The 121,864-nt window shown below is 37.8% G+C and overlaps 1 protein-coding gene across 2 annotated transcripts; it reads right to left on the minus strand.

The window, feature by feature from the left end:
- Positions 1-473: 473 nt before the first annotated feature.
- On the minus strand, positions 474-109,440 carry rtn4rl1a (reticulon 4 receptor-like 1a). 2 transcript variants are annotated; one of them, XM_032576882.1, is made up of 5 exons: positions 109,146-109,440; positions 108,776-108,895; positions 7,125-7,579; positions 1,633-6,241; positions 474-1,352 (listed from the first exon to the last, which is right to left on the minus strand). In XM_032576882.1, exons 2-4 carry the CDS (start codon positions 108,786-108,788, stop codon positions 5,345-5,347), a joined length of 1,365 nt encoding a protein of 454 aa, XP_032432773.1. In that variant the 5' UTR covers positions 108,789-108,895; positions 109,146-109,440; the 3' UTR covers positions 474-1,352; positions 1,633-5,344. The 2 variants fall into 2 exon arrangements, with proteins under 2 accessions (XP_032432773.1, XP_032432772.1); XM_032576881.1 differs by having other exon boundaries at positions 108,776-109,440.
- Between the last annotated feature and the right edge of the window lie 12,424 nt (positions 109,441-121,864).

Here is a 121,864-nt window from a genome sequence, read left to right on the forward strand (position 1 = left end):
ACAGGCGGGCCTACATGGTGGACAAACACATGAATATAAAGCATGAGGAAACAATCACATCCCAGTGCCTTATGTGACCTTACCTTGACCTGACATGAGACACCTCCCTTTAATCGTCACAGCTGACACACCTCGACAGGCGTGTGTATTATGTGAGTGTGTGTGTCCTGACAGTTGCTTTGATGCATATTTCATATGAGGCTGCTAAGTGTGTGGCCAAAAGTAGGACATGAGGGGGGCAACATCTATCTTTATTAAATGTGGATGTATTTTTCCTCCTCTGCAGCAGATGAATGCACATATTCAATTATGGGTTTTTTTATTGCCTTTTAGTTTTTGATGATTTTCTTTCTTTCCATTGCCTTATCGTGCAGCCTCAGGGCTCATTTAGAGGCATGTCTATTAACCACACACTCGGACAGATGCACACGCTTGCCCGAACAAAAGGAGGCAAACAAACAGAGACCACCTCAGCCGTTTGAGGACACTATCTGTTTAATGTTATTTATAAACAGCTTCAGTCTGGCATTGTTTGATTACCACATAGAAAACATTTGGGCTCCACAAAGGAAGAGCGAAAAATAATACACAGATATGCGTGTGTGTGTGTCTGTGTGTGCTTATTGAAAAGAGAGAATGGCGGCACAGGAAGATGAGGAGGGAAAGAGAAACGAGGAGGAAAGATGGAGAAAGAGGATGACGAATAGAAAGTAAGGAAAAAAATAAGGAGGAGAAGCACATAGGACACTGCAGTGTGCTGTTTATCTTGAGTTATTCAGCAAATCAAAAAGACTGAAAGCCCCTTTCCCCCTCCCCCCAAAAAAGAAAAAAAAACAATTATAAGAATATTAAAAAAATAACAAAGTTCCAGCCTTCAGCTCCCTGTACATTTTTCATGGGAACAAGTGAGACACAACAGAGTCTCACTTCTCCACTTCTCTCTTTTTTTCTCATTTTTGTTTTATTACAAAAGTCATTCTCACAGGAATAAACGGACACAATTTACATCACCTCTTGGTTTACAGCAGCACAAACAAAGTTCACTGGTATAGGGACTTATAATCCTATTTGCCAGGACAGTGACACAATAGTGACAGGCTGCCCAATGTTCCCGACATCGAGATAGATAGACACGAAAAGGTGGGGCTCAGCGGGAAACACACACAAGCAGGGGTACAAATATGGCCCCTGCCTCCGGAGTCCAATACGAACCTGTTTGTTTTGGGGTAGTCTGTAAACCGGATCACAATTTTTGTGCTTTTTTTTTTAAATTACCTGTCATAATTGTTTTATTTTTTGCTTAATTATTGTTTGTAGAGATGCACCAGTCAGAATTTTGAGGCTTATCTGATCTCCACCTTTGTAAAGCTAAAATCTGACACTGATTTTAGTTCATTCCTGTTTCTAGGTAGATAACGGTGTTTACGATGTTTTTTCTAATCTTCCTGCCTAGAGTTATTAAAATGATTTACATTTGGAGCACATTTGGGGATGTTAAAATGTGCTCCAAATGTTAAAAGATTGTTAAAAGATTTGTGATTGTTTTTCAAGCAAAGACAACATATGGTGGCCCTGAAGTGAAAACCACATCAACAAATCCCAAAACACAACTATCCATCCATTATCCAACACGCTTATTCCTTTATGGGGTCAGGAGGAGCGCTGGCACCTTTCTCCAGAGGACACAAATTGAAAAATACAACTACAAATTAAAAAATATATAACAACATTAACAAAACAGAAGAAATAGGTCCTGTGATATGCAGTGGGAAACCTAAGACATCTCTGATTGGGCGATTCCTCTTTTGACTTTAGAACCGGAAATTATTCTGCTTTTAGCACATTTGTTGAAAATATGAATGTTACCAATGACGCAAATATAGCTACCGAAAACATTACAGATTTATCGTCATGATACAAAATACCAGAAAAAACTGAATTTAATGGATGTTTGATAATGCTGCTACACACTCATTTACAGTAGGTGGCAGTATCCACCTTGAAGGCGTTTGTGATCCGCCATTATAAAAAAAAAGAAGAAGAACATAGCTACCCATAGACATGAATACTCAGGAAACTTGTTTTCATGTCTACATAGCTGCTGCTATCCAAGAATATTTTGAGTCGGGACAAACTACGAAGCTTTGGGGGAGGGAAGGGAATTTCGCATTTTGGGCAATACATAGCACTGTGCCTCTCTGTCTGCTAATCTAAACCAAGAGAGTGAATGCTAGAATAATTCCCAGTTCTAAAGTTAAAAGTGATATCAACCAATCAGGAATGTCTTAGTTTTCCCACTGAGACTTTAATCTTCTCTTTTGTTAATGTTGTTGTGTTTTCTTAATTTGTAATTGTGCTTAGTTAATGTCATGTTTTTTTGCATAGGTTGTTGTGTTTTTCAATTTGTAGTTGTGTGTAGAGATTTGCTGAAGTGGTTTGCACTTCAGGGCCAAAGTAACAAAATAATAATGGAGTTCACATTTTAAACTGTGTTTAGCATCTGATATTACCAATTAGTATGACTACCCTGAAAAAACTAAAATCTCCGTGTAAGAGAAGGTGGACTACCTTACAGAGATAGTTATTCCCTGCATAGCACACCGGTGTCAAAGGGAGTCAGTAGAAAAGTGGACAGCAACTCCACATGTTTATGATACACCATGAATGGATCACTAATTTATATTAGACCAAAATTTAGTCAATGCTACTGTCAGCTCATGTTTCTTTAATGGTACTCAGATCATGAGCACAAAGGTATCTTTAAAAGCAAGATTTTATTTTCTACAGATGTACAGTGAAAAGAGACTTGCTGTTTTCCTGATGTGGATGAATTATCTCTCAGGAACAAAAGGATAGAAACACTGCAGTAATGTTCTTCCTTTTCAGCTTCTCCTTTATGCATAGAGCACAAACCAGTGAAGATGCACTGATAATGGGTTGCAGTCTATACATCTTCAATACCCACTTACTACCTCTGGCTCACTTGAGGGGTTTCTACTCCAGTAGTCAATGGACTCCACCTCTTACCTATTGACTGCTGGGCAACATAAACCAAGGGGTCAATGAGAAAGTACTTCTTTCCAGTTCACTATCATCAACAACAGTGTAATGTGAAAATATAGTTGCTGATAGGTTTCTCTCGCTCATTTCTTGTTTGAATTGTTTTTAACCTCAGAAAATAAATTACAACAAATGGTGAATTTGACTCACTTTTCGAATTTATTCACCTTGGGTGATATGACATCTGTCTACAACAGGAAAGACAGCTGTTACTGATAATTTAAGCAATCCAAACTGTCCCTTTAACTGAGATTTCCAAAAGGCAGCCAAGATCACAGACCAGGGTAGAATATTCAAAAGGATGAAATGAAGCAATTTTTCTGGACTCTGTTCAGACTTTGTTATCAGCTGAAAATCAAGCTCTCCCTCTTTCAAAAGAAATAATTACAGACGTGTTTAAAGAAAAAGTGTTGCTTCTTCGATCTTTGTGCTTCCTCTTATTTTTTGTTCGTGTCTTATTTTTAAACTTGATCCTGAAAATAGCTAACTTTTGAGTGATCTTTGGAGTGCAACCAGAGCGATCATCAGATTTGAGTTTCCAAATGGCTGGTAGCCTACTGGGGGTATCCAAGCTGAAAATTGTCCACTTCCTGTCACGTGTCAATTTCTTGGTGCATCTCTACTTATGAGGAGCAGCTAGTAAAAAAAAAGACAAAAATGCTTTGTTTTGCTGTAGAAAATTATGAAATGATTTGTTTTATCAGTTTCCACCATTTCAATTGAGTGGTGGAGACATTAGGTAAGCTGCACAGAAAAACAGGATGTCTAGAGAAAAACCAAATCAGAGTCCCGGGTTTGAAGTTTGCGGTGAGCTGTGAAGGTGGTTGGTCTTTTTTTATTTTCTGGGGTAAGACCACTGTTGAAATGCACTGTTATCAAAGGGTATGCTGTATCCCACTGTTCTTTTTTTCATGGGTAATTCTTGGAGAAGAGCACATTGCCTCCACATGTCATAGGGATTTTCTCTCTTCAGATCTAGCAGCGATAAAATCCAACTCTTCAAACAGGCTTGAAGATCAGCAAGTCCTTGTTAACAAATCAGAGAAGAGCAGTCCGCAAGCTCGTTCATTTGTCACACACTCTGACCTTACTTTTTACTCATCAGAGGCTGATCAAACCTCTGACACAGAATCTGTTTCTTGTGACTGTTTGGACTGAATGGTGCTTTTGAATGATACACGGACCTCCATTGCATTACAGAGGGAAGCGCACATCACTTTCAGTGAATCAGAAGTTTTATGACTGAGACTAAATCCCCTGGTTTTTCTTAGCCTGCAGAGAGGTGCTCAACCAAGAGAAGTTGGAGAGTGAATGAAATTGTCTCTCGCCTCCAGATGTTGTTCGTAGGATAACTGGCTCCCATTAGGCACTCTTTTTATCTAGCTTTGTCGTATCCACACAGCTTTAGAGTATTTATTTTCCTTTTCCACTTTACACCCACAGTTACACAACAGTTTCTCAGAAATATTCACTCACTCTAGGATGCTGAATGAGACCAGTTGGCTTTCAGAATGATTTGTTGGCTTGGACTGGCTTTTAGGTTGGTATGCAAAGTTGAGGACAAATGATAGCTTTCAACTGGACTGCATTGATGAACTGACAGTTATATTGTTGTGTGACAATTTCAGCTGTATTATTTAGATGCCAAAGTGTACAGATGTGCATTAAAACTGCTGTGAGACGTGGGTGCAGAGCCAATTTACTGGCGGATTGATAGTAATTACAGCTATTACCGTTGAAACTCTTCACAATGACTCATTTTCCTGCCACCAGTGTCTGCGGTACTTTGTTTCTTGATCGTAAGGTGCTGTTGAGTGAGCAAAGAGACAGCTTTAAATGACTGTCTTTGTCCTAGTGTGAGTGACAGATCAAGGATGTGGTGTGAGAGCACTACTGAGTCAAGAGGGTTAACTGTTTTGATACTTACTGTGTGCTCTCACTGTAATTTGAATGAATAATTGGCTCATTATTTCATGAGGCTGTACAGTTTTCATGAGCACATAAATTTGATGAAGTGACTGATGCCAAAGAGACAGAAGTTTCCCTGTTGTTTCTATGCTGACATCATCAAAACAGTGGGCTGAGTTGCGCTCCCTGACTTCCATCTTTTGACACATAAGAATCCCTGCATTTTTACCGCAGGAATACTTCACAATGTTCCCAAACAGTATCAAGAACACACTTGGTTGTCCACATGTCTCCTTAAATAGCCAGGATAGGATGTTTTTTTAGGAGAATTAATAATAAGGTTGCATCCTTAGCACGTAAGTGTCTGTGTTCTGTTTCAGCGTAGGATCACAAAATAGATTGACAGAAACAGAGCTGATGACAAACAGGGAATAAATGCTGTTGCATGGGATCCAGTGTTATTAGCTCTCTGGACTCCACTTGGTGGACCAACAGAAGTTCTGGGGATGCACTTGTTTCTCCTTCTTGAGGATGCAGACATATCGTATTTACCTCCATCTGGAGAGTAGTCCTTCTCATCCCCCTCCTGAAGTACCTGTACCTCATTGAGCCCCCCTTTTCCCTTGCGGCCCCGGCGGGTACAGTTTTTGCGGCTTCCCTTCGGTGGACGCGGCAGGGGTGAGGGCGAAGGCAAGCTGTACTGGTCCCCATGCGGCAGGTACGGCCGCTGATGATGGTTGTGATGGATTCTGTGGCGGTTTAGATGGTTTAAAGAGTCTCCATGCTCCATCTCCCCTCCAGAGTTACCTCTTCTGTGACCCTCGTTCGACAAGCAGCTGGGTAGCTCTTCCTTCTTCACCATCTTCATATCCTTTCCTGCCAACTCCGGCGGTGAAACGCAGATCAGAGTGGATGTGGAGCCCCTAAACCTTCGCAGCCAGTCCCAGAGGGATAACGCCTTGCAGTCACATTCCCAGGGATTGTCATTTAGACGCAGGTACTCCAAGGCCGGCAGCTGCATCAGGGTGCCACTGGATAGCTCAGTGATGGAGTTATTGAACAGGTAGAGCATGGTGAGACGCCGAAGGTCATGGAAAGCCTGCCGATCAACCCACTGGATTCGGTTCTGGTGCAGAAGGAGCCGGTCCAAGACGCCCAATCCTCGGAAAGTGTTCTGGCGAAGACTCCAAAGCCGATTCCCATGCAGGAAGAGATGACTTAGGTTCAGGAGGTCGATGAATAAATCATCCTCTAAGAACTCTAATTGGTTATCCTGGAAAATAAGAAAGGAAGAAAGACAAAACGGGAATCTGAAATTAGTTATAGTTCATTCTTCATTTAATAGCCTTTATGTTATTTCCAGTAATGAGTAATATTCTTTATTGGAATAAGCTTTGAAATAAGATTTATTTTCAGCAGTCTGCTGACCTCACATGTTATAATAAACATAATATTTTTAGATTAGGCCACAACATAAATGCTTGTTTTGTAATGCAGATTACATTCACAAACATGTACTCCATAAATTCCAGGGAAAAGATGAACTCTGCAGGTTTACAGGATTACTGGTAATCTCTGCAGCTCAAAGAGGCTAGAAAATATCCTGTGCTGTGTTGGAGGTTACTAAAACAATTTGCTGCTTGTCTTTATGTGCTTGTCTCAGTTTGAGGAATCAGTAAAAATAGGGTCATGTCAAATAAACTGGTTTGACTTTTTTAGATTTCATGACCAATTGCATAAAAGTGTAAACATGTACATATGAGCCTGTGACTGTAATCTTATTTGCTTTGTGCTTGATAGGTTAAAATGCAGTTTCCTTTACTAAACAATGTTGGTGATTAAATTATATTTTTAAAACAGAATGATGGATATTTTCGTCAAAATTTGGAAAATACATAAAAAAGTAGTTAGGATAATGTAACAGAATAGAAAACATAATATCTTGGACATTATGCAATGATTTATGTATTTGATTATCTTGTTTCTTCCTGGTGCTGCTTTGCATGGTCAAACTTCTGTGAGTAAATGAACTTATCTGCTGTTAGCATTTCATTAGTGTCAAATTTCTAGCAGTAGGTCCATAATACACTACAATATAAGGAATGCAGATGTAACATTTAGCCGTAGAGATTGAAAATTGGCAGTTATCCAAGCACCTGTAGGTAGAGATACTGAAGATTATGTAAACCAGCAAAGATCCCTGGAGGCAGACTGATGAGGCCACAATGGTGCAGATGCAGCGCATGTAGCCAACCCAGACCCATAAAGGTGTCCGAGGCGACGGCCTTCAGGTGCCGGTTATCCCCCAGGTCGAGCTCCTCCAGCCGGTCAAAGCCGTGAAACGTGGATGGCTGTATGTAGGAGAGGTTGTTTGAGTAAAGCCACAGCATGGTGGTGGTGGGCGAAAAGTGGCCGCGGAGCAGCCGCTGGATCTTGTTGTTCTGCAAGAAGACACGCTCACTCTGAGCGGGGATACCCTCGGGCACTTCATGGAAGTTGTGAGCCTGACAGGAAACGGTGCTAGGTGAAGTGTAGCAGATGCAGTGGCGGGGGCAGGGCATAGAGAGATCCAGGCCCCACAGCACCAGCAGCAACTCCACCCCGCCATAACCTGAGCGAACAAAAGGGAAATAGAGGAGAGTTAATGAAATTCAGACAGCAGAGATTCTATTATCAGGCGCATCTTGAATGACACACTTGATAATGTTGGTTTGCAAGGATTTAAATGGACACTGTTCAATGCAGAGGAAAGATATACTACTGACATGATTTTCACTCAAAATTGAAACAATTCTCAATGGGTTTGCCTACCTTTCCAAAAATAAAATCCTAAAGAAATACAAGGCATTTCTTGAAAAACATAAATATGCTCCAGACTTTCAATTTTATCGTGTGGTGCCTACATCTCTATGTTCACATTCCCTGGAAAAGTCGTGACAGCGCTGCGTACCCGGCTGCCTAACATGCACAGCATTATATCCTTTGGTTATCCTCCACAACTGACAGAAAATCGATGTTTCCCCTGCTTACAAGTGAACACGCAGCACACCTGTAATGTGTTCCCACAATAAGGGGAAACCAAGAAGAAACGAGGAGGGAGGGCGAAGAAAGGAGGGGGTCTGGGAAGGCTTGGGGGTGTAGAAATGATCCGCAGCAGGCCTCTGAAGTGGGTATTACTTTTCTGCTATCAGATTCCCCTCATCTCACTCATTTATTTTTATATTTATTTGATTTTTTTTGCCTGCCTTGGATCATTTCAGTGTTTGATGTTTCTTAGAGCTGGAAATAGAGAGCGAGAGAAGAAAAAAAAAAGTGGGTGGAAAGAGTATAGATTGGAGAGACACTGATCTGGGAGTAAGATCTGGATTGAGCCAGAGATAAAAATCCAACCTGAACATCATTCGTCCAGCTCCGTGGGGGCATATGTTGTCCACCCTATTTCATTTGAAACCACAGCACAGATCCTTTTAACAGCTAAAACATATACATGTTTGGTCTTTCTAATAGCACTCAGATTAGTTGCCATTGCATTATATCAATGAGCATCCTCTTAGGGTAGTAAAGGAGATCATGTGATACTAATCGGCAGATGTGATTGACAGATGCCACAGTGGTGCAGTATTAAAGAACAACATGTTCTCAAATGTCAGGAGAGGACTCCAGAGTGTAATCCCACAAATGCGTGACCTGGTAACATAATGTGTATGTAGCGATGTTTGTCAGTATGTCTGTGACATGCATATGTTGCATTTGACAAATGCAACATATGCATTTGTCATATGTTGCATTTGTCAACATATGACAAATGCAACATATGCATTTGCACATATGCACTAGTTCTGAGAAGTAGTTAACAGAACTACTTCAGAAGAAGTTAATAGAAAAACAACAACAGTTGCAGTCTTGACATAATCTTATTGTTTTACCATGTCTTTTTGCCAACATATTTTCAACACTTTTATATTGCATGAATTAATGAATATTTATTATTTGAGTGGTCGAACAACAACTACTTAATTATTTATGAGTTTGGACATGCTTATTCTGGAATATTAATGGATTATTTAGAGTCAACAATAAATAATTCCAACAACTAAAATGTTTTGAAACCTTCAGCACAGCATTTATCAGTTTCAGCTGTCTATCTGCTGAATATTTCAGTTTCAAGTTTACATAAAACAAAATGTTATATATACACAAACATAAAATAAATAAACAATGTTTATATATAAATATAAAAAATTTACAGTGAATCAAAATGGTCTCTCATCTTCAGATGGTTTGTTTTTCAACCAGCAGCAACAAGTCAGTGATGAGCAAATCTTCATTAGCCTTCATTTAGTCTCAAGGGTAACCAACTTTTTTTATTGCCCTAACTCAAAAAATGCCCCACCAGAGTGGAATATTCTTTTTTTATGTCTAAATATTCCTTAAACATCTGAGCTAAAACTTAAAAAAGTCACAATTTGTTGTTTGTTTTGTGTTCATAAGAAGTCTAAATGCTAACCAGAGTTAGAAAACGTTTGAATGAGTGGGGTTAAACCGGTCCTCCTTATCTATCCTTATCGAAAGTCAAAAAAAAACTACTTCCTAGTGCATTTTGTCATGAGATTAGCACAAAACCATGCTGGTTGTTCATGTGGGCCAGTCACTGAAACTCAAATAGCTCCTTAATCATCTTATAATGTGAAACTACCAGAAGTTGTTAATCTCACCACAGAAGTGGCTACAGAGGTTATGCCTAATAGCTGCTTACCAAGTAAAATTCATCAAGGATCTGGATCACCACCTCATGCTTGAGAAAGTAAAATATGTTTTGTGTTCTTGCTGCTGAAGTACAACCACACTGCTGTTGTGATAGCTACAGATGTACTTTACCACAATCTCACATGGAAGACAAAAGATGCCATCTGGTTTGTAGAACAACTTCCTCCAAAACCTGTAGAAATCATTTAGCCTTAATGGTTTCTGCACAGATGCGCAGCTTAGCCATGCCTTGTGCATTGTTGTACATCATGAAAATCAAACAAATGCCTCGAGGACACATCAGAAGACAAATGTGACGCTTTTGTAGTCATAGACTAATAGAAAGCTTAAAAACGGACTGATAGGCAGTTAATAGAACTATAATGAACATAATCAATGAAACACCATTTAAGTCTCATATCATCTATTGCTACTCTGTTCTTTTATTGGTTTCACACACCTATATTTATTAGTCTAGGTGATCATTTGCTTTCAATGAAAAATAAATATATAGCAGGTATTCATCCCTGCAGGCTGTCAGGATTTAATCGCTCTGCTCTCTTCTTTTGTTTAGGCGGATCAGTCCTGTGTGCCTGTTTGTTTTGCGTCTATGACTGCTTTATCCAAAACAGTTGTCTTACTCTCCCGCTTTATCTTCATCCTCTGCTCCATCTCTCCTGCTGTGTCTGCTAATTAGGTGTAAAACTGCTGTTTGTATCAGAACTGTGTGCAGAAGGCTACGAACCACAGATTGTGTACATATGTCTTTCAGTTTCTCATGGAAAAAGCTTTATATAAAGGACTCATATATTGTAAGAAATGTAATCTAAACCCCTTCTCGAATGGGTTCTATATTAGTCGTGTCCCATTTTTTTCATCCGTCATCTGATTTTACAAACTGAATCTAAGATGACAGTTTCTCCACTATATCTATTATAATTATTAAATAAATTGTCTCCAGTGGAAATCTGCTTGGCACATGCTTATTATAAGAACTCTAAATATAAGTTTGCATTTCCAATTGGTTTCAGTCCCTCACTGCTGTTTGTTGATCCCTGCAGTTATGCATTTTTTTGGTTTAATTTTCTCTTCATCATTTCTATCTGACTTCCACTTTGTCCCACTCATTCTTTCCATATCGAACATCTCTCTGCTTCCTTCATCTGACATTACAAAGTTATTGTGTGCCATCTGAGGAAATATCTGCTGACTGATGTTCATCTCTTCTTGTAAATTAACTGCAGATGTTTAAACATGAAAAAGGGAGATTGCGATATTTGTCATGGAAGCTGTTTCATAGGATATGGCTCTGGTATCGAGAACAGTGCCAACATGTTGTTGTTGAAACATTTGTTCATTAATAATTTCTCTTGCAGAAAATTTAATTGCTGTAGGAAGTCTGCAATGGATGTGAAGGTGGTTAAAAATAGAAAACAGAAATGTGGAGTAGTCATGTGACAAAATTACTAACATTAGAGTTGATAAAAGCAGAAGAGACTTGGGTTGAATCCAAATAGAAGTTACTAAGAACCATTAGAGTAAATAAATCACAGGTGTGAAACGTCAGTCCTTTGGGGCTGGTATCTTGCAACTTATAGATGTGTCTCTCCCTCCCAACACACCTGAGATAAATAACTATGTTTAAATAATAAATAGCTAAACTAACTAGATGGACTCTGTAGTCCATGAGAAAATAATCAATTGTTTATTACAAGTGTATTGGATGTGGGACACATCAAGAAGTTGCATGACATCCTTGACTCACTTCATTGGTTCTCAATCCTGATCTGTAGGACTCATATGTCCTTAGCTGCCACGTGACTTACTTAAATAAGTGAGTGATTATCAGGCTTCTGCAGGACTTGATAGCATGCTGAGGATGTAATGCAACCATTTAAATCAGATGTGCTGGAGCAGTGCCACATCTGAAACACGAATAACAGTGGGCCCTGAGGATGAGGATTCAGAAACAGTCCCTTAGATCATGTTATTGGTTTAAATAAATTTCCAACTGGACAACAAGAAAACAGCTGTTGCTTGCAAAATGTGTGAGCTGGTAGTTATGGATGGAAATGTAATAACTTTCAACCTCTCTCCCTTGTTCTTTCTGCACAGCTAGTGGCACCCTAATTGCATCTAAAATCAATTTCAATCATCAGAAAGGAGAAGACCATAGACTCCTGCAGTTAATGTTTACTTTTACTATGCTTCAATATGCTCTTCATTTTCCTCAGTTTGCTGAATATCAATTTAAAAATCAACCTAGAAGTAATTACCTTTACACATGAGGTTTGATAAGCAGTAAAAATCCCAGAAGACATTAACTCTTTTGTAAATAAATTGAATATTTTTGTTTACTTTTATATTTTCTTCATTTCCACCCTGAAGATGCACTATTAATTGCACCTGAAATCGTTAGGCTGATGCTACTCCAACATGAGAAACATCTCAATTATGAGCTTTGATCATTTGTTTTAACAGCACATTTTCCAAATGACTTGGTTTTAGATTCACTTTGTGATTTGTTTCTGAGTGTATGTTTTAGAAAAGAATGCTCATTTGACAGCTCGTTTTGAAAATCACTTAAAACTAAAATATTTTCAGAAGCAAGTCCTGTATCAAAGGCATTATGTGATTCAACATTATTGTTTTATATTTGCTGTGAATCATTTGCAAGTTGGTTTCCTTGAAACAGGTGTGGGAGGCACTAAAGGAAGGAAATAGCTCCAGCTTGCTGCTATGCTTCATCTTTCTCATATTCGGTTACTGTGTTCTCTCAGCTGTCTGTTATTAAAGCTTAAAATGCTCAGAAAAATACTTGGAGGGGAGAAAATAATCTGCTGCTATAACGGATTTCCCTATTCTTGGAAAGCTTTTCATAAGAAGTATGAGCCTGGCTGCAAGGATTTGCATTAGTGGGGTCGGACACTCATGTTGGATGTTCTCATTGGACTTTCGAGCAACTCTCCACCTCATCTCTAAGGAGTTGGATTGGATCAAAAGCTGTTAACAATCCTGCTCAGAAACCTTTTTTTTGTCTTTGCAGACCTTACAGTGTGTCATTGACACCATTTTCTCAATTAAGTTGTCACAGATGCAACTACAACATTGAAAACATAAGGGATGAAAAAATAAAGCACCTCATAGATCTCTGACATTACTGTATAAGCAGCCATGTTAACTTTAGATTTGGTTATAAAAAGGTCAGAATTTCTAATGTTATGCCAATCCTACAGTAATTTAATATATTCTTTAAAAACATTAAGCCTTCATATTATTGTTTCATTTGTAAGAGGCATGTTCTTATATTAAAAGCCTTTTTTCCAAAAAAATGCAAATTTTTCACACTCCATGTCTTGTTACAAGGAGAGTCGATGACACTCTTGTTTACACCTTCTGGAAGAACTTGAAATTTTGTGCATGAAATTCGAAAGCAATTTGGAGTTATCAAAATAACACAAAACAGCTCATTTTAGACTCAATGCTTTGCAAAAGTTTTTCTTTTTGGATTTTGTCGTATTGCAACCACAAAAATTCCACTTATGTCATTGTCATTGATTTTATGTGACAGACTAACACAAAGTAGTGCACATATATGACATGGAAGAAACATTTGTCCAAAGTAATACTGTCCTACATGTACAGTATATGTCTATGTCTTAGGCAATATGCAGTTATACCACAGTCTTACAACTGTTTTGTTAAACCATGCTTTAAACCTTTGAATTTATTCTCGGACAATTAGTGGCACTGGATTTTGTTTAGGGGTTAGATGGGACTGAAAAAATACACATGCCACACTGTTCAGGTTTTTATTTACAAGATAGTTGAGAAACACATGCATTTCCCTCTTTACTTCACAACTATGCACTACTTAGTGTTGATAAACATAATCCCAGTATTGCAGGTTTTGGTAATATGGCAAAATTTAAACAATCTCACAGCATAATGGGAACAGAAAAAACTGTTTTGTCAAATTTCAACATAGTCCTCTTACAATAAAGGAAAACATGACGTCTTTTTCTCTTTTCCATAGTATATGTGCATGGCTGCTGTGTCTAACTCGCTCTAATCCTAGCGTCCATTTCCCTCAGCATTTTTGTCTAAATTTTGATCTCAGCTTTTCTGGCAAGATGTTTGCTGAAAGCTTCATCAAGCACAGCTAGGGTTCAATTACAAGATCCCATTCTTTCACTTACTCTCATTCCTCCACACCAGTCATTAATGTGCTCAGACAAACACACACACAGTGAAGAGTGTAGGGAGGGGGGCAAAGCAGCACAAACACACACGCTGGTTGTCAGGCCGTCGACACAACCGCCTTCCACGAACAGTTTGGCATCTGCAGGAGACACCTGCCACTCACTCTGGTAAACACAAGGAGAAAGTAAGAGAAGGAAGGAGAAGTAAAGGGAAAGGAGCCGGAGAGAGTGGGAACAGGCAATATAAGGCTCAAAGGGAATGAGGAACTCTTATAACATGAAAGCATAGGCAGGAGGAGAGAGGCACAATGCAGCGGTGTGGGAGGGAAAAAGAGCAGATCGAGTGAGACTGTAGCTAAAAAAAGAAGACGAGGATGACAGGGATGTACTGTGAAGCAGAGACCATTATATAGGTAGGTGTGTGAATGTCTGTCTGCTTGGCGAACAACACAACTGTGACTTCCGATGAATTGGCATCTAATACTGTGACCTTCTGCAGGGTGATTCAGATAAACACTTGCAAAGCTCTCAGTCATTGCAAAGCTGCACTGTCACAGAAGGAAGGGGAAAAAAGCATTTAATGGAAACAAAATGTGTGTTCTTTAGGTTTCCACAGATCCAAGCTGCAGGCTAGTACACCCACAAGCAGATATAGACAATCAACACTAATTAGCAGCAGTGGTGGGATGTTTAAGAAAAAAAAGCAGCAAAACATAAGTAAAACGAAGATGTAAAAAATGGGAAAAAACCCCAGTAAAATAGCATGGAATATGCTGGGATGCAAGAAGAGAGAAGTGCAGTTATAGTTCAGATGCTCAATATAGATGCTACTCCCTCTTGTTAGTGGTTGATTTAGCTTAGTATAATCCCTAAGATCATTTAGCGTTGCTCATTCAAATGATAATAAATCTCTAGCAGAGTTAATGAGAGATTTAAATGGTGCCATTGCTTCGACGACACCGCTGAAAAATGTCTGCAGCAAATAATCCTCCCTTCTCATGTACCACAGTACATAACCTTTACATCCATCTTCATACTGGAGACAAATCAAGTCAATACCACCAGCTCTGCATCGCTGATTTGTTGGGGCCGACAAATTACTGTTTGGTGTTGTTCATATCTATTTTGTTCAAAGTCCTCCTCCTGTGACCCCAGACAAAAGCATTCAAGCCTCATGAAAGAAGAAACCTCTTTACTGAGAAGATAAAACAACAAATTTGTCTTCATTTTTGGTTCTGTTAGATTGTTTTACAGCAACTTAGAAGGTAAAGTTGTGATGTGGGACATCACACACTTTGGGTTTTACTTTTTGTCCTGTCAACGCTAGCACATTTATTCTGCTGTATTTGTACCTTTCATCCACTAAGATTTCTTTTTATAAAGTGATTTCCAAAGTCAATATTATGAAGGACTGAAATTAAAAAATTATAAAGCAGCCTTCTCAGTTTATATCCACTTTTGTTGTGTATATTGTACATGCTAGAAATCAATGACAGGTGTCAGTTTGCCTATTTTTGTAAATCCTGACAGTGCAACATGATTAGTCATCAAACTTGATCATGTTATGAGAAGAAGAAATTATAATAAATGGAAAAATATAAATTGGCAAAAATTTGATTTTGTTAAATCCTAGTCCACAGGACCTGCTGCAATTTTTAGAAATTTTGCAGCTGTGACACACACATCTTAAATGAACAAGCAATTAAATGTATTTTACAACATTTGATGATGATGAGAAGGTGATATAATTATCTGAATCAAGTGTGCTGGAACAAAGACAAGTGAGCCCTGAGAAACAGATTGCGACCCACTTATCTTGAGGATCTTTCTTCGCATCTACTGTATCGCAAATGTGTATATTTAGATGCTCGATTAACATCAGTCACACTTTAATCAAGATGAAATGTTAAGCTGTGAATCGGTTATTACGTATGTCATCGCTGGCTTCTTTGGAAAACAAATTGAGACAGAACAATAGAATTATTACACAATTAATAGATTAAAAAGGCATTTGTGTGATGAGAATTATAAACAAACCTTTCTATCATCATTATTATTTGCTTTAGCAGCATTCTCATAATTTAGCAGAGTTTGCCTTATCAAATAGGATCTTGATAAGTTTATAATGGCCAAACTTCTGACAATACCACCCAGTTAGTTGTCTCATATAAATTTAGGGACAATAGTTTTAAAAAGGGAAATATAATTAGACAATTTGAACCAGCAGAGCTGTATCAAAATGAAAAAAAGTCAACAGCCAGCTGACAGGAATACTTGCTGAATTGTGCATCACTGCGATTTTGACAGGCAGCTGAACGAAGTCCAACAAAAGCTGAAGTGAAAATGTTGGACTTGTGTAAAAGCAAAGCAGTTGTGACAGGCTCAAATTTCAACTCCATGAAGCATATCATCAAAACTGTTCAGGACAGAAGTTTCATTATATAATAATTATTGTGCATTTTAATTTGGAATTTAAAACTGAGGCTGCTAGTGGTGGTGTAATAGTGTGGGGGGTATTTTTTGGCATACTTGCCTTATTTCCGCTGAGCAAGACAGCTTAGTAGTTTATTTTATGGTCCATTGTATTCAGAAGAACATTTCCACTCTCAGTTGGACTCTCACTGGGCAGGCGGGAATAAACCCACTGCACCAACCTGTGCCTTACTGCTCAGTGGAAATGAGGCATTTGGACACCTTCAGTACCAACTGAGAATCGATCTAAACACCACAGCCTTTCTAAGAACTGTTACTGACTGTGTTGATATATTTTGGTCTTTAACACTGTGTGCTCATCTTCTAACAACTCCAGCAAGCTAAGGCACCATCCCACAAACCATCAAATCATCTCAAACTGGTTACTTCATGACAATGTTGGAAGACTACTCTACTCTAATGGCCGCCCCAGTCACCAAATTGGAGTCCTATTGTGCACAACTACCTGATGCATTGTCTCAATATGGACTAGCATCTTTAAAGGATGCTTTAACACTAATATCAAGGAATATACTGCACATATGTCTTTTGTTGTTTTAAAAGATATAATACTTGGGAGACACAACACAGTATTGATTCACAAGTTTACCCTTTTTGCCTTCGTAGTCTTTAGTGTCCTGTGCAAGGACCAAACTGTATTATCTAGGAATGGTATCCTGCCAGGATATCCCAAGCATTCACATAATATCCTCTTTTAAAATGTGTTTTCAAAGCAATTCAGCTGTAGTCTGCAGCCCAAACTGACAGACGGCTTTTAAGTAAAAGGAAAGATTTTTATTTACAGTTGTACAGGTAGTGAACAGTTTGTTTCCTTACCAGAACCGTTAACTAATGCAAAGAATCAAAATCCTATTAATTATAAGCACCAAATAATATTTTGTTGTCTTACAGCTGCTGTCTGTGATTTTCCATTGATCGCTATCTCTCTTTTTAATGTTTCTCCTCTGTTAAATCCTTAACAACCAACCAAACCTCTACTGTGGACAACTTTTTTATTCCTAATAAAACAAATGAACATATCGGAACCTCCTTCTTTTCAATATAACCTCAAATCCAGTACATGACATGAGTTTATCATACTTCTATTTAATAGCAGGTCCTTTTATCTGGTACTCTACAGCACAAAAATGTTACCTTTCTCTCTTCAGTGGTAAAAAGAGAAGTGAAATAAATATGTTCATTATCATGAAGAACCTTTTCTGGCTCCTTGTTTGTTTGACAAATTCAGAAAGACCTGCTAGACAGCCATGTTTTAAGGTATCCTTTAATAACTGGTCATGTGTGGTCCATTTACGACTGTGTGACAGCCTCAGTGGTCTGATTCTCTGCTGGGTTCTCCCTTGGTCCCAGCAGCCTGCCATTCTGACATCCCTTCAAAATTTAACACAGTGGCCCATTAAAAACACACACACACGCCCACACACACACCACTCTGACCAGTACGGCTGCATATGTTGCTGTGTATGCGGGCATGTGTGTGTATGGCCATGTGTAAATTTGACTGAGACAGAAAAGATGAGAGCAAATGCCAAAATAACCTCTACCCTATTTACATGCGGTAATTGGGTCATTTGAAAGGCTAAACTTATCTCAACACTAATCAGGTTCTAATTATACACAGAAAAACTTCGCCCACGCCTCATCTCTCTCTCTCTCTCTCTCCTTCAGACGCACATAAACACACACACCAGATGTGTAATCAAATGATGCAGGTCACAGCTTTCTCAATTTAAATTTGACCTATTAGTGGCAAAATGTAAGCTGGCAGCAGCACAAGTCGCTGTCTTGCTGCATCTTAGAGGAAATTTGGACCAGCAAGGTGACTTGTGCATAGAAAGCATAGACATCTTTATATTATGAGAAGGTGTGGCATCCGCTTGTAATGGTGCTAAAATGGATATTTACACAGGCAGGAAGCCAATGACAACCTGCTCTGTAATTGTGAAAAAAAATGCTGACTTGGGTGAACTTGCAAATGAGTTAAAAATTAGCTTGTTATCCAGCTTTTTCCACTTAAGGCAAATAGCCAAAGTAAAACCTATTTTCTCCAGACAGCACTTTGAAACAGTGATCCATGCATTTGTGACCACACGGCTAGATTACTGTAATGCACTTTACATAGGAGTCAGTGATTTATACATTTCCCAGCTTCAGAGGGTACAAAATGCTGCTGCACCTCTTTTAACAGGTACACGAAAATTTGACCATATTTCCCCTATTTTAGCTTCCTTACACTGGTTACCAGTACATTTTAGGATTCATTTTAAAATCCTTTTATTTGTTTTTAAAGCTCTTAATGGCCTTGCCCCTCCCTGAGCTGTTACATTCGTACACACCGTCCCGTTCCCTCAGGTCAGCTGATCAGTTGCTTCTGAAGGTGCTAAAGACAAAGTGCAGCTCAGAGGGGACCGGACTTTTTCTGTGGCAGCTCCCAAGCTATGGAATGATCTTCCTTAGGGCATAAGACAGGCCTTTTGTAAGTCCCTTCTTAAGACCCATCTTTTTTCTTTGGCTTTTGGCACAATCTGAGAGGTTTTCACTTTGTTTTATTGTGCCTGTATTTTATATTTCAGTCTTTTCTATTTTATAATCGCATTGTATTTTATGATTGTGTATAACACTTTCGTCCTGTCAGTGTATAAAGTGCTTCATAAATAAAGTTGGTATGGTATTCAGATTCTTTGGGAGCATTGGTCTACATCCACACATCTTTCTAGCTTGCTCTGCCTCACTCTCAGTCAATCTCAGTATCAGACCTGCTTTTTCTTCCAACCTGACTTTTCCCTTAACAGTTCCAGTTCAGGACTTACTGCATCACGCTGCCAATTGGTTTTGGTAGGGTGGACTCTAACGAGCCCCATCTTCTCATATTTCCTTCAATGATAACATCTACGTGGGTGTTGTGCACAAATGTTGAGATTCGTCTTAGGCCACCTTATGTTGAGAATGTAGTGATATTTACTGTTGGAAATATCTGAAGCTTTTTCGTAATGGTGCTGATCACTTGCACAACTAATACTGGGGCACAGTGTTTTGACAAAATGTCCAATTTTTAACCTGTTCCCTTAAAGAACTTGTGGTCTAAATCATTGGCTTAAACCTTTCTTGAGTACATGTTCTTTTCATAAAGACATATTGTTGTTTAGGGTTGAGATAGACATTCTAGATACCTCATGACTTTGAATTAGGGACAATTGTGACATTTTATTCCCTTCTGCTTCACCACTGTCTGATGGTCAGTTTCTGAAACCACACATAAAAAAAAGCTTTGTAAAAGTGCACACAGGGTCAGTGTAGCCACGCCGGACTGCGGGCAGAGTAAAAAACTTATGGGGCCTAAATGACCCCAGCTCTTAAGACCGCTGGGGGGTTAAATCTTTTGAACTTTTTTTTTTTGTGGGCTCTAGTGTCCCTTATATGATAGAAGGCTGACAGGAAATGGGGAAGGAGAGGGGGGAAGACATGCGGCAAATGTCTTCGGTCCGGGAGTCGAACCCGCGACGGCCGCGTCGAGGACTCAAGGCCTCCAAATACGGGTCGCGCTAACCAATACGCCACCACGGCACGCCAAATCTTTTGAACTTTTATTGTGAAAGCCTAAACTAGCTACTGTCAGGATCTGTGTTTTCTGTGTTCATTTAGAGTTTTTTGTGTCCTTGCGTCTCTTCGTTGTCCTGTCCTCCCCTTGATTGTTCCCAGGTGTGTCTCGTCTCTGTGATTACCCTCCCGTGTATTTAACTCCACCTGTGTTCCTTGTTCCTCGTCGGGTCCTCGTCAACGTCAATGTTAGCTTCTGTGTCTTCAGTGTTTCCTTGTGCCTGCTGCTCGTTGTTTTGGACTAAGTTTTCTACATTAAATCATCATTTATTCAACCTACCTGGGTCCGCAGCGTCTGCCTCACCACCTCACCCGCACCACTTCATGACAGTAGGACCCGACCATACCGATCGGTGAGGCTGCTATCATGGACCCAGCTGGAGTGAGGTTCACTCCTAAAAAGCAGAGCGGAAGGAGGCGGAGATCCGGCAGGGAGGAGAGGGAGCTAGCGGAAGCCCTCGCGGACTTGCAGCGGGAGCTTTTCCGGGGGACAAGACTGGTGTTGGCACCCCCCGGATACGGCCCCCGTCGATACCTCCGTCCGGGAAGCCAGCGACCTGAGCCGCCGGTGGAGCCGGCCTCTCGTCGCTTTCCGGAGCCGCCACCTCCGCTGTCTGCCCGGAGACAGCGACGTGAGCCGCCGGCAGACCCGGCCCCTCGTCGCTTTCCAGAGCCGCTACCTCCGCTGCCCGCTCGGAGACAGCGACGTGAGCCGCCGGTGGACCCGGCCCCTCGTCGCTTTCCGGAGCTACCACCTCCGCTGCCCGCTCGGAGACAGCGACGTGAGCCGCCGGCAGACCCGGCCCCTCGTCACTTTCCGGAGCCGCTACCTCCGCTGCCCGCTCGGAGACAGCGACGTGAGCCGCCGGTGCACCCGGCCCCTCGTCGCCTTCCGGAGCCGCAGCCGGTTCCAAGGCTCCGCTCCGGCTCGCCCCCGCAGCCGTTTCCAAGGCTTCGCTGCGGCTCGCCCCCGCAGCCGTTTCCAAGGCTTCTCTGCGGCTCGCCCCCACAGCCGGTTCCAAGGCTTCGCTGCGGCTCGCCCCCGCAGCCGGCCCCGAGGCTCCGCTCCGGCTCACCTCCAGCCGGCGCACCCGAGGCCGAATCAGCCGGCGTTCCAGCCGGCGCACCCGAGGCCGAATCAGCCGGCGTTCCAGCCGGCGCACCCGAGGCCGAATCAGCCGGCGTTCCAGCCGGCGCACCTTCCGAGACTCCCAGTGTTCCTTCCGAGACTCCCAGTGTTCCTTCCGAGACTCCCAGTGTTCCTTCCGAGACTCCCAGTGTTCCTACCGAGACTCCCAGTGTTCCTCCAGAGACCCTGACCTTCTGCGTTCCTCCAGAGACCCTGACCTTCTGCGTTCCTCCTGAGACCCTGACCTTCTGCGTTCCTCCTGAGACCCTGACCTTCTGCGTTCCTCCTGAGACCCTGACCTCCAGCGTTCCACCCGAGACCCTGACCTCCAGCGTTCCACCCGAGACCCTGACCTCCTGCGTTCCACCCGAGACACTGACCTCCTGCGTTCCACCCGAGACCGAGACCCCCTGCGTTCCACCCGAGACCGAGACCCCCTGCGTTCCACCCGAGACCCTGACTCCCTGCGTTCCGACTCTGACTCCCTGCGTTCCGACTCTGACTCCCTGCGTTCCTCCAGAGACTCTCTGCGTTCCACCCGAGACCGAGACCCTCTGCGTTCCACCCGAGACTCAGACCCCCAGCGTTCCGACCGAGACCCCTTGTGCTCCGACCGAGACCCCCTGTGCTCCACCAGAGACCCTACCTCGGGGGGCTCGTCATCGCCGTCTGTGGGCGGCCCCCGGGGCTCATCATCGCCACCTCCAGCGACGCGGACGGCCGCCGGACCGCCTCCGTGGTTCCCGCCTCCAGCGCCGCGGACGGCCGCCGGACCGCCTCCGTGGTTCCCGCCTCCGTGGTTCCCGCGGACGGCCGCCGGACCGCCTCCGTGGTTCCCGCCTCCAGCGCCGTGGACGGCCGCCGGACCGCCTCTGTGGTTCCCGCCTCCGGCGCCGCGGACGACCGCCGGACCGCCTCCGTGGTTCCCGCCGCCGCGGACGACCGCCAGACCACTTCCGTGGTTCCCGCCTCCTTTGCCTCCGCCCACCCTGTGGGTAGTTTTTTGTTGTTTTTGGACTCTTGGCCCTCCCTGTGTTTCCGCCCACAACGGTGGGTTGTTTTTTGTTTTTTCTGGACTCTGGCCCCCCGTCCAGCGCCCCTCCGCCCACCCTTGTTGTGTTTTTGTTTTGTGGGCGTCTGGTAGCCGCCCTTGAGGGGGGGGTACTGTCAGGATCTGTGTTTTCTGTGTTCATTTAGAGTTTTTTGTGTCCTTGCGTCTCTTCGTTGTCCTGTCCTCCCCTTGATTGTTCCCAGGTGTGTCTCGTCTCTGTGATTACCCTCCCGTGTATTTAACTCCACCTGTGTTCCTTGTTCCTCGTCGGGTCCTCGTCAACGTCAATGTTAGCTTCTGTGTCTTCAGTGTTTCCTTGTGCCTGCTGCTCGTTGTTTTGGACTAAGTTTTCTACATTAAATCATCATTTATTCAACCTACCTGGGTCCGCAGCGTCTGCCTCACCACCTCACCCGCACCACTTCATGACAGCTACACAATGCATTCACTTTTCCAACAGCATAAAACTACTGCAAATCATTTCTTGATTTTTTTGTTTAGGTTTTCCTTCCAAACAGTCATATTTTATCAATATTTTTTCTGAGTTAATCATTAGGGGATTGATTTCTAAAGCTCTCAAGATTTTGTTGAAATTTTATCAATGGAGAGAAGATGTGTAGTAATGGATGTATTGATGCCAAAGTTGAATAGTCAATTCTTATGATGTTGGGACAGTGTCTGGGTTTAGCAATGGACATCTTACATTCCTTACACCATATTCAATAATCTGATATTAAATATTTATGTTTAATATTGCCAAGGTCATAGGTTCAATCCCCATTCTGGCCAAGTGAAATCTAAACTCTTCAGAAAATCAACACTTAAAAATAGCAGAAGGCTTTAAAATAAACTACTACAAATATTGATTTTGAAAGACATTAGAATATGAGCTCTTTTCTCAAACCCTCATTGTGGTAACATCATGTAAGTTTTCTTAAATCCATGGAAACGTACATACATTACATATTTGTGTCATTGTGCATTTTGTTCTAATCTTTCTTATCATGTGATTCGTGCATTGTATAAACTTACATATCAGTAATGATGGAATTTCAGTGAAAAGTTTGACTTTCGAAGCAAAATACCTTGGCATCAAAGCATCATCCCAGTGATTAGCAGACAACCTGCACTCCACCTATCATGGCTGCCTGTTAACACACACACTCGTAGGAGAAGTGAAGGCCCACATGCACACACTGACACAGATTACCCACACCAGTCTAGGAATGAAAGGAGAAATTTCATTGCTGATTGATGCCGATCTGGCAGTGGGAATCTGTGTGTGCAGAAATATTGTGTGTATAAAAGTACAAGTGCAGTTTTAAGACTTTACTGAATGTGCTTTTATCTACACGGGCAAGTGGTGTAGCTTAGGGGTAGGAAAGCGAGGGTCGCCCTCCATGTCAGGCCATCACTGGATCTGAAATGCTTTTTGGCAGATGTCCTCTGTGGAAAGCTGTGAGAAATGAGCTCCTCCCAAAACCCAGTGAAAAGAGGAAGAGAAAGTGCAGCAAGGGGGTGAACTGCTTCTCCTCTTAATAGCTGTTTGTCTCCCAGCACTAGGAAGATATCTCATTCCCTTCAATCCGCTCAACACTACAGATATGAATCACCCTTTCTCTACTCTCCTCTCTCTTGTTTGTTTAGTTTCCCATCTGTCTCTATTACAAAGCTTGTTAAAAGTATATCAGGAATTATTATTACAGACCTCTCTCATAGTGACTGCGTGCACCACCTTGTTTGCACGGTATTTGTTTTGGAGGCTCTCGGAGCAGGAAATGTTTTGTCATGCATGGAAATTACATCTGTAAACCAGCTGGCTCCCCATTTAAGAAAAGAGATGAAGGGTTGCTAATACAGAATGTGAATTTGAAATGTGTACATTTCACCATAGTGACATGTTTCAGGTATCATCTGTCATCAGACTAACAGGCTTGCACTGGACGCTTGGATTTGACAGATCCAGTCACAAACAGAAGCTGGCCACGTCTCAGCACAGTTGGACAAAACCACTGCGAGATATCAGCTTCGGGTCTCCAATTAAACAGCCCCTCAATGGAGGGTTTATTTAACAACTACAGAACTGGCAGCTGTTGATGCAATCAGTTACGTTCCAAATCACATTATCCAGCAGCTGACAAATCTGAGACCTAAAGCGACAAAATGATTGACTTGGGAGCACAACTACCAAAGCAGTGTACTGAGCTAGAATGAAATGTCTGGATCAACACTTTCAATCAAAATCTCCGCTGACAGCTTGTTTCTAATGTGACACTTTTACAAAATCATTAGTATAATATGAGCTCTGCTAGAACTACTTGCTAAAGTAATCATACCTATTGAACTTCTTTACATTTTCCACAAACTATAATGTATTTTGATGGGATTTTATGTTCCAACTCAAAGTGCTTTATAACTCTGAAGTGAACCGATTGTTTTCTATTCGGTTCACAAATAGAAAACATAAGATTGAGCTGCTTAAACAAGGAAAAAATTTGAAAGGTACAAGTGTCTACATAAATGAACATCTCACAAAAAAGAATGCAGAAATTGCAAAAAAAGCCAGAATACTGAAGAAACAAAATAAAATTCAGGTAACATGGACGATGAATTGTAAAGTTTATATTAAAACAAAGCATGCTCCTGAAAATGCTCGAGGTATATGGATTAGATCCTTAGAGCAACTGGACAAGTAAATAGTGGATAAATAGAGGATGTCCAACAAACAGTGAGGTGGCTTTATGTTAACATTATGGGTTTATTAAGTACTTTTTTGTTTTTTTATTTTTTTCCTTTTTTTAAATTGGATTCTTTTATATTAAAATACAATAAACAAAAATAATGAATGATTATGAATTTTCAGATTCTAAATTGTATGATGTAAACTTGATAACTGCAGATCCCTTTCCAGATATTGAGTGTGAATACTATGATGAGGAGAAATTTAACAACAGTAAAATGATAAAAGCAGGTTTCTCTGTAATTCACCTAAATAGTAGAAGTATGAACTCTAATTTCTCAAAAATAACAGATTACTTAAAACGGTTAAATGGACAATTCAGTATAATAGCAGTTTCAGAGACTTGGTTGAATGAGGAAAACAAAAACAATTTTCAAATAGATGGATATGAATTACATTATGTGAATAGAAGTAGTAAAAGAGGTGGGGGTGTTGCTTTGTTTGCTGATAGTGAAATAAGATGTAAAATAAAGGATACTATGTCAACAACTGTTGAAGGTGTAATGGAGATGATTACTATAGAAGTGTTAAGTGAGAAATCGAGAAATATAGTGGTGAGTTGTGTGTATCGAACACCAGGATCTAACTTAGAATTATTTACTGAAAAATTAATAGAGCTTATTGAAATGAGTAAAAATAAAACATTATTTCTGTGTGGAGATTTTAATATAGATTTAGGAACCCAAATTGATTTAAATAGGATGTTTGTTGATACAATGTGTAGTTTGGGTTTCTTTCCATTGATATCAAAACCAACAAGAATTACGACACACTCTGCCACAATAATTGATAATATTTTTACTAATATTACGGATGGAGAGGTGCTGAGTGGACTCTTCAAAATCGATATAAGTGATCATTTACCAGTTTTTGCGATTTACAAAAATCACCAGAAAATTATTACTGTACCTGTGCCAACGAAAAAAGTGTTTAATATGTCAAAAAAAAATTTGGATAAATTGAAAAATGATTTGTGTCAACAAAATTGGAATAATGTATATGTGGATGATGTACACAGAGCATATGATGAGTTTATGAATATTTTGGGAGTTCTGTATAAAAGACATTGTATGACAACTAATTTTGTTAAGAAAGATGCTGTTGACAAGCCATGGATGACAAAAGGGTTGAGAAATGCTTGTAAAAAAAAGAATAATTTGTATTCATCCTTTTTGATGTTAAAAACGAAAGAAGCAGAAGATAGATATAAGAAATATAAAAATAAACTGACATGGATTATAAGAAAACATAAAAAAGAATATTATACCGACCTATTAACAAAAAGTAACGGTGATACAAAAGCAATATGGACAGTTATACATAGTGTTTCTACAAAGCATACAATAAAATCTGGTATTGCAACACACTTTTTAAAAGAAAATACTGAAATTTATGATCGGAATGAAATAGCAAACGAATTCAATCATTACTACGTAAATGTTGGTCCAAGACTTGCTGCTCAGATACCAAAAGATGATAGCGATGTTACCCAAAAAATTGGGAGTTGTCCAAACAGCATCTTTCTTGGAGAAACGGATGAGAAAGAAATACTGAGTATTGTAAACAAAATGGCGGATAAAAAAATCAAAGGATTGGGTAAATATGGATATGAAATTTGTAAAGGACATTATGTCTTATGTAATTAAACCATTCACCTATATCTGTAATTTGTCATTCTCATCAGGAAAATTTCCAGACGCCATGAAAATAGCAAAGGTAATTCCCATTTACAAAAATGGTGAGAAATGTATGTTTAGTAATTACAGACCGATATCGTTGTTGCCACAGTTCTCAAAAATTTTGGAGAAACTATTTGTAAATAGATTAGATACATTTATAGAAAAAAATAATATATTAAGTAGTAGTCAATATGGATTTAGAGCCAAAAATTCGACATCAATGGCCCTTATGGAACTGATAGAACATATAACAAATGCTATTGATCAAAAACAATATAGTGCTAGCATTTATGTCGATCTAAAGAAAGCATTCGACACGATTGACCATAGCATTTTACTCAAAAAACTTATTAAATACGGGATTAGAGGGCCGGCATTACAGTGGATTTCGAGCTACCTGGAGAATAGAAAACAGTTTGTACAAGTACATGATACTAGATCCGAATTTTGTGAAATTACATGTGGAGTTCCACAGGGCTCAGTACTTGGACCAAAGTTGTTCATTTTATATGTAAATGATTTGGTAAATGTATCAGGGTTTTTCAAATGTATTCTATTTGCGGATGATACCACTTTTTTTTGTCAGGGTAATGATATAAAAGGGATGTTAAAAGAAATGAAAAGAGAATTTATGCAAATACATAAATGGTTCAAACTAAATAAATTATCTTTAAATTTGGACAAAACAAATTATATGTTATTTACAAGGAGACAAAGAATTGTAAATACTCCATTTAAAGTTGATGGTGTAGAGATTTGTAGAGTTAGTGAGGTGAAATTTTTGGGTGTGATAATTGATGAGAAATTATCATGGAAATCCCATTTGAATTATTTAAGAACAAAATTAGCAAAATCAATTGCAGTGCTTTATAAAGTACGGGATTTTCTGAATGATCATGCACTATTTATGTTGTATAATGCACTAATTGTTCCACACTTGGCTTATTGTGTTGAGGTATGGGGAAAGGCATGTTATACTAGTATAAAATCTGTTTTTGTTTTGCAAAAAAGGGCAATAAGAGTTATTGCTCGAAAACATGGTAAATATCCAACAAATACATTATTTTGTAATTTGAGGTTTTTGAAATTCAATGATTTAGTTGATTATAATATTTTGTTGGTTATGTATAAGGCACATCTAAAAACATTACCCTTAAACATCCAAAAAAATTTTGAAAAGAGAGAGAGTGGTTATAACCTTAAGGGGACACAGATTTTTAAGAAACCTAAATTCAGAACTTGTTTGAAAGAACGATGTACTTCGATACAAGGAGTCAAACTGTGGAACGACCTGCAAAACGATGTTAAAAATGCTAAATCATTACACATGTTTAAAAGAATGTTAAAGATTGTTTTTTTGAAGAAGTATGAAATAGTATAAAGTCAAAGTATAGTATTGTTCAGTTGAGATTGATGATTGACCTTGTTTTTTTGGTCTTCCTTTGTTTTCTTTTTTTTGTCACATAAGACAAATCAAAAAAAATTTTTAGTTTTTTTTTTTTTTTTCTTGTTTGTTTGTTTTTTGTTGTTTTGATCCATAGTTGAGAAAAAGGGGCAGATATTATAAGATTATTTTCTTCTTTCTGCTACCTTTCATTTCATTTTTTTTAAATTATTTTTTTTTTTTTCCTTGTATTAAAATTTTTTTTTATTTGTATTGAATGAAATGAATAAAGATAATAATAATAATAAAAAAAAAAAAAAGTGGAAGAAAATTATACATGGTTTTCTTATTTAACTTCATCCATCAATTGAATATTTTGTATAACTTTCTGATTTTTCTCTATTATGTTTTCCTAAATATTTCAAGGTCAGTCAGATTGAATGGAGAGTATCTGTGAACAACACATTGAAAGTCCAGATTGTTGAACTATGCTGTCACACATCAGGACTAACACACAATCCTTAAAGTGAAAATTTATTTGTTTTCACAAGACCACAGCACTTTCTTCCAACTCTTTCATTTATTTGTGAAGTACGCAGCTAATACCTATGGTGTTGAAAAATTCCCTTACTTGAGATGTGGTTCTCTTCATTTAAAACTCTGTCAGTGCAGGTGTTGGCCTGTTACATAAACTCCCCAAAAAGGAAACTGAAGTTTAAGAAAGCCTAAAAAAATTCAAGACTTGTGAAAACTGTACTGCAAGTTCTGCTTCCCATTTCTTGTTGATACGTTTGAACGTTGCTTGTGGGTGAAACGGGTGAAACGACAGAGATCTTTCAATAAAGGAAGACAAATTGGGAGAACAAAAGGGGGTTAACACTTTGTTTCAATCAGTAAAATAAAGACTAATGACCAGAGAAAATTGTGTTGGCTTCTGGCTAATATGAGAGTTGTTGGTCGAGCTCTCGATTAAGTCGGGGTTTCTGACTGCTGTGGAGCTTGTACAAACCTTTAAGTGTCTGATCTTTTGCTCCATACATAAAGTTTAGGCCTATTTGTTTCTCTTTTTTTATCTTCTTGATTGTGCCCAAGTTTCAAAGCACTCACCATCTGTAAGATTAAAAAAGTGACTGAAGACTTTGTTACCTGCTCCTGCAGTGAGGAAAGCTGCTCTACAGCTTGAATTCACAGTAGCTGCAATAGATTCCAGCAATGACTCAGGCACAGCATGAAGAATATCTCCAAACATAACAAAACACTTACAGAAACCTTTCAAAGTACTCTGGCAACACAATCATAATCTCTGCTGGGGAGCTTTATGCTCACTTTTCCCCATGAAATCACTAAATATAACACTTTACTTTGAGGGTAGCATGATGGAGCAATGCTGACATGGGGTTTGGAAGGAAATAGTGTTCATGTTTAAACATTTTATGGGTAACGAAACTTAAAATCAAATCCTTTTATAGAGCCTGCAAAGAATAATTCTTCAAGTGTACCGTGCTTAGACACAAAACAACATTAGCGGGGTTTTAAGTGACAAAAAAGACTGAATTGGATCTATTCTTCCCTCTGGGTATCACTTCTTTTGTGGTAACCCAGCTTGGACTCTTTAATGAGTCTTCATTTTATGTAATTTGAAAGCAGACAGCTCACACTGAACTCAACAAACAGAACTGAAATTTCAGAAGGAATAAAGAAACATGAGGCTGTTTGGTCTATCGTCAAAACCAAACGACACATTTGTCAAAGTTCAGATTTGATTAAACAAGCAAACTACATTTGATACAAAAACACAAATGTGTGAAACTTTTGTGTTTTATAAACACATAGAAATCAGTGTGCTGTTCCTTCCCCAATAAAATTCATTTAATAACAACTTGAGATAAATTAATGTTGACAAATTATTCATGGAAGACTTCCATAGGATATTTTCATAGAAATACATAATCGTCACATCGTTTCTTATCCTCCCATGTATGTCTAATGGATCACAGCGTAAAATATATAGAGGACATTTTCTGAGCCATCCTATTAATTATCTGAGGTATATGTATTATCTTTGATGCACCTCTTTTGAAATCCGCATTGACTGGGATAGTGGATAAAAAGTTAAAAGTACACTACAGCATGAGAACAGCTCATGCTTTTGTAATGTCACAAAAGTAAGATTGTGACATTACTTTTCGCTGTAATGTCACAATCTTATTTGTTCGAACTCACATAACTTTCCTTCTTTCTCTGCGTTGCACAGATAGAAAAACATTCATGTATTTGCTGCTGTTTTCTTATCCCTCTGATCGTCTTACTCCAAAGTTTGTGACCAGAATATTTAAGAAGAGATCAAGACTTTAAATGCATTTTAAATGAATACACAATCTATAATGACCTGCTAGGTAAAATAATCTGAATTAATGAAAAGAACAACCCAACTTCCATAGCAACAAATGAACACAAAATGAACAGAAATCCTTCTTTACACAAATATTGGATCAGTTAATCACATAGCAACAACTGCATGTGTCAGTCTCTGCATATGACAGATAAATATATATGTATAATTAAATGTGTGATTGGATGACATCCATAAGACATGCATTGTGGGGCTTAACATTAGAACATTTATATTTTATTTTTGCAGATCTTAAATTGCATTAATTTTTACCATCTCAAACACAGAAGGATGAGGGTTCTTCAGAAGGATTATTCTGAACTGAAATTGAAATGTTTTATTTTCGGCAGTGTGGGTTCATTCCTCTCCCTCTCCAAAGACAGAGAGTCGTGCCCAGAGTCCTGCATGTCCCCGATCTTTTCAGCACAGGGGCCACCTTGCACTCATCTCAACTTCATCAACACTCTGGTTTTCTTCTTCAAGGCCACATGTGAAGCACTCAACACTGTCAGCCACATGCACACACACGTGAAAACACACAAACCCATTTCAGTCATAACTATAAACACATTCCACATCCCCAAAATCAACCCCACCAAGGTTTCGATCATTGTGCTTCACATAATTACAGGAGGTAAACAGAACCCATGTGCAGAGTTAGTTATTATTTCATTGTTTCTTTAGCACTAAAGAAACAATGAAATATTCAAAAGAATTGGAACTTTCTTACATCAATTTGTTCTGACTGTGGTTGGGTGATCATAAATCATTAAAACCAAATTCATAAAAAAAAAATATCATAGCACTTCACATGGAAATGAGAGAAAAGGTTTATTTAGTTTCTACCTTATTGCTAAATTAATATATTTATGGTCCAACAATTAGGCTTTGGCTGTATTACAAAATTAACTTATAATACAAATATAACCACTGTAAAACTTTGGCTGTTAGCCATCCAGAGATTTGTTTGAATCCATTACCATTGTTCTTCTTTTCTGTTTGTTAAGGTTTACTCTCTATAAACTATTTTTCTGCTTTATTGTGTAGCCGAGGAATATCTCTGTAAGGTGTTGCGATTAATACGGCTGTGTCCAACAACGACCTGTGTTTTTCCAGATAATAAACTTGTGTGATTACATGAGTTGGGGAAGTCTCATGTCGAAGCTAAATCTGTTGAATTTGTCATTTTTCGAAAACGTTTCGCTAACAACAGCCCAACACCATCAATATGTATTGTCTTGAAAACAATCCTATGCTAAACTAAACCTTATCATTTTAAGGCACAACCTGTGTGACATGATCAGGACACGCCAGATTATAACACCATCAACAAATGGTCATTGACAGATATTTCTCCCAAGTTAGATATCTACTACTTACTTTAACCAAAGTATAGACATGGAGAATCTCCAAACTAAATTTTAATCATCAGAAGCACATACAAGCCACCCCCCAAAACATTCTTGACAAAAAGAAGAGAATTCACTGAAACAAATATAAAATCACACACCAGGTTGAAATGAATTATGTAGGGATGTCTAGCACTATCTTCCCAAATGCCTTGCATGCAGTTCACTCAATCCACTCTCACTTTAAGCCCTTGATTTTCTCTTTTGTATTGTTTTCACATTTTGATGACACTCTGAATGTAGTCATTTGTTTCTTGCCTTGTTATTCCATCTCTCAGTCCCTTTCCCCTCCACAAATTTCACCACCTCTCTGGCATAATGTGTTTTCTATTTACCTGAGCTCGGTGTGACCGATGCTGCAAGGCCCTACATTGCAATATTGATGGTAGTAAAGAAGCTTTGCTGTTTTTCCTTCTGCTAGCAGAGTTTCTCATCATTAAATCACCTCATGGAACCTTTGAACAAACAAAATCTGTAAAAACTGCTACTAGAATTTGACATGACGATTGCGTTGAGACAAACTATGTGGCTGAACCTTCCCAACTCAAACATATTTCATTCCAAATTTTAGTCTTTCTGTATCTCTTCTTCTGTCTCTCCTTCAATTAGAACCCATATGCTAGAGGCCCCCAGCTCTCCATGTGTCCTCTTTGAAGTGAAGCTGATTTAAAAAACAAATGTCTCAGAAACCCTAATTGAGCTCGCACAGAGCTAAGAATGGGCAAAAGCCCTCACAAATCCCCTCTAATGTATTCAAAGGCCATATAGGCTCACTGTACCACAGACGTGTTCGCATACAGAAAGGGTGAGCTCAGATGAAACGTCCACAAATGTTTTCAGTCTTCCATCTGACGTCAGCATGTTTTATGAATCTAGTGTGATGCATGTCCTCGGAGACCAAAATTTCTATTTTTTGTCCTGCATGCTGAGCCAGTGTGAAAATGTTTTTATTTTTTCTGCTTTCAGTAAACTACATGTCTCCATTGGGTGCATTTACTGCACAGATTTACTACTTGTAGTAAAGAACATTGTCTGTTTTCTCTGAAATTGTCTAAAAATGCGTTTACAGTTTGATGCATAACACTTCTCAGGCAACCACACAAACACGCTCATTTCAGGTGTACCCACAAAACTCCCTTCTGTGTGTAGTTGGTGTTTACATCCCTTCCCATAAGGCCAGAGGATCGGCCTCACAACATTTTACAGCAAAGCAATTAACTAGAATTATTATCCGCTGAGAGCCTAAGACAAACCACACAGACAAATTTGCACAAGGACTATGTGGAGTGCATGATAGAGTAGCTGAAGTTCAACAACAGATATAGATATGTATATAGATAGATGCACAAATTAGTGAATGTAGTTTGGAATTACTAAGCAGATTGTGTATTACAATACCCTTTACATAAACGATTGTAGGCTATGTTCTAATTAAACCAATTACTGAGCAAGACTAGCCGGCCAGTTACAGACAAGCCTGTCAAGCATGTTATTCGTGCTGTGTACATCTGTGGTTTCCTGCGCAGATTTTTATTCACCCTGAACAGAACAAAATAATCCGTCAACAGCAGATGTTGTCGTCTGAAACGACAGCTGTCACAAGTTGATTTTACCAGCAGTTGCTAGCTGCTAGTGCAGGCTAATAACATGCCAAAATGCTCAGCTATGAGCAAAATGTTCCCTTTCCACCTATTAGCTAAAACACTCCTCTAGTTAACTTGAAATGCTGGGAAACTTAATTATAATTTACTTTGGTGTGAATAGTGTTTTGAAAACACAAAGAATAGTTATATCCTTACAAAACATCAGACTTTTGAGCCACACATGAAAGTGCATGGTATTTTTCCATCTAAGCTGTTTTGACCTTTAGTTTCTTCTTATCAAATATATGAAAACATAGCTAATTTGTTACCCTCCCTCATTTATTTGAGATAAGCATTTACAGAAAAAGTGCCAATAAACTTGAAATGATGACAGTATGAGCTGAAAACTAACTGTTGAGTGTAAAAACCTGAGTAAAGTGAATGACATCATTAATATTTTTTTCTTTTAGTTTTGTTTATGTAATTTGTGTGTAGGACTAACTTAGTTAGTTAGTTAAAAAAAAACTTAAAGTGTCCAGATCAGGACAACAAAACGTCCAGAATAGCAGGGAGAAAACAGAATATGAGGTTACATATTTAAAATGTACAGTATACGTCTCATTGACAATAAATGTGTTTTTAACAGAATTGCATTAAATACTGTGAAGTTTGAATACTGTTTGCAAAACTTGTGAATATGATTTTACCCCCTCTTAGCTGCAACCCAGGAGTTCATTAGGAAACCTTAAATAAATTTAACAGGAAATAAAATCATAGCAAATTATGACTCATCTCTAAGATAACACTGAATGCAAAACTGAAAAATCCACTAAAATATATATATATAAAAAACAGGAAGACAGAAAATAAACCATCCTTGTGACTAACTGAACATAAAACCCTTTGAATTACAAAAGCCTGAAATTAAAGGTAAAATTATGCCTTGGCATCTGACACCGAATCTTTGAACATTTTCCCAACAGTCATGGACCAAACTCATTATAAAAACAAATATATTTTATTAAAACCCAAGTGCTGCAAATCTGACAAAAAAAAAAGAGAGAGAAAAAAACAGTTTAATCTTCCGTGTCTAAAGTGAGAAATATCTCCTAAGCTTTGCCAAACACCTGGCACACCAAACCTTTATTTGGCAGCATTGAAAGTTATGAACATCAAAAATATTTATTTTCTAAGTCAAACAAAGAGTGGTAGGACAGCATGAGAAGAAAAACATGACTTCTATTGTGAAGACAAAGTTTCCTGAACAACGTCAGGTTGGGGAAGAATCTCAGTTTATCCCCAACACAGAGTTTTGTTTTACAATACATGAATACGGCAGAATGATAAATAGTTTATGGAAGTACTCTAATCATTAGACCAGAAACAGGACTCCAGTTTGGAGAGGAGAACCAGCTTGTAGCAGACAGATAGGAAGCTTAAGTTCCCAACAGGTGAAGAGGACGAGGAAGTGCTGATAAAATGCAGCGCTATCGCAGTTTGTCAAAACTGAAAAGCAACACTTGTCACACAAAACGAGCGAAAAAGCTGAAATATGAGAAGACACTTTGAATAGAAAAAGCTGCTACCAACAATTTTGCAAATGCTTGTCATCAAGCCATGTGCAACAATGCTGGCACTATTAAGGTTGGTTGGTATAACACTTTGTATAATAATTTCAGTTTTCAATGTTGAAGGAATGATTAAACTATATAAATTTCCTGTCTTGGTTAAGATCTTATTGTTTTGACATTCTAACACGACCTCTTCCTGAATGTTGGAAAGTGAAAAACCAGAAGTAACTCAAAATGCTTGTAGACGTTGCACCTTCAATGTTTATAAACATTTTGTAGAAAATCAAACTTTTTTACAACTTATATCTTGTCCAAGTTAAGTCTTATTGAAAGTAAAACTTCTCTAAACCACTTAAATCTTTCCTAAAAATTGTTATACTACATTTAGACATCAAGACATCCAGAGCTCTCAAACGGTATCAAACTAAAGTGTTTTGATAATTAATCTAACAACCACTCTAACACCTACTGAAAGCACATTTAATGGCTCACTTTAAAGTAAAAGATCTTGTCTGCTTGATGGACCAAATAAGAGGATGATTAATAGAAATTGTTGTTTGAAAGCAGGTTGTTCAGGTAATCTGGATCCATTTAGTGTATGAGTGTCTCAGTCTGGATGTGTTAGAATAAATTAGCACAAGTAAAACCAAAGTAATTTTTATTATCACGAAGTTTAACTGTTTGTTAGATTTAAGTGCCACAGGACTGACTGATTTCAACTTTGACAGAAACTGAGAAATGCTTTATTTATTTTTGTGAGGCGGTAATTGCCTGCTCTGTGTTTTTGCTGACATGTTTCTGTGTGGGTGAGTGTCAGTGATCTCCAAGTCAGTGTTTTCCCCCCCCCCCACACTTAAACGTAATTAACAACAGTCACCTTTTAGCTGAGAAATAAATCTGACTCTAATTAGACTAAGTCAGTAAACGTTCATCGAGCGTTTTAAGCTTTCAATGAGACATTTTTAGACCGTAGCTATTTTTATGTGTAACATTTAATTATTATAAGTGTTAAAAATTCCTTTCTAACATAAAACAAATAGTTGTTTATGCCTATGTTGCCATATATACAGTGAAAACAGACATGCTTTCCATTTCTGGCATGTGAAATGTTTTGCAGTTATGTCTTCTGTTAAACCCACACCGCATATGTTTTTGCATTATGGTGTAAAACCATATGCAGTTTTAAATCTGTTCAATCATGTAAATATGTGAGATGGAAATTCCTGCACAATGTGAGTGATCTATTAGGACTAAATTGGTATTTATGAAAATGTAGCATGACTGTTTTATACATGCCAGATGCTGATGGCTCAACTGATTTAGGAGTAACTCTTTTAAACAAACACTGGAAATCATCTTAATGATAGAAACATTTCATTTAAAAATGAGTGGTTTAAAAAGAACGGCGACAAATTTATGTGCATGAGCCTTATTTTACAAATCATAGAGAATAATGATTACACATTCAAAATAGCTCTTAAGAGATAATTAAAATATTTTTAGTTTAAAAATTTAATTCCTAATTTGAGAATTTGATTTTTAAATTCTTAAAAATTAAGATTTTTAAAAATCTTATTTTACTTAAAAAAGAACTTAGATCAAATAAATGTCATTTTACTTAAAAGTCTTATTTAAGCAAAATAAGAATTTTAAAAATTCTTATTTTGCTTATTTCTTGCTATGGAACAGCAATATTATCCAGAGCAAAAAGTGTAATTAAATTCAATAAATGGACATTCCCTCCCAGGACAGTGTTGAAACATTTGTTTATCCATTAGGAAATGATTTTCTTTTGTATGATTTTGTCTGCATAAAGCAGGTACCTATCCAAGAGTAAAACACGGCCAGGTAATAACAGGCCATTTTAAAAACAAAAACACTTCCATCATCAACTTTATATGTGCTAAATTTCTGTTGACATTTTCGAAGCAATAAACTAAGCAGCTTTCACAAATTGTCAAATGAATAACAAAAAGCCTCAAGTCCTTAGTGAATAAAAACAAAAATAAACACTGCTTTAAGGACTACCTTTTGTTTTGCTTAATTAGAGAGAACTGCTGGAATTACTGCTGAGATTAAAAGTAGTTGTTGCCTCTGAAAGCCATTTCAGAATATGATGCCAAACAGGTTTACATCCAAGCAAAATATGTTTAATACTTTTTATTATTATTAGAGAAAAATGACTGGTTTCAAGAGATTTACATATTAGTTGCAAAGAAATGTTTATTTTTCTTTTGAACAGTTGAAATTTTATATGCTAACTCTCTGATAATATACCTTTAAAAAAAATTAAGATTTAATTCTGAAAATGTATTCAAGGAAAACAGGAATTTAGATCCTGTACTTTTACAACATGGAAATATGGTTGAAAAGTGGAAGGAAAAAGACATCCACCAGAAACACTTCTGTTGATTTCTTTGCAAATTCAGCTCTTAATCAGACTGGGGATAAAGCTAGTTCTTAACTAGTTGTACAGAAGAACCAGTTTGTTTTTCCACAGCCTGAAATCCAACTCACAGTCACACCATGGCATCAGTATAATCTCCCATCCACTGATCCTCCATCTGTTTTGTTCTGTGCTGGGACAATCATATTGGAGAAATAGAGTTTAACTACCCAGATCATGACATTGTTTGTTTTTTGTTTAGATCTAAGCTCTCCATCTCAATTTACCAACTTTTTAACAAGCATTTTTGTGGAAGCTTCACAAACTGATCTCTTATCGAGGCCCCCGGTGCTGGAAAACAGAAGTTAAAAACAATATCTACTTTACTGACACATATATTTATTTTTAAATGCTACATAAAACATAGCTGAGGTTCATCAAACTGGATGGGTTTTATGGTTTTTATATTTGCCAAATTGGACAAGACCTGTAACATAAAATAGAAACATTTTGAGCATATTTTTTGGGCCCCAATTAAAAACCAAGAGAACCTTAAATACCCATAAAAACATCCATGGATTTTGAATGTTGCTAATTATTATGCCTGACATTTTTACCTTTGTTCTTTTGATGTTACTTAAAAGATCAGTTTATTTATTTATCAGTTCTGTGTGCAAACTTTATTTGCTTAAGCATGAAAAGTAATTATTTTAAACATGTTTCAAGTAAACGTCAGACAAAAAAAAAAATAGCTTGCTCATCATTTGTACTTGACCTTGCTCATCATTTGTACTTGACTTTTGGCCTCAAAATCTTAAGTGTGAGAACCTCTGGCCAGATGTATGTGTAATATGTGAGACCTGCACAGTACTCTGCTTTATTCTGCATGGCAGAGTGGCCCTTATGGAGATCCTAAAATACAGCTCAGTGAGCTTTCTGCCTAGAGACAGATACACACTCAGAGAGATTGAGTAAGGGAGTAAAGATGAAAGCTGTAGAGAAACACAGCACATGGCTGGATGGGCCTGAATGAATAATACGCCATCTATAATGGATGACAAGTTGACCAAGTTTTTTTTCCTCTTCTTTTTCTTTCTATCTTCCTCTTTCTCTCTCTGTCTCCCTCTTTCTTCCTTCGTTTGTTTCTCCTTTCACATTCTCCACTTGTCGCATGTGCTCTCCTCTCACTGTGACACCATGTCACTGCTTTGAGGCACATGTTCTGGAAGAAGACAGTGACTGCCATCCTCCCCTGAGCCTCTTAGCTGCCTTTGGAAGAGAGCCGCTTTACTTTATGGGCTTCTCAAATCTCCTGGAAATGCTCTCCCTTCTCTGCTCATAACAGAAAAAAAGAAAGTCCGATTAGAGGACGAGTGATGTAAAACTGGGAGAGAGGAGAGGATGGGGGTGGGGGTTTAGCGTAGAGAGCAGTGTAAATGGGGGAAAGACTGAGGCGTGAAACATTTAGCACCTGTTTATGCTTAGCTGCACCCGGGTGCTTTGCCATTTGGAGAGCAAAATCATTATCCTCCTTAAAAAATTGGATTAATCTTTGCATTTGAAACACTCTGAGTCATGTAATGAGTCAAAACCTCAACATAGATGTAAAACGAAAAGAAAAGTATGACTCATGAATGCCTTTGCTCTTTGCAAGTTCAGGATGACTACAGGTCTGGGCAGTCCCTTACTCATAGAAAAACCTGGTGACATTCTCTAACATTTAACTTTGTCCTCTTCATTGTTTTGAGTGCTGCTCTGAAGTCAGATTATTCTGCTGTATTTTTTAACAATTTTTGCTTTGTGGTGGTTACAAAATCACACCTTCACTAAACAAACTCTCCCTCATGGAGATGCAAAACCTGACAGAGGAGCCGGAATGTGATTATGAAGGGATGAAATGGGTTCATATTATCGGTCTGCAAGGCAGCAACTGAGGCTGCTCAGCTCCCGAACTGACTCCATTTTTTTCCCACTCAGAAATGGTCAACAATTTAGTCATGCCCACTAGAAACAGCCACAGCCTGTGGGACACTCAAATGCCATCTCTTAATGTTTTAATGCTCTTCAGGGCTTTTTAGGCGAAGCAATAATTGGAACAGATGCAGCAGACTGAGGATAAGCAAGCTGCTTCTAGCAACAGCAACGGAGTCCATAGATGCATTTCAGCCAAATAAAACCTTCATATTTGTGTCGATTTTAATATAAAAAGGATATGAGCATTCAGTCAGAAGTTTACATACTGCCATTATAAATGCCATTTTAACTTCATAGGTTTAACCATACATGTGTGCCGTTGTTTTTACTGGGGGGAATGATTATATAATATGACTGCAAAAGTTTTTAAAAAGCAAGAAACTTGGTGCATTGGTTTGAAGTTATTGTGTATTTTCTCCAATCCATACAAGAGGCATAAGCCTCCAAACTTATGCATGGAGGCTGAAATATATACATACACTTCCTTTAACATCCTGGTAAATGTCCAAGCTTCAATTGCTAAGCTTGAAATATGCAAATGCGTTTTTGTAGCCTTCACCAACTTTATGAAGGTTGGTGTAGCTACACCAACCTTCACCAATTTTCTGGATCCATTTCCATCCAGAAAATGGACTTCCATCCAATTTCTGGATGGAAATATCCATTCAGCGTCGGGCCGGGGGGCGGGGCTAATGACTGGGCCCTTTATACCCAAATAATAAAGCTCATGATAATTTAACTTTGCAACATAGACATGCCTGCAACAGCGGATCTTACAAATTTCACCACCATAGAAAGCGACAGAGAGCGCTATGAAATCCATCTGACATGAAGTACAACAAACCAAGAGAACAACAGAAACATCAGACTACTGGTCACTAATGATGAAACAACACAAATTCAAATCAATTCAGAACCACGGATAGCGATCGGATCATTTTGACACTTTATCAATTTCAGCTCAGAGCCTCGAGCAGCTAGCATCTGTTTACTGTTGATGCATTGAAGCGCGCGTTGAAGCGGGTATGCAGAAACACGCGCTGCATGCGCAGCGTGTCTCAGCACCTCGTGCACCTTTGGATCTTTGCTGTATGAAATACTGACTGAATAAACAAACAAAAAAAGTTTTCTCACACATTAAATTTAGACATTTTTGTAAAAAGACAACAGAACAGAAAATGTTAGCTTATTAAATATGTTGAATGTTTATATTTCAAAACAAAAACACATACAGTGCATTTTACATCCCACACCAGACTCTGCTTGGACTGCTTCAGTTTTCTGTCCTGGGATGCTCCCCCCATGATTATTTCTCATACAACTATCAACTGGCTCTCAACAGGATTCCCAGCAGCACCTTCTTTTGAGTGGTGGTCACAAAACAAGATCAGTTTAATTGTATGTTATTAATTAATCAAATGGAATACATATTAATCTAATTAATTTCAAGTTGCTTATTTGTTTGTATCCCTACTCCAAATGGGAAGTTTTTTTTAATCAGAAACTTCTAAGTCCATATTAATTTGAGACATATTTTCCTGTGAATTTGTAAAAATTGTGTCCAAGAATCTTATAAGTAGATTATAGGTTTTAGCCTTTTTCCAAAAGCTGAAAAAATTTCCTTTTATCTAAGAGTAACACTTTGGACTGGAAAGCTGAACACATAAGGGAGTTCTAGCAGGGCAAAACCCTAAACACAGCTTACATTATGCTTTCTCAAACCCTGATCCCAAAGCTACAACCAGATTCAACATTTTAACTACTTAAATTAAAAGCCATGTTTGCTCCTGGAAGCCCACCAATTCTACTTCTGCCAAGAAGAGTGGTCAAATACCCAGCCAGAATCATGCCTGGAGTCTAATGAGGGCAATAAAAAAAATATGTGGTTGAGGTAAAATTCTCTAAGAAACATTTACACACATATTAGTGGAGTTTTATTAGCAATAAATTAAAACACTGTTCTTGTTCTTCAATGCTTGGAAATGCATGTTGTATTCCACCTGGAAAAAAATTAAATTTGCCCATTAATGCCTGAAATAAATGACATTGTATTTTAGTAGTGCAAACTTCTGACTACAACTTTGCAGTCTCAATCTACTGTTCACCAGAATTGCCTTTTCTTCATTTCTTCCTTTCTGCTTCCGCTGTCTCTAATAAAACACCTGTTACATGAAAGCAGCACGGCATGATTTACTACGCTTTGGCAGTAAACAACATGCAGAATTGTTGCTCTACATGAAACTTTGTTCTGCAACAGCTGTGCTGAATGTCCATAATCTCCCAAGTTTCATTCCCCACCGTGCCGCTCTCAGTGTTGCACAGACCTCCCATGGCGTTCCTCTAGTGATTGCATTGTATGTATCAGAACAGAGCTCTGTGCATATTACAACATGATGGGGAGCTGTAAATAATAACCCGGCGTCTACAACCTTTCTGTTTTTTCTGTGTGTGACAGTCTGAGGCTGACTGCACCTTGACGTTGAGACAGACAGAAGGTGGAGAAGACAGACTTCAAATATTGAATTTGTGTTTGTCGGTGGGTTTAAGTCCTAGTACTGGGCAAACACCTGTTGTCGTAGTGGCCAGTTGAGACACCGAGACAAACAAATGAAGCAAATTAGATGAAGAAGATAATACAAAGAAATGTCTGCAGAAAAGAATGCTCCAGATAAATATTAGCTGCAGTGATTTTGTTTTTCCTCACTAAATGTTGCGCAAAAGTCAGTTTGTATCAGCATCACTTGTCTCTCTGGGAGCTGCTCAGTTTTCTATCTGAGATTTTCCAGCTCGCACTTTCAACGAAAGCATAATGTGATCGTTCCTCTGTGGAAACCAAAGATCAGAAGCTGTTGTTGCCACATTATTATTGCTATTTTGGTTCAGTTTGATCTGTCCTCATCCATCTTTTAGTTGTTACACATGAATAGTCTCTCTCTCTCTCTTGCTTTCCTTTTCTCAGTACAGCAAATGCCTGTGAGGACATCACCTGAAATATTTAGCACATCTCTCCCTGAATCTACACTCAGCATCACAAGCATCTCTACGTTAGCAGCAATCCAAACAGTGTTGTGTTGTTCACTGGCTTCCAGGCAAGAACTTAATAAAAGACGTAAAAAGTGCATTTTTAATTATCACTGGATTGTTGCTATAAAAGCAGATAGTTGTGTAAAACCAGAATTCGTGTTATTCTGGTTCTGAATGGTGCTGGAAAAACTATGCATTTTGCTTTCATAGTAAATTTTTTTCAAAGATGTCTTTGAAAGAGATGGAGTAAAACTACTTTCAGACATTTTGTCACATGACTACAACCTACCTCAATGTATTTTTGAATGATTTTAGATTATCAAGCTTTTCGACCAGTACAAAGCAATCCACCTTTCAAAGTGGAATGAAAATGATACCAGACTTTCAGTTCTTTACAAATAAAAATCTAAAAGGTTTGTAGATACGGAGGTCATGGTAACTCTGGAGTAGCTACCTAAAATCCACAGTTCAGGTGTAGGAAATTGTGGACAGCATACCTATTGTGGTATTATTCACCCTACATATGTGGCTATTAAAGGCTCCCACACACAAGTGAAGTTCTGATAACAACTCTTATTGACGTAGACACCTGATGAAAATTACATCATTTTGTTTGCAGAGAGGAATCCACTTACTGAAGTCAACACAAGACCCAGGTCGAACTATTTCAACAGAGGTTTGTGGGAAATGTTGTGTTATTGGGCAGAGATTTGTTGCCATGTTTTATGCAAAAATGCGCTTGGACAGCAATGTTGATATTTCTCTACAACTAGTCCACTTCCACTGTCTTGTTTTTGACATGAATACTTTTGAGAAACATTTATCTGACACAGTGAGGAATTATGCAGCCTACATTTTGGCGACAATGGCAATGATAGTAGGAGTTGGTGTGTTGCCTCCATGTCTTAGGCATTGTGTCCTTGAACCAGACACTTCAACCAGACTGCCCCTGGGTAGTTGTGGCTACAATCCAGTAGCTTGCCACCATCGGGGTCTGAATGCATACTTGAATGGGTGAATTCAAGGAATGTAGTGAAGTGCTTCAGGTCTTAAAGTCCAGAGGACCCCAAGTAGAGGTAAATGGCCTCTACAAGAACAGGCTATTTACCATTTGTCTTCATTAAATAACTACAAAGACAGTCAAATGACTGAAAACTCCAGGAGGGAAATTGCATTGTTGTTGTCCATGCAGGATGATGCCTGCAGAAAAGTGTTGCGGTCTCTCTGTGACTGTTTCGTCAAAGTAAAATAGAAGATCCCTTGAGGAAGTGGGAACTTCAGCAGGTAGGGGTGTGATGTATACTGAAGTGTGAAGTGTCCCTCAGGTGGTCTGAATGTTTGTATGAAAGGTTTGTGCAAAACCATATGACTGTGCATTGATTGTTCATCTTCAGATGAAGTATGTGGGAGCTATTTGTGAAAAAGAAAGAAAAAAGTCCCTCTGATCAGATGAGACCAAACTACGACATACAAAGCACTATATGTGGTGGAAATTAACACTACCCATCCATCACTCTTCTGTGAAACATGGTGGCATCATGCTGTGGGAATGCTTTTCTTCGGCGGCAGCAGGGAACCTGATCAAAGTTGAGGGAGAGGTGGAGAGCTAAATGCAAGAATATGCAAGAGGAAAACCTGTAAGACCAAAAAACTTGAGATGGGGTACTCAGCTTCCTGAATTGCTCCACACAGTCAGAGGTACGATGGAATGGTTTAGATCAAAGCATATTCATGTGTAAGAAGGGCCAGGTCCTGGCCTAAATTCACTTTGAAAGTATTTGCAATTTAAAAATGTATGTTAACAAACTCTATTCATCCAATGTGACTGAGCTTGAGCGATTTTGCAAAGAAAAATATTCTAAACTTTTAGACTTTATATTTCTAAAGCTGATACCCCAAGAGAGTTACAGCTGAAACTGCTGCTAAAGGTGTTTCTGCAAAGTATTGACTCAGGGGGGGAGACACAAGGACACACCACACAGCAGATTTTCAGTTTTTAAACATTTTGCTAACCATGTATCAATGTCCTTCTGCAACACATTTATACACTAGTTTGTGTGGGTCTACAACACAAAATACCAATGCAGGAAAACTTTTCACTGTGTTTTCCTTTTTCTTTTTCCTGCCACATCTGTTTTGCCTTTCCTGCCACATTAAAATGTTCATGTTAGTTCAGGATGTGGCTCCAGAGACGTGATTTTAATTGATCCTTTCATGCTAGCTCTAATTCTCACTTTAAGACACCTTAGATATGTTGAAGCTGTCAAATAAGCCCCAGGACAGAGAGGAAAATCAAACCAACAGATTTCACACATGAGGCATTTTCAGGCTGCATATTCCACTGAGAGTGACTGCATCCATTGCTGAAATGTAAACAATAATCTGAGGCACGTGCCTCAGCTGGAGACAGTTACTGAACAAAAAAATAATTGGTTGGTTTTTGACTCATGCACCACTGCAGCTGAAAGTATGTGTGATCGTCTTTTAAACCAAAAAACAAGTTAAGTAATTGTTACTGGAGATAAAGTAGAATCAGCTTTGCAACGCAGTACTTTTTAATTATAATTTAGCAATATTACTATGACGTATCAGTACTCTTACTTGAGTAAAATTTTTGGATATTGTACCCACTGTAAGTAACTCTGCTGATTAAAGTACAGTTTTTAAATGTTAAATATTCTGATCAGTTACTAAGTACTTGAGAAGAAAGTGAACAATATTTTTACCAAATATTTGTGGTACTTTTACTTGAGTAAATTCTTAGATGGATACTTCTTACTCTTCCTTCAGTACAATTTTTGGATACCCTACCCACCTCTGTTTTTGCGTTTGTGTGTGAGTGTGTGCAGGAGTGGACACACTGCCATTTGACTGACAGCTGAGGTAATTATAGATCCTCTGTTGCAGTAACCCCCAATGCAACCTCTCAAGCTGAGTCTTTGCACTCTAGCACTGATGGACCCCAGCTCAGAAACTGCTGCCAAACATTCCCTTCTTCTGCTGAGGAAATGTCCACTAAAATGGGCAAAGCGAGGAGAAGCAGTCACATCAAGGAAGGCGGCAAATAAAAGGAGAAAAAATTACTTGAGAAATAAATAAACTGACCATCTTATGAGAAAAAGGCATCAAAACGTTGATTGAATTTGGCTGGTAGTAAGAAAGAGCAAAGTGCGGGAGGTGGAAACAGGGGTTGATGCAGATGGAGACCATGATATGTGGAGCCAAAATAAAACTGCCAGACTGAGCAGAAGTGAGAAAAGGTAACCTTTGTTCATTCGGAAGGAGGAGAGGTGAAGACAGGAAGAGCCAAAGAGGGGGAGGGAAAATAAAAAAAGTGCGACTGAGCTTGAGGTTGGTGCAATGTCAAAAAAAAGACTCAGGAAAACAATATAATACAGATAAGATAGCTTGTGTAAAGCTCTGTTGTAATTTCTGCAATTGTATGTAATTGTTGCTAAAATTCACCTTATATTTAACTTTCAATTTGATAAAAGATTAATCTTTTCTTGATGTAATTCTCTAACTGCTTTCTTTTTTCCACTTCAACCTCTTTTCCTCTTCCTCATCTGTCATAAAAACCCGAATTAGTCATTTTCTCTGAACCCATATGTGCTTCCCCTCCTTTCCAATCAGTCTTCATGTCTGGCTGCCTCTCTCTGATGTCTCTGTTGTTTCTTTTAACATAATCTATATGGCAAACTGATCAGAGGATTTGTCCTCTGTCTGTTGAGCAGTGTTGGCTCTGGGAGTATTTAATGTAAAGGGTCAAAGAGGCAGATTATATAAGTTAATGTGATGCAGAGCAGCTCAGAGCAGCATTGTTTGATGTAGAACTGAATGAAAGATGCTACTGTTCTGCAGATGGAAAAACATTAAAACATCAGAATCCTCCATCATTTCATATATCATTTTGCTCCTTTTCTACGTTTGTGACTGTGTATTCCACATTTTTTTTTACATGAAATGCAAGTCACAGTTCAGCTGAAAATAGACATGTTCAATTTATTATTGTGTTTGACATTTCAGGGTCGAGCTTTGATATATGGTCCTACATTTGAATTGGGTTTGCTTTGACTTCTGGTCAGTCCACTTTATGCTGTGTGTGATACTTTTGTTAGATGGACCTAAACAAAAACTTATTCAACCCAGAAAACTCTGGGAAATGCACTTTTTGATTATACTGTTGAAAATATATACTGTATATAGATAAGGAAGATTGGAATAAATATTATAAGGAAAAAAACTTATGTGATTTAGCTAAAAGCTGTACTGAGGAATAATAGACAAACATTAAAATTATGCATTCATAAGAGAGTCATAACCACATGAAATTAATTTTGAATCCTTTACCTGTTTTTCTTTCCCATTCTTGTATGACCCCGCCATCTTTATTCCTGTATCAGCTGGCTCTGCTTAAGGATAACCAGTGGCGCCCTCTGCTGAATGGGGGCCAAACCAGAACATTGAAAGTTCTAGCTAATTTTAATCTAACAATTAATCGACAATTAATTGTAAGTCAATCAATTGTTTGCATCATATATACCACTCTGGAAAAATGATCAGTTTCTCTGATTTTACTCTTTGTAGGTTTATGCTTGAGTAAAATGAACATTGCTCTTTTATTCTGTGAACAACATATCTCCGAAAATCCAAGCAAATATTTGGAACTTGCAGAAAATGAGAAATGGTCAAAATAACAAAAAAGATGCTGTGCTTTCAGACCTCAAATAATGCAAAGAAAACAAGTTCATATTGATTTAGAAACAACAATATTAATGTTTTAACTCAAGAAGAGTTCAGAAATCAATATTTGGTGCAATAACCATGAGGTTTGCCACCTCGTGGGATCCTGTATATATACCTTTATATATATATATATATATATATATATATATATATATATATATATATACTGTATATATAGGTTCCATTCTTCCAGGAGTAGCTGTGTCTCATTAAAAGTTTTACTAGCAGCTCCGCTATCTGTCCTCATGTACTTTTTGTTCAAACAGTCTCATTATTACACATAAAATGTAAGAAATATCTTTTTTTACATTTCAAAATAAATTGCCAGGAAGTATTTACATAAAACTGTGATTGTGAACAGAAGACAACATAGTGTAGTACATAGTTGGGTCAGGTATAGATATTCATAGTTAATGAACTTAAAGTTGTGCAAATTGTTTAACTTTAAATTGAAAGAAAGAAGCAAAACTATTTCCAATCAATAAATGACAGGAATAGAACAGGGTTATCAGGATTCTCAATACATTTATGTACTGACTAAAAGATGCTAATTTTAAAACTAATTGCATCTGAACAATGAGCACTTTAGTTTGGCAGCTGTAATGCTATTTATTTTAAAATATGAGCAAAAAACAGCAGAAATGTGGTAACAAGTCATTAACATATTCTGATCAACTATATTATTAAAAAGCAGAGTTTTAATTCATGGCACATGAAATTTTATCGACCTCCATATAACCAAGCACTCCTTTGTGACAGTGAAATTGGATACAGTGATATTACAATCAATAGAATCAAAAGAAAAAAAAACCTTTTAATATCTACGTATATAAAGGCATCAAACTGTGTTAAAACCATACAATTTAAAAATCATTTAAATTGAATAAAACCTTTGAGGAATTGAGTAATATTCAGAGAAAAAGTAGATCATTTGTCAGGTGTGTGGTGCCCATTGCATCACTATAGTATTGCCACTGGAAGTGAAACTGCAACAGCAGAAACATTCTTAACAGATGTAGATCATAGGAAGTCCCCAGAGCTTTTCTAAAGTCTGGAATGAATTTTGATGTTTTGCTCTTGGTCACCATTGTGCAGACTGGTTTCATCAAAAAATATATCCAGTGACAGAATCTGTTTAATGCAGCAGTGTGATGTGATTGTGTTGCACTAGAAACCCTACAAGTAATTTCTCTGCAACACCAGATTGAAACAGAATGAATATAAGTTAAATAATCAGTGATAATAAACCTACAGAGGCCCAATTAACCTGATAAGCCATTTTTATTCTAAAATTTCTCAAAATTATTTTAGCATAATTCAACTGAGTATCTCAAATTTATGATTGTGGGCTGAGAAATGAGGAAACCTGTAATTTGGAAATTTAAAAAAAATCCTTTTTAGAAATGTTCTGGTGATTAGATTGGGGAACTGAAGGTAGAAATGATTTGGATATAAAGTAGTTAAAAATTGGGCTCCTTGGTAAATCTTTCCAGCACAAACATTTAAATAAACTATTCCCACCTAATGAAAGCAGGTGGTAAATTGATGAAGGAAAAGCCAAAGGGAATAAAAGCTCTTTTGGCACTGCCAAAATTAAAACAAACAGGTCAAGGATGTCACAGGAGGTAAAAACAGCAAATTATGCCTTCTGATTTTGCAGCACATTTCTCTAATTAATTAGACTGTTTAAGCATTGCTGCAAATATAGTTGGTTTTCACATTCAGAACATGGAATATAATTTAACAAATAAAATTAAAGAACTGTGGATTGAAAATCACTAAAAACCTTTCAGGGTTCAGAGAAAAGAACAGGATTCACAACACAATCATCTTCAATCTACAGAAGTTTTAAACATCAATAGCCCTTACTGATTTTACAAAGTCATTTTAAATGTGATTCCTTCTTGAAACACTAAAATGTTTCCCTAAGACATTTCAGTAGCGTTTTGTTCATGTCAGACCTTGGAGGTACTACAACGTGGAAATTACTTGTATTGTCTGAAATTTATGGAACCTTACATCTTTGTATATTTAGTCCAATCTGCTTCCTTAATTAATGGCACATATGAAACACATAACACATGCAAAACATTGATTAAACTGAATAGCTTAGTGTATTCACTCTGGAGTTATTCTGAGCCAGTCCAGCATGGGAGCTTCTCCAATGAAAGGGGGTTGGAATATGAGATGTAGGTAAAATAGTTTAGGATCCTGCTTTAGAGCAGCAAAAGAGAATAACACACACAAACACACACACACGCCATACACGCACACGCCATACACACGCACACATCAGTCTCATCATATCTTCTGTTACAGTCATCTTTTCTCAATGAGGCACAGGAAGAAACAGCAAGTAGAAATACACACAACTTATCCTGATAACTGGGGATACTAATCATGATCCCAAGTTGCTTATTATTTGTTCCATTCTGCTAACTCTGCCTTGTAATAGCCTGTTTCTATGTTGATTGCATTGTTTGTACTGAGCCTTCTGCTATTTTTTCCCCTGACTGTCCGTGTTGCAGAGGTTTCAGATCCATGAATTTGCAATATACTGTGTTAACAAATCGTTGGCACTACAAAGAACTGAGAATTTCCATTTTTCATTCACAGCTAGGAACATAAAACATTCCATATTTTAAATCTTTGTTTCCACTTTTAATAGGATCTCAGTTTTTCCCCCAGAAAAGGAAACATTACACTGATCCTTTGTCACATGTGATATTTATTCCTCTGAATTTGTCTTAACCAACATATATGTAGATAAATTGGTTTCTTTGTCTCACTGAAAGACACACACAAACACACCCCTACCAACAAAAGCAGAACCACTGAAAGCTATCCTTTGGTTATATCCCTTTTTTATGATTTGCACATCAATTACTGTCTTTCGCACATTTCTTAACTTTCCTTTTTTTCCTCTTGCACGTTTTATAAATTCATCCTCCCACATAAATGTTTTCATTTGGCTTTCGGCATACTTTGCAAGTCTGTTTACATGAGGCTGCAGTGTTTGATATGAGTTTGTGGCAGACTAATTTCACATACAAACACCAAAGACACAAAAATCTATACCATATGAGTACGCCTGTTTATACTTGATTATTGCTATAAAAGACAACAGGTAGTATCAGAGTGGTATAAAATAAGCAAGGACTGTCTGTCTGTTTTTAATAACCAAACATGATGAGCTCCTCGTTATCCAGGTATTGGCAGCAGAGCTGAAATATTTGTGTCATTGTCTCGTATGTCAGGTACATTAGTCTAAGCTTGAACTGGGGCTAATACTGCACTGTAAAACCCAAACTACTGCAACCCATGGTTAATGAGGTGTGTTCAGTGCTCTGGCATCTCTAACCATTATCTCGTATTCAGGGGAACAAAGCGGCGCAAGGCTATTGATTATCTATTTGACACGGTGCGGAAGCAGGGAGGGCAGGAAAAGAACAGGGGTGACAAGGACAGCCTGACAAATCAAACATAAACTTTGATTTGCAGAGTTTGTGAAAAAAAAAGAAGCAATTTTCAGGAAAATTATTTTTTTCTGTTTGAGTTGGAATGGAAAGGATTCAAAACAGGAACAAAATGATTGTTAATATTATCCTCAACTTCAGCTTCCTACTTAAAACAAACTTTTAATTCCACAGCTGTGACGTAGAAATTGTTCACTTTTCAATGTCACTTTTGCTTTAGTAAAATATCCAGGATGAACTCAAAGCATTTTAAGTGGTTATTTTATCTCACGTGTCCTTCAAACACAGCGTCCTTTATATTAATTGACAGCCAGGTTTTGTAAATAAATTTCACTTTAAAATTGTTGTGGGTGCCACAGCAATAGTGATTTTTGTAAAAAAGAAATATTACAGATATTTTCCCCTTTATAAATATATATTCACATTTTCTTTTTCTTGTCCTTATTTCAGTCTTAACAAGGAACAGGTCTGGGAAGCAGGGAGTCCAGTTCAGAGCCTGTACTCTTCTGCAGCCACGTTCTCACACTGTCTTGTTAAAAAATACATGGATGTCCTTGGAAGATGTCATTTTGAAAGCAACATATGTTGCTCTAAAATCTCAATGTACTTTCCTGCATTAATGCAGCCATCACATACTGTAAGTCCAAGTGACCTCTCCCAAGGGGACTTATACTGCCCCTTATATATTAATGCTATTCTTCTGCATATTTCTTTTTGAATGATGCAAACTTAAACAAGGAACAAAAGTCACCCAAGTTATTTACAGATTTGTTAACTGTATCTGTTACAGGTTTATAATATTTCAAACAACCAATATTAAATGTAGTGTTTCCACTTAATTTGCAAAATGGATAGAGAGAATAACCAAACAAGTCTTCTTGAAGGTTCCATCTGGTGTTTAAGTGATCAATCATTTTCATTAAATGTGAAACAAAATAGTAAACTGCTTCAAGTTCAGGTGGACCCTCTGAACAATAGGAAGTAACCTTGTTATCTTTCTTTGCTGTTCCACTGGATTGCATCTCTGTTGGCTCAATAAGTACTGGTGTTAAACACAAAAAATAACTAGTGTTGGTCTGTATGAATGAAGCCTGCGCTCCTCAAGGGCGCCTGCAACAGAGAACTGAAACTGAAAAGTGTCTGTAAAATAAAATGTCAGTGTGAAAATTGTTTGAGTTACTTGCTTTAATGTACACATTTAGTTTCAATTAATATTTTTTCACTATCAGTTTTTGTACCACTTTCAAAAACATATTTTTCAGTACATTAATTTTAGCGTCAATGTTAATCTATTCAGTTGCAATTCTATCTTTAATTGCAAATATTTACTTTTGGTTCCATCGTTTAAGCTTTCATCGTTTTAGCCCCATAAAATCAGTCACTCAATGTAGGATGGAGGAGGAAAACAAAACCACGAAAGTGTGGTAATTTGTATTTAGCTGAATGACTAATTTCCTCATTATGGTGAATATGACATCTGTCATTTTAAGGCCATTTCCCTGCTTGATTAAAATGTCAAATTTACATCCATCTAGCATCATACATTTAACTGTAAATGAATGTGGTGGGCTCATGAGCTTTTGTGAAAAGGTAAGTGAGCTGCCATCACAGTGAGTGTTGTATTTCTGCCCGACACAGCACAATGTGACTGACCATCCATTTTGTCTCCGATGAAGAGGTCCCTGAGGGAAAGGAGCCCCCATCTCAGACGTCCACTTCCAGAGGTCCTGCCCAGACAGGCCCTCCTTCCTCAAAGTCATCAGATAGAGACAGACATCAATATACAGAATTGACCAGCGGTGTGAAAGACTAGATGTGTTACTTCAGGGTCACAGGATCGTCTTCATGTTAAATGGTCAATCTCGCAGTCATTCAGCTGTAGAGGTTGGTTCTTAAATCACTATGTGTATGTCTGCAAGTTTCTCCCTGGGGTTTTATGAATGTTACTGCTCACAGATAAGTAGAAAGGCATCAAATAACCGGCTTCATGTTTCATTTCTCGTAGGGCTTTTTCCTGGCTTAGCCAAGGTAAGAGGTTATCAGCGATAGAGGGAAAATAGGATTTAGTACAGCAAGCTTTCTTCTCGCAGCAAGGTAGAGGCAGAAATTAGAGCAGGTTGAAAATGGAGATTGTAGACGTGTAGAAGTGCAGGGAACAATGCTAACAATAAAACATATGAAGCCATTAAGAAGAAGAGAATTCGCAAAATTGCTATACTTATGATTTTCAGCTTTACAATAAATATTTCACTTTTTAATCTGTAGTTAGCATAATGATGTCATTTTGGACCAGGTTTCTCCATGTGGCATTAAAACTGTGCAAAGTCTTGTGAATGCAGCGTATTAGATAAATCCTTAAAAGCTGCAGGCTCATCACAGAAAAGCACATAAAAGATTTACAAAATAACAGGAGAGCCAAATGCAGCTCATGAAATGCGTATTATTTTTTTCTGCTGAGTATATAAAATGAACATTGTTTTGAGGAAATGTTTAGCCTTAAACAAGAAAGGAAATAATAGACAATGTTGAAGTAAAATTACCTGGTATACCAAACGTTACGTTCAATGTTTATGCGGAAAGTTTCTATTATAACAGGAATCCAGGAACATAAAGAGTTTATGCTGATTCTGCTAAAGAACTTAAATTAGTTCCTGTAAAATATGAAGGACAACTCCAAATAAGGAGTGTTTTTTTTATGTTGTTTCTATTTGTTTTAGTAAATATTACTGACATTACAACTTTATCTCTGGACACTAAAAGGTTATTTGAAAGCATCACAGAAGGATGAACATGTGAATATGCTGGGCTTTTAGAAAGATTATAAGATTATAAGCTGTGGAAACCCATTGGCGCTTAGCTGCCCCTGTGCACACTACATGTTTGTTTAATAAAGTGTGACATGCCGTAGGTTACTGGGTGGTCAAAGATGCAAGAAAAGAAAAGGAAATAAAAGAAAAGGAAAGAAAGGGAAAAAGAAGAAAAATGAAAAGAGAAGAAAGATGTTAAGAACCAAGAGGAGTTTGAAACAGTGAGAAACTGAGATCTAAATAATAATGCAGTAACAATTTGAAGTAATTTACAAAACCCCAATTGAATTGGATGCATAATATGTTTGTCTTTTAATGTTCGTCTTTTCAAATTTACTTTTTATTTAAATGTTGCTGGCTAGTTTAAATATAATTAAGCAAAACTCATAGTTATCTTCGTCCAGTAGTGCATCTATAAGTATGACTTCTTGTTGATATAAAATTTCCAAGATGGCAATGGTAAATTGATCAATTCTGGGTTACTAAAAAAGGATACATTGTTTCAAATGTCTTTTTTGGATTACAGCCACTGATTATTTTGATCTGTATTTTACATTTTTGTCCACCTGTTTTATTTGTGTCCAATTAAAACACCTCGCTAACAGCGTTCCAAAACAAAAACTCAAAGCACCTTAAAACCCTGAACATTTGTCTATTACGCAGTATCAAAGCAGGACAACCAGTGCCAAACCAAATGTGTAGGAGTCACATAAACTCATTATTATGAGACTTTAATTAAGTGCTGCAGACGTGGAGGGTATATTGCCTTGAGAAAATATGCTACAATGAGCATTTCAGTAATTATTGTTAATGTGGAGCATCGAGCTGTGAACTAGATGTGCACTACCAGCATAATCCCAAATTCCAGCCTTCATTCATTGACACGGAAAGAGATTATGATAATTGCGCTTCACAGTGTGGATCTGAGAAGCACATGTTCTTTAATGGTGCTGCACACCTCCACTGTATAGGGCTGAATGTTCAGGTCGTACTCAGCGATCTGCATCCATGTGCATCTAGAGCTTATGGAAAGAAGAATGAACATTAGTTGAGCATTGGTTAACACTTTAAAGTCAGTGGATCAGAGATCATGATCACTAGAGCTTCAATGGACTGACAATTTGATTCTCGCTGTTTTGACTGTGGAAAACATCCAGCTCCAACGCATGGAAGGACAACTGGGCAGCAATAGACACACATTACCAAGTAAATAAATATAACATTAAAATGCTGAAATTGTCAGTATAAACTTTATAAAACTGGGCTTAATCATTTTAAACAATAATGAAGAATGATAAAGCAGGAATCTGCAGTAAATTCAACTATTTGTCCAGAGATAAAAATGTTTTAATAGTAAAATGTTAGACTGTACTGCTTTTTCGGGGGAAATTGATTTATTTAAATTGGCAATGTAATTAAGAATTGTAAAATGTTTCTTTAAATATCCAATATCAGAAAAACATAGGCACTTTGACAAAACCTTGAGTTATTTATATCTAAAGCTGTAACAAGAATTATAATTTTGCATTTCCAGTTTATTCTCTTTTCCCTTTTCTTCTCTATAAGCAAGTGTTTGAGTATTTGACTATAAAAATGGACTAAAATCCCAAAGTGCTAAATATTAAGTTCCTAGAATCTCTCTACAGATGATCAAATGTTTGCAGTCAAATTAGAAATCTTCCCAACTTTTGAGAAAGCGACCATATCTTTCCGGGGAAATGTTTTGATGATGACATGATTATGTTAAAAATAACTATCAGACCATAACAATTATGCACTTTACTTTTTTAAGTGCTTCAGTGTCTGTTGTGACAAGCACTTTTTTAGACAGTTTTAATCAATCTTGCTGCTTCCTGCACATTATGCAACAAACCTTTCCAGGTTGGAAAAACATAATTGGTATATGAAACATAGGCTTCATTGATGACATTTTTCTCCCCAGAAGTAAGGTATCTCCTATGTAAGTCTAACTATGGCTTTACTTTTTGGGATTATTTAAAGGAAATGAATACAAATTATGTAAGACAATATGCTAAAAAATCTCTCTTTGGTCATGTTTATGAATATTGCCAAGTATTGCATATATAAACCAACATATTGAGAGGGAACTGACATATTTCATAAATGAAATCATGCCAAAATATGAGTTTCCATATATGAATGTACATACATTTAATATCTTTATTTGAAATATAAGAAAAAATTATATATATATATATACTGTAGATAGATATATAGATATATATATAGATAGATAGATAGATAGATAGATATATATCTATATACAGTACAGACCAAAAGTTTGGACACACCTTCTAATTCAATGGGTTTTCTTTATTTTCATGACTATTTATAAGGCAAGAAATCCCACTTATTAACCTGACAGGGCACACCTATGAAGTGAAAACCATTTCAGGTGACTACCTCTTGAAGCTCATCAAGAAAATGCAGAGTGTGTGCAAAGCAGTAATCACAGCAAAAGGTTGCTACTTTGAAGAAACTAGAATATAAGGGGTATTTTCACTTGTTTTACACTTTTTTGCTTGGTGCATATTTCCACATGTGTTATTCATAGTTTTGATGCCTTCAGTGTGAATCTACAATGTCAATAGTCATGAAAATAAAGGAAACTCATTGAATTAAAAGGTGTGTCCAAACTTTTGGTCTGTACTGTATATATATATATATATATATATATATATATATATATATATATATATATATATATATATATATATATATATATATATATATATATGTGTATGACATTTTCATGTTCGGCTCCAAGGACTCTTTTAAATGCCATTCATGCAAAAGTTGAAATCTCAAACATTTGTTTTCACAGAAGAAGCTTGCAGCAACAGAAACCTGCAGTGATGTGACTCATTTATCAACATCAAACTCAATTTGTTAACTGTGACAGCCCCTGACTGTATATGTTAAATGAACGTACAGTCAAAAGTACGCAAATGAATGCAGTCTCATACAGGATGTCAGATGTGAAAGGACAACAGTGGATTATTACAGCGCACACTAACAAGAAGCTACACATCAGCATGTGGGTACAGTTATGTCACGTCATCACAACTGTCCAGACTGTGAACAGCGCTTCACTACTGTTGAGTTCTGCTGCAGACAGATGGCAAAAAAAAGAGTGAAAAGGGAAAGACCCATGAGTTTAGAAATAATAATTGCAAAGTTTTCATGTCAAATCTGTAATTGTTTGAAAAATAAACATCTGTAAATGTGAAAGTTTGGTAAACACTTTAAGTGTTCACTTGTGAATTATGCAAAATATCCTGTTGTAGAACAAAAATTAGGTAATTCTTTATACTTAAATGTCCTCTGCTTTGTCTTTATGACCTGACAAGACTGACCTGAGATGCTCATGCTTTATGCTCACTGTCTTAACTGTCAACCACACAAATAGCTTTTGATTAAATGTTTGGATTTTAACAGGAAATTAAGTGCATGTAAAACTACAAATAAAGTGACTAGAAAGTGAATCTGTAATGTCAGTGAATAATTAATGCTCTTCATCGCTTCATCAGTGATTCAGGCTTTAATCTCGGTATGTACAGGAAGCTGTCTTTACCAAAACATGTTCTGTTTATGTGAAATTGGCAAACCAGCTGTGAATGTTTTTCTCTAATTGCTAAAAAGAGAGATTTTCAAATCTGGCAGAATACGTCATTGCTCACAGTTTTACATTTTTTGAAGAGTGTAAGACTCTGGCATTCAGCCCTTTTGAGAACTTTCTCTTTCTTGACTGAAGAACATATTGCATGTTATACTAAGATTCCCAAACTGGGGTAAGCATACCTCTAGGAGTTTTTTAGCTCTCCTGAGGAATGAAAAAGAAGAGTCTAGTGCAGCATCATATTAAGGATGATCCTCATTTACGTCGAGAATCTTTAAAAGCAAGCACTTGTTACAAAAATCCAGAGAATTTGAATCCTAAAAATCACTAAATAGAAATTTTGAGTGCAACTTTCTCTCAAAATCTCTCTGATGTATTTAATCTCCTTTGCTGAAAAATCGGTTTCTCACAAATGTTTTTTTTTCTCTCTTGCATGTGTTTTTTCTGCCCAGTATCTCTTGCTTCACTCGGAGCTTATAACTTCCTCAGCATATGTGAACGCGTTCTTATTCCTCCATCGGAAACTTTACAGCAAGGGTGAATGCGTTTCTTCCTCTGACTGTGTCATGAGATGACGGTATTCTGTCAGATGAGGAGTCGTGAACAATCTTGTTTAAAATCTTGTTGCAACATTGCGCATTAGCTCACCCTTTGATCTGCACTGTTTCTGTGTGCGCCCAAGGCAACTGAGGGGTGCAAAAGCAGCAGGCGAACCATGGATCAGTTGGGCATGGCGAGGAGATTTCATATTCCTGAATTTCATCCGAGAGTAATCCGGCCTGTGACGGTGCAAAAAGTATTTTCATACTGCCAGCCGCCGTCCGTTCCATCTCCTCTCACATGAGCTTACTGTATGCATTGGTGCCCGGGCAATGAGGCAATTGGAGCTTACTGAGTTTAGGCCTGCCAGGTTCAGCTTTTGCTTCTTCACTTTTTCTTTTTTTTAGAAGATGAATCATCAACATATGGTCCCAGAAAATTGGGTGATTAGACATAAGCAGCTTAATTTAATAATTTGTTTATTTTTAGCCAGTCAAACTTTTAAAAAAAAGTTGGAGAAAAAACAGGAATGAAATGCTGAACTAACTTAAAGGAGATTTTTTTTCTCGAGAGAGAGAGAGTGAGCTGCTCTGATTACAGGGTTCCTCTGAGGTATGTGGGAAAATACATAGTTTTCGATTCATCTTTGAACTTACAGTTGCAACAGACAGACAGATTTAAAACTATCTATCCATTTTAAAACTGTCCAAAATTATTTTGATAGCACAAAAACTTGTCTAGAATCAAGCAACCTGAACTTTTACTGCACAGGTTAGCTTTATCTTATTTATTTTTAGATATTATTGAGCAAAAAATCCCTTATTGTTGATTACATTCTTACCAACTGGTAAGTGGCTCTTGAGCCCGCAAATTACAAAAAATTAAGATGTTTTCCAAAAACAACCCGTCTTTCATCAATGCGTTCACTTAGGTTATGGAATAAGAATCTTTTTGTGATGGCAGGAACAGCAGGTATTAACCAGATGTAAATCCATGCATGCCTACAGTACTATAGGATGTCAGTGTTGATCTGGCTTTGATGAAGCTCTACATTTCCAGCTCAAAATTTTAACTATTCAGTGTTTTAGCATCCATCCATCCATTTTCTGTACGCGCTTGTCCCTTAGAGGGGTGTGAGGGGTGCTGGTGCCTCTCCAGCTAACGTTCTGGGCGAGAGGCAGGGTCAAACCTGGGCAGGTCGCCAGTCTGTCGCAGGTGTTTTATCATAATTAAAGCTAAAAAAGTTGCTTAAAATAAATACATCATTAATCCACTTGATATTTTTTGATTAGGGTTAAACAAATCAAGAAGGAAGGAATAAATTGCTTTACCTTATAAAAAAAATATATTGCTTTGTGAGATATGTGTGGGTACCATGCAATGCTACTAAACAAGCTAAAACTAGTCCTTCATTATCAAAGGTTCAGTATTCTTTTGATTTTCTTTGTGAGAAACGTGTCTCCGCATGATGAAAATCGATCATATACAACCTCCATTAATCTTACTCTCACTTGTGTGAGAAAAGAGCCTCTTTTTTTTTAAGATAGCTCTGCTTATGTTCGTGTGTTGCCTCTCTGGGCTCCCTGGCGAGCTGCTCAGTGGGCAGCTTGTGCTAACACACGCAAAACATTGACCATTAAAACAAAAAAACACACCCTGATGCACACGCATACAGAGCAAAAAGATGCACACACCCACACACAAACACGGAGCGAGTAATCTGTCTGATTGAAAGAGCTTTCAGATGGGTAATTAAATTTCCCAATGATCCGCTGCGGTGGCTACACGGGAATTCAGCTTTCAGAGGTGAGCAGACGACCAGGACCACTGCAATAACACACAGCTACTGCCACATTCACGGGGGGCGCGGGGGATTATATTTCATTTTGACAAGGACAAGATAAACAGTGGAGCCTTTAACGACCATTAGCTCAACCTTAACCTCCATCTTTAGCACTTCTGCAATCCCTGTGAAAAACAAACACAAACACACACACCCACACACACCCTTAGCATTTCCTTCTGCCACCAGTAATAGCAGTGAGGCAGTGGTGACCTCACTGCTGTTACTGGTGATGTTATAATCCATTTCCTGATGAGCTAGTTTCTTTATATTTTACTTTCTATGAGTAAAACATCACTGTCAAACAGAGGTGGGGAGATACTCAACAATTGCACTCAAGTAAAAGTAGCACTACTACATATTTTTCTCAAGTAAAAGTAAAAAAGTAGTCGTCCAAGAAATTACGCAAGAGTATATTTGGTAAAAAGTCTACTCAATTACTGAGTAATCAATCTAATTATAAATCATTTAATATTTAAAAATTGCATAAAGGACAAAAGTATAAAGTTAAAGAAATGTTGGTGTTTTAAGGAAGAAAATTAATATAAATAACAAAAAAATAACATGCAAAAAATTTTTTTTTTCTTTTCTTTCACCATAAAACATGTAATTTTAACACAAACTGCAAATGTGTGTCTGTGTCTGATGACTTTTTGGTTTTCTGGTTTCAGAAAATTTACTCAAGTAAGAGTAGCAATACGTTCTAATAAAATTATGCAAAAGTAAAAAAGTAAAGTAAGGTAATTTTATTTATATAGCACATTTTCAGCAACAAGGCAATTCAAGTGCTTTACATGATTTAGAAAGAAATACAACAAAACAACAAACCAAAGGAATGAGCAAAAGAAGAAAAAGAAAACAAAAAAGTATTTTTTTAAAAAGTTCAGGATAGTAAAGATACTCCTAAAAGTAAATCTTTTAAATATAATTGAGTAAATGTAAGTAGTTACTATCCAACTCTGCTGTTAAACATTCTGAATAGGTTTCCAGAACATCTCAAAAACACATAACATATTAATTTAAATTCAGACAAAATGTAACATTTCTCACTAGAGAGTTGTGATCATCAGTATAAAACCATTAATAGGACATTACTGATCGTTTAGCTCATTAATATAAAAAGAGTAGCCATCTTGATTCCAACTTCCTTAACTGTAAGTAGCCTACCGATCGGCGTATGAAAGTGTGAGTGTGACTGGGTGGATGTGATACTAAAGAACATTGTGTAGTTGTTATGACCCGAAAAGTGTTAAATTAGTCCAGTCCATTTAACTTTGGAAGACAACATTGATCTTACTGGTGATTAAGAATTACCAGTGAACCTAACGTGTATCATTTTAAGAGGAACCTGTTATACCTGAAGAAAACCAGGGTATTAACATGATGTATACATTTGATTTAAAAAGTTATTTGCCAGATGAGCCCAGGATTTTCTTGCAGTATTTCAAACTATCATGTTACAAAATCTTAATAAACTCAAAAGAAAAGAATAAAAAATGTCCTATGGCCTTTTTACCAAAGAACACCGCTAAAAGGTAGCTTAGGGAAAAATGTCTTGCTTTTGTCTTTCCTGTTTCTCATGTAGCAGTTGGTTAGTTTCACTTACAGTACACGTCCTCCTCGGCGGAAATAAATGAGCAGCATTATTAGGAGAGCATGTCATCTGTTCGCAGCAAATACAGGCTTAGAAACACAATAACAGCTGCCTGTTGGGCTAAATGTAGCGTAACGGCAGCAACGAGAGGAACAGAGGTTATAAAAGCGCGGTGTGATTTGATCACCAATTGGCATGGCAACCAGCCCCAACCAAGCAGCCTAAATTAATTGAGGTCTCCCATCTGTAACAAAGGCCAAGGAAGCCGAGCTGCTCGGGTGTCATGTGAGCTCAAAAGGCAATGGGAGCAGGATCAACGCACATCTGGATCCTTCACTGGAAAACACCACTTAGCAGGGCTTTAGAAAGTTGTAAGGCGTTAATAGAGGGAGTTCATTCATTCCTGCAGGGAAACTCTCTGTGCTTCTCATAGTCTCTTCTGCACTAGAAGGTCAGCAGAGGGAGCTGAGAACACAGCAGGATCCCTCGAGGTGGCAAAGACACTGTGTGTTGCTCAAGGACAGTTAAGTAAAAGTATATACAGCTCTGGAAAAAATGAAGAACCCACTGCACTGAACCCCATTGAAAACCTCCTGATTATTCCACCAAATATTGATTTCTGAACTCTTCCTGAGTAAAACATTATTATTGTTGTTCCTAAATGAATATGAACTTGTTTTCTTTGCATTATTTGAGGTCTGAAAGCACTGCATCTTTTTCGTTATTTTGTCCATTTCTCATTTTCTGCAAATAAACACTAAATTTTTGCTTGGAATTTCAGACATGCCAGTAGTTCATGGAATAAAAGAACAATGTTCATTTTACTCAAACATTTACCTAGACAAAGTAAAATCAGAGAAACTGATCATTTTAAGTGGTCTCTTCATTTTTTCCAGAGCTGTATGTGTAAGAGAAAGACAGAGACAAAAAACAAATTAAAGTAATTATAAAATATTTATATAACACAAACTGCCACACTTTGCATGATCCGTATTGTCTTACAACTGCAAAGTTCAGTGTATAATGATGGGATCTTTGTACTTAACGAATACATAACACCTACCTGAAAAGTGATATATGCTTTTAAAAAATTATAATCTGAAAAGTGTGGCATGAATTTCTGTTCACTTATTAGAGAAACAAAATAGTTTTGCAAACTAATTTGTTTTCAAAATAGTTCAAACAAAACTCTTGTTATGTTTATGCACATTTTCCTGCCACAGTCCCGTCTTTTGAAGCCATTGTCTTCCTGGTTGGTCCTGAATTTAGTTTTATCCAACTTCCTGTCTCTGACCAGCCTCTGCTAAAGAAGACCATCCCCCACAGCCTCACACTTTCACTGCCATATTTTGCTATGGATGTAGTTTGCTAATAAATCACAGTGTTAGTTTTACCTATTTTTGAGTTTATATGTTTTCAATAGTGCTTTAGCCTGCTCTGAGGCAGCAGCTGAAGAGCAAAGGTTGTTTTAACATTTTGATACTTTTTTGTGGTTTCTTTGTCCAAAAAGAACTATTTTTGCTCTAATCTGACCACAGCTCTTTCTTCCACATATTTGCTGGCTTGTGCCAAATGATAAATTGAACTTCTTATGAATTTCTTTCAATAACCATTTTATTTTTTCTTGCATCTCTTCCAGAAAGGTCAGATTTGTGGAGTGCACAACTATTAGGTGTATTGTTAATTCTCCACCTGAAATGTGGCTCTCTGCACCTCCTCTAGGCTGCTTATTGATTTCTTTTCTCAGCTTGTCAGTTTTGGTGGACAGTCATGTTTTGGTTAGCTTGCACCCAAACATGACCCTTCTACTTTTAGATGATAAATTGAACAGTGCTCCATTAGATGTTCAAAGCTTAGGATGTTGTTTTTTTAACCTAATTCTGCTTTAAGCTTCTCCCTAAATGTATCCCAGAAATATCAGGAGTGTTCCTTGGCTAACATGATGACCTTTGCTCTCTAAAGTTCTCTAATAAACCTCAGAGGCTGTCCAGGAACAGCTGGATTTGTCCTGGGATCAAATTACATGAAGGTGGACCTCTCATACCAATTAGGTGAGTTCCTAAGGCAAATTGCATTGGATTTTATTTAGGCATTTCAGAGTAAAGGTTGCTAAATATATATGAACATTTGGGTTTATTCCAAAATCTCCTGAAATAAGCAGAGGTTTGTGATTATAGAGTGATAAAATGTGAAAAGGTGTGAAATGTGAACACTTTTTCTAGCCGGTGTGTTTATTTCACCTATTGTAACCTGTCTGTTTATTTGATCCCATAAATCGTAGCTAACCAAACAAGCACACTTCTCTTTGCTGTCTTTCCTGTTTCGCTTTTCTTTTTTTTCTTTATAGCAGTTTCTCAAATCTGCTGATGACAACAGCTCATGTCAGCTTCCTCGCCCATCTGGACGATATGATCCCAGCACACAACTCAAAGCCTGTTTGCATTTGTGTGTGTGTGTGTGTGTGCGTGCGTGCGGGTGTGTGTGTGTGCAATGAAAGGAGGTAAAGATAGAAGACTAAATAAAGTTAAAGACAGGTGTGGAGAGATGGATGCATCTTGTTCTTTTCTTGTTCCATCTCTCCGTTTTTTTCCATTGCACCGTAATTAGACAGGTCTGTGTGAGCCGCATAGCAAGCAGAGCCTCGAGGAGGTGGTGGAGGAGGAGAGGGGGGCATGATGAAGCTGAATACTAGAATGTTACAAGGCAATAAGATTAGATCAGATTGAAAAAGGAAGGTGGTAAAGCATCAAGTAAACAGCGCAGAGTGGCTCGCCTGAGACAAACAAAAGCAAGATATGATATGATAGAGTGAAAATTCCCTCCTCTGTTTTTATTTAAAGGACACAGCCCTACAACGGCTGCATGATAATCGAGCAATCAGAAGAGGATGCAGGGGCTCAGCAACCAAAGCTAGTTAATCTGTAGCGTTTATCTGATACCTGATTTCAGCTGCAATGTGAAACTGGAACCCAAGAGAGAGCGGCTGGGATGGTGGAAAGAGTGTAGCTGAAGGGGAGAGAGAGCGGCTACGATGAGAGAAAAGAAGAGGTGAAGAGGGGTGGGACTCGGAGCAATTCCCAAGCTTGTTAAAGTACCGCTAATTACCAGCTGGCCTTGCAAAATAATGAGCCTACCTGTGTGCTGAGAGCCTGACGGGCTGCTGTGACGGTTTAAACAGCAGAGCAGGGGAAAAACAGAGGAAAAAAGAGGCAGGATGAAGGGAAATGATGAAGCCAAAAACAGAACAACAGACAGGGGTCAATGAGGCACAATCAGACGCACTGTCACATAAACAGAAATGGTGGAGGCTTAAATTGTTAAAGGGACAAAAGCAGATAAACAGATCAAGTTGTACATTTATTAGGCAGGGTTTGGAGTAAATGATACATATTAGTGGTAATTTATCTCCTAATATGTGCAAACCCTGTTGAATATTTCAAACTCTGCAGGAGGAAATATGTGGTGGAGGTGGATAACATGAAACTGGTGCTTCTCTGTAGGTGGAACATCATCTAAAGCGTTTTACAGCTTCATCTGTGTTCGAAAGTCACCAACAGGCAAAGGGCTACTTAATTCCCCAGCGGCCCAAAGTTCCTCTAAGAAGTTAAGCTAGGGTTTCAGGCAATGGCACATTAAGGATTCTCTCATTTTTCTGCACAGTTATGCTGTCCCAAAGTACAAAACATTTCCCTTTTTTTATCAAAACACTGATCACATCAACAGCCAAGTCCTTACAATTTCAACAAGCCATTTTCTGTAATTTACTCAAAGTTTAATGTAAAAAATTTATTTTATGAGTCGTATATTTGATGTGTCCCATTTGGGGAATTAGAGTTACTTCTGATGTTTTGCAAAAGTTAACTGTTTCTTTTGATTGATGCCTTTTTGGTAAATTTTGTAATCTCCGAAGTTAGGGACCAGTTAGCTTCAAGATGTTCTATTACTCTCATGTCCTTTCACACTCTTTCTGCTGCAAAAGAATCCATCCATACAGTGGATAGGACTGTGGAGAAAGTTGGTAGCTGCACAACAGTGTCCCAAGTGGAGAACTCTCTTTTATTCTCCTGTAGCATTTACAGACAAAATTATGGATTTTCTCCATTTCATTGCCTCGGTCTTTTTTGAATGTTGTTGTGGCGATAGCTTCTGATATGTTGCGCTCCAAATCCTCTGCCACCAGTCAACAACTTTCTTCGTCTTCCTCATCTTCAGCTTGGAATGTTATCCAAAGTAGTGTAGTCGCTTCATCTTGTTCTGATTTAATGTCTGAAGGTGGATCGGCTTCAGCATCGGAAAAGAACTATTGCCACAGCGACGTGCCGTAGCAGCCTTAGCTCAGTTTGTGAGCAACGCGTTGAGTTTGGTTCATCTAATCTGGTGTGGAAATTCAACCAGAAAGTATCTGCTTAAGTAGCCACGCTTTACCGAGCTTATTGGCCGAAACCAACATCAATAGATGTGTAAACAGCCAATCGCTCATCGGCTTAGTGTTTCCCCCTTCCGACAAAGCACTGTGCTGAAAGTTTATTCATTTAAAACTTCCAAAACTGCCGTTTAAAGCATGGGTGGTTTCTTTATTTCTTTTACTAGTATATTTTGGATTAAAAAAATAAAAATTTTCTCAGAAAGTTCTATTTTTTCTTCTTTTTCTCTATTTGTGCTCTGCCAACTTGTTCCCTATTTTGTTGTGACGCGTCACAAATATAAAAGAAACGTTCAAATCAACAGAAGTGGATGCATTGCGGGGTAGCACTGGGGCTTGTCACCAAACTGTGTACTGTTACAGTGGTAACTCGATCAGCTTTGAGCCATTTTTGTCTTGGAGCACTTAGAAGAAAAATAGCATTTTCATCATGACTGGAAGGAGGGCACATGGAGACCAGCATGCAATTAAAATGTTTAAAGTGGCATGTTCAAAACTCCTGAGACAGATTATCTTTAAGTCAGCCTAATTCAAGACAAAACCTTTAAAAGTTGAGGTTTTAATAGCAATAAAAAAAATCTGATAAGCACTAGAACACGACAGGTTCACACATAAAATCACCCATCAAATAGCATTTCTTGTTTTTTCAGCTTAAAGTGTAAATGGCATTTGCTGTTTCATAAGCAACTTCAGATCTCTTGATTGTAACATAGGGGGATTTACAAAATCTGCTTAAAAAACACTATAACTGTTTAAAAATACTTTTAACAAAAACACCTGTTTAAAAAGAATTAAACAAAGCATGCAATAGGGAAAGAACAGTTTGCAGAACAATGTTGTTAAAACTTTATTTGTGTAGATAAAGTACCTCCCTGCATCGTTATCTTCTGCCAACAGACAACTGAGACAGTTCAGTAAATATTTAAACATTTACTGGAAAATGTAATTATTTTGTATGTAAAGTAAATTAGCTGGGAAGCAGTTTTAAGTGAAACATACATCATGAGACACAATAGTGTCTTCTTTTTATTTAACAGTGCAACATAAATTTTGTTCTCTTAGCACAAAATCCTAAAATTTCACACATTAAACATTTACTATATGGTCAAACAGAAACAAAGAGAGTGCATTTGGCCTGTTCCCACTTAAGTCTGAGTCAAATTGAAAATAAGGTAATTATTTCCCCCTGAAAGAAACATTTTATCATTTCTCTGTATGCAATCAGAAATACATCAGACCCCTCTAACTGTGTGTCCAGCAGAGGTTTAAAAGTGCAAAGCGAGCAAAGGTATGAGAAAACTGTTGAGTAGTTGTTCAGCTTATTTTGAGAAAACCGTTTCTGCTTTATGAGGGAGACACACTGAGCAACAGAGGAACAAATGAACTGAACAGAAGCATATTTTAAACGGCAGCATTGGCAGTGCTAAGTGCACAATCACTGTGCACCGTGAAAATGAAAATTATACTGAAGTTTAAAGTGTTAACAGTTAGTGCTAAGATATATTTAGAATTTATTTTAATTCAGCACAAAAATCCATTGAATATGAGTATTTTTTCCTGATGAGAAATAAAAAGAAAAAAAAAAGCTGACAGAATATCACTCTCAGAGTCTGTATTTTGTCTGTGCTCTACCTAAAACAAGCATTACATGCTGTACCTCTGCTCTACAATTCATTTCTTTAAATACACAAGGACAGTTCACATTTTAATAAAACATCTTGAGCTTTGGTGTTAAGCTCAAGGACACATTTCTCCTTCATTTGATGTAGTAATTGATGGAGATGTGACAGTGGAAAGATCCATCATGCCAAAAGCAAAACTCATAAATAAAAGAGTTCCCTCTCATTTCAGCAGCAACACAGAGCCGTGCTCCTGACTCTTATTTTGACAGGTCCTTTGTTTAATTATAACAGGATTTATTGGCCTATGCAATGATAATTCACTGCGCTACACAAGAGCTTTACATTTTCTGGAAAACATAAATAATTGAACCTGTGACTTGCCCATTTTAAAAGCAGTATTTTTTTCCACAATGTTGCAATGTATATAATTAGAGTCCAGCGAATTATGTTGTCAGGAACATGCTCCTGTGCAAACATGTTGAATTAATTAATTAATCAATTTTTGGTGAGCATGAAAACCAGCCCTGCTCCACTCCCTCCACCTTCCTTCACTTGCTTGTAAATGATGAATGTGTGAACTCTGTGCATACATCATTCTGCACAGTGAAGGTCAAACTACCCAGTGATGCAACAGTAAGCAAAAGTCCTTTTTTCAGGAAAGAAGCTGTGAAGAATAGTGATTTGCAAATAGAACCTCATAAAAGAGCAAAGTACTTCTCATCATTTAAACTTTAGGATGTTTTGACATGTTTACAGCTGATTCTCATAGAAATCTAGTCTTTTAAAAAAGATCAAACATATTTTGAACTACATATTTATTATTTTTAAAATTTTATCAAGCTGGATCAACAGCTCCAACGAAACTTACTGAATTAAACCTCGTTATAGAGTGAAATAAGCCTGTTGCTTAGCTTAAAGCATTGACCTTTATTGTCTACTGTTCACGTTCTATGATCTGAAGATGTTTTGAATTCAGAATGTCTCATTGTTATTCCACCCAGTTCTCACTTTCATGATCAACTTTTAACAAGTTTTTACTTATTCCATAACAGCTTTAGTTAAGGTCAGAAACAGCCCAGTGATTGCAGCTAATTATTTGTTTTCAGAATATTTTTCATCCTTTCTCTAACTCCTGCTTTAGGTACTGTTTCTTGCCATTCTTTATAATTATCAATATTTGGTTAGACACACTAACAAAATCCCTTCCCAATTATTTTTGGAGCTCCTCTGGGGTCAGTTTTGGTATCCCTTCTTTCCGTTTTAAGTATTTACCTTTTATTGGGTAACAAAAAAAATGCACTTTCATTACACATAAATGATCTTTTTTTTAATTACAGAACAAATGACCAGTTGGTCTAATTCATTCAAGTGTCTTTTTCTCTAACTTACTATTAATGCCATTGTCCATCTTTCCTCTCTTGCTGAATTCTCAGTGTTGCTACATAAACACATGTCTGAATTCACTTTATTCTGCACATTACCAGCAGTCTTTGCCCATCTCTCACACCTTGTTTTAAGATTCTCATCCACAATTCTGTTGCATGTTCTGTCCAGAACCCGATCAGCACATCACTCAAATCCCACAATGACCTGTTACCTTCCTGCCCAGTACCGAAAAGCCCCCCATAATCCTACTCTACCCTACCTCCGTTATACACTCTACTTTTACATCATCTCAAACTCTCATCCTCTTCACCTCTGAACTTTTATTTTGCAGACTTAAATTTTAAATCCCACCTTTGAGTACTTTCCCCCAAAGATCAGCAAGTGAAACAGACTGAACATGTAGTAGAAGCAACTCTTTCACAAGATTCAGTGAGAAATAGTCAGTACACATGTTGGGGAGTGTTGACACTTCATACTGTTTTTCTGTTGATGTGAGTGGTGCTTTCCATTAACTTGTCAATGCTGATCTTTTTGAGTCTTTCAGGTGACATGTGATGAGCTCAGAGCAAGTCAGACATGTTGATACTAGAACGTAACAGAATCAGAATCTTTGCCGGTAATTTTCACTACCACAGCTCTGATTATGATTACACTGCACCACCCTTCACACTTATCAGGACTCCTGGTAAAACGGTGTAAAAAACTTTCAACCTGAATTTATATTTTATGATGAGGCAGTTATTAGAAGAAAGTCCTGTGTTTGATAGGTCTTTTTGCCCAGAGTTTGCCTTTTTTCTCTGTGAATGTATAGTATATTTCTGGGTTTTCCAATTTCCTCTCTCAATGCAAAAACATGTCTGTATGATTAATTGGTTTCTGCACATTTATGCAGTGTCTGTGTCTATTTATTGCTCTATTATGGCAACCTCTCAAGGATTACCGCCTCACTTCCAAAGAGATCCTGCATGGCATGGATACATAAACTTATAGCAAATTTGACATAGAAAAGGTCCATCAGAAATGAAGTTAACCTTTTGTAAGATATCTGTTTGCTCTATTTTAATTAAAAGAGAAGATGTCTGTGCTGTCCTGCTGGAAAAAGAGAGTTCAAAGTACAAACTACAGGGTGCCAACAACTGCTGCACTATTGATTTTAAGAAAAAGATAGGAAACAAAAAAAATCTACTTATTTAATTTGTATTTTCCCCCAGTGAGTTACATCCACTTAAAATAGATTAATTGCAAGACTATGCTGCTGCAATAAAATAAAAACTTACTTACGGTTTTCTGACATAAATGTGTACAGCGGGTGCCAATGTGTGTAGTGGGTGAAGTTATCCAAAGCCCAAGTTGTAAATTCACTTATTTGGTGGTGGAGATTAAAAACTAGGGCAAATACAATCTTCTAAAACATTTGTAACAAAGAGAACATCGAATTCTTTAGAGGCTGTTACTTTAGGCCATCAAAAGCCAAAATAAAACATTTTTATTGAGTTATTTTAAATTTATCCCCATAGGTTCCCTTGCTAAAAGACTTTTTGATTATATACTGTACACAGTGTTATTACTTAGGATCAGCTGGTCAGGACTCGCCAGTGACCTGAATGATGTGTGCACCAGTTGAGAACAGGAATGGTTGCTTCAGATTTGTTGTCACAATGCATGCTAATGATGAGCTTAACAGAAAGAGCGAGTTACAAAACACACATGATTCATAAGCAACATTCTGCTGCCATGTTGATGAGTAATTGTGGTTTTGCTTGCATAAGTAGAATATGCATAATTAAATTCAGAGTTATTTTGGTTCATGTGGTTTGCACTGTGCCAAGACAGTGTTGGATGAGCATGTCGACCTAAGCTGAAATATTTTCACATGTTTAACAGCACAGATTTAAGGGAGAAAGCTCATGATGAACCATGTTTTTTATTTTATTTTGGCTTTGGTATTTTTCAGTTTTAGAACATTAATTAGGAAACATTAATTCAGACATTCAAAACTGCAGTACTGTGAAAAGGTTTTTCCTCCTTATGCAACTCTTCTTTTTGTTTTGTTTTTGGGGGGGGTTTGGTAAAAGTGTAAAGTTTTAGAACATCTAAGAAATTCTGTTAATAGACAAACATAACCCAAATAAAAAAAATACTGTCTTTAAATGATAACTTAATTTACTAATGGCAAAGAACTATCCAAACCATCCTGATCCTGTTTAATAAATAATTGGTTCCCTGGTTAAATCATGATCAGTATAATTTCCTTCACTCAGATCCAATTACTACTAGGCTTCATTAATAAAGGAACTACTTTAAGACAGTACAAAATCACAAAATATCTCAAAAGACGGACATATTACACCCCAAGAAAACCCACAAATAAATGAGAATCAGGAGGAGTAACTGAGTTACCAACAGTACTCCAAGTAAGAACCAACAATTCATCAAGGATTTAACAAAACATCCTGAACGTCTGAAATCTCACTTGGCTCAATAAAGGATTGTTCAAAATCCAGCAATCTGAAAGATACTGGGCAGCAATTACATCCATGGATCACATTTGCAAAAAAAAAACAAAAAAACATCTTCCTAATGTCTTTCGAGAAAATATCCTGTGGGTACATAGGATTATAGTAAAACTTTATGAAAGATTTGCGTCAGCTAAAACTGCATTTAAAAAATCATATTTACAGTAAAACATGGTAGTAGTTTATCGTTTTGGAGCTTCTGGGCCTGAATGACTTTTATTTACTGATAGAACCTTGAATTCTGCAAAAACTCCTTCCACAGTGATGCCTTTTATCACAAATGCTTCATGGCAGTTGTTGCTGCAAAGGTTGGATCAAATTGTTATAATATTTATGGATCTTTTTTCACATTGGGTCAGGTTGGTTTGAATGTTTATTATTAATCTGGAAACAAATAATAACAATATTTTGTATTTTACTCTACCTATCTCTAGCTAACATTAAAATGTGATTCACAATCTGAAATGCTTAAGCATGACTAGAAGTATGTGAGAGAGCAGATACTTTTCTCACGGCACTAAATTGTATCATTTTAATTATTTCAGGGGACGTGACCGCAAGAAAGGCTGCTCACGTAGGTGGTCATGAACCCCCGCTTTCAACTCCATGCATCACACTTGATTTCAAAAGCTCATCAAGACCTAACAGATTTCTTCTTCATAGCTCAGTCATCTGCCACAGCAGGGACGGCAGCAGAGCTGAAAAGGGAACAGCGTTTTGTTCTTTGCAATCATCCCCTCCACGAAGGGTCTGTATTCATCTGGGGTTTTGCAATGTTGTGAAGCACTCCAACACTTTAAGGTTAGGTAGAATCCATAGGATGTTCTCCAACTGCTTGGCATGCAGCACCATGAACACAGGATCAAGGGAGCTCAAGCGTCTGACAGCAGCACACATCACAGCACCTTTCGGTGCTGCAATCAACATTTCACTGACGGTGGCAGCGGAGGAAAAGCTTCATCCGCTTTAAGCTCCGCTGCTTTTTCTGGTAATTGCATGATGCACTGTTCATAGCTTTCATTTGTGTAAAGAATCAATTTTTTGATCACAATATTGGCAAGGTGGCCCAACTCGAAAATGTTGATAGGTCCCTTTTGCTTCACCCTCTAATGTAAGAGTCTGTTTTTCACACTAAGTAGACTACTGCTGGGAGATCTATTAGGAATTTCAGAGATGTTTTAGCTGCACTGCAATAAAAAGAGAACATGTCCATGGGGTGCCTGCCTCCATCCCACTCCTGTTCACCAACAGCAGTGGCCTTTCCCAGAGAACTAGAGTACATGCTGATGAGGTGGATGAGGGCTCTTTGACATCTCAGTGGCTGAGAATCGCTACTCAGCTCTTAAAAATTTCAAGCAGCTTTTGACACAAAGCTTTGAAGGAAATTTGAATGGAAACAGCAATGAAAAAAAAAAACCCTAAAGTTGCTCATGGGGATCTCAGCGTCTCAAGTCTTTAAGTGTTGCTCTCATCCTGTCTAATGCAAAGCCCACAGTGTGATGCTGTGCACTGACTTCATCTGAGAACAACAGTTCAGATTATCTTATAGAGTGACCTAATTTCTTAAAGTTTCCAGTATCTTCTATGATTGTAGGTTTGGTTACATCTATGGCCATTGAAGCAGAATCATTTTGGCCTGAGATTTCAAACACTTTCAGAAATGTGGTCAAGGATGACACAATTCTCAAGTCTTGAATCTTAGCATTTTCAAATTCTAATCTATAATTTAAAATTCAAATCTCTATAACTTTCTCTGACTGTAAACTTGGATCTGTTGCATTTTATATTAAATGTTTTGACCCCATAAAGACAAATCAGATGTAACGAACTAACCTGTGTGTGCAACATCATATCAACAGGAGAATAGTTTGGAAAAAATAACAGTTAATCTATGACACCCTTGACAAGTTATTGGCAACCCTGGTAAACATAGGTAGAAAGTCTTAAATTAATCTTACATTCCAATATTATAGCCTCCAACCTGGGAGTTTAGAAAAAGTTAACCTTTAATTCAATAACTTTTATTCAGGATAGGGGATATCCCAAGGTTTTAACAGATCCCTGTAAAAAAAAAAAATTAAAAATAATGTGCTAAAAGGCTAAGTTATAGATGAGATGTTTCTATAATTGCACAGCATCAATAAAAACAATTACAACATTTCCCATTGCAGCGTTTTCAGCAACATAAAACATTTGCCTCTCCTAACATTAGCTTGTACTAGTGTAATGTGTGTACTCTGCCTCTCTCCCAGTGACTGCTGCAGATCGGGACCAGTCCCCCCGTGACCCTGTAGGACGAACAATGCCTGGATATTGAGCAATTAACACCAACACCTGAGAATCAAATGCATCTCTTCCATTAAAAAAAACACTGACTGCTTTTATTTATTTTCTACAGAGGTGTGTTTTCAAAGCAAACATTGATGGATTGAAAAAATGTGCCTTGTGACTTACACATCGTGTTTGAAATGCTTGACTTTTCACCACTGCCTGGTGCATCGATCTGTTCATTTATTAAGTTGACTTGCTTTATTGCAAAGGGTAGTTGGGGCCTGACGCGTTCCCAGCGGGTCCAAGGAACAAAAACCCCAGGCAGATTACTAGCACTTAAAAGGGCTTTTTAGCACAAAGAGACAGCCTATGCATGCTAACACTCATGCTTGCAGCCAATGTGTGATTCCCATCCAAAGCAACGTGCAAGTCTTTGGAGAATGCAAGGAAGCTGGAGCATCTGGCTAGAATCCTGACAGACACTGAACAAATTCAGACAAAGTCCCCATCTGACTGCAAGCTTGAATCCAAAGCTCTGAATTACTTAGAGGCAGACGTGGCTGAAAAGGCTCAAATATCAGTTTGTGGTAAAAGAAAGACAAGCTAAACAGATATTTTGTTATAAGATATGACAAGAGGACAAACTGGTATTGTTCAACTAAAAATTAGTTGCTGAAAAATCCTCAAAATCCTCCATTTCTTCAAGACTCGACTAAAAACACAAAAGCATTTAACAGTCTCACAATGAAAGTGGGGCAGCTGGATACCTTTATTATCCTGCATTTATTTCTTTGGTCATGCAGTAATAAACAATTCTTTACAGTCTTGTACAGCGAGTAAAAACAATTAGGGAGGCTGAGGCTGGTATAAATCTAATTGAAATACCTGCAATGTTTGCTGGATTTCTTTGGCGTTTAGAGAATGCAGTCACTGACCATTTCATTCAGTACGCCGACCCAATTGCTTGTTAACACAAAAAGCAAATTAAATGGCAGCAACTTAGTGCATTTAGGCATCTTCTTCAAATTGAGCTTGAAAATGGGTAAGAAAGAAGATTCTAAGTGACTTTGACTGCTGCTCAGACCTGGGCTTCTCTAAGTATTTTAAAAACTCCTCATCCTCTACTGGAGTTTTCACTCAGCTTGCAGGAAGTAGTCCAAGAAGAGAAAACTTCCACCATTTGGATGAAAATGCGTCATCGATGTTGTAGGTCAGAGAAGAAAGAAAAACATCTTTAAAGATGGTAGAGGTAACTATAGTTGAATTAAGCACTTTTTACAAGCAAGGTATGTAGAAGGACACAACTCTACATGAAGGATGTTGAACTTTTAAGCAGAAACTGAGGGTCTACTTTCAATGACCATTTGGTTGTTGATATGCTGAAATCTAGCTAGAACGGCAAGAATTTGGATTAAACCACATAAAAGCGCTGATCCGTCCTTGCTTTTATCAATAGTACAGGTTGTTTATGGTGATGTAAAGGCTAGGAGGTTATGTTCTTGGCACACTTTTGGCTCTTAGTACCAAATGAGCAACATTAAAACACCGCAGCCATTCGAATCATGGATGGACAGCCAACCCATCTGTAGCAACTGTGTGATGCTATCAGCCAAAATTTCATTGATAAATTTATGTTACAAAGTTTTCCAGGCCAAATGTGATCTAGTCTAGTCTTTGCAAGGTGTACCTAATCAAGTGATAAATTGAAACAATGTCTTAAGAAGAATTTTAAAAATTAAACCTGCGTTTCTAACAGATTTAAAGCCTCGTCTTATTTTTCTGTACTTTACTGCTTTAAAGATTCAAGCACAGCTGAAATCACATTTCAGCCTGTTTATTTAAATGTTTGTTTAAAGATACAACATCAATCTTGCTTAACTGTGAGGCTTCCAACTGAATAGAGATAGCAGACCAAAACATGGAGTTGAGACCATTTTGTTGCAAAACATAAACAGAAGTTTTGCGAGTTCAGCATGTGGCAACATTTGCTTCTGAATGCGAATGTGGGATGAGACAAGCCTGAGCAGATGCTGAATAATAAGGTGATGATCTGGAGAATTTCTGCTTTATGCACTGCTGGCTCTGAGAATAAAATCCTGAAACTAATAAAGTATCACATCTGTTGAGGGGGACCCTTCCTCTGCATGTGTTACAAAGAAAAAGGAAGCCTCGATGCTTCCCCGATCTCTGGTTGTTGCTGACAGAGGGCACACTTCATCAGGAGTTTTTTTTTTTTTCAAAGTGATCTGAAAATCCTTTTTAGGATGGTTTTATTGATATGCATAGGATGTCGGCTATTGAATGCATTAAAATTATTTTCTTCTCTTCAAAACCCTTCCTCTCTGTCACTTAATTGTAGAGCAGGATAGCACTGCATTTGCAATGAAACAATTACGGTAAGTATTAGTTTTAGGTTTAGTTTCATACATAGCTTTTTATTGCAGTTGTTATATTTGAATGCTGTTCATATTCTATACTTATCGCCTTTGTGTAACGGCCGACCTTCTAAGATGAATCTTTAAAGGAACCAGTGCAGAGGCATAATATATTTATGAACTCTAAATGTTGAATTTTTTATCAGAACAGTGAAGTGTGAAAAAGTTAAAGCAGAATTTAACACATCTTTCTTTATAAAGAAAAAAAATGTTATTGCAAACACAGCTGCTGTTTGTTTATTTTTCTCCCACGGCAGACAAAGGATAATTCATTTTCATCATTATTACTATTCTGTTGTTGTACCTCTGACTTACTAGCCAAGTGATTTATACCATAGAAGAAGCCAAGTGGTTATTATTTAACAATAAATATATTTTAAAGACATCCAAATGTAGAACCTGTGGCACAAATTGAATGGAAAAGCCCATTATGAACAACTGTGAGATTTTGAAAGAAAAAACAGGTTTTGTGTTTAAAACTTAGAGCAATTTTGTCCTGTCAAGTTCTTTGAAACCAGTCTGTCGTGGTCAAAAACTGAGACTTCCTTTTTTTCCCATCAAAGTGTTTTGTCAGAGACATGAAGAGAAAGGATGTGAGTGAATGTGGAGACTGTGTCTGTTTTGGTGTCTGAAAAATCTTGACATGAGTTACATTTGTCAGCAGTAATGGAAAGGATTTCTTCACTGTGATTCAGCGATGGACCCGAAATGGACAGAGCTGCCACGGATGACAGGATCCTGGTACACGTCTGGAGTCACAGTGGGTTTGTGGTTGCACACTGAATGTGCCAACACATCTGTGGAAGACCTAGATTCTGGCTGTCTGTTGAACTCAGTCACACTGATGAAGTAAATCCACTGCACCCTACATGCAGTCAGTTACAATTTAAACAGGAAACATAAACATAGTGGATTTCAGTTCCTTGCCGTAGTTTTCACACCCTTTGAACTCTTTCCACATTTTATTACTTCACAACTACAAACTTAAGTGTATTTTATGGTAGATTAGTTCAAGGATGTCGGCTAATTATGTGCTAAAGTTAGAATAATTAACCAAAAAAGTCCCTGACGTTGTAATTTCAAATGTGGAAGTCGGACGTTTTCTCTCCAAGCCAAATCTTGAAATTCAATATGACTGTCTCATAAAATTTGGCTAGTTAGACTCAGGGAGGACAGAGGTAGTTAAAAAACAGATTAAAACCATTCTTTGCTTTCTTTCCACCTCACAATTATGCACTTTTGATGGTCTGACAAATAAAATATGTATCCAGTAAACTACCTTTGTGGTTGCAGAGCGACACAATGTGGATAATTCTTCAGGGTATAAAAACCTTTTCAACTTGTGTAATTTCTTTATGAAATATGTCAAAATTAGACATTTTTTTCTAATCTCACCATGCATTAGGAACTCTAAGCCTGTTGTTTCACTTCAAGCTGTTTTCCTGTAAAAAATATGAATCTATTATCATGTGTCACATTTCATAGCACACGATACACCTGTGCAGAGGCATATTCTGGGTTTACAGGCTTTACCCTTTACCTCGTGTCTCCGCAGGCCATTTACAAATGAGAGCTCTGCAAAGGTGCGACATGCTGCCACAGCTGTCTTATCATTTCCAGGTGGAGCGGACTTTATATCACCATTATGCTTCTCAAATTTTGTCACTGTTGAAGTTTTAGTCCATTTAGTCTCTTGCTGCTGAGCAACGTTGGAGCAGGAGTGGCTGAGGCAAAAGCTGGCAGGAGTGAGCACATATTTTATGTTTTTTAAATGGTGTTTAATTAATAGAAATTAGGGGATGTTGATAAGACCGATTATAACGGAAACCTCTGCAAAATCTCTCTCGCAATTAGCACATTTTACATCTGGGGCACAAACTGGGTAGAAAGAGCTGGACCTTAGCTCTTTCTACCACAGATGTGAACATATGCATGAATGCATGCGTCTCCGTGTTGGCGCACTGGGGCCCTTTTTGCATAAAAGCCTTCCTCCTGCGGCCCTGCGAAAGAAGATGTGGACTGGGACAATAAAGAAGGATTAGATTGTGTCTCAGGATTGAGTGTGTGTCTGCGTGTGCATGTTGGCAGTCGTCTGCAGCATATGGGTAAACGATTTAATATGAAGCTCCAGGCGATGAAAACTAAAAGATGATGAGAAAGCATCTCACACAAAGGCATTAAACAGTCAGTACTGGAGTATTACGGAAGTGCTGGTTTTGATTAGAAAATGGACATAAATGCAACATACATTTTGAGCTATTTCTGCTCCATGAAGCTAGTTTAAAGATTTAGATCTTTGCATTTATAAGCAGAGAGAGATTACACCGAAATTATGTTTCAGAGGTGCTGGTCCTTGTGAATTGGACAGCTAAACAATACTCACTGAGGAATATTGTTCTGTCATCTCATGTTAGCATCTTTAAAGGGTTACAATATAGACCAGAATAAGTCTCCTATTTTAAAAATAAGTGACTTCATTTCTGCACAGTCTGATGGTTTCAGTTTAACCTCACCAGATGTGAGGGATTTACACCATCGGATCGGATCCGCTGAGGAGTCGGTCACAAAAAAAGTATGTCCCAAATGTTCCCCTCTCAGCAGAAACCACTCGGGAAGTTTCTGTGAACTCAAAAGTTTCTCTGAATGTGCTTTTGACCCAGGTCTGTGCATATGCTCGGGTATTTAACTTAGTCGCCTCAGCCGTCTGCCTCTTTCGTGACACCTCACCTTAGCGTATCTATTAGAACTCTGGCAGTTCTCCATCTTCTATCTGCAAAGGATTTTATGTCAAGAGCATTGGCTGAAATAGACGTGTATAAAATATACAAAAATATATTTAGTCAGCTGTAGAGCACTGAATTGAATTTTGTATCCCTGTACAAACAAACATGCTTTCTGATAGAAACTATTCTGTTCTCTCTAAACAAACAGGGCATATTGAAAAAGTATTCATATCTCTTGAACTATTTCACATTTAGTCACAGGGAGGAAGTGACACATAGATTTACAATTGTTTTAGCAAATAAGAATCTACAAATATGGCATGTAATTGTATTCTGCCACATTTACTCCATATGCCAACAGAAGAACTTTGTATAATTTTATTTCCGTATCAATGCGGCTGTTCTGTGACACAGGCATGTCAAACTAGAGTCCTTGAGGATCGCTTTTCTTGTGCAACACACCTGAATCAAATGGCTGAAATAACTCCTCAGCATGCTGTCAAGTTGTACAGAAGCCTGCTAACATTTATGTCCTCATTATCTGATTCAGCTGTGTTCAAGCAGAGATTCATCTAAAAGCTGCAGGACACCACCACCACACGAGCATTATTAGTGAACATCAGAAAACAAGCAGCATCATGAAGACAATGGGGCAAAAGTTCAACTTTTGTGTCTAAATGTAAAATTCTGAGAGAGAAAAGACGATATACCTTAGTGGTGGTGGTGGCGGCATCATGCTATGGGGATATTTTTCCGTACAAAAAGACAGAGGAGCTGGACAGAATTGATGAGAAGAATGATGGATCTGAATGTAGAGCGATACTAGTAGAAAACAAATTTACAGCTGCAAAAGACTGCCAACTGGGTGGAGGTTCAATTTCCAGCTGGAAAGTGAAATCATAATCACATCTAGTCAAAGTCCAGGTTTAAAATCAACTGAAAGTACATGCCACAAGTGTCAAACTCAAGGCCCGGGGGCCAAATCTGGCCCGCCATGACGTTTTATGTGGCCCACAGGGACATGTAAATAGAACCTTTTAAAATAACCATTGCATGCTTAAGTAATATTTTATCAAGCAGTTTCAAACACTCATCGAGTGCAGAAGCGGCTATTTATTCATATTTTAAAGGTTTATTAATGAGTTTCATCTATACATTTTACCACAACCGGACATTCATAATCTTGCTATGTCCCAAAATAAAAATGAGTTTGACATCCCTGGACTATTCCATGACTTAGTAAAAACATAAATTATATTTAAGAAATGTTGAAACCCATTTAGTATTCTACTTCCTTTTGACATTTATGCACCCCTTTGTGTTTATTTCATTAAGTTCTAATAATGGACACTGAGATGGGTGGAGATAAAGCAGCAAAATGTGAAAAGCCTTACTAACACTTTTGGGAGGCAATGTACAGTAGATGTCCACCAAATAGACTATAAAACATGAATGTCCTTAATGAAAATTCAGATGCAGCAGCAACAACCACCAACAGTTGTAAATAAAAGGCTGATTCTTCGGTTTTTATACTCCGTGGGATATGCCGCTTGTCCCAAATTGTCCATAACTGAGCAGAAAGTATGCAGTGGAGAAATCCACAGTCCCAGCTGACATGTCAGCAGTGGAAGGGTGTATTAGGGGTAATTGCAGTGTCAGCATTGATACCGTTTCTGCTGTTAATCAGAGACGTTTGGGGGGAGCAGAAAGGATAATATCTTCTGTCTTTATACCAGCAATTATAAGGCTGTCAAGTGATGGTAAAATCCAATTGCGATTAATTGCACAGCGTTGTTAGATAAGATGAGAATAATTGCAGATTTAATTGCAAATCCTTTCCAAAAATTAAAGAATTTTCAAGTTAAATATATGGCTTGTTAAGCTACTACTGAGCTGTTCTTGCAGGTTGGATTTGTGGTAGTTATGAATAGTTATGGGATCCTAGCTCATGTGAAAACCAATGAAGACTATTTATCTCCAACCTATTAAAAATATTAGGAGAAACTTTGTTAGCAGTCAAAAGAAATGCAATGAAAGGAAAATATGAATCATTCTGTATAATTAAAATTATTTTTAAATCATTATACATAGGTGAAGAAAAAGAGACCAATGTTGAATCTGGAGATCAATTTGGCACTCCAAGTATTTCTCCTGATCACGCAAGGAACACAGAAAACATCGTCAGATGTTTCTGGTCAGATGAGACCACAAATTAACTTTTTAGCATGTATAAGACGTGAGGGAGAAAAATAACGATGTTCATCACCTGAGACACACAACAGATCACACCGAACACACCAGTGGAATGGATGGTGGTAGAAATATGCTCAGATGATGCTTTTCTTCAGGGACAAGGAAGCTGATCAGGGAAGATGGGAAGATGGATGGAGGGTTTAGATCAGAGTATATTGATATGTTAGAGTTGCCCAGTCAAAATGTAAAGCTAAATCAAATAGAAAAATTTTGATTCTGGTAGTTTTGAAGTGCAATTTTATCTATGCAGCTTTCAGTTCAGAGTTTTCTTAGTGATCCCACAGTTCAAAACAAATATTATAAGATTTTAAATATATCTTTTCAGTGAATGTGGAAGTGTTTTTTTGGACATGTCTTGTGGACCTGTATGTTCGGTACTTGTCTCAACCTGGATCTACTGTGATAGGCTCCAGTTTCTTGCTTGAAAAAGCAGCAATTCAGTCAGAATCCAATTTGTGGGTATTTTACCATTACCTCCCAATAATAATTTTTAAAGTTTCTAGACTCCCATTGTGGTCTTCAAATCATCTGTTTTGCGTGTCCTTTGCCAGCGTGACATTGTGACATTTCCGCCAACTGTGAAGCACTGAATAATGTAAAAACTGTGGCAGGAGTGTGCCTTCTCACCTGCAGCTTTGTGCATGGAGTTTAAAAAGCAGGTCCACTTGTAAAGTAGCGTTACAAAATGCTGGCAGTGGTCAAAAACTCCACAGGGTGCCCTTTAGGTCATATTGATGCAAAAACCCTAGAAATCCAATAAGAACAAACTGTTTCAAAGGCCTCCCTAAGGAACGTAAAAAGAGGTGGGAAGTGAATAAAGCAGGTGTGTGTATAGAATATGAACTTTGTCTCCTTTATAGCAGTCTACAGAATATCCATAGGTGTATAAAAATTACTACCTATAAGCTCTGCCTTGAATTTATAAAGAAAATGTGTACTTATCTTGACTATCAGAGTTAACTCAATCTTTAACGCTTTCTTAAATCCAGACAAGACTTGCAATGTTTTTCAAATTTATTTTATATATAAATTTACTATTATTTTACTATTATGTATCACATAGCAGCCTGCTTACTTTGTTCTATACAAAAAAAAAATGACTTTACTGCCTAAAGTCAAAGCCTTTGAACACAAGAGTCCTTGTAGCATCTACAAATGTACGGCAGTGTTGCTTTAGTCTTTCATGTTAACGTGTCCAAATGTTTTTTCTTTACTTTTCTTCAGGAATTAAATGTATTCAGGACAAATGCAGAGGTGGGCAAAAAGAAACAATAAAAAAATGAAGCTGTTGAGCTACTGGAGCAAATAAACCACATCTCATGAAACTATTAAATAAGTTTCATATTTTTTTAGCCTTAAATTACCTATATTAATGTTCAAGATTATTTACATGCCAGAAAAAGATATTGCTCAGTCTCTTAAAGATTAAGAGACCGAAAGCCTTCAATGTTTGGGTTTCGGTGCAAACTTTGTTCAAAACCTTTAAATATAAGTGACTAACGTTTCTCCAGCTGTTAGCTCAACACTCTTCTTTCTATTTTCCAGATTAAGACAACCCTGACCACTGTGTCCACTGCAGGTTAAATACTGACTGATGTTAGCACTTCCTTTCCAAACAGATCTCTTACCTTTGGCAAATAAAATAAGTTATTCTTGGACAAACTCAGTAACCTTGTTTGTAATACAAGCATTTATTCTACCTATTTGCTCCCTTTTAACACAGGTAACTAATGCCTGCATAATAGTAGCTGTGGCACACCTCAAACAAAAGTACAAGGCTGATGAATCTAGCAGAATAGTTAGCTATGCCACAATATCCCAAAAAAAAAGTGGCCTGGCATGAGCTCTTTGATCCTTCCTATTTTCAGTAAAATTGAAGTTAAATGATGTATATGCAAAATGAAACTCTGTACCGTTTCCTACATGCATTCGTTTATTAAAACACGATTCCACAAAGCCTTTTCCTCCGAATCCCTGTTGTTTCCAAAATGATCTTTTTCAGCCAAGGTTGCCCAAATAGTCCAGCACATGTGACCGAGCCCATTAGCTTTGTGTTTCTCGCATTTCTTTGATGTCTTTCTCTTGCAGTCTTTGCAGAAATTAGCCTTCAAGCTGATTTCAATGCACAGTGCACTTCAAGCTCGCTCCTAGCTCCCTCTTCATTCTCCCTCTCACGGCAGCCTTACCCGGTCCAACCCAAACAAGCTCCTAATGAGGCCAAACCTCCGTATTCGTGCTGAGACACACTAACAGACACGTGGCTCGGGACCAAGATCTTCTCACCATCTGTCAGCATTTTACACGTCTCAATCTCTGCATCTCGGCCTCACTCTGTCTCCTTGTCCTTTGTTTTCACCTTTCCCTCAGGGAGACAGGTGTGAGTGTGCCTGTGGGTTTAAAGCCTCCGGAAAAGTGGGACAGCTGAACTACAGGCGTCGTTGATGGAATAGACACTGCAGCATGGTGGACGGGACCTCTGCCCTGCCCTTAAACATGTTTTAATCCCCTCGCCTACGGTATGTTTCTAACGGTCCGCTTTTACCCGACAAGAGAGCAGCAGATGTGGTGGATTTAAGCTGTTGTGCTGTGGCTGTGTGTGCTAATGGTGCTTATCTATTTTGAAACAACAGCACCCTCTTCACTGTACAAAACCTTTTTCTATCCAAAATACTGAAAAAGCTAAAGTTGTTCATTTGCATCAACCGCTTTCTGTTTTCCAAATTGATTCCTCTCTTTTTCCATGCATAGAAATGATTTTTTTTTTCCTCCATTACTTCTTTTTTCAACATCATCAATCTGACTTTATGCATTGTCTCTCTGTGCAGTCATCCTTCCCTGTTTCAATCTGCCACAGATTCCTGTCCCAACCCGAAGCTGCTCCTCCATTTCCTAATTGGTCGGTCCATAATGCATGATACTAGTCCATCGACATTCCTAGAGTCTTTCTTGCCTCCCAGGAGATGAAGGAGAATTGATTGATTTATCTCTGATACAATGGTGACAAACTCAATGAGCTCACTCAGTGGGATGAACTTTAAGCAGTGAAGCCAACAATCTGCCGCCTGTCTGCAAGTTTGAGCCGGCAAACTCTCTAAGATAGTTTGAAAGGCTAAAAATAATGCAGTCGGGTCCTTCCTGGTTTGCAGAGGGAAGCTTTTCTTTCCTGGGAACACTCCGCCACATATAAAATTTATTATAGCACTGACTACTTTGCATATAGGCTGGCACTTATCTTCCCAAAAAAAGAAAAAAAAAAGTGATGATTGTGATTAGTTTCAGAAGCAAATGGCGAGCAGCAAGTGTCAGCAAATGTGACCCTATTTTTTTCTCCCTGGGGATCAGACAACCTCTCCTTTACCTCAGATTTAAATTTTACTGTACATTGTTGCTCCACATGTACGTTTCAAAAGTTGCAGTGAAAGACATAAAAGCGTTGCCATAAAATTAAGATATTTAATGAAATTCATGAATAAAATTTACAATTCATTACCCAGTTTTCTTTCAGTAAATGGCGCATTAGGGAACATTTGCAGAGTTTTTAGGTTGTTTTCCTTTCTCCAAACTGTGGTGGTTTAAAGCTTCATAAATGTATTTTTCTGTGAACAGAAAAGTGCAAATTTTAAGCTACTGCCACATCGTTTGTAGGATACCATGTACTCAAGATACCTAAGTGAAGAATTGATAACATACTGGGTATGTTATTAATATACCTATTCAGTTGGTTTTTAACACAATTGGGGAATCAGTAATTCACAAGGTAGAAACTCAATGTATTTAGGTACCAAAACCAAAATGGAAAGAAAGGGGATTTATGAACCTTAGTATAGGCTTTTCAAAAGAAAAAAAGGAATTGCTGATCTGCAGAGATTATCTCAGTGTTACAGAAAATGGTCCAAAAAAGAGAAAATATCCAGTGAGTGGAAGTTATGTGGGTAAAAATTCCTTGCTGATATCTGAGGTCAGAGAAGGGGCAGACTAGTTCGAGATGATAGAAAGGACACAGAAACTCAAATAACTACTTATCACAATCATCCCTGAATGCACAAAACATTGAACCTTGGAGCAGAAGGTCACATCAGGTGCCACTTTAAGAAACAGGAAACTGAAGCTTCAGCTTCACCAAAAAAGGACAAAAATGTTCCAAGACACTTTTTCAGTCTAATGAGCCTCAGTTTCAGCTGCAATACTCAGATTGATGGTGGGGGAGATGTTTTCTAAGAACACTGTAGCACCTTGAGGACCTCACAAAAGTGAGCGTCATGTAAACACTGCAGTAAACTTTAGTGATGTACTCATCTTCCTGCAAACGCACCATATCACTGCTAAAATCATCCAAAAGCTGGGTTCTTAAACATGTTTGAGTTCACTGCATGCCAAAGGCTTGATAGCTAACAGATCTAACCACATTTGAAATGTTGTGAAGCTGAATATTAGGGAAGGTTTAACCAGATACCTGCAAGATGTACCTCATAAAGTCTCTGCTGAGAGTACGTTGTGTGCATTGGGATAACAAGTAAAAATTTTACAGGTAAATAAAATGTTTCTTTCATTTTTCCCCCCAATTTTTATAGATTTTATTATCTTGGAATGAAAGTTTAATGCTGTATATAAAATCTTTCTTTTCCACTAAGTAGTAAGTAGTAACAGATGAAATAGTTAATGGCACTTTAGGCTCATAACTGCTATATTCATGCAGCATTTACATAGATTTTGTTGCAGTGGTACCTTTGTGGCTTAATTAGGGCCACTCCAAGTTGTTTATGAATGTGTCCAAAAAAATCTATGACAACCCCGCTTAGCTGGAGATCACATCACATTAATCATCAGACAATTTTAGATGCACAAAACGGCGATGCTTGAGGAATTATTCAAACTGAGTATTTTCATATGCCCTAGAAACAAGGCAACTCCACAATAACTTGAAAGGAGTATTAGATAAATCAGGGATGAAAGCTATAAAACTCTTTACGACTTTATTAGAATGTTGTTTTCCACATTGTGACGTTACCGGATAAAGGTTTTGAAGTATTGTGCAGGTAGGAAATTTATTCAAACGTAATCCAGATCAACTAGATGTGAAATTAAAATAGCTTAGACAATAACTTTGCGGTTGCTGAAGTTCCAAACATTTAACTAACTGGTTCTATTTGACTTGAAAATGTGCTAAACTTTTATTTAACTGATCACCAGTTGTGCAGACAGACTGGACTGAGTAAGTACCAAGTTTTTTATATTTTCCTAATTGTCCTATGTAGTTTTGAGTTTCTACTGTCTCCACCCTCTTCAGTCTGGATGCCAAAGAAGAGCCACAGATCTATTGGGAGACTGGAAATAGCATAACTTCTGAGAAAAAGAGAAATGTGATTTCCCCAGCTGAGACGGAGAGGAGCTCCTTTTTATAGTGGTGGGATGATATCAGTTTTATCTCATTACAATCAGATAAGGAGATTAACTCTCTAAAAATAGCTTTGTGATAATATTCTTTTCAAACAAGTTTATTTAAGCAACATATAAAAAACTCATGTTATACATGAAGAGTCGTATCCAACATCCAGACTAAAAGTCTCTGGCCAGTGTGAGGAACTGAAAATATTTAGTTATCTGCAGCCACGTTTTAAGATGACAGCCTTTTGTTGTAATTATATTTTATTGGACCAGTCATAATCCAATGGATTTAAGTATTATTTATAAATAAAATACAAAACATGTGATCAGGGAATGACCAATTCCTTTGACTCTTATGGCCCTAAATGTGTTCATGGTGCATGTGGATGAATGGATAAAACTGAAAGATGTTTTTCTTTTTTGAAAAGTATCATATACGTTTTTTTTTCCACTTAACTTTAGATTTATTTCAAAGCTATTGTCCAGAACAGTAAATGTTTTGCATGTGTTAAGAATGCAGTGATGTTTTCTTTTTTAGTCTAGCTAAATAAATTGATGCCCATTTTCATCTCAAAGACTCACCTTTAAACCAAAAGGACTTCTTTTCTTATTCACTTTGCCAGTGAAAATCAAAGGAAAGTTGTCAGAACTTTCAAATCAGTGTGAATATTTTGCAATATTAACATATAAAAACAGCTCCAAAGAGAAATTCATACCATGAAAGGCTGGTTTCTGTGTCCTGTAAGAGCACAGATCAGTGTTCAGACAGACCAGTGGGGATATCACGCGCTTTAACCCAAACTGATGCTCAGTCAGATAAGAGGCTTATCGCGAGGTGAGACCATCTCTCTATTAAATCAGAATATGGATAATCTCTGCAGACCGTGTTTCATCAATTCAGCAAACTCGTGTGTTTGCCTTGGTCATGCTCTGATGACAACATCTGTCAGGCTGAGAAACATCTCCATGAGCAGATCCTGTGGACTGACCACTTCAAAAAAAAAAAAAAAAAAAAAGCACAGAAATGTTTTTACATGGTGCAATGATTAAAATGAAAAAGCTGCCATCTAAAAAAAAATTAAACAACCTGCAAAAAACATTGTCGACCAGAATAAATTGATTAATTGATCATCTATTTTCTCCACTCCTGTGGAGAAGCTTTCAATTAAAAGTGCAAGTCTGCATGGAGGGCTACAGGAGTGCTTGAATAAGCACGCACAGACGGATTGATAAACAATAAGCTGTCAGGATGATAAAATATGCCTTTTTAAATTAAGTTTTTCACAAAACACACACATACACACACCTTTGGAATTGCTGAGAGAGACCTCCGCTTTTGAACTGAAGCTGCCCATCTACGGTCAGCCCGTAAAATTCCCTGCTGAATCAGGTCTGAACTGTAAAATTCCCTGTGATAAAGGGAATATATGACAGTCCCCATTCCTTTCTGTCTCTCCCCTCCCTTTATCCTCTGCTCTCTCTGGGAGATTACTGTGGATGGCCTGTCCCCTTTGATGTGAGCAGAGCGAGGACTTAACTCCGCTCTGGCCTCACTGACTGATTCCAATTCCTGAAGGTATTACCATGCTAACTCTTTAAGAGAGGCCGGTGCTCCGTAGCTGGCAGACCACATGGGGATCTTGGGGGGGTTCAAACGAAAAGGATTGCAGCAGGAAAAAACTCAGTTGCAGGAGTTATACTGGAGGTGTAAACAAAATAAAGCTCGTGTACAGTTTTAGTAACTTTTAATCCAATTTTTCACCTTCTGTGAAGTTTCATTATTGTTTCCAAAATAGAAAAACGCTGGCAGCGAGAACTGGGGAGTGAAGAAGTGGATTATATTGTATTACCGTCTTTTCTGGTGACATCTTGAGGTGATTAAAGAGGAGTCAAGTCTTTTTAAACTCTACATCTGTTTCATCTTTGTAAAGTGTTTATATCTGTTAAAACATAGGTTGTTACAAAAGTATTCATGTCCTTGAATCTTTTACCATTATGTTCAATTCCCAAGCATCAATTTCATGTCATACACCAACACATCATAGCATATAAATGTATAGAGCACAAGTGTCAAACTCAAGGCCCGGGAGCCAAATCTGGACCTCCGTAACTTTTTATGTGGCCCTCTAGACTCCAAATTAAATCTATAAATCCTTCCAGTTTCTCACAAATCTGCAAAATTCACACAAAATCAACAAATCTCCAGATGTTTTTCTGATTTTACAGCAAATTTTCCTCAAAATTGGTCTAAAACATCGAGTTTAAGTGACTGCTGCCTCAGCCTTACTTGATTTCAAGTTACAGCCCGTAACTGATACGGCAAGTAATAAAAAGTCACATTTAACATCATACATTAGAGCAAATATCGTACAAATTCCTTAAAACATTTATAAATTTAAGAACATTCAGATTTTTGATATGGCCCAAAATGAAGATGAGTTTGACGCCACTGGTATAGAGAATTTAAATGTTTATATACTTATGCATTGATAACCCAAATTAAATTCAGAGCAACCAATTACCTTCAGAAGTTGCCTAATTTGTCCGCCTGTGCATGATTACAATTTTTGTACAGGAAACACAAAATCACTTGGAAGCAGGTGTGCTAATCAGAAGAGAAAAAAGCTTTAAAATTTTTGTCTTAAGTGTAGAATGCATATGGGAGTGGCAGCATCATGCTGTTGGCAGGAATAAATTCTGTCAGCGTAACGGAAAGAGGGTGGGGTGGAGTATCAACTTCCAGCAAGACAATGACCCTGAACATACAGCCAGAGGTCCAAAGGAATGCTTTGAATCAAAGCATATTCACTTATTACAATGGTCTAGTCAAAGTCCAGAAGTAAATATAATAGAGAATATGTTGCAAGACTTGAAAATGTCCAGAGGTCTTCTCCATTCACACAGACTTGGTTTAAGTTAAGGAGGGAATGTTTCAGTGTCTAACAGCTGGTACAGACTTAACCCAAAAGATCTGCAGCTTTAATTGCATAAAAAAAAATTAAAAAGGACTCGAGAAAAAAAAGAAAATTTAGAATTATGCACAACTTTGTGTTGGTCTATCACATGCATCCCTTTAAAATACAATCAAGATTTAGGTTGCAACACGACAACATGTAACAAAGTTCAAAGGATATAAATAGTTTTGCACGTAGATAAATAATTGCTCCAACCAATCTGGACAAACGAATAGCATCATTAGAAACGGAGTCGGCGCCATCATGTTGCAGCTCTCTTACATGTGAGAACATGAAAAACCTCTCTCCATGAAGGAGTCTGGGGAAAAGCTTGCGAGATGACATTTGGCGAGGATGTAGCTGTCTCGATCTGTTGCCGAGTGGAGCGTGTAAGCTCCCTCAGACCGGCGGAGGAGACAGATGGGAAGAGGCAAGGCAGGTAAGAGTAGGTGGAGGAAAATGCAGACCAAAACACATCCAGAGCTGTAGGCAGAAACCCTGGCGTTCTTTTGTTACTGTCAAATTTTATGAAGATGTGTTTTAACATGTGAAAGGATGCTAAAATCTATTATTAAATCAAATTAAATGTTTCATGCAGATTCTTTGTTCTCTATATAAACATTTATTTCACTCCAACACTGAAGACAAATTAGTCTAACAATAACAAAATTGCTTTGTTGTTTCTTTGACTTCAACTATAAACTAAAGAGGCCAATAATACGTTTCGCAGTCCACTGAGCCCCATATTTCTATGTAAATAAATTGGCATACAACAGTGCAATACATCCTGTGACTTGTCCACTTCAGTTAGAGTTTTTCACCTAAATCAATAAAAGAAAGTGACGCTGATTAGGTTCAATAAAATCCCAGAGTTTTCCGGGACTACTTGTTCAGATCGATGGCCACCGACTGATTAGGTTAAGCAAAAGAGTCACTTCAATTGATTAGACAGATTTATCTCAGCAATCAAGTGTGTTATCGCGGATGGTCAAGTTTGATATTCACAAATCTGTGAGTCACTGCTTGGTGTCGACTCGTTGTCGCTGAGCGTTGCACAAAAAGAGTACAACCTGCCTCAACAATGTAGACAAATGCACTCATCTTCTCTGCCCTGAACTTAAAGCAGTGAAGCACAAATCTGCCTGAGAGATGGATGATTCGCTCTCAGAGTCGTTGGCTGAACTGAAAATGTTAGTCACATTTTCAGAGAGAAGAAACAAAAAAGACCATAAAGAAATTTGAGGAATATTACATGCAGTCATGTTTAAGAGTGACAAACAACTGGGCAGTCAAACAAATGTTGCCTCATTAAGCAGTACCTTTTAATAAACATTATATTTTGTGACTTAAAACTGTTCTCTATGCAGCCTTGGTCATTTTACCTGACCCATACTGTCACCCTCAAGAAAAGTGTTTATTCAGACAAACTCGAGAACAGTAATGGTTTAGCTAGCCAGAATACAATACATCAACGTTTAATGATCAACATATCTAAAACTTTGAGTGTTTCTTTTCTCTTCATGTGCCCTCATGTCAAGACTTAAAGAGAAATCTGAATTGGTTTGAATAATTTACGTTTTTCAGAAAACCCCTCAAGCAATACAGTGTTTTTCTTTAAACCAAGCCCTGTGCTTAATTTTTCATTAAGCTCTATGCAGCCCAATAAACAGAAAAACAGAAATATGCCAACAATGTTTACTTTAAATGAAAGGTCAAGGCCCATTTATTCTCATCCTTACTTAAACACTTACCTCATGACCTACACTCAGACCAGAAGGTGATGAAAATCTGACAGAAGTAACTGGCTGTTATATATAGCATTATGCTTTATGTGTGGTTGCATACTCCTCTTGCTATTACAAGAATGATTGCAGCTGTATTGATTTGACCAGCACAGAAATCGACCTGAAACATGCTTGACTTCATCCTCCCCTCCCACTCAGTCCATCTCTTTCACACAGCACCCTCTGTGCCTTTCATCATTCTTCAGAACGGGCCATTTTTCCTTCACCTCAAGCTGCTCCATTTCCTTTTTTACAAATCGCTTCTCCTCGAGTTATCAGCCTCACCGCCACCACCCGTTTGTTTGAAACTCTGACCTTTATACCCCGTCTTCATCTTTCTGGACATTTCCTCCACTTACTTCTTTGTTTTATCAACCATCCAGTTCTTAAATGCGTCACCATCATCGTCCTCCATCGTTTTCAGCACTTTATACCCGTTTTTTCCTCCCACTTTTGGCACAAGCCTTCTCTTTTTATATTCTGTATCCTTACGCCCCACCCTCCGCCCTTTCCAGCCCCCATTTTTTCTTCCTTTTCGGGTGATTAAGCGATGGTTGGACAGGCACAGCTGGTGCAGCTGGGCAGGCGGCCCATCTTCAGGACAGCTGTGTAGTTCTGTCATTGCCAGATCCTAAGGGCAGTAGAGTTGTATCCTTACAACAAGTTCGGTCATAAAAGCTTTTAGGGAAACAGTTTATCATTAATTTTGTGTTAGAATTTTATTTTAGGTGAGTATATAATTAAAATAGTGTAAAGACTGAGTGTTGCTGCCGATCTCATTGCCCAGGGATTTGACTTGCATCATTTCACGTCGCTCACTGACTGGGCGCACTGACATTAACTGTTTGGCTAGAGAGGCCAACTGTGACATTGCATCTGGAGAAAAGGTCTGGTCCACGGTGGTTCATGTGGCGGTCACATGTTCGACTTGAAAGGTTAGACTGAGTCGAGCGTGAACAGAAAACAACCAAAGTTTGGACCTTCCTAATGGCCGCGGTTAAACCGAGCCCGGACGATGCCCTCCTAACTCCATGAAGAGCTTGATGAACTGTGCTAAGCTTCCATGTTCTTGGCAGGAGTTTTTCTAGCTTCTCCTCTCACTTGCCCATCATTACTTCTAGGTCATGTTGACGGCTTAAGGAGATTAAGACTGTATTAGTTAAGAAGGAGGAGAAGAAGAGGAGGAGGGAATGTGGATGTCTTCATCCGGCCTACAACTGTCTGCTGGTGTACTTTATTCTGCCGCGTTGTCATCAGATTTCCCAAGATCCTGACGTGAAGACAAGATGTAAATTTGTTTTATAGGACCACTCAAAATGTCGTTTGCATTTACAGGTACAGTGTGAGTTATGTGGTTTGATATTCATGAGCAGAACTATAAAAAGCAAAAAGGTAAATGTAACTTTGCGCCGCATTCAGTTGTGTCTACTATCTTCTGCTCTTTAAGTCAAATAAATTTTGCAAGCTTTAGATTTTGAACCTAAATTTGTGAGTTTGTGAAAGATAAACTTACAGTAGTAAGTTGTTTTAACTTTTTTATTAATTTTCTCAAACCTCCAAGAGTTGAATAAACTAGAGCAACACTTTTCTGTCTCTTTTTGATTAGTGTAAAACAGCAATGGAGTGATAGGAAACTCTTCCTTATAATAAAGTTCACTATGTGACAGAAAGAGGTTACTTTTGTTGTTAAATCTCAGCCAAGTTGGCGAGAATGTGGAACAGCAAACCTTCATTGCATTTCATGTTTTTACAGTGTGTGCAGTAGCAAGAGTGAGTGTGTGTTTGAGACAGCGTGTGAAGCATTCATAAATAATCCATAAACGCCTCTCTTACATTTGGCAACAGCACCCCAAACCCCCAAAAAGCAAAAAACAGCTCCATCAGCAATGGCCACACCATGTTGGCAGTTTTATTTAAAGCTCTCTATATCAAATGTTGTCTCTCTCAGCATGGAGTGTAGCTGTGAGTGATGATCAGCCTCTAATAAGATCGCCATAATTCAAGAGGAAACGTAGTTTACAGCAGTAAACATGCCATAAAGGAGGCATTTCATTCAAGGCCGCAATCCACCGTTGGAATGATTTTGGACATGTAGACAAAGCTCTCTGCATAAAAAAGGGAATCACACTTGATGATTAAAGCTGGTGCCTTCAATGCATCATGTACAAATCAGTTGTGAATTTGCAAACTGTACAGTGAAAATTGGCTGAGTCAGTGTAGACATATAAACAGTCAAGTGAAGTAATGCCTCATCGAACTTCACCTTTTCTTGAGGCATTATGTATCATATGAGACTGATCTACTCAAATATTAATGCAACCACATATTTATAACGTCATCTCTTCCAAGTTCACCTATACTCATTTGTTCCGTCATGTTCCTCTCTCTTCCTAATATTACTTCACAATACTCCCAGATGAACATCTGATTGTTACGTAAGACTAAGTGTGCAACGACACACACACCCCCACACCCCAGCGCACACACACACTTCTGAATGCATACACGTACACCATGCCTCAGTGTTATAATGAGGCTCAGACTGAAGACACAAACGAGCTGTGGCAGCAAACAAACAACGCTTTCTCACACGTTCCCGCATCTTCCTGTTCCTTCACATCACTCAATCTTTACTTCCTCTTGTCACTCTGAAGCACTTGTCAAACAAAGACTCCCACAAAGCACTCCTTTTAATTCCAACCATTTTGTGCGTCAGTGTGTCGGTGTGGCTGGGCTGATGAGCTTACGAACGTAAAAGCTTTGGGATGAAAGCAGCTTTTAATTAAAAATTTGGGCTCTATTTAAAAAGTTGTGGAAATTAACTTTAGTTTGGTCTGGGAAAAAATGTGTTTATGTACTGCACATAAAGTTCTGCAAAGCACAAATTTTCTTGAACAATCAAATTAGAAAACTTATTTCAGACTTGTTTTATTTTATAAAATAACAGTAAACATATTGCTGGTTTACTAGAGAATTTAGAAATGTGATATTTTAATAGAGGTAAAAAATAAAAGTAAACGTAGCTATTTTTTAAATCACCTAGCTCAAGTAAAGAAAAACTATTCAAAAGGAAACCATTTTCTACAACATGTCAAGACATGTTGAGAAATGTCTGCAGTTTTCTCAGGTTGTGAAAGAGCAAAACTTTCAGCAGAAACAAGGAAGGTTAAAAGAAGTACAGCTCTGCTTTTTTACACGTATGTGTTTTCAACCTGTCTAAAACATGCTGGATTTAGAAATATTGGAAGTTTTTAATTTCACGATTATGTTAAATGTCTTCTAGAACACTTTTAGGAAAGCTAGCACACTAACAGATAGGTGTCTGTAATTAGTTTTTTATTCATAAAACCTTCTTCTTCAGCAGCTTCATGGGTGACGTTCTGTCTGCTCCTAATATAAATGATTAATGGCCACTCACAGCAGAAAGGCTAGAAAAATATTTTGAAAGCTGTTTTTTTATGTTGGACAGCAGAATTGACAGAATAAAGCTTTACCAAAAATAATAAGATTGGTGCAACTCTAAGAATAATTTGCTCCAGAGGAAAGACATAAATGACATTTAGTCATTTAGTCCCTTTCCACCAGTTCATGTTGCTTTCAGCACATTTTAAATGGTCATAGTGGTGCTTCCTTACATATTAAGAGGACACAGTAACTGTAATTTTAAGTACCAGTCAGAAGCAGATGGGCTCGTTAATGCAGTGAGGTAGTTATGTAAGACCTGCTAGTGCTGCTGCTGCTTCTCTGCCTATACTGCAGTACAGAGAAAGACAGAAAATGGGAGGGCGAGAGAGGGTTGAAATGAGCATCTGAGTAAGCTGACGTGTGTAAGTTGGAGCCAATGTGGTGTGTGTTGGAACAAAGTGGGACAGATGGGGATTGATGTGTTAAATCAGGAAGAATTGACTTGTTGTCCAGGGTTTGATGAACTCTTCTCCCTCTTTAACCCATCTCCCTCAATTCCCTCCATGCTGGGGCAGCAGCCAAAGAACAAACCAACTGCATGCAGAGCGCAGAGGGAAACAGAAGATAGACTAAAAAAAAAACAGAAAAACGAAGTTTCAAGCAGCTTCTGCACATGGATGGTGATTAATTTATGTTTCATTGTACAGGGGTGCAATGTTTGGGATGTATTGCTAAACAAAATACAGAATGATTAACTTTTTCTTATAAAAATAATGTCACTCATAAATTTCACGTGGTGGGTGCACAACATTTTGACAGCACACTAATAGAAAAGAGCACATATAATAAATAATTACTACTTTACTCCTTTTAGAATTTAATTTAATTTTTTTACTTTTACTTTGGAAATCTTTAGATCAATATGTTTTTAAATTGAGCAGAGCTGATATTATTAAAAATTGTTTTATAGAAATAGTCTCAAATAATGTATATTATTTTTAAAGCTAGTGAGCAATAGAAGACTCATTGTAGTGTCATGTTCTCTATTTCTAATTTTCATTGTCTCATTAAAAAATTTTATTTTTCATTTTTAAAAAAATGTAATAAACAAGGACTGAAGAGGTATTAAACATTTCTACAACTGTTAATCCAGCCACTCCTTTCGTACCTTATACAGATACATGAAACAAAAAAGCAATAAAACATTTTGGAGAAATTTCAGGGGGATGGAGGGCGTTTCCACAAATCTGCTGTTCAGTATGAACGTAATGTTTGTTTGTTTGGGGTTTTTTTGTTTGGTTTTTTTACAGTGCAGACACTCTATTGTACACAATTTGTTTTTAAATACTTGTACCTCCCACAGAAAGAATGTTACTTTGGGTGATGCGCCCAATTATTGCTGCTTCAGCCCCTTAAACTTGCAACATTTTGCACGTCCTTCTGGACCGCGTTGGATTTTGCAACACTGTCAGGATTTTCTTTTGCCACTTTAGGTCCTCCGCAACATACAGTAAGTAGTAAGAGAGTAAGACTGCTGCATCATAGTCCAGTTTTTACGCAGGCATATTAAACAGCTTCCCGCTTTAACTTTTTTCTGCATTTACAAGTTCTGTTTCCATGGCAATGCCCAGGATCTTTAATTTATGTTTTGCATGTTTCTTTGTAAACAGGACAAGAAGATTATTGTTAGTTTTTATCACGAATAAAACCTGGAGCCGCTGCTGTTGGCCACAACCCAACTGTGCAAAAAAAAAAAAAAAAAAAGCGTTACAGAAAATGTGAGGGCTGCATATCAGAACAACTGGCATGTGGAGAGGAAAAAGACAAGATAAAGAAAATGGAGGGAGACGGAAAGGAGGGGCGGGGTTAGTGGGAGAGGCTGCAGCAAGCCCATACCGCTGTGAGCTCTGGACCCCAAACGCCTTATCGGAAAACCAAAACAGCTATCAATTATTCAACAGGTACAGAGTGAACCAGCGCCTCCTCATAGGGGAGAAGATGTGGTAGAAGAGGTGATCACATATATCCTGGTGTAGGTGACGGACGCTAACCATTTAAACCTTCTTTTTTAAAGGCATTTTTCCATTTCTCTTTTGTGCTAATCTATAAACAACCGATATGTCATATGTGAGATTTGATTTACCGACTAGTCCAATCAAGTTGTAAGATATTTTGCAAAGTCTGAGGTTCTTTTCCTTTCTGGTGCGGTTCAGTTTCAAATGAATCAAACTCTTTGAGCAACAAAAATCTCTGAAGAAGAACAAGACAACTTCCTTCATTAGGAAAAGTAAACAAAATAACAGAGTGGCATCATATTTGAGCTGTTTTAGGATTTATTTGAATGAAAACCTTTACATGCTCTTCATTCCACATCTGATCATGAGCCATTTCTCCTACTAGCACACATTCGTTTTGGTTGCATTTACCCAGAATGCCCTCTGCTGTAGTTCGCTTCGTAGTCAGACCAGAGAACGTTTTTTTGTTCACACCTCCTCTAACGAGCCTGACATTTTAGGCAAACAAACTAGAGTTCAATTAAAGTGGACTAAGCAGGTCTGGCCTGAATACTCCCACCATTTAAAGTCTGTAAACACACCAACCGACACCATGTAGCTTGATGCACTTTTTCAAGTTTAGCAAAAATTCGATGAAGGCTTGCAGCATGTTGAAATAATCTTAGAATAACTTCATTTTTTGATCCATCAAAAGATCTGTTGTGAGTTTATCTTTGATGTATTATTGTTTTTGTAAAAAGTAAATAAAATGAAGTGACAGACAAAGATTGGCATTAGTCCCATTGTTTCATCTCCAGTATTGTCATTTTGAACACTTTACAGTGGTTTTGCTTGTATGTAAGTGACTGTATTGAAAAGAAAATATGCTGAACATATATTTGAATTTGTGAAATCTTTTAGTTATCATTTGAAATTAATTCAGCTTTTAAAAATGTATCAACATTCTGAAAATCACAACAACTGCACTTTTTCATAACCTGCTATTCAGGGCGCTTGAGATGTGGGTAGGAGTATTTTTAAACTTTAAACAGAGCCAAGCTGCCTCCAGCTCTTAATGCTAAGCTAAGCCACTCTTTCTCTGTACTTGAAACACAGATATAAAATTTAGATCTATCCTCTCATGTCACTTTTAGATGAAAACGTCTCAAAAAACAGCAAAAAGGAAAAAAGTGTCTGAGGCTCATTCTCTTTAATCGTAAGATGAGGATGCTGCTGCAAGCGACTGCTTCATCCAACCATCTCCCGCCTGTGGTGACAAGAAAATACTAAAGTTCCTGAGTTTGAGAGGCAGAGATTGAAGCACACACCCACACTATCAGCTTCCATCAGCCCTGCTACAGTCACCTGCCACTGGCTCTCTGCCTCCACAGAGTGCAGAGCTTTTCCCCCCCAGGTGAAGTCTGTCTCCAAATAATCACTCATTTCCTTCCTGCGACTATTTCCTGTCTCTTTCTTAGGCTGGTTCCCTGCCGTTTTTTGTCCTGCATCCCTGTAACAGCATCTGCTTGGTCTAAAGTGCAGCTCCTCTCAGATACAGCAGCCCTGACATTTACCCTAATGATCTCTGAGGCACACAAACAAATGCACATTATGTTCTGGCAACAGTATGTGATCTAGTACATTTGTATCCTATTCATCGACAACCGTCGACACGTATGCGGCCACACCCTCTGCCTCTCCCTCACACACACACACACACACACACACACACCCCCACACCCCGCTTCGTTAAAATGCACAAACTGCCCCAGCTGTTGCTAAGTGAACCTGCAATCAGAAATGTTCCCGATGGGAGAGATGTCTACTTTGATTGGGCACTTTATTCACACAGAACTTTCCTACTGGCTTCACAGCCAGCACCTGAAGAGTACTCAAGTTAGCTAACCATTTTTTAAATGAAAAAAAAAAAATTAGGAACAGCTTCACTGCAGCAATTTGGCAAGTATCATGTGTAGTGTTATAAGCAAAATAGAGTACATTGTTTTCAACAGCTCCTCCTATTTGTGTGATGTACCAATTCCACAAATGTAATTTATTTTTGTTAGTATTAATAAAACTACATTCACAACAACAAAGGTTCAAAACACTACTTTGGGTGATCTTATCATTTTATGATCATGTAAACAGTTGTTTGTACGAGTTACACAAATGGACAAAATAGTTGGTACCCTTCAGTTGATGCTCGAAAAGCCCAAACCTTTGCTGATAATTAACCAATGAAAATGAGAAAAGTGGTTAAAAAGAATAATTTAAAAAATACACTAAAGAAAAAGGCCTGTATAAAAATAGTGTTATCTCTAGAAAAGATTGAACATAATCTGACCGTAGGGCAATGTAATCATTTAGTCTGCCTATTTAAAAGGTGAAAGTTGCCACTGTGCTGCTTGGTGACATGCTGTGTACAACACCGAACATGGACCACAGGAAGCAAAGGAGAGAGTTGTCCCAGCTGAATAGAAAGACAATTCTAGAGAAGTATGTTAACTTCTGAATATGTGCATCTGTAAAGTCCACAACCTCCATGACTGTGGGAGAAAAATTAAAGACAACTTGAAATGAAGGATAATATGATTGGTAGCTAAAGAGCCCAGAACAACCTCCAAAGAAATTGAAGGTGAACTCCAAGATGACGGTACATCAGTCAGATTGCACCATTCGTCGGCGTTTGAGCCAAAGTGGACGGCCAAGTGGCACACCTCTGTTGAAATGAAATTATAAAAAAGTGAGACTGGAATTTGTCCCGGTGCATAAAAACAAGCCACAAAGTTTCAAGGAGAAAGATGAAATAAGGCAAAACTGGGTTTCATTTTTGGCAAGGCAAATCAGTTCTCAGCCTAAGCTCAGTTCACAGATGCAAATAACATTATCCCTACTGTGAAACATGGAGGAGGCTCGGTTATGCTCTGGGGCTGCTCTGTCACCAGATGTCTTAAATCTGTGCAGAGTATGATGAGCTATTGAGGCAGTCTGGAGAAAGATATGCTGCCTAGAATTAGAAAGTTTGGTCTCAGTACCAGGCGGTGCGTCTGCCAACAGGACAAAACCCCAAAACACAGATAAAAATAAAAAAAATCTAACAAAAATGTTTAAGAGCAAAACACTGAACCGTAGTCAACGATACGTCTATTCAGAGACATGCCTTGTACCTGTACTTTTCATCTGATTTCAGACCAAGTAAGCTGAAATTGTTTGGAGGTTAGACTTAAAACAAAATGTAGGTCCACAAAAATTATGCAAGCAATGCAAAAAATATCATATAGATAACTTTTATATAAGTTAGAGGCAATTACCATGTCATTAATTACCTGTAAATGCAACACATCTGCGTTTCAAACCCTTTTTGTTAAATTAAGCTCTTAGTTTGTACTTTTTAAAATAGAAATTCTGCAAAGTTATCAGTAATAGTTCCCCTACCTGAAGTGGAAAGATGTCATATCACTGTGAGCTTGTTGGACTTTAAATTATCCTTAGTTTTGGAAGCTAGTGGTTAGTCAGACTTGCATTGTGTTTTAGGTGACTGCAGCAATTTTAAAAACTCGAACTAAAAATGTTCTTGGCAGTGCCAAAACTGTGAATCATCAATAACTGCTGACTGTTTCAGTCCAAGAACTTATTTTTAAACGAGTATCTTAATGAAATTTACCCATGAAACCAAAGATATGAGAGTGATAAACTAAATCTGAATAAGAAGAAAGCTTAAATTGCAGTTGACTGCCACAGGGAGCACATGTATTTCGTACATATTCAAAGTTCACACAGGCTGTAATAAAATAATTGACAATAGTGTTTCTTTAATCTTCATAATGCAGTGTGTCCAATGAGCATTGTCCCAATTGTGTCAAAACCAATCAAGCTTCAGCTCACTTCAAGTTGGATCATGAAGTTTGGACCGCTGCTGTTATTTATTTATAAAATGACACAATCTAATCCCAATGTGTTGGATTACAGAACAAATTAATACATTTCACATAAAAGCCCTCAGATTTGAACTGTGTTAAAAATGAAGTTGTTACATTTTTCTTTTCTTTTTTTTTTAATAGAAGTAATACAACACCTTAGGACGATAAGAAAATTTCATTTCAAGCTCTAAACAACATAATTTATGTCAGTTTCTGTTTGTTTATTTAGCATCAAAACAGTTTCTGCTCATTAATTTTCTTCCACGGCGTGTTTGTGAGCGATCACCGGTTTAGCAGCTCGGAGCTGCAACACGTAACTCGCAGTAATTAATTTTCACAAGTGGTGGATCACTTGTACATGCAAAATAGAAACTGGTCTTGTAGCTAAAAGAAGAAAAAAATAAAACAGGATTGAGAAGGCAAAGCGTCCTGACCTGAGGACACAGTAGACAGAACACAGAACGAGTCTGTGAGTAACCTTGAAATGAAGCAGGAGGAGTGGCTGCAAAGGTCATTGATATGCACAGCTGACACACAGAGCGCTCGCTGTGTGTGTGGCGATGCGTTGCATCCTCTTCCCCAATGTGACTTGCGTTAGAGGTAACTGATTATCATCTGAATTCCATGTCACTTATCAAATCCAGCATAATTTAGCTCTCCAATATGATATTTTCTTGCTGATTTATATACTACCAAAGCACCATATTTCCCATATTATGCCCTGATTTCTAAAATCTGTCTACGGCCTCGAGATGTTGGTACTGCAGAAGCAAATTTGGATCAATCTCAGCACTCAATTACTCCACCATTTGGTGTTTTATGACCCGCATAAACACTCTGTCACAAATCCATATGTTATTATCATCCAGCGGGGCGATCACAGACGCTAGTAAACACACTCAGGGCGACGCAAAAAAGCAACAGCAGCCTGTTTGAGTCTGGATTTGACAATGGCCTGCAGGCAAAATGTATGCGTGCCAATGCAGCTGTCAGCACTGAGGGGAGGAATAAGGATGTGACATTTGTCTTCTGTCACATTGCAATCACATGCATTGATGTATATGTAGCAGTGGGATGTAAAAATATAAGTGAAATTAAAGCAATTGTTGTCAAATTGCTTTCTTGCTTTAATCAGGAGAACCTGTTCATCACAGATGAAAAGTTTTAAGCTCAGCTGAGACGTTTTTCACATTTGGGTCAAGAGAAAGTCACTTGCCCTTAAGCTAAGATAAAGTAATGAACACTGACTCCCAGTTTTACCATCGTATATATTGATATTGATCCTTGGATTTCAGCAAAGGGCTACAATTCCCAATAGATTATCATGTCTTAAAGTAATCTCATGGCCACTTTCTTAGATACTGCAGATTTTGGGGAAAGTAGAATGGCAAAGGCAGAATAACAACACGGGATGCAAACGAGGAACGCCATGTTTTTCATTTTATTCAACAACTATGTTCTCCCACTATCTTTAACAAGGAAGTGAACCATAGCAAGACTTATCATATGTATGCTGATAGCATACATATGATATGGTATGATAGCATACTATTTTATATCTGTCACTAAATGATCTGTGTGTCTGATGTATCAGACACACAGATTTAATAGACCTATCATTTAATGCAGAAGAAACAGACGTTATTGTTTTTGGTCCACAAATGCAAACTGAAAGATTAGTAATATGTTAGACTTTATAGGGCTAAAAACTCAAGAACATGCAAGAAACTTTGGTGCTGATATGGACTCAACCAGCTATTACACTCTCAAAAGGGCTTCCTGTCAAACTTGAACACAGAAGAACTGATGTGTGATTTTATTGACCGCAGATTAGATGGTGGTAATGCCATATTTTTCATAAAGCTGAATCAGGCAATGGCAACTTATCCAAAGTGGTTCCACTAGAGGAGGGATGTCAAACTCAGTTACATTTTGGACCATATCAAGATCGTGAATGCCCTTAAATGGGCTGGTTGTGGCAGAATGTATTGATAATACCCATTAACAAACTTCTAAAATATGAATAAATAGTTATTTCTGCCTTCAGCAAGTACTTCTTAAAATTAAAAAATATTGAACATCTTTTCACAGCATACAGAAAAACTGATTCAATTATTAGTAAAACAATATTTAAGCATCCATCCATCCATCCATCCATCCATTTTCTGTTCACCCTTTGTCCCTAATGGGGTCGGGAGGGGTGCTGGTGCCTATCTCCAGTTACATTCCAGGCGAGAGGTGGGCGTCACCCTGGACAGGTCGCCAGTCTGTCGCAGGGCAACACAAAGACATACAGGACAAACAACCATGCACACACAAACACTCACACCTAGGGAGAATTTAGAGAGACCAATTAACCTGACAGTCATGTTTTTGGACTGTGGGAAGAAGCCGGAGAACCCGGAGAGAACCCACGCATGCACAGGGAGAACATGCAAACTCCATGCAGAAAGACCCCGGCCGGGAATCGAAATAATATTTAAGCATTGAAACCCTAATCCTTTCTAGTTGTAAAGGAGACGAATTTAAAATCTTATTCATGCTCCTACCATCATCAAAGATTAAGGTCTTGGCTATTTTTGCATGTTTTGACTGAACCTCCTATACCTTTTTCATTTTATGCAATGCTTAGTCTTTTCTACTCTTTTGATGTATTTTCATGTTAATGGAATTTACTTCGGTTCCCATATTTTCCTCCACAGCACTGCTGTACGAATAAACTCGCCTTGCAACACCTTTATAACCGAAATTAAAAATCACCACATCTTCTAGGGATTCATTCATCAATTCCTCGCATGCCATTTGTAGTTTTTGTTCACGTGAGGTGCATGGATTAGAAGACAAAACAAAAAAACTGTGGAAGACACACAGATAATCCATGAAATGGACGGGATAAATGGATCAACATCTGTACATCTTTGAGCCACTGTCTTCACTGGAATGCACAGAAGTGATAAACATGGATGAAGATTCAGCATGACATAAACTTCCCAATGGTGCCATTATCTCAGTTGTCACTGCACACCAATATCCATAAATCAGCTCAGTCACTATGGAAAAATTTATATGGCAATAATTACATTTTTCGATCTTTCATTCCCTCATTTAATAATTTGTTTTCTCTAGATCCATTGGCAAATAATGCATTCTGGACTCTGGAAATTTACAAAGTGCACAGACAAATATTCAAGGCTGTTAGTCAGATTAACAAAACAGTGTCATAAAATATGCTGCCATCCCCAGGACCTGCAGTCAATCAATAGTCCGGTTAAAGTACCTATTGTTACTTCCAAACCCATAACGTCATCAAGACACAAAAAAATCTTTCTGCTTTGAATGTTGCATAATCGCCAAATGTGAGCTCTGCAGGGCAAATATTTCAACTGTTTCAAAAATAATTAAAAGTAATAGCTGTCCTCGTTTATTTACCGCACCAGAATATTATGGTTTTCTCAGTAAAACTTACCTACATTCCTTAACTAAGTGTTTTGGAGTTTGTGCAAGGGAAGGTAACAACTTCAATCAACACAACAAATTTCAAAAACTTTTGTTTTTTCACTGAACAAGAAAATTAGTACACCTGTGTAAATCAGCTTAGATGCTATTGTACTAATATGCTACACTAAATAACACTTATTTGTTTATTTATTTATTGTTTTTTAAAGTGAGCATGAGTGACTATTATTGATTTCAGCTGCCTGGGTTAGCCTTGTTGCTGAATCAGATGTCAAAATCTGGTGGATTGTGTTGAATTGAACACAGATTAAGAGGTTTAACTTTTAATCCGTGTTCAAAGGAAAGGATTTTTTTTTGCATCAAAACATTGTTTATTTGTAAAATATACAAGCCTATACCTAAAGTGTGTTCGCATTTATTCAACAACAACTTAAGAGTGCAAAGACTCGACGTAAAAAAGTATCCACTGACTGCTACAAGAGGAATGAAAAATGGCAGGGAGCAGGGCAGTGTTTCCAGGTAAGTGTACTTGACTGACAGATCATCAGCAAGCGTGAGTGCCTCTTTAAACGCAGAAGTTTTGCCAGTTTGCAACTCAGGAGTGTTCAGGTGTGTAAACACAATGCCCTAGGAGGAAACGCATCAGTAACAGATCTTATGGAAGTGGGAGTCGCTGCCTATCAATCTGGAGAGGGTAAAAAGGACATTTTAAAACAATTTAGAGTCTGCCATTTAGCAGCAAAATGGATTATTCACAAGGAAGAAAAAAAAAACACAGAAGAGCACTCAAGACAGTTGCCAGTCAACTGGCAACTGCTGGACCATGACTGCATAGCTACGGTCCAGCAGTGCAATTGTCTAAGTAAAAAACTCAAATAAGTCTTGGAAAAATAAACAACTGTAACAGCACAGTTCCACAAATGCTCAACAAATAAAACTTGTTTGATGTAGTACCAGCTAATATTTTTCAGGTTTGCAACGTTCAGTCACAGCAAATGAAAAGTCTTCCTGAACAATGTTCCCTAGGCAGCTGAAACTAATGTTGTCTTGGTTAGCAGGAGTAAATAGTGTTGCATTAACACAGCCTAATGCCAGCTTAGTTCCCCTTCACACTAAAGTTCAGTCTCTTCAATAATCTAACAATCTCCATGACTTCTATTACCATTTTCAGCAAATCTGGGAAGCAGAAATCCTTGGAAACATTCGTGAGCATAAAGGCCATCATGACAATTATTAGTTCTGAATATATGACCATATAATGTTTTCTTGCACCTTTTCACAGTTATTGAATATACATTATATAGTGGAAATGCCTGTGCCATATGAATTTATCTATAGTAGCACTTTGGGCAGACAAGGCTCAAAATCTGTGTGTTTTTAAAGTGATCAGACTGAAAGACCTACAACCTTTTTCGTCTAACAACCGATCCTGTAACTCTGCCACATGGCAAAGAAAGGGCATTTGTAAACATTCAAAACTAAGTCAAAATTAAAACTTTGCGAATGAGGGACCCCCAATACAACTGACAGAGGATGCCTTCCTGAAGACCAAGATCGACCACATCCTGGTTGACTTTTGACATCGTAATGAAATCTCAATCCGGTGTGAGGAGGACATTAAGAAGTTGTGGAGGAGTGAGAATTTCAGCTACACGACGCCGACAGCTTGCAGCCACTGAGTCAACTTTTAACTCCTTTGTAGAACAAAGTATTCACCATCAAAGGATGAGAGCATTTTGTTTGACATCTGGTGCTTGTCCTGACTGAGTAATGCTGGAAAATAACAGCAGAAACAGTCACAAATCTACTATTAAATAGACAGAAACGTCAATGACAACGTAAAAGTAAAAGGTGAAAGGCAAAAAGCTGTCCAAATAAAAGAGAAATATTGTCACGCACAGTCTTTCCTTTGACTTAAACGTAGGGCATATTTGTTCTAACATTGTCTCTATGCATGTATGTCAGGTAAAACAACAGCATTGTAGGAAGATGAAGACAATGTCAAGTCACAGAAAACGATCTGGCTTCAAACAAACTACGAAGCAAAGCTTCAGGAGCTTCCCAAATCAGCCAAGTTAGTGGCCAATCAGCCTGCCAGGCCTCTCTTTGCTCCGAGTGATGCTGGCAGCGAGAACTGGCCAAGCACAGAAACAGAGATAGAAATGAGAGACAGACAAGAGGAGAATGGTAGGGGGAGTTTTCATTACAAAAAACACTTATCCTCCTTCTCTTCACTCTCTGGATCTTGTTTAATCTCGCTGCAGAGAGATACTGCAGGTAAAAGTGACAGATATAGATAACTGTATTTCAGCCTGACTGCACAATTACTCTCGATTTTATTATTGTGACTGACAGCAACATATTTGTGGGAGGAGATACAAAGCAATGCATCAGCTCTTCACAAGCGGCTGATTTAACTGTGGGTGTAGGTGGGTGGCTGCCATCTATCTGAAATTACAGGAAGATAAAAAAGAAAGGTTGTGGGACTCTTGCCTGTCTTTCCATTATGCACAAACACACGATGACAGCACAAATCGGCTCCCCGTCAAGACGATCGGGTCCCTCTCTTAATGAGGAGGTCGCTCTGCTTGTGGCTCGCGCCAAACAAGCAGGCCGGAGATCGTGACGTACACAGATGTGCGTGTATCGTTTCCCTGCTCTGACAGGACAAATGACAGACTTCCAATATTTCTTATGAAGAATGTTTTTCTCCTCAGGACTGAACAGAGATCCTACGTAATCATCACAAACCAGTTCTCTGACAGGTTGCCTTTCACCAGACCCCAAATGTAATTTATTTTATTTCTCTTTCAGAGGGGTGACAGGGGCGGGGGGCAAGACTGCCAGATGAGTCACCACTCCACACCACAAATAGGTCCTTCCAAAATGTCTGTGTGTTAGTCAGGGTTTTCACTGTTATTTTTCCGAGTATACCCACATCCAGTTTTACTTTTATGTGCAGCACTTTCACTACTGTGCTTCAACTGACCTACCCTTTGACCTACAGGGTTCGAATCACCACAACAGGACTGGTGTTGGTGCCAAGTTTGAGCCTCAGGCCTTCAGAAATGACAGATGCATTGTTTTGAACAGGATACTAGTAAGTCTGAGCAGCTTTTGATTGCATGTTGAAAGAGGTGATGTGTGGCGATGTGCCTGTTGCATCAAGCTGGCTCATTTAAATATCTCGCCATCAGCTCCTGTTTGGGAAGTGTTGGTTTTTTTTACTCTGCATTTTTAGGATGTTAGAATGCAGAGGAAACAGAATATGTTGTTAGACTTCTATGTAACAGAGCTCTTACTTTGGGATTTTAATAGTCATCAAGGAGTTTCATATCAAAATAACAATTATCTAGATATTTATGTATGTATAAAAGAGGATTAAATAGCAGCTTTACTATAAAAAACAGAAGTCAGGCCTGTGTTTACACTTCCCTAATAGATATGTGAATGCAACCTGTGTACTGACACTTAGCATACAAATTTAGTTTCTGCTTGTTAACAAACAGTGTTTTGTCTCTGTGTTTTGTATTTAGAAACACTGCCAGAAGAACATTTGTCACATTTTTGTACAAGGCTAAATGAAGTTTTTGAGTATTGTTGTTTGCAACATTCATTTGCTTTACTTTGCAAAAAAATAAATGAATCAATAATAATTCTGACCAGCTAATCAACATTTTTCCACTTTGCCATTTCATTCTTTTGCAATTTTGGTCATTTTGAATCAAGGCTGCGTCAATACATTTTGAAACTGGTTTGACAACCAAAGATTCAAAATGTCCTTTTGTTCTGCTCTTACTTACTTATTAATTAATTTATTCATTCATTAGTAATGTTTCTGTTCAAGGTGAGTTGTAATATCCTTCAGCATTCCTAAGCAGAAATAATGGGGCTATTCTTGGAGAGACACATTAGCTCCCATTTTATTCCACTTGTCCCATTTGTTTATGTGCAGAGCCACTGGTTGGTGTCCACCTAAAGAAAGACCAATCGTCCAAATTGGGTCATGATGTCATTTAGTGACTTATAGGGCATACAATAGCTACATTTGTCCTGAGGAATGACCAGCAGTGCCCCCCTAACTTATTCCATGTTACTTTGTTTGTAAATATATATATATATATATAATGTGATTCTTAACTTATTTTACCTGAACATTTTACTGCTCTCCAAGGAAAAGTGCAGTGCTAAACCATCATCACAAAAAACATTACTGGTATAGGAAGCATGGATTAATTACCAGTTATTTATTGTGTTGCTTTTGTGTGTAGTGATATTTGCATTATGTTAAATTTTCAATATATTGTGCAGACCTATATGTCAAAATGCACTATAGTTTGTTTTGTTGTTATTGTTTCCTTAATTTTGTTTTATTTTTGTTTTTACAGCTAAAGAAATGAGAAAATCAAACAAAGCTGTCCTTAGAGCCTCAGACAAGCTTGGGCTTAGAAAGATTCTGATGATTTTTGTAAGTGAATTAAGCCAAATGAACAAGCCTCCAGAACAGAGCTGTTTTCCTCCTCACTGTCACAGACTCGAGCTTTTACTGTGAAATCCTGGAGAGGCAAGGTCATTGTGGGGAAACTTGATATCTGTTCAGCCAAAAACCAACCACGTGGCAAAGTAAACAGCTTGTTTTATGCTTTTCTCCGGGCGGATCTCCACGCTCCGCTTTATAATCTCTCATGGCCCTCGGACCTGGGGGAAAGCCACCGTCTCCAGACACGCACTGCAGACAGGAGTCCAAAATATATCCCCGCGCGCTGCTGGGCTCAGCGCCTCCTTCTGTCACGCAAATTTATTCACACGCGCGCGCGCGCACGAGCCTACACCAAAAGTAGTACACAAGCCTTTAAAAACTTCCCCAACAAACGCTAGATGTTCAACTTTCCTCCTGCTTTACGCTCTTTTTCTCACGCTCTCCAACACGCACGCAGGCGCGCGCAGGAAGGATCCAGTTGCCCCTCGTGCGGGGAAGTCTGAACAAACTGCAGTGCGGCAGCGATTCGCTATTTTAAGAATAATTTTTACATGAAGTGAATAAATTTTTAATCTCCTTTCCAGTCCGACGCTGCCTGGGCGGATAAAGGACAGCGGGAGGCTAAGTTTTAGAGACACAATCAAGACGCATCTGCCTCTCAGCCGAGACCTAAATAATAATAATAATAATATAAATAAACAGAAATTTCGAAAAAGAAACAAACTCAAATCACACGCTCACACTCAAACAGTCAAACCTTTATAAGCAAGAAAAACAAATGGTCTCCGTCTTACCTCGCCTGAACATATTGACAGCGGCTGTTAGGACTGTCTATTGAAGTAGCATCCTTCAGCAGATTGTTTTGATTTCCTTTGACCGCCCGCAGGAAGACTGTACTCTTGTCCCCTCGGTGGCTGGTTTTAAGCAAGTGGAGGCGATTGGTGGTGGAAGAAAAATAAGAAGAATAGGAGATGAAATGGCTCGGCTAGAGCGAATTAAATTTGTCAAAATTGAGGACAAACAAAAAAAAAATCTTCTGCAGTTTTTTTGGAGTAATTGAGCGACGGAGTGGGAAAAACACCTGCTCCCGTCCCAACACTCTCTCAAATAGCATTTAAAATCACCGCCATCTGGTGTTTATGAATAACTAAAACACATTCTTACTTTGTTTAGAGCTCAGAGTTAAAATGATGGTGTCCAGAAAGGATTTTAAAGATAATATCCCCTTCGAAAGGAAAGAAAAACAGGATAAAAGTTCTTATTGTGTCTTTATCCTATACTCGTTCTCCCGTCGGGTTTTCAGCTGCAGGTCTGGAAGAGTCCAACAACGTGCTGCGTGAGTCAATGCCGTCTACTGTCTCTGTTACCGGAGAGCTCCGAGGCTTCAGTCCCCCTCCCCTCCCACTGCGAGATGTGGCTGATGAATGCCTGAGCGTCACTCTCCTCTTCCCGCTGTCTCTAAATACAAACAGGCTCTGCTTTATGGATGACAGGAAAGAAGCGTGTATGGTCATGGAGCAATTATAGAACTGCTCTGAAATTAAAATCCGAGGTTGTGTTTTTTTATTCTGCGCTTTTTTCCTTCCCACTTATGTTAATAGTCCTTGAACAATAATAGAAATGACATCTATTACTAATAGAATATGCAAAAATAGCATAAATCGGAGAGGCAGTGAAAGGCCAGGGACAACTCTGGAGGAGCTGCAGAAATCAGGATGGACAATGAGTTAACAACTACCATTTCTGATTCCTGTTTTCTCCGATTTCATATTTTAAACGATAACAGAAAGTCGTTTTAAAAGAGGTTCAGAATAACATTAAAACACAAGAGGATGAAACTTTATATTTTAGGTGAAATAAAATGCTAACTAGTTTAGACAGGGCTGATATTGGACACTCCTTTATTCCTCATCTGTCCCTGCTGATGAAGTTCCCACAGCATGATTCTCTCACCACCATTTTTCACTGTAAGGATGGGCATTCAGGGTAATTGCAAATGTCACACAGTGTTTTGCATTCTTTAAAAAAAAAAAAAAAGTTTAGTTTGGTTTCATCTAATAGGATCACCTTCCATTACAACACCAACCCCTGAATTTATCCAACAAAATCTGACACATGTTCATACCTCGGAGTCACCAAACAGGATACGAGCTTCTCCAAAAGACCACTTAAGAACGGCCATATGACCCAGAAAGCATTGTGTCAAGCAAACATTAACCTTCTAACAGGAGCAGTATTTTTTTTGTAAAAAGAAAGAAATCTTAACATTTATTTACAGTGGCATTAGCATTGTGCTAACCAGAGTATCAGAAGTATCATATAAACCACAGCAGCAATCATAATTGATTATCAGCAAAGATCAGCAGCAGTATTTTCAGAAAAGAGCATTACTGTAGCTAAAACTAATAAAACACACAGGAACAGAAGCTGCAGCTTACCTGCCATCTGGAAAATCCTCTGCATTGTGATTCAAGATTGACGATCTGGTCTAAGCTTTCCCCTACTTTGGCAAAATTTCTAGCTCCCCAAAGATTTTAATTTCAGTGATGGTAATTGGCCAAATGTTTGGTTGCTAGAGATAAATAATAGACTCAATCGGCTATTTATTTTCACTTCTGGAAGACAGTCAGCAGAGAAATTATAAAGTTTGTCAGGGGAAATTCACTGTTAAATGAGAGTCAGTTGGTGAAAATGTTGTATAAATAATTCAGATTACATTTAGGCACAAACTATTAAGAAATACTGGCATTGTTTTTAATAATTTACATCATTTTTAGATGTTACCCCTCCTCCACATCTAGCGCCCCATATGAATCAACACACCTGAATCAGATAATTAGGTCATTAGCATACTCCGTAGAAAAGAGGTAATTCAGCCATTTGAATCAGGTGTGTTGGACCAGGAACAAATCTAAAAGTTTCAAGACATCAGCCCTGAAGGACTTTTACACCACAGGTTTAGATTGATGGCCATGTCCTGATAGATGTGTGTTTGTGCCCTTCTCTTTCCATTTTTAGATGATAAACAGAGCAGTGCTTCTTGGGATATTGTTTTATAACCTATCACATCTTTAACCCTCCCATTACGTTCCCCCTGAGCTTTCTGCTGTGATGCAGTTTGTTCTCTTATGTTCTCTAAAAAAAAAAAAAAACTCTGAGGCCTTCACAGATTAGCTGAACAGAGAATAAATTACACAGCAGACTCTGTTCATTATCCACTTGACCTCTAAAGGTAATGGATTTTATCTACGGGTAAACAGGAGAGAACTGAATACAACTGCACTCCCAACTTTACAGGCTATCTCATATTTGCACAAAAATGTTAGTAGAACAAAAAGTGAAATTCCACGTCACAGTTATGTCTCGTGTCTATCATTAAATACAACATGACAAAATGTGATAGGGATCAAGTTGGGTTTAAGACTTTTGCAAGGAAATATTTATGTTTTCCATTATTCCCTTAGAAGACAGGGACGAACTGTTGCTGTGAGCTGATATCATTAAAGGTGTGTTAGCTGGTCCATTATGACTTTAAGAGCCACCTGCTGTTGGGGAGAATTGGATGATCAAACTGGGGACGTTTAATTAAACCATGGGGAAAGTCGACAGCATCTTTATACCATGGACTACAGAAGACTGAAACTTGACAACGGTTCCTTCAGCAAAATTTCAAGTAAAATCCGGTGCTGGTTGAACATTGGTGTAACACACAGGAAATAAAAAACAGCTTGTTTTGTTTTTTTAAAAGCGTATGTCAGACATAGATCTAAAATTAATTATGTAATCTTAGAAAAGTAAATGATCAGCAATTAGGAGTTTAAATGAGGATCATGAAGTGAAATTATGGAATGGAAGATCAAAGTCATGGCTAATCAGTCTTCACCAGACATTTAGAAACTTTAGTTTGCTTCTCAAAAAAATGAACTATAGTTTACATGTAACAGAGCATCTTCAACGGATGTTTTTATGATTTTAGCTTCATGCCAGCAATAAACCAGCCTATCCATCAGACCTATTATTAGTGATGAAACAAAGAAGGCATCAAGTCAGTTGTTAAGCAAAAGTTACAAAAAAGAGCTAAATAAAGATAACCTAATTAACTCTGTTAAATTTTTGACAGGATAAATTAATCTCGTCAAAATCCAGCATGATGGTGAAGGTTAGATTGCTCCAAAATACACAAATAAAACTGCTGCTGCTTTCTTTAGTATTAATTATGTACTCATGACATCATTAATGTAAGACAGCAAAATTTTACACCTGTCAATTGTGTTCAAATACAAAGACAACTTTGAAAAAATGCTATTATTTTTGCACCGTTCAGGCTTCTACTGCAGGATGCATGAGGGTATAGAGCTGATCTTTCACCTTCTCTTTCAATCACAATTCAGTGTGAGAAAACATGACATTAGATCCACCTGGATACCTGGATGGATGTACATTTAAAATGAACGTGAATGCTGTTGGTGTCTGAAGCAAAATACAAGAAGAAAACAGGATGAGCTGAAGAACAAAAGATTATTCTCAAACAGGTATTGGCACACAGCATCAGCATCTCATCACATTCATTTAGCATAAATCTGTTCATTAGTTAATAAATGATTAGCGTATGAAATGTCATTGTTAACACAAGAGCATTAATTGCTGCTTTGTAAATGTGCACTGGGCCAAGTCCTTCTTGAATACACACACTGGTTTTCCATTACCCTGAATGATAAGACCTCCAGTCAGGTGTAGGTTGCATGCAGCTCGAAGATTTAGTGAGGATTAATACTGCTCTCATGGGATTTACTGTCTTACAGGTGCAGAGTTGATGGGCGTCCATCAACTCTGGAGAAAAATGCAAATATCTGCTAAGGTATGCAACAAAAGCAAATTGAGTGAGGGTGACGTCAAAGTCTCATACGACAAGTGGATCATGGCAGTGATGAGATTGCTATGAAAAAGTATCCATCCTATTAAAGGTTTGTTCTATTTTTTTTTTTTTTGTCACACTTGCTTCTTCAGATCAAACAAATTTTAATATCAGTCAAAGATCAACTGAGTTAATAGAAAAGGAAGACTTTAATTTGGTTGCGTGACCTTTCTGCCGTCATGGGTTTGCGTTAACTGACAGTAAGTCTTTTACATCGCTTGAGAAATTTTGTGGCAACTTTTACTTTGCAGAATTATTTTCAGAATTTTGTGGTAGAAAGGAGATTTTCCTCAACTTCCCTTCAAGTCCTGAGCAATTTGCTCAAGTCCTGAAGCAGCAAAGCAGCCCCAGACAGTCTTATTTTTTGAGGCCTTTAAGTTTACTTCATCTTGTTAGACAGGTTCTGTTTGGATTACTTTTCGTCCTACATACGACGATAATCAGTTTTAGGTGAGGCAAGACAATTTGAATTCACGATTGTAAAAAGTGTTGGTAATCACCATTAATTCCTTTTTTTAACAAATGGAGCAACTTTTGCAATCTACCTTTGCACATACAGTACGTAGAGCCAATGTTGGTTTTGATATTTGATACCATCTTTGTCTATAATTAAAATTACTTTGATCAAATTGATGAAAAGGCCAAAACAGAACAGGGGAAATAACTATTCACACACAATGATACATACTGGTTAGCAATAAATAAAATGTACAACTGTTATTCTTTACATCTGCTCTTTGAGCTTCTTGTTTTCCAACTCTGATGCTCTTTGAATTCTGCCTCTTTTACTCAAATACATATTCTAATGGTTTTCCTAACAGAAATGTGATTTCTTACCAAAACAGGTGGATCTTTAGAATCCAAACCCAATAGACAGTAAATCACAAACCCACAGATTGTAGAAAGTAAAAGAAAATCCTAACTCAGTCTCACAACAAAACACCATCTGTCCCCGAATGCAAAAGACAAATGTTAATTCCTCTCTGATCTGTGAAAAAAAAACGAACACTTCAGTGACGTTGTATCAGCCCATTTCATCAGAATTCATTTAAATTTCATATAGTTTTGAATAAATGCCCCATAGCTAAAGCAGCTTTGAGTGGACAAATAAACCACTTCAATCAACAAGGAAATAACTGTTGCAGGAACAAATAATACTTGCAAATTAGCTGCTTTGGAGCACAGCGATGTTTTGTTTTCATTTGAGTTGCAGAATAAATTGATTAATGTTGGTGAGCAGCCGTAAACTTTGGGGAAATTAATCTCAAGTTCAACTTAAGAGGGCCTCATACTGTGAACTTGAAATATCACAAATATTTATAATTGAACAAGAGATATAAATTTCCTCTTGTGTTTTAATTCTCCAGTGCACCCGTCAGTTCACAAATCTCATTAAGCCCGAGGCCTTCTTTGTTTTATAGCGTTTATAATTTGTTGTTTTCTTCTACTTTTAGATGGAAAACTATTAGTAATGGCAACCCAAAGCAGCTGATTAATGCTTCAAGAATGGTTTAAACACCCTTGGGTAAATACATCAATCTGTGTTAGGACATGAGGATTTTATTTTCACCATGATATAGGGAAACAAATATGCGTCATATAAAATAAGGCCACTTTACTTTGTAATTACAATAAATTTCTTTAGTGTTTCCAACAACTTAAAGAGTATTGTACTGTAGAGTACCATACTTTTTTAATCCCAAAGGGAAATTAAATGTTGTTGTAACTCATTCATTTAGATTCATCAAAGTTATTGAGGATAGTGACAGGAAACATCTCCTGCAGCAGTCTGTACAAAAATTAATCTGAAGAAGCCTCTGACTGAAGATGCTCTGCTTTCCCAAGACAGTCTTGTGAAGAGGATAGTCAGGATTGTCCACAATTGTTTTGATCCTATGAAGAATCCTTCTTTGCATAATCATCTCCAGCGGTTCCAGTCGTCCCCAGAACAGAACCAGAACAGAACCAGGCTGTGGAGCCTTTTTAGGTCCCTGGTTCTGATGCTGCTGCCCGCCTATTCATAAATTTTTTTTGTAGAACATACTGAAAATGTAGCTAGGGAAACTAGCTACGATACTAGCGCATCTATACTATTGATACGCTAGTATTATAGCTAGTAGACCGATAGTGCATTACTACTTGGTTGGTATCTACAAAGCAGCTAATCCAGCTATTCGTTATACTTAGCGCTGATTGGTTGTAGCCACCAAGACCGGAGATAAGGAGCTTGGGTAGATCTGTAGATCTTGGGTTCTGCTGCAATGCTAAATTGGTTTCCACTGCACTGTTAATTCATATTAAAGCTATACTTGATGTTAAAAGGGAATTGATGCCTGTTTTTTGACAGGATCACAGAAATTAAATATTTGCATGCAGGTGTGGCCCCTAACTCCAACAAATACTGGGGGTCCATTATAGCTACAAAAGTCCAGAACTGTCACAAGCAAGAGCAATCTGGCAGGGAGTGTTAGTTTGACTGGTCTTCACATCCTGAGGAAACCTGATGAGCTGATGAATTGCAGCTGGGGGCAGCCCAGCAGGAATGGATCCGACCTTGGACAGAGAACCGTGATACAATGAGTGAAGATGGGAGAGATCTGAGAGAAAGACGGAGAGACAGCGTAAAGATGCCAACATTTCTCAAGTTATGAATACATTGATTTTTTCCCCCTAGTGAGATGTCATCTATGGTAGGTTTTTTATACTTGTCTTATCTTTTTCAGATTTTATAAGGTGTTATGTATGAAAAGATCTTGCAAGTCAATAATAAAAAATGGTCAATGATAAATGGCCTGTACTTGGATAACACTTTATCAACCCCCGAGCGCTTCATGCTGCATCCAGTCCTTCATTCATGCACACATACACAAAAGGGATTTGTGTATTCAGTTCTGTTAAACACCCAGAATCATGTGTTTATGTTAACTACATCTACTACTGAATGGGGGAATTGTGAAAACTCACATTCAGCTCAAAAATATGGATGGTGTTAAGCATGGTTGGGATTGTGCTGCGATCCAATGTTGTAAGAGCATTGTTGATCCAATGCAGAATCTGGAAGAAAAATAATATGTATTCAAAAAAAAAAAACAGGCATTTTAAGCATTCATGGATACTTTAAACTTGGAAACAATCATCCAAACAACAGATCTCTCCCCTGTACAATCTTCAAATTTTAAATTCTGAGCTGGGTTTGCATGGTTTTGTCCAAATATTATTTTAGGTCCTTCTTTTCAAACATGTCCACTCTCTGTGCCCCCTTCTATGGTAATGGATTGGACAGGCTCCAGTCACCCAACAATCTGAACAGAACCAAGAGAATCAATGACAAGAAAAGATGAAAATAGGAAGGTAATGTTGCATAAAACCCGGAAGAAATATATAAAATGTTACAAAGAAAGACATCTTCATCATTCCTGATGTTTTCCATTTCGATGTCTTATCAGAGTATTTGTGCTGTTTGTTTTGGTCATGTAATTATTGCATATGGCTGCATCCTCTATGACGTTCTGCTTGTTTCCCCCAACAGGAAACAGTTTTTCTGTTAGAATTCTGTTACTTGTTTTATAAATTGCCCAATTTGTTCTTTTCTCTTAAGAAACTAATTTCTGCTTTGACATGTGTTTGGTAAATACAGTTCTTCCTTTTATATTAACAATATTTATGCAACACAGAGACTTTAATCTCACTCCCCTCCTCACTAGCACGGATAGGTCACAGTCAGATATGATAGACGGGTGATCTGTGCTGAGTTGTTATGACCTTTCTAACCTTTTAGCGACCTTTCACAACCTTCTGACCAGCCGGCTAGTGTCCAGCTCGTCCCTCACTGATTAGTTTGAAAATTTGAAGCTACTTGAACGACCTTTTCATCATAAAGGTCTGCTCGCCTGTTCCGTTCTCGCTCTGCGTCTTTTCCACTCCCTTCATTTGCAGCGGCCAAGCAACACACACACACACACACACACCCCTATGGACTGCAACACTCCACCTCAAGCAGGCCATCTCCCGTCTCCCCTTTTTGCTTCTGAAGGGTAACATGATGAGGCTTATCGACCTCCATGTTGTTAACCACAGCAAATTTGTAGCCGCGTTCGCCCACAAATCACTGTGTCCTCATCGTGGACTCCAGCCTGAGTGTGTTCCTCAATTACTCTTCAGGTTCTATTGTTGCTCACACTTCAAAAGCATTCTCTTACATGCACCACGTCCTTGTGATTTTTTTTTCATTAGAGTGTGATATCTCTTATTTCTTTAATGCTGCTGCGAACAATATAAGAAAACACAATGCCGAGTTAGTGTTCATTCAGCATTTGCGATATGGTTAACTGATAGTTAAAGTACAACGCTTCCAAATTTAAAGAGTGAGTGATTATTTAAGTATAGATAGTAAATTTTCAACCTCCACACCCTACATCTATTCTTCTGGGACAATCTCTGAACAAAGGAGTTATTTTATCTTCCCAATCTTTCTCTTGTCTCATCGTTTATTTCGCTCTCCCTGTTGTACTTTATACCTGTCCATCTTGTTTTACAGGGTTTGGGGAAATGAGATACAGAGGGAGGGAGCGAGATGGAGAGAGGGAGACAAAGTGCTGTGTTTACTTTGCTCCAAAGCAATATGTGTCTGTTGAGTCCCTGTGGGAGAGCCCGTTGGCCTTCACCTTGGATTGTGTGCATAGTAACAAACATGCTCCTGCCCACACACTGAAACAAGCAGCAGAGGTTTAAGGGGTTTGTGAGGAAGCAAATTGTGCTGAACAACCTGGAAACCAAACTTTTCAAAACCAATGAAGGACCTGACCAGTAACACTAACACTTATTTAAAAGAAAAGAACAGAAACCTCCATGTCTAACTTTCTTAATAAGCTGTTTAAACTTGCAGTGGAAATTTTAATTTTATATTATACTACAAAATCTATCATTTGGCCATGGTATTAAAAATGTATTTTGCCCTAAAAGTGTTGGTGGGATTATACTGGGATCAATCTGATTTTTTATCAGCCTCTGAAACTGTATTCATTTCTTTCAAAGGTCAAAAATTTTGAACTGCTGTCACCAAATTAGACACAGCTGTTTTTTACTACTTCACTTACTGTATATATAGTAACTATCAACAAAATACTCATAAATATATATCTAAATCTGTAATCAGTCTTTTTGCTGAAGCCTGCATAAACAGATTAAACTGTTTATGTCGCAAGTAGAAGTCAGAAAAGATTGAACTATTTTGACTTTTTATACTTAGTAGCTGCTCCAAGGTAAATAGAGAAATCAGCTGCATTAAAAGCACTCCATTTGATGTAAGAATTAGAAACAACAAAGTGACTGTGAGTCTTGTTTTTACTGACTCTGCTGAACATAATGATATAAAGCCTTTGTCAATTGTCTTGATTTTCCACTTACAGCTAACGAAAACAAGACATTTAAGACGAGGATATTGCATCAAATCAATAGAAAGACATTTTAATTCAGAAGTGTGGGCTTAATGAAAGGTATGTTTGATACCTGTTGTTATTTTTGATCTGACAGATGAGCCTCATCGGAGTGCGTTTTTGATTTATTACATATGACTGTGTATGGTGCAAACTGGGATTTCAGTGTAAAATTGTCACCTAAAATAAAATTAATGTTAAATACTGTTGGTCCTTAAAATAATTTACCAGGATGAACACTTCTTACAAAGCTGAGTGCCAAGAGACCATTTAGTGTCCAACTGCTCCACATATTTTTCTACTGATAAATACGTAAATATCACACTGTAGAGCAAACAGCTATAATTCACATAATTCCCAGTCTCTTCTTGTAATTAGCCTCCTCCACAATGTTCTAATCTCTAAGTGCCTAATATCGCCAAAAAGTGGTGTTGTCTCTGTAATTGTGAGGGTGAAAATCTTACCAAAGAGAATGTAAGATTTCCTTTGCAGCAGTAGTCAATGGAGCATTTCTAGAGATGGAAGGAATTGGCAAGTATCAATGTACAAAAATTAAGGTTTATTTTAATGTGATGCATTAGTTGTTTTGTTTACATTTGATATTGCTTCAAAGAACATAAACTTATGGACTGTTGACAAACCATAGTATATTTTATTCCACAAAAAGTGATCATTTCATACTTATTATGGTGCACCACATGCATGGTTCAATTATTTTATGTCCTTCATGGATCCAAATGTTAAAATCCCTCTCTTTGTTAAACTTTTTGATCTTAATTTTTGGAGTCTTACACAGTCTTTAACCTGAGGCGTAAGCAGCACTTTGTGTGCCACCGCAACAGATGAAACATTACTGGCATTTAGTAATTTGTACACATTTCTTGACACCATTTTTCTGTTCTTTAATTTCCTTTTATACTATCAAACATAAAGCTGATGTTGAAAAAGAACTTTGTGTTCCCACATTTAGGAGAGTAATCATAAAAGGAGTGTTTAACTACATCTAATATCTAAACTACTTTATGTTTGAACACCATTGTTCAAGTATACCTGAAGATTTGCATTAAATAAAGGTTTTACCATTCCACGCTGTTGGTTTTTCCCACATCACAACATAGATAAAAGTTTTGGGGGGCGGTTTAAACTCAACATGTTTAAGATTTAACTTCACAGAAGCTAACTTCAAAAAACAAGAGCTAATCTTTAAAGTGTTGAAACAGTTATTTAGACACAACTTGCATAAGTTTTGAATGTTGTAGCATGAATCATGACTGAAATGAAGTGTGTTATTGCACTACCTAGTTTTCAAGAAAATATAGGGCATTGATTTTATGACTTTAATGTAGTTCCAGGCTGGGACTCAGTGTGAACAAATGTCTATTATTAAATTATGTGCGTCAGAGAGAAAATAAATAAATATTGATAGTAAATAAATTTTTAAGATCACATTTTTTTCTCATGTGACAAATATTGAGAAAAATATGCCAGTTTCTGGGGTTTTTTTATCTGTTTGATGGCTGGAGACTTATATCATGTGTCTCACATTATACTGTCAAGATATAGTGACAGTTTTAACAAATATTTTAAAAGCATATTTTTTATAAAAGTTACCTACTCCAACTTTAAGGTGACATACTTTAATAAGCCTATCTTTGTTTTTGTTCTCAGGAACAGATGTTAGTTCAGTGCCTTACTTGTGTAGCAACTAGTAGGTGACCTTGTAAAGATGAGAGAAAGTATAGATTAACGTGAGGTAATAAGAGCAAGTGGAACGAGAAGGTTAAGTAGAGCTGAAGTAAGAGAGAATCAGAAACTCATTGGTGAAAGAAGCGTTCGGACCTCTTGTCACAGAGTAATTAAGTGTGAGGAGAAAAAGATCGGAGTGCTGACTGAGCACTAACCAAACCGTCTTTTGTCTTCACTTTTGTCAGTTGTATTGACCCAAAGGCACCGGCCCCAGATCTGTACTGCATTTAATGTAATCAACACTATGTTTTCTGCCAGAAGTAGATTGTAAGTACAGATAAATACCAGAAGCATTCCTACTGGATTCTAGAGCAGAATAACCTCCAGTGGTGAAACTACCCAACCCCTTCCTGAATTAGGATTGAGTCCTTTCTGTTCCTCTGCACCGCTGTCATCCTCGCTCTTATTTCTGTCTCTGACAGCTGCATTGTCTCTCTTATAAGAACAAAATTAGGCAATTTTAGTTCAGTCAGAGGAGAAGAAGAGGCTCTATTGAGAGTTGTTTGTGACAAATTTGGGCTTTTGATTCGTGACTGTGACAAAATGTGGCCCCAGACTTCCTATTTGACTATTTTTATGATAATACAGGAAAAAACGGCTTCAATTGAATCTGAGTGCATTGTTACTGGGACTTCCAATTTCTGACAGCAAGACAAATTATAATTCTGATGGGGTTTCATTTTTATTTTAAATGGTAACGTAAATCCAATGTTTACCATTTTAATGTTTCTACAGATAAATATCTGTGGGCTGCTATGATTCTGATTGAGAGTGAGATTTTTTTTTTATAGCTGTGATGCTTAATGAAGCATATTTTTAGGTGTAGAGTGTGTGTAAAAGTTTACAATGCACTGTTTTTTCAATATATGAAAATGACAAATAAAATCTAAATGTGGTAAAATCTAAAACTGTCTACTTGGTTTGGTGGTGCATAAACGTCCTAAATGTCATCCAAACTATCACGTCTTCAAAAGTTCCTTTTAGTAATGATGACTCACTGCATCTGCCAGCTTTTCTGTGCCAATATAAAACAAGTTTCTGTGACAGCATCTTATTACAGTGAAAAAGAGAATACATTTCTGATTCTAAAACATAAGACATTGACTCAAAAGAGACTCGAAACAGAACATCACCAGAACATTGGCTTCTCTCCAATGATTGTTTATAAGAGTTTTGTTTTTGAAAACATAAATTTCTACTGGAAAAACAACTTATTGTAAAGCAGCAATAAATGTACATGTACCTAGAAAAACTGCAGACCAAGAAAAAACACGTCTTGAAGACGTTGAACATCCCAGGATTGTGGGGAAAACATTCTGTAGACTGGTAGGACAAAAGTAGAACTTCTTGAAAGTTTTGACATCGTTTTACATCTGGTGTAAAAAATAATGCAGAATTTAGGAAATAAAGCTTCATACCAGCAGTCAGTTTGGTAGTGCATACTGGTGAAGTGCTTTGCAATGGTACAGGAAAGAAACAGGAAGACACTGAATCAGCAAAGAAGCACAATAAAATTATAAAAATGATTAATTCAAAAAACAGATAGGTAATACAAGTAACTACTGCAATTAAGACAATAAACAATTAAAAATAAGAGAAATTAATCAATTATATAAGACAACGAACTGTGGAAACACAACTGTGTAGATTAGATTATTTCTGAAACACTGCAGATATACAGACATACTGAATAAATCAGAATTTGAGTTTGATGATTGTTTGTCAAATTAAAACTACCTTATTGGTCGGATGTGATCTTAAATGTTGTGTTTTCATTAGATGAGATT

The sequence above is a fragment of the Xiphophorus hellerii genome, chromosome 11, assembly GCF_003331165.1.
Source record: "Xiphophorus hellerii strain 12219 chromosome 11, Xiphophorus_hellerii-4.1, whole genome shotgun sequence".
NCBI classification, from domain to species: Eukaryota; Metazoa; Chordata; class Actinopteri; order Cyprinodontiformes; family Poeciliidae; genus Xiphophorus; species Xiphophorus hellerii.

Bases quoted from the DNA above. Each gene is read 5' to 3' on its own strand.
- rtn4rl1a (XM_032576882.1), bottom strand. The intron at 6,242-7,124 runs GTGCTTGGATAA...CTTATTTTCCAG, and splicing joins TTCAGTATCTCTACCTACAG to GATAACCAATTAGAGTTCTT.